The sequence below is a fragment of the Labrus bergylta genome, chromosome 8 (genome assembly GCF_963930695.1).
Source record: "Labrus bergylta chromosome 8, fLabBer1.1, whole genome shotgun sequence".
NCBI classification, from domain to species: Eukaryota; Metazoa; Chordata; class Actinopteri; order Labriformes; family Labridae; genus Labrus; species Labrus bergylta.
In genome coordinates this window covers 28468247-28608182 of record NC_089202.1, presented here as the reverse complement: position 1 = coordinate 28608182, position 139936 = coordinate 28468247, and the positions used below count along the sequence as shown (strand labels likewise).

At 40.5% G+C, this 139936-nt stretch overlaps 22 protein-coding genes and 1 long non-coding RNA gene across 26 annotated transcripts in view; 12 read left to right on the top strand and 11 right to left on the bottom strand.

Moving 5' to 3' along the window:
• The window catches only part of LOC110005809 (oxysterol-binding protein-related protein 10-like), a 37546-nt gene extending 35035 nt beyond the window's left edge, over positions 1–2511 (top strand). The window contains exons 11-12 of the mRNA XM_065957612.1: positions 487–640; positions 1578–2511. Coding sequence (XP_065813684.1) covers positions 487–640; positions 1578–1622 — 199 coding nt within the window. The 3' untranslated portion in view covers positions 1623–2511. The remainder of the gene's footprint in view (positions 1–486; positions 641–1577) is intronic.
• Positions 2512–6210: 3699 nt separating this feature from the next.
• Positions 6211–12327, top strand: ggctb (gamma-glutamylcyclotransferase b). Its single transcript, XM_020658484.3, has 4 exons — positions 6211–6468; positions 6549–6694; positions 6794–6926; positions 11209–12327. The coding sequence occupies exons 1-4, from the start codon at positions 6211–6213 to the stop codon at positions 11395–11397; spliced, it is 726 nt and encodes a 241-aa protein (XP_020514140.3). The 3' UTR covers positions 11398–12327.
• A 6859-nt stretch (positions 12328–19186) lies between these two features.
• Positions 19187–22090, bottom strand: LOC114921810 (uncharacterized). Of its 2 annotated transcripts, XR_010666738.1 has the most exons (3): positions 21567–22090; positions 20920–21012; positions 19187–20570 (listed from the first exon to the last, which is right to left on the bottom strand). It is a non-coding gene; the product is annotated as an uncharacterized lncRNA (long non-coding RNA). The 2 variants fall into 2 exon arrangements; XR_010666737.1 differs by having other exon boundaries at positions 19187–21012.
• Positions 22091–22297: 207 nt separating this feature from the next.
• LOC110002824 (sodium- and chloride-dependent transporter XTRP3) lies at positions 22298–38301 on the top strand. The gene is made up of 11 exons (XM_020658483.3): positions 22298–22573; positions 26256–26396; positions 27617–27708; positions 27803–28030; positions 29198–29308; positions 30437–30678; positions 32517–32679; positions 32910–33111; positions 33936–34095; positions 34234–34399; positions 35623–38301. Exons 1-11 carry the CDS (start codon positions 22450–22452, stop codon positions 35791–35793), a joined length of 1800 nt encoding a protein of 599 aa, XP_020514139.1. The 5' UTR covers positions 22298–22449; the 3' UTR covers positions 35794–38301.
• Positions 38302–42088: 3787 nt separating this feature from the next.
• LOC110002822 (histone H2A-like) lies at positions 42089–42498 on the bottom strand (the record flags this gene model as incomplete). Its single annotated transcript, XM_020658481.2, has 1 exon — positions 42089–42498. A coding segment is annotated over one exon (333 nt), but the record flags the coding sequence as incomplete, so codon positions are not given.
• Positions 42499–44683: 2185 nt separating this feature from the next.
• On the top strand, positions 44684–45144 carry LOC114921809 (histone H4). The gene has a single exon (XM_029282325.2). The coding sequence runs from the start codon at positions 44786–44788 to the stop codon at positions 45095–45097; it is 312 nt and encodes a 103-aa protein (XP_029138158.1). The 5' UTR covers positions 44684–44785; the 3' UTR covers positions 45098–45144.
• Positions 45145–47241: 2097 nt separating this feature from the next.
• LOC114921806 (histone H2B-like) lies at positions 47242–49619 on the top strand. The gene has a single exon (XM_065958236.1). The coding sequence runs from the start codon at positions 47320–47322 to the stop codon at positions 47686–47688; it is 369 nt and encodes a 122-aa protein (XP_065814308.1). The 5' UTR covers positions 47242–47319; the 3' UTR covers positions 47689–49619.
• Positions 49620–50679: 1060 nt separating this feature from the next.
• On the top strand, positions 50680–52438 carry LOC114921807 (histone H1-like). The gene has a single exon (XM_029282323.2). It carries the CDS (start codon positions 50697–50699, stop codon positions 51312–51314), a length of 618 nt encoding a protein of 205 aa, XP_029138156.2. The 5' UTR covers positions 50680–50696; the 3' UTR covers positions 51315–52438.
• LOC114917302 (histone H2AX-like) lies at positions 52256–68614 on the bottom strand. The gene is made up of 3 exons (XM_065958237.1): positions 68119–68614; positions 57796–57802; positions 52256–53661 (listed from the first exon to the last, which is right to left on the bottom strand). Exons 1-3 carry the CDS (start codon positions 68496–68498, stop codon positions 53263–53265), a joined length of 786 nt encoding a protein of 261 aa, XP_065814309.1. The 5' UTR covers positions 68499–68614; the 3' UTR covers positions 52256–53262.
• LOC114921808 (histone H3) lies at positions 53985–54601 on the top strand. Its single transcript, XM_029282324.2, has one exon. The coding sequence runs from the start codon at positions 54008–54010 to the stop codon at positions 54416–54418; it is 411 nt and encodes a 136-aa protein (XP_029138157.2). The 5' UTR covers positions 53985–54007; the 3' UTR covers positions 54419–54601.
• Positions 58332–58773, top strand: LOC110002827 (histone H2B-like). Its single transcript, XM_020658485.3, has one exon. It carries the CDS (start codon positions 58352–58354, stop codon positions 58718–58720), a length of 369 nt encoding a protein of 122 aa, XP_020514141.1. The 5' UTR covers positions 58332–58351; the 3' UTR covers positions 58721–58773.
• Positions 59679–60130, bottom strand: LOC110005474 (histone H4). Its single transcript, XM_020660830.3, has one exon. The coding sequence runs from the start codon at positions 60076–60078 to the stop codon at positions 59767–59769; it is 312 nt and encodes a 103-aa protein (XP_020516486.1). The 5' UTR covers positions 60079–60130; the 3' UTR covers positions 59679–59766.
• LOC110003493 (histone H1-like) lies at positions 66325–67743 on the top strand. Its single transcript, XM_020658999.3, has one exon. The coding sequence runs from the start codon at positions 66347–66349 to the stop codon at positions 66974–66976; it is 630 nt and encodes a 209-aa protein (XP_020514655.2). The 5' UTR covers positions 66325–66346; the 3' UTR covers positions 66977–67743.
• Positions 68615–71867: 3253 nt separating the features above from the next.
• LOC110005472 (histone H2B-like) lies at positions 71868–72683 on the top strand. Its single transcript, XM_020660828.3, has one exon. It carries the CDS (start codon positions 71972–71974, stop codon positions 72338–72340), a length of 369 nt encoding a protein of 122 aa, XP_020516484.1. The 5' UTR covers positions 71868–71971; the 3' UTR covers positions 72341–72683.
• A 1073-nt stretch (positions 72684–73756) lies between these two features.
• LOC110005476 (histone H4) lies at positions 73757–74161 on the bottom strand. The gene has a single exon (XM_020660833.3). It carries the CDS (start codon positions 74122–74124, stop codon positions 73813–73815), a length of 312 nt encoding a protein of 103 aa, XP_020516489.2. The 5' UTR covers positions 74125–74161; the 3' UTR covers positions 73757–73812.
• Positions 74162–77187: 3026 nt separating this feature from the next.
• LOC136179852 (histone H3-like) lies at positions 77188–77748 on the bottom strand. Its single transcript, XM_065958082.1, has one exon. It carries the CDS (start codon positions 77731–77733, stop codon positions 77323–77325), a length of 411 nt encoding a protein of 136 aa, XP_065814154.1. The 5' UTR covers positions 77734–77748; the 3' UTR covers positions 77188–77322.
• A 274-nt stretch (positions 77749–78022) lies between these two features.
• LOC110005469 (histone H2AX-like) lies at positions 78023–92588 on the top strand. The gene is made up of 3 exons (XM_065958278.1): positions 78023–78488; positions 87901–87907; positions 92123–92588. The coding sequence occupies exons 1-3, from the start codon at positions 78109–78111 to the stop codon at positions 92519–92521; spliced, it is 786 nt and encodes a 261-aa protein (XP_065814350.1). The 5' UTR covers positions 78023–78108; the 3' UTR covers positions 92522–92588.
• LOC110005468 (histone H1-like) lies at positions 78555–80399 on the bottom strand. The gene has a single exon (XM_020660825.3). The coding sequence runs from the start codon at positions 80373–80375 to the stop codon at positions 79743–79745; it is 633 nt and encodes a 210-aa protein (XP_020516481.2). The 5' UTR covers positions 80376–80399; the 3' UTR covers positions 78555–79742.
• On the top strand, positions 85517–86372 carry LOC110003498 (histone H4). Its single transcript, XM_020659003.3, has one exon. The coding sequence runs from the start codon at positions 85620–85622 to the stop codon at positions 85929–85931; it is 312 nt and encodes a 103-aa protein (XP_020514659.1). The 5' UTR covers positions 85517–85619; the 3' UTR covers positions 85932–86372.
• On the bottom strand, positions 86964–87380 carry LOC136179897 (histone H2B-like). The gene has a single exon (XM_065958277.1). It carries the CDS (start codon positions 87350–87352, stop codon positions 86984–86986), a length of 369 nt encoding a protein of 122 aa, XP_065814349.1. The 5' UTR covers positions 87353–87380; the 3' UTR covers positions 86964–86983.
• Positions 91354–91775, bottom strand: LOC114921850 (histone H3). Its single transcript, XM_029282435.2, has one exon. The coding sequence runs from the start codon at positions 91762–91764 to the stop codon at positions 91354–91356; it is 411 nt and encodes a 136-aa protein (XP_029138268.2). The 5' UTR covers positions 91765–91775.
• Positions 92589–92983: 395 nt separating the features above from the next.
• Positions 92984–115568, bottom strand: cep162 (centrosomal protein 162). 3 transcript variants are annotated; one of them, XM_065958273.1, is made up of 31 exons: positions 115468–115568; positions 113941–114042; positions 113659–113794; positions 111071–111130; positions 109926–110180; positions 108664–108810; positions 106829–107006; positions 105612–105691; positions 105457–105521; positions 104489–104519; positions 104213–104287; positions 103925–104125; positions 103172–103253; positions 101883–102141; positions 101546–101783; positions 101149–101312; positions 100763–100909; positions 100430–100561; positions 100135–100247; positions 99625–99724; positions 98290–98416; positions 98007–98140; positions 97804–97908; positions 97465–97704; positions 97017–97229; positions 96615–96921; positions 95582–95714; positions 95344–95485; positions 95176–95274; positions 94346–94480; positions 92984–93457 (listed from the first exon to the last, which is right to left on the bottom strand). In XM_065958273.1, the coding sequence occupies exons 2-31, from the start codon at positions 113998–114000 to the stop codon at positions 93254–93256; spliced, it is 4362 nt and encodes a 1453-aa protein (XP_065814345.1). In that variant the 5' UTR covers positions 114001–114042; positions 115468–115568; the 3' UTR covers positions 92984–93253. The 3 variants fall into 3 exon arrangements, with proteins under 3 accessions (XP_065814345.1, XP_029138271.2, XP_020514652.2); XM_029282438.2 differs by lacking the exon at positions 109926–110180; XM_020658996.3 differs by lacking the exons at positions 109926–110180; positions 111071–111130.
• A 19628-nt stretch (positions 115569–135196) lies between these two features.
• On the bottom strand, positions 135197–136789 carry si:ch211-198c19.1 (uncharacterized protein LOC100151013 homolog). The gene is made up of 2 exons (XM_020637004.3): positions 136667–136789; positions 135197–136577 (listed from the first exon to the last, which is right to left on the bottom strand). The coding sequence occupies exon 2, from the start codon at positions 136566–136568 to the stop codon at positions 136050–136052; it is 519 nt and encodes a 172-aa protein (XP_020492660.3). The 5' UTR covers positions 136569–136577; positions 136667–136789; the 3' UTR covers positions 135197–136049.
• Positions 136790–139936: the final 3147 nt, after the last annotated feature.

Below are 139936 nucleotides of genomic sequence, written 5' to 3'. Positions count from 1 at the left end.
CAAAGTTAACACTTCTTGTTTCATGACAACAGATAATGTAGAGTGATCGGCCACTAGAAGCATGATGATGATGCATCATTTGGATGCAGCCCAACCTGCCGCTCAAGGGTACCAAAAGTCCTCATAAACGAGCAAAGAGAATTTTAAGGACGGTAACAAATCGTGAAGAGCGAAATGCTGCTGCAGAAACAGACAACTTTCATTTCTCCACAGGACAGTAACTAAACAACGAAGCATGAAGCTTTTTCTTATTGGATAATTGATTCAAACTGTCCTGAATCATGTTTGAGAATTCACTGTGCAGCTGGTAATTATTCTGTGGATAAACAAACTAAATGTTATTGCACTGAGTCACCTTGTGTTCCTATGTATTCAGAGAAATATCTTATCCTATGATGTGTGAACCCTCAGCACATATAATGCAGGATGTATGAATAGTTCTGACCATGGTTGTTGTTGTTGTTGTTGTTGTTGTGCTGTTTGTAGGCGTCTCTGGCAGCATGTGACGTCGTCTCTGAAGACGGGAAACATGGACGCAGCCACAGAACACAAACACTTCCTGGAGGAGAGACAGCGCAGTGAGAGCAAACAAAGAACCGCCAACAAGACCCCCTGGACCCCCAAATTCTTTGTTAAAGAGGTGAGGTACCCGCTGGTCTAGGGCCTGCAGGTCTAGGGCCTGCAGTTCATTTAGTGTCCATTTGAGGCTGGCTCCAAGAGACCTGGAAGTCACCTACACCACCCCAGCCAAAAAAAAGCATAAATAAACATGTTTACAGCCTGGTAAAAAAAATGAAATAGGTCTGATGAGTAATTGTCATCATAGGCACACACTGTACATGGGGGGGGGGTTGTAACCCATACGTTTAGATTTTATTAAAAATGTGTTATTAATAGTTAGGTGCGTAGCTGACACAATGGACAGGTGGTTGCGATGTAACAGTTCGATAAGAGGCTTAAATCAACTCAACCAACCCTTTGGAATTCACTACCCATCTTGCTTCATCTTTACGACTCTGTTGAGTCTTTTAAAAAACACTTAAAAACGTTAATGTTAAGACAGGCCTATGGGTAATCAAGTCCACCCAGTGAACCTACTCATCTACGCTTTATTTTGCCAATTATTGTTCCTGGTTATGTCGCCCATGACGTACTCATTTGTTCTTGTTTTTATTGTATGTATGCTGTTATTCTTTTCTGTTGTTGTAAATGACTTTGTGACCTTTGTCTTTGAAAAGTGCTGTAAAAATAAACTTAATTTACTTACTTAAAACCCGCCTCAGCTCCAGCTCTCAGTCTGTCGTTAGGTTGACTGAAAGTTAAACTGAGACAGGATTGCCAACATGGAGGCTGCTGCAGATGAGCCTCCAGCGCCCCCTGCAGGAACAGATGTGTGACGTCACTCAGGCTTCATCCATTAATATTTACAGCGTATGCTTCACACATGCAGCTCATCCTGAAAACATTGTGAAAAAACTATTTTTGTTATTCAGGCTTTTTAGGAACTCTGATCATGCAATATTCACCACAATAACATGGCAGCCATTTATAACGTGTGTGTGTGTATGTGTGTGCAGGGTGAAGGCTGGGTGTACCACAACCCTCTGTGGAAAGCTCACTGACAGGAGAAGGAGGAGGGAGATATTCACACCTGGACGAGAAGCGAGGTGACCAGGAGGCCGGGCCAAAGAAGACACGACGAGAGAGAGAGAGAGAGAGCGAGAGAGAGAGAGAGAGAGAGAGAGAGTAGATAGGTAGAGCGAGAGCTGAGACTCCGTGCCAGAACAAGACGTGCCAAAGACAAGCAGCAATAGACAAGTAGACAATAGACGGACTCAGAGTGGTGTCCAATCAGAGACATTTGATGTTTGTGTTGCTGAGACCGCTCTAACAGGAGGACCAGAACATCAGATCCATACTCGCTCCTACACCGCTGCTGACCCGTCACTTCTCTGCACAGTGTGCTGAACTACAGCGATTAGTCACAACAACTTTGCACAATTCACTGTATAATATTTACAGCACTGCATATTACAGTTTGAGCGATGTGTGTGTGTGTGTGTGTGTGTGTGTGTGTGTGTGTGAGGAGTGATAAACTATTTAGCCAAATGTATCTCTAGCAAATACCCCCGAATCAATCACTCTGTTTGTGCAGACAGTTAATCCGTGAGACACTATAGAAGCTTAATATCTCACTCAGATATGTACTCTGCAGCAGTCAGGTCTGCCAAATGTTTCACTCATTGTCCCTTCATGCAGATTCTCTTTGTTTTCAGAATTGTCTCTTTAAAAACTGTTTATATCTTCTAAATTATTTGAGCTGCTTACAACACGACAATTGTAATTGCAAAATAAATCAGTTTCATTAATTTCCATACCGAACATGTAATGGGTACTTTATCTTTCAAGTTAAATGTCACTGTCGAGTTTATCAAAATGTCATATTTTTCACCACTTTGAGCCTAAAAAATAAATTCATTTTGAGTCTGGAGCTCCTGTTTGTGGTTACAGTTTTTTAGTGCTGAAGTGTGAGCGGATTAAAGAAGTGATGTCATCTCTGCAAAAAGGAGATGCGAGGATACCACTGAGGTTAACCTTAATGTTTACCAAAGGAGTGACATCAGATCTGAAAAGTGAAGTCAATATTGAACAACTGAAAACTGCTTTTTGTATCCATTGGAGGCAGTATCCCAAAGTGAGTCAATCCCAAAAGAGCCACATTTTACAGTCAGGGGTGTGTCCAGACGGGTGGCCGGGATGGCATGAGCCCCCTGTGAAATCTGATTGGCCACCCCAGGTGCCACCCCAAAGGCCTACTCTATGATTGGCTATTTACCAAATCAGAGGCGGGACTTAAATACAAATCAACTAAATAAATACTCTGCTCTTTAAAAGTTCCAAGGAAAAACTTGTGCACACTATCTAAGTGGCAATGGACTTAATTGCCAATAAATGTATTTTTGCAAGTTGAGAGTTTGCTTACAAAGTACTTAAAATTGTGACTTTTTTTTTTTTACACAAGAGTTTTTTAGTCCTTAAAGAATCCGGCTAAGATGATTTATATGTTGCCAAATCATGTTATTCATAAGTACAGATCATTAGTGGGGATACAAAACTAAACGTTTTTAATTTCATTCAAATGTGCCATCCCTGCATAAATCAGTACCCCAGGTAAGGCCACCCCTGCATAAGTCCCAGGTAGACCCCAGGTAAGGCCACTCCGGATAAAATAGTCTGGACACGCCCCTGTTTACTATTTCCAACTTTATAGCAGAAAAAGTTCCATTATAATGGAATAATAAACTTGATTAGTTGAATTAATTAACAAGCCTTTGTGAAGTCTTTTTTAATTTTACATTTTCTTATTCCGTGCACTAAAACCTTGTGTATCTATCTCGGATAAAAAGTCCGCTGGCTGCAACATCAAAGGCTCAAAAATGAACACTGAAGTGCCAAAAAACTACCACAGGTGTCCACTTGAGGCTGTTTCAATCCACTAGCTTTACTTCTTATCCTGTTGAGGTTTACAGGGGGGCTGCAGTCGATCCCAGCGAGGCGGGGTTATACCCTGGACTTCAATGTCACCAGCCAATCACAGGGCTTACAAACAGAGACAAACAACTGGTCACACTGCAGACAACTAAGAGTCACACATGAACCTAATGCATGGCTGTATCCGAACTGCCAAGTACTAGCTACTATCTGTGCTGTATACTGTTAGTACCTACTATTCAGGCAGATATTTGTGCCTACTTCATCTGATTCATTCAGTAAGGAAGTGACATCATTTACGTTACCCGAACCGACCGCATTCACCTGTTTTTTTTTGTTTTCTTTTGTTTAGCTTTCTTCCAGAAGAGTAATGCGCATATACAGTCAGGTAAACAAAACAATATCACAATGTAAATCAAGTAAAAGATTAAATAACTAAATAACATACAGTACATAAAGAAAAGTACAAATGAAAGACAGTAATATACAGAATATAAAATAAACCAATAAAGACACATTTAAATAGTGAAATCATTATTTAAATAGTGAAATCATTATTTAAATAGAGGGGGAAAGGTTTTATAATAATGCAGATATTTGTTATATTTTCTGTTGTTAATTGAAAGTAGTGATTTCAGTCGGGACTTTAATTTAAGATTAAAAATTGATTAAATTAATCCACGCTCGTTTGTTTTGATTTGGAGGCGGACGTGAAGTGACGATTTACATTTAATTTCGTACAGCATTGTGGGTAAAATACAATTAATTTCATGAAAGCACGCATCTGATCCATACTGCATGAAACCCGGAAGTTAGTATCCATACTGAAATGTTCAGTATACTGAGGTGGACCCAAAATATACATACTGAATGACCACGAGGGTTCAGTATACTGAAACTCCTACAGAATAGTACATACTGTATACTGACCTGTGACTATTTGGAAAGGGCCCATGTCTTTGGAGTGTGGGAGGAAGGCTGAGCCAGGAGGAACCCCTGAGTCCACTGGGAGAACATGCAGACTCAACACAAAAGCCCTGTCCTACAGGGTTTAGAACCTGGAACCTTCTTACCGTCTGGGGACAATGTGTAGGTCGGTGTAAACAGTGCAGACACTACTGATTAAAATGTATGAAAAATGTGTGATTGTTAGGAAACCTTTAAAGATAAGATAATACATTATTGATCCCCATGGGAGAAATGTAGGCATTGTAGCAGCAAGACAGAGAAGTAGGTAATTCAAACATCTAAATAGAATAGGTAAGATAAATACAAACAAAATAACAATAGGAGGTATTTACAAGAATAATGTAAACATTGAGGTGAATTATGACAATCCAGAAATGATGTGCAGTGAATGGCAAGTTAAAGTGACCATGGACTTTGAGTGTGCATTAATATCAGTTACCAAAGAGAGCGACTCACTGCAGCTCCTTCCCTTTGTGTAAATGATGATACACAGTTATTTAGTCCTGTGTGTATGTGCTGCCATCTAGTGGGAAAAATTGAACACCAACTTTGACCTTACAGCCCAACTGTTTCAGTCTTTGGGATGCTGGTCCTTGAAAGAGTGAAAGAATAAAAACAACTGGAACGTCTGGTTCTTGACAAACTGAAAATATACAAACACACACTTACATCCATCAGCTATTTCACCATACCATTGAAAGACGATTATTTATTTAATGTTGCTCACAATGAGAATTTGAATGTCAGATGTTGCGTCAGTGAGAGATGCCAGGAACAGTTGGACATATTTAAAACACATTTTGTTTATCTATTTGGTAAAAAGAATCAACATCAGAATTTCCACTTATTTTAAAGTGCTTCATGACCAACATTTCAATGTTATAAAAAAATACTCTTAAAATTGCTTTAAAAGGCAATTAAAATAGCTGTCTTATAAACAGACATTTTCACTCAATGTTGTGTGAACCTTTGGTACGTCCCAGTAGCAATATGTAGAAAAACAGGGGGCTGAGGATGGAGCCCTGGGGAACACCAGAGGTTAGGGGGCTCGTCTAAGAGACTGTGGAAGTTACTTGGGATATTTAAATCCAAACCAGCCTAAAATCAGTTTTTTTTTTCTGATTCTCAGGTTTTAGGATTATCTAATATATAGAGTTTGAATTCAAGAATCATCTGCTGTAAGAAAAAAATTGGTTTTCATCTCCAAGCAGAGAAGAGTGTGAGCGGGCAACTCTAACAGGATCTCATTATGTAATAAAACACTTTAGTTTACTTTTCCATTAGCGAGCTGATCAAATAGCCTGCAGTGTGAATTGTGTTTATTTTTGGCCCAGTCTAAACTGGCATGTAGGCAGTTGTCATGAGTTTATATAGGCTACAAATAGTATAAATAAAGACAAACTTCACCCAATTACATCCAATTTGACTGTTTTTCAATACAAAACACACCTCTGAAGCATCTTTTGTAGCCCAAATATGACTCTGTTGTTATGCACTATCTCCACTTTATTAAGTCAAGGTAAACACACTCTAATATAAAGTTCTACTTAGCTATGAGATAACTGTGAAGGTGTGTTTTATTTAATTTGGCTCATTGCCCAACGCTAAGAGCAACACACGATTATGTGTGTGTGTGTGTGTTTGTGTGTGTGTGTGTGTGTGTGTGTGTGTGTGTGTGGTTGGCATGAGTCTAACAATGTATTGTGAGTTTGAATAGGCCTCAGTGTTAGTTGAGGGATTAGCATGAGAATGGTGTGTGAGTGCTGGAAGGTGTTCTGTCACTCTGCAGCTCGCTCTCTCTCTCTCAGCTTCTCTCCTCTGAACACTCGACTCCTCTCTTCTCCTCTTTCACCTTCATCTTCATCTTTATCCTTCCTCTTCCCGTTCAGGAACAACATGGAGAATAACCACACCTTCCTGTACTTTGCTTATGGCAGTAACCTGCTGAAGGAGCGCCTTCAGCTGAAGAACCCGTCTGCCACGGTCCACTGTGTGGCCCGGCTCAAGGTACAGACTAACATCTGGACCATCAATGTTACGTCCTTTATGACCTGTACTCTCTCATACCGACTCATCTTATTACTCAGGAATATAAACTGGTGTTTGGGAACTATAAAGGCCTGGCAAGTGACCGGTGGCACGGTGGTGTGGCTACCATCGAGAAGAGCCCTGGAGACGAGGTATGGGGGGTGGTGTGGAGGATGAACATGACAGACCTCGAGTCCCTGGACAGGTAAGGGGGTTTTCTTTTAGGAACTTCTACATGTCCTTCAACGTTTTTTTGTGAACCTGAAATTTACCATATGATGTGTGTTTGTGTGCACACACTCAGTCAGGAGAATGTGACATTGGGTGCGTACAGTCCAGTGGAGCTCCCAGTGAAGACTAAAGGACAGGAGCTCAGCTGTCGGACCTACATCATGAACAGCTGTGTGTATGCTCCTCCATCACCTCAGTACCTACGGGTAAGACATACTCACCGCTACGCAGTGCTTCAGTGTGTGATGCTTGAGGAGGTTTTATTTTTTACAAGCAGCTGTAATGACAAACACAGAAATCTTTTCAGATGTTTTCAAAGGATGTTTGAAAAGCATGATGCTATGGTGATGGGATGGCTGTGTCGTCGTCAATTGGTTCCCATTGCATGCAGTCACAGTTGATTTGTCCTTGATGTGGCAAGACCCTTAACCCCAAATTGCTCCTTGTACTACATCAGCGGCGTGTGAATGTGTATGAATGGATTAGTTAATAATGATGGACACTTTACAGAAAAATGTGAATGGATGCAGGCTCAGCAACGCGCGCAGAGACCCAGAGATTCACAGCTAAGTGCACAGACTCGCCCTGAGAGATCACTTCTGAAATAAATGCAGAATAGCCCAGAAGAAGAGCAGACAGTTTGTTAAAAAAAAAAAGAGAATTTCAAAGCGCCCTCTTCCTGCTCCTCCAAATCCCCCTCCTCCTCCCCGAGTGTAAATTGCACTCAGGTGTGCAGCAAGTAGAGGGAAGAGGGAGAACCAGGAAGAGAGACATCAGGGCTGCATGTAACATCTTTCAATAGTTTGGATTATAAGGACAAACTGTGCTGGTGAATACATTCCTAGATACTGTGTCTGCACAAGCACACATATAGCCTACATCTCAAGAACACTACAATTTTTACATTCTTACATTCTTAGTCCAGAGTCTTGTGAGAAATTTAAACGTTAACTGATCTTACCATGATAAAGTTTGGTGAGGTTGTAGGACCCAGAAGATGTGGTTGAAGCTCTGACCTTGTAGAATCCCCTCCCCTAAAATATATAAAAAGAACATCTCACATTGAGTAAGAAAAACCAAGAACTGTGTTGAAATGCATCTGCTGCAGTTGGAAATTAGGCAAAATGCACATGAAAGAGAGGTACAGACAAGACAGTTTTAAATTGAACTAATCTAAATGGATACACATGTGCAACCATAAGCATCATTTGTCTCAAAATGTCATCTCTAAAACAGGAAGAGAAGCTCCATAAATAGTGAAAGAAATAAGAAACTGGATGTGCATGGAGAGATGGGAGGAAAGGTGGAGCAGAGGAGAATCCCCTACAAAAGTCAGCTTGGGTTTTTTGGACATGCACAGTTTCCCGGTAAAAATCATGTCTGCAGAGGAAAGATAAATGCAAATCAGCCACACTTACCTCACCTTAAAGGTCTGTTCAGACCAAACTTGAAAAATCATTTTAAAGCCAGTGTAGCTTTGCATATAGATATGAATTTGTGCTGTGCAAATTACATGTAGAAAAGACACCGATCAGTGTGCTTTGCATGTTTTGCAGTTCATATTTTATCACCTCAGTTTAAGATTTGCTCGTGAAGCCAATCAGTAAAATTCTCCTTAATTTCTTAGCTGCATGAAACCATCCAAAGTTCAATAAAGAATCATTTAAAAGATGTTATCCTTTCCTGCTTTGCACAAATCATGAATCACATTTTTGACCAATCTGCATTGTCCTGCTAATATTTTTTAACCATGTTACCTCAATATCTCCCTCTGTGGGTCATTTAAGTATTGTTATATAATTATCTTTTTAGATTTATATGACCTTTAAAGGCCCTCTCTCACGCTGTGTGATGTCCAACATGTTGTTTTAATGAGCTTGTTCTGAATCAGGAAAACAACAGAATCACTCCAACTGTCATTCTCTGTGTGAAGCATCTGGAAATACACTCCGTCTGTCACACCCCCATCACCTGACTCTGTTTTCTGCAGGTCACAACAGTGTGGAGGACACGCCCCCTCTGTCATGTTTTACACATCTGAACACCAGATTGTTCTTGTGCACATATTCCAAACATGCCTGAAAGAAAAACAGAGCGGCGTTGTGGTCGGAGCTCTGAGCTCTATAGTGGGCAGTGGTCCAGCACATTGTTTTCACACACACTCTGACACGGGGTCCAGGAAAGACCACATTTGTCCTCTGCTCAACGCTCCATCCTGTACAGTCTTTTCCCTCCTGTCCAGGTCACACTACTGTACGGTCTGAATGTGATGTGGAAACATCCTTTTAGTTTCTGACAGAAGACTACAGCTGGTGCTCAAAGGCTGCTGATGCACAGCTGGTCTGATCAAACAGTATGGAAGTTTAATTCACAGTTTATTTTATATTCAAGCCAATATAGTAAACGTTTGAGATGAACTGTACTAAAATAAGTCGACAAAGGTCAACAAAACGCTGCTTGATTCAACAAATAACTTAATTGAAGACATTTCAACACATACATTTTTTTTTCTACTAAACATAGTGTTAACCAGCGTCAGCTCAGCTGTGATGTAACTGCTTCATGTGCTGCAGTCACTGCTGAGATGTTTGTAAACCATGGAGTCAACGTGCCCTCTGCTGGAAAAAAAACATTATGACACCTCTTCTACCACTTCTACCAATGTCAGTTATACCAGACATATTATGGATGGATAGATGGACAGATGGAGGATGAATGGGTGAAAAGGGGTAGGGGGTTGTGTTAGCATGGTAGGGAGAGTGGAAGGTATGTGTGTACATGTACATGTGTGTGTATGTGCGTGTGTAGGGTTTGTATCTGTAAATTCATGCTGGCAACCCTTGAAACTTTGTATAACTGTCATCCAAATGTAATATAGATTAGCTCTTTCAGTAAGCATGCTCTACATACATTTTTATTGTAGTATTTTATTGAACACTGTTTCAGGGACAGGCATTAGAAATTAGCATTAGCTTAAAATGCTGTGTTGCATTTTAAGCTAGTGCATTGTAAAATTGTTGTTCAGTTCTTCATATATACTGCATCTGTCCCTGCCAAATAAACCACAGGCAAAAACGAAAGGATGGTTGGATGAACGAAAGATGATTGGATGGATTGCTGGTTGGAAGATGGACAGATTCATGGATTGATTGACATATTGATTGATGGATGAATGGATTTGTGGATGGATGGATAGACAGTTGATGGATGGTTGATGGAAAGATGGATGGACGAACGAACGAACAAATGGGTGGGTGGATGGATAAATGGATCATCTTCTGTTTTATTAGATTTTGTTAAATTTGGGGTAAAATCCTAAATCAACTGCTGCAGACAAGTTTGGATTGAGTTCATTCCGATCTTCTACAGAAACTTTAACATAATGGGGCCAAAAACCTGCAGGACTTTCATTCTGTGAGAAGCTTTTGTGACTCAGAAGCCACCCCTGACTTTTTCTCAGAGCTATAAATGATTCATAGAGTAACCCTAACCTGTGAGGTTTGTCAGAAAACGAACCTTCATTGTACATGTTGTTGTGGATTTTTCTGTTGGTAATGAAAGCTCTCAAGTCAAAGTCTTTTGTCTTTGTGTATTTTATTGCATATAATAAAAAGTTATTTTGCAAAAGGGGTAATAATCAGCTGCAAAAGTAACGTCAGTCACAAGTGCATCAAGGAGTCCCGGGGCAGTCCCGGTTGCAGAGCATATTTATACTTTCACAGGCTGTAGGTATTTTGCATGTACATGAGTAATACATCGTCATTGGTTTCAGCTTGCCCTAGTGACTACGCCTTCTGCTAGTTTGCCTGGTGATTTATCTATGCAAGCTTCTTTCTATAAGGTACCTGGTACGGAGGAACACCAACAGAAACTCCTTTGTCAGGAGGGCACTGATCTAAGGTCATGCTGTACCCAGATCCTGAGGAGTGTTCCTGTTAGAGATACAAACCATGGTCATACAGAGAAACAGCTTCTAATTGCTAAATGACGCACGAACATCCTAATCTTTTAAGGTCAAACGAAGACAACAGACATATAGTATTTTTCCACGACAATGTTTGTACCATCCACTGGACTTTCACACAGATGGATTAACTTTCCCTCCTATCCCTTGAATGTGTCTGTATTAACCTTCCTTCTACCTCCAGCTATACTTAAAGTTGGCCGGTGCCCAATGTGGTGATCGATTGCCTGTGTTTAGTCCCAGGACTTCTCTGCTGGACACCAACAACCAGCGTCCTGTTTCAGCTGTGGATTCTGCTGTTTCAAATTGACGATTTCTGATGCACTCTCAGGACTTTAGGATGATCATTACACTGATTGGCCCTCAATTGTTTCTTGTTTTAAACTATAGGCCAATAAACAGCACATATTTAAAAGGCTGAGTTTCATATTAAAACAATAACTAGAGCAGAGAAATTAGGATTTCTGGCTGCTTTATTGAAGTTAAAGGGTGAAGAATGACTCTGGTTTTTGAACCCTCTGCAGGTGATAGTGATGGGCGCAGAGCAGAACGGCCTGCCCAAGGACTACCAGGAGAAGCTGAGAGCCATCAAGACCAACATGTATGAAGGTCCTCTGCCCATGATGAATGAACTCGACCGAATCAGGAGAGCCAAAGAGAGGGACCTCCAAGGCTGTGATGATGGCCGGGTCCAGGTCCACTTTCTCCTGTAGAAAAAGTCCTTAAAGCGCTGTGAGGAACCTTAAACTGTTGATTAATGACGAGAAAGAAATGTTGAATGCAAAACAACAGACGGAGCAATGACACAGATTCATTATTATTTTCAGTTTGACTGACAGAATCAGGAAGTAGTCATTTCTCACCACGTTATAAAATGTTTTAACCCTTAAAGGCAGGGTTGGTTATTTTCCTCCAGATGCACTTTTTAGGATTTGGGTTGAAATTGTCTTTAGGTCCTGACAGAAATTAATAACTCATGTTCTCTGAAAAAGAAACAAAGAAAATCCGTCATCTGTAGCAGTTGTAATGTAGTTGTAATGTAAAAACTTTGACCAATGTCTGCCAAGAGGTACCAATCTGATGAACCAATCACAGCCTTCCTGTCTCCCTGCTCGTTCTCTACCTCTTGCGTGAACTAGCCCACACAAGATAGAGTTTATACTGCGAGTTTACTTACCGCTGAATGAGACGACATAGTTTCTACACAATGCAAGCGATGAGCTGAGGTCCCCTTCTGGAGTGACGGTGCTCGTGCATGTTAGTGAGGGGCCGTGGCTTTTGAGGGAGCACAGAGGGGAGGGGGTGTAGACGGAGCACTGAGGGAATGCTACTTTCGAAAATTTCCCAACCCTGCTTTTAAATGAAAGTAGACTTTTTACCCAAACATCACATAACTTAAGCTAAGGTATAAGTCAGAAGGGTATATATTTCATAACTGTTGGTCATAATTGTTGCCTGAATGGAGGAGTTATTAAATAAAGGATTACTTTAATGTGGCACAAAATCAGAGATTATGTTGTTTTGGATGAATCACTGAAGACACAAATATGATCAGGTTATGCTAAGTGTGATTCTATCGAACATCTTCAACAAAACTGTCATTTTTAAAGATCCACATTAAAGTTGCGAATGTCAACTCAAACAAATCTTCTGTTCTTCTTTTTTGTTTTAACTTAAAAACAACCGGACGGACCCAAAAATAGCTGCTTAGCTCTGAAATGATGGCTGCTGTCAGTTATTTCTTCTTTTTGAAATTATTGACGTTGTTTCCTGTAAGCTCTTTCACTGTCTGAAGATGTTAACTATTATGTTGGGTGATTGGTGAGAATACTCAAGGCCTATGCTGGTCCTCCAAACCATCTTCAGGTCATAAGGAATATGTTCACAGGCACAGGCACAAGGGTTGTGTCCCCAGATGGCATTAACGAGGAGTTTGACATCCATACATGGGTGTTGCAATGGGACACACTTGCCCCCTTCCTCTTCATTGCAGTCCTGGACTTTGCACTCAGGCAAGCCATCAGTGGACAGGAGCAGGAGCTCAGCCTCACTATGAAACCAAGGCAGTCCAGAAGATTCCCTGCAGTAGGGAACCCTATCAGACCTGGACTTTGCAGACAGCACCAGCCTGCTATCTGACCCATGTCGGGCAAACCAGGGAACTTCTGTCGAGAGTGGAGACAGAATGCGCCAAAGTTGGTCTCAGCTGGCTAAATGCTGAGGCAGGTCAATGACTCAAATACCTCGGGTCATGGAGTCCAACCTCCCATGACATACAAAGGTCAGGTTCTTTACTGCAACTGTGGAGTCGGTTATCTTGTATGGATGTGACTGCTGGACCCTAAGGCGCACATTGAATCCCAGGATGGATGCCACACTAGAATATAGTGCTGAACATCAAGCAGGCAGCATTCCACCATTAATGAGATATATGGGGGGGCTGCCAATGCTGAGTAAGAAAGAAGCAACTGGGAGGGTGAGGCTGGCAGGTCATAGAGACACATGGAGCTCCCAGCCAGTGAACTGGTGCTGTGAGTGAATGCAATCTATGGTCATGCACCGGTCACTCAACCTCCCTAGCGGGGGAATTCACTCTCTTGGACTTCATGAAGAAAAAAAGTACCAGGGTGCTGGCAAGATATCTGCATATGTGAGTGTTCTACCTTTCTGGAATCTGTTTAGTTGCTGTTGTTTAAATCGATAAAATACCTTGCACAGTGCCGCATCAAGTTTGGGTGTTTGATGGCCCCAGCTGTCCCTCTCTTCAGAGTGTCCCAGAGGCCATGACCCCTCATGGTTTATGGAAACAGGACACAGTTTTAGCGTCATTCAGAGTTTTTAAATTCCATGTCTGGTCACTTAACTCCCCCTCTCTCTCTACAGTCACTCTCTCTCTCTCCTCTTCACACATTGTGTTTGTCAAGCCTCTTCACCATCCAGGTGCAGCCTCACAGACAGAGGCAAGTATCTAGGGCAGTAAACGTGTCCTTTCTGTGGGGAACCAGGCAAAACAGACTCTTCTGTGCTGTGCAGCTGCAGCCTGAATCCACAGCATCACAAGATCTCCAGCAGAGCGGAGCACAGGCCCAAACACTGGAGCCTCCATCAGGATCCTGCCTCACAGACCTACAGGGCAGGATTGAAATGTCCAATCTGCTGTCTGATTCAGATTATTTCTACATCAGCCACCAGAGCCAGATATACTGACAGGCTGAAATAACAATGCTTCATTTCCATGTTGGAAATCCTGTCTCAGCCTAACCTCGACTTAAGGACAGGCTGAGAGCTGGAGCTGAGGCGGGTTTTAAACCTCTTGACGAACCCTTACATCACGCCCACCTGTCAATACCTAACAATGGATGACTCGTATCGGTCATGAAATCAAAACGGAGCTGTTTAAAGGCTTTATATGTGATTTTTTGATCCAGCAGATGTCGCCCTTGAGCAGCAGCATGAAACCAAAACAACTCGCCGTGCATTGTTGTGTTAGCATGCTAATGCTAGCGATCTTTATTATGCTGGTATCTTCACACTGCATGTAAATTTACCTGAAATGAGCGTGATCTAGAAACACAGTTAAGCAGTGAGTACAGTATGTTATTCTTCTTTTCTCTAGTCCCTCAATTAAACAACTTTTATACTCGAGGGGAGGAGTCAGCCGGCCGTCCGGGCGATGTAAACAAAGTGAAGATAGGACTCTGAAAACTCTGAAAACATCACAGACAGTGGGACTCGGGTGTTACACCCATTGTAGACAGTCATGACTCAGAGAGTTATTTTCAGAGGAGATACTTGATTTCTATTATATTTAAGTGTGAAAATTTGCATATAAAGACTTTAAACTAAATTCACCCCCCCGTACAGTGTGTGCCAGTGATGACAATAACTAATCAGACTTTTTTTTTTGTTCCAGTCTGTAAACATATTTATTTATGCTGTAAAAACTGCTTTTTTTTTTGCTGTTGTGTGTATGTGACTTCCTGTGTTCCTGGTGCCAGCCTCTATCGGACACTCGACGAACTGCAGGATTTTGCACTTCTGCATTTGCTTCATTTTTTAAGACCTCTAAGTGATGATGTCTAATTATCATTAAAATGTTTTACATGTTCGACCGCACTGCAAACCCTATATATAGGTTTCTTCACACAACTGATTTAAAGAAGCAAGCAGGGTCATATGGCCACGTATATTACTCCTGTAATTTTTCTGTTTTGTTGCCTACTTCTACTTCTTCGTTTGCTGTTTAATAGCGGTAAGCAAACAGTTGCCAGCATTACTGCCCCCTGGATGGGGGTGTGATTGCCTATGCACCAAATCTTGAAGCCTGAACCGTAATTGTTCAATAAGAATGCAATTACCTTTACAGGCCTACTGGTTAGGGACCAATTTACAACACAAAATATATGTTTTTAACTAAATTCAAACTGAGAACACCCGTCTATGCAGCTTTACATTTACAGACATGTTGGAGTCTTCTTGGAAATGTTTCTGTTTAAATTGTTCCCTTCCTATTCACTGTAATAATTTGACCGCTTTTAACAGTCATGATGTGTTTGTCCTAACTGGAATCAAACAGCAGGAGCACCAAGAGTCCGTCAGGAGAGATTAAGGAAACTCAGACTAATTATATTCTCTCAGGGTGAGTTCTTTAAGTGCTCATTCAGCTGAGGAGACTGGGTTTACAGTGCAGCCTTTAACCTTTAACTCAGCCTTTAACCATAATGAGCAGAGTTTTTTTTGTTGTTGTTACAGTGCAGAACTTACTCATATTGAGCGTGTTCATTCAAGTCTGTCCATCAGTGAATGAAAAAAAAACAAAAAACATCCCGTCTGCTGAGTCGGTGGCCCCAAACCGGCCCTGACAAACATGGTCTGTGGTATGTGGGGACTCAACAACAGTAAAGTGGGACACAGCGAGACACCACACGTGGGACGTTACAAAACCAGCTCCATCTGAGAGTCGCGGTGACCCGTCAAGGCTGAACGTCTTCGTTTATCTGGAACAGTTTCTTTAGCTGGGAGAAGATTCAATGAAAACAGTTCACACGGAGGTCTGTGGATTATACACACTAACATGTTTCCACAAACAGGAATACCACTTTTCAAATGAATGTAAGAGTCAACATTTCATTGTTATTGAAGCCTTAAGGGAAGGATGTGCAATCTGCCATCAGACTGTACAACAACAGTGGGTCCTAAAGTCTGTCTTCTTCAAATCACTGACAGACATCTTGCTTATAATAGTTGTAAATACGTAGTACCTTTATCTTTATTTTGATTTATTCCTATATATTCAAATTTTATTAATACTCATCTGCATGTTCTTCCTGTTGTTTTTACTGCTGCAGCACTTCGATAAAGGATTATCTTATCTTATCTTATATTACACATAAATACAGCAGAAATCATGTATGTCCTCTGTAAATGATTCTCTGAGTCTACAATGAGTAAGAAGCTCGAGTCCCGCTGGCTGTGTTGTTGTCAGAGCCGTGTTTACATGGACAGGACAGCCGGCTCCTCCTCTTGTGTATAAAAGCTGTTTTAGTCAAGAACTAGAGAGAAGAAGAAGAACATGCTCACTGATTATTTGGATGTCACCTAAGGGCGCGGTCACACTGGCCATCTGTACCGTGCCGTACTCAAGCACGATTGGCCCCCCGCTGCGCAATTCTCACGCTGGCCAGCACGGCCCGCGGTCACACTGGCCAGGACTAACCGTGCTTAAGCACTGACATTTTGTTTTCCCTTTTTTTGTGGGATTTGTGATGTTCAAACTAAAGAAAAAAGAAGAAAAGTCAGATTTGGGTCCCTCCTGCCTGCAGTGTGAACGTAGTGTAAACGTGATGGGGCGAAGTTGTCCCGACTCTGAGCCTGCTGAGTAACAGAGGATTAACTGATAGATCGAGACGGTGGTGATATGTAAAGTCAGAGCCGGCAGCCAAACGACAGCTCTGTTTTACATCTCTCAAGTCTCTCAATGACACGGTATGAACAGTGCCTTCAGATGTCTTAGTGGAATTATCTGATGGATGATCTCCGGTCTCAGGGTCAAACAAACATCCATAGAGGATGACCTTGTATTTTCTGTTTTCTCAGCTGGATCAGGACACTAGTTTTGGCAGCTAGGGTCTTTGCTTTTTCCCAAATCTTTACCCACAACTTCAGCAGCAGACTACAGATCTTCAGACAGTAGATGCAGGATGACTGGTCACACTGGCCATCCGTACCGTGCCGTACTCAAGCACGATCGGCCCCCCTGCTGCGCCATTCCTCCGCTGGCTGGCACGGCCCGCGGTCACACTGGCCAGGACTAACCGTGCTTAAGCACGATTACCTCTTGTACATAACGTCGTAATACAACACATGCACGCTTTATGTTATTATGAAGCGTGCTCAGTTTACAAACAGGCGGACGAGAGAGAGAGAGAGAGAGAGAGAGAGAGAGAGATAACACCAGGTAATTAATCCATTGAGATCAAGATCAGCAGCACACATGATTAATAAAAAGTTCACAAACAAATAAGTTGAGATAAAACAACAATTACAAATTGGTTTGCAGATAAAGTGCAGAGTCGTGATCACAGATTATAATTCAGAAACACATCAGGCACTCTCCAATTGTCTTTTAAGATCGAGCCAAAGGCTTCAACCGAAATGAGATCTGCCATTTTCAAGTCATTTTGGAGAAAGTTCCCTGCAGAGGGAGCAGCAAAACTAAACGCTCAAAGTGCCTCCTGGTTCTTCATACCTTCAAAGAACCAGAAGCCACTATGCCTCGCATTCCTGTGATGTTTTTTTCAACTGTCTGTTCCTCGTGCCCGTCTGATTACTTAGAATCATTTACGTTAAGCTGTCCGTTTTGGATTGTTATGTAAGCAGAGTGAGAAACAATGCAGTGTGTGCACAGCTTGAAAGAAGTCTCCTGCTGGTTTTACATTACTAAAGCACACAACTGAAACTGACGCAGGCTGGTGTGCATTCAACTCTGTCATTTAACTGGACCGTGCACATGCTTTAGTCCGTGTTTTATGTGGAGAATCTCTTTGAATATTTTAAATAGTGAATCATCAGCTGGTGTGAGTGAGGGAATGCATGCAGTAATTATTAAACACTACACCCAATACTTTTTTTTTTAATCCATTTTTAGTCTCATCCATCGGTGAAAAACTCCACCATCGTTTTCTTCTCCACTGAGATAGACTCTGATCTGATTTTTCATACTGTACTTTTGAGTAAAAAAATGCATATAGCTTTAATCTGTGTTCCAAACCGTTCACAAGTGAATGCTGTTTTCTTTTTAAAACTCACAACTCATGTACCAATGTGCCTTTGGTAATCGAATGCAAAAAAAGAAGATATGCCCGTGCACTTGCTTAATACCATAAAAAAAAACGTTATTTAAATGTAAAATATGTCAAATTTTATGACAATGTTTACATTAAAATATCTAAATTTATTAAAAATGGATTTAATATTTTATTGTTGAGTACTTTCTTTACCTCAAATATTTCCAACAGTTATCAAAACCAGAGAAATCTCTAATTTTACAATTGCAACGGGACGTGTCGTCATGGCCGCCGCCATGATGAGCAGCCATGACAGACAGAATGTTTATCGTTGCTGTGGAAACACCAGATGCTATGTCGAAGACCGCTACATAAGGAAGCGGGGAATTGCAGAGAGAACTCCCATGATTGACCGCTAGCCTCAACGTCATCTTTTGTTTTTGTTGTATTGATTGAGAGTCCATATTGTATCTTTAATGACAACGTTTCAACCAGAGGTTTCCTTCAGGCCGATCACTTTGGAAAATTTAGATTTGTACACCAGTATGATGACAGCTGTGGTCAAACTTTCAAAATGTTCCAGGCTTTGTATACCGTCATGAAAATCCTGGTAAAGTTATGAAAATATGAAATTAAAATTAGTAAATTGGAACAAAAACAATTAGATCAAAAACTAAAAAATGCAAATCAATCAAATGTCAAGCATGTTGTCAAAGATAGATCTGTTTGTAATCATGTTTTTTTTAATGTTTTCCTCCCATAGTTTTCACAGCTAAACATCTGATTGCTCTTTTTTTAGTGGGCCAGATCTTTTTTTTGTGTTGGTATAGCAACTACAAGTTGCTGCCTGGCACCTCCGCTGGCTGACTGTGCAGGATCTAAACCAACCATGTCCAATCAAACACACAGGAAGCAGGAAAAACAGTGAACAGGGTCAAATGAAGTTTGTGCACAAAACTTGGAAATAGAAAGGAAATCTTTAACACTTAAAAACTAACCGATGTCTTTAAAGGAAACAACAATATCATCTACCTTCTTTCAAAAGCTGTTTTCACACATGCTCTCCTTAAAATGTCTCACAGCCTGTCCCTTAAGTTTTGAGTTTCTTTTTCCACACTTACAAAACTACTCAAAGATGAACACTTTGGCGTAAATCTCCGTGCTTATTACTAACCATCACGACAGATTACCTTCTATTTCAATCAGGAGAGACAAGTGAATTAAGAAAATGATTTATTACAGTGAATAACATGGAAAAGTGACTTGACAGAAATACTTTGGCGCTCGGGCTCTATGGGGAGGTTGATGTGTTTGGAGAATGTTTCTGAGCGTGGACAGAATAAATCCCCCCCCCATGGAGTCCAGACCCTGGTGGTGGTAAAGCTGATAAATGATTAGACCGGATGGGTGAAGAATTGATGGATGATGAATCTGTGAAGACTGGCGGTAATGGGGAGGAGGAGGGGCGCACAAAACATCAGCATGAAGAAACTAAAGGAGAGAAAGAATCATATTTAAAAGAGGAGCAGAACGATGATAAGCTGAAAATAAGGGAGGGACGCTAAATGTGTACCGCTGAGGAGACAGCTGATTATCCAATGACAGCTCAAAAAATGACGGCGAAAACATGAGTTAGCGTGCAAAAAGGGAAGAATGAGAAAGAAGGCAATTAAAGTTTTCCTGACTGAACTTACGCTAGAGCTTCATGCAAATATCAGACAAATAATCTGTTTTGCTATGCAGTTTACTGACAGTCCAAGTCTGAACTCAAGCTTTACACTCAAATTCAAATTCTAGCGTTTTAAAAAATATATATTTTATTTGCAACTGCCTCTGCATAGGAGTCAGGATTGTGGTTTCCTGCCACGGCAGTTACCTGGTTATTGCCTTTTACCCTCTGATAGGTCAGATATTGTCCTGTCAGAATTGACGAGGAAACTGTGCTGGATCTGCTCACCTGCAGGTCACACCTCAGCTGACCATGACTTCATGTCATCGCTAATGATATATTTAGTGCTCCACGCAGACAGCGATCAACTCTGGCACGGTCTCGCTGTAAACAAACAGGGTCACGAGGCAGATGGTCCATAAATCTCAGTGTAGTAGTGTCCTCCTCCTGACACAGTAACCCTGAACACACACTTTGTCCACCAACTAGAACCTGGTGTTGGTGGGGCGGGGTCAAAGTTGGTTCAATTGACAGAGCCGTCCTGAACTGGAGCTGGCAAGGGGACCAACATCTTTACATCACTCTATATGTTAGTGTGCGTCTCCATTTACCCAGCAACACAGAGGCTTAGCTCATCTGCAACAGCTCCACTGAAAACAGTGTGTATATATCATCTCCTTCAGTTTACATCCTCCCCACTCTCCATTGTTGTTCCGACCGAGTGCAGCCATTTCTGCGACTTATCTCCATTTAGATATGCAGCCCATAGAAGTATTTTATACCAAAGATAAAGAGTATTTTCTACAGTTTTTGAAAGTCTGTTGGTCCTCTTAAAGTTGTACTCTAATTGCAACGAAACTCCACCTTTGAGACTCCACATGGTTTCTCTTTCCCCGCATGGTGGTAAGGCAAACGGTGGGAAAGGGAGGAGCTTAGGGGAAAAAAAACAAATGTATGAATGAAACATTTTAGATTCTCTGAGAGAAACATGAACAAGCTGAAGGAAGCAACATCTCGTCAGTGTGAACACAGCGCTGAGAACAACAAACCCAGAGGAAGTTAGACTTCAGTCTGTTTTTAGAAAGTCATTACTCAATTATATAATAATAATGTTAAAAAATGTCACTTAATACAATTTAAACAGCAGAATCCTATAAAAATTCAACCTGTACAATTGTCATAAATAGAGAAATTAGCGATAGAGACCAAAACTGTTTTTGTAGCCTGCTTTAAAGAATTAATTTCTGATGTAAAATGGGGCTCTACAGGGATTGACTCACTCTTGGACACAGCCTCAAGTGGACACTCAAGGAACTGCATTTTTTTTTTTCACTTTAGTGTTAGCTTAATTTTTGAGCCCTTGATGTTTCAGCCTGTAAAAAAAAAAAAGATAAAATAAATACGGTAAAGGTTAAAGAAGGAAGTAATGAATAGTTGGAATATGATTCAGACACTTTAGTGCATGAAATATGCCTTAAAGCCTTTGTAAAAATTTATCCAGAATATTCAGATATCAATTTCTTATTGAAATGCAGATTAGGAAAATAGAAAAAAATGTCTTATTGAGTTTTAAAACACACGACCTGCACAATTTTCAGAACCTATCCATTGCTTTTCATTGCTGATTAAAATTGAATTCATCCAATTTAATATCCCATTCTAATAAAACAGCGAAGGTTTCTTTAAGATAATGAATTAAGTGGCTCTACAAGCCTCACCGCCTGTTAGTTTCACAGCCACAATGTAAACAAAAGGTCGAACGGAGTCCATGTAGGCCTGTATGTGTCTGAGAGAGAAGTGGGTTAGTTAATGAAAACAGTGCTTTAGTGTCGAGTCAGGTTCAGGTTCAGGTTCAGGGTCAGCGAAAGACAACAAGGCTCAGACTTTCCTCAGGAGGCAGAGATAGCCTATACAATCAAACATTCACCTGGTTATTTTCCAAGCTCCGCCCACCGCACTTTGAGTGTGATTGACAGCTGCCTCCACCTCTCACTGAGGATCATTATGCAAATATTACTGCCCGGTCAGTAAAAAGTTCACGATTCAAACTGATGTCCACAACAAAGCTTTAGTCTTCACAGAAGACACATCATGGAGACACCGTGAAGCACGTGTCCGCATGCTGACCATCGGTGAGGAATAAACGGAGCCCAGCTTTCTGGTCAATAACGTCATGTGACATTCAAAGAAACTTTATCGACACGACAACATAACAAACAAAAATAAAAACATCTTGACTGATAAATTACTGAATTAACAGTATAACCTGCTTTTTAAGATTGCATTTAAAGGAAAACAAATAAACAAATAAATATATATTAAATAAAAGTCAAGCTTTTTAAACTTCATGTGTTGCTATGGCAACCTGTTTAACTCGCCAGCTACAGCAAAACATTCCCAATTCATCAAACACATGAAATATGATGACTGAATATGAGCAGCCAATAGGAACTTATCTCTTTATAGTTTTATTACACTAATAAACACCGGGATATTTATTTAAACACCTTTCCATTCGAACAGGTGTATCTGCAGTCGTTAGCTTTTTAAAGGACCGCATTTCCCAAGAAGCTTCGACTGTGCACTCTCCAGCAGAAGGCTCACGGGAGGAGTAGTTGTAAAGGACCCTCCTCCTCCTCCTCCTCAGTGTGGCCACATTTCAATCACAGACGGATCATAAAGCGCGCAGCACGCACCGATCCGCCGCTCCGGTAATTGTTCCCGTGACTCTCAACAGGTTTGGGCTGCTCTGTAAACAACAACAACAACAACAACAACGACAACGTGGACACACTAACGGAGACGCAGACATGGGAAAAGATGAAAGACCCAACTGGGACAACCCCATGCAGTTCGTGCTGGCGTGCGTCTCGTACGCGGTGGGTCTGGGGAACGTGTGGAGGTTCCCGTACCTCTGTCAGATGCACGGTGGAGGTAAGAGCCGCTTACATAACGGGACTGATCATTATTCAAACACACACACACACACACACACACACACACACACACACACACACACACACACACACACACACACACACACACACACACACACACAGTCTAACAGGAATTTGAATAGAGAGCACTTCTCATGTTAGACATTCACCTGTCCTCCTATCCTGCAACGTTTGAGAGAAACTTTTTTTTCCCAAAGAATAAAAACAAAATGTAAATGATTAAATCGACTGATTATGTGAAGCAAAAACATTAGATTATAATTATTTAACAACATCAAAGTCAAATTTATTAGAATATTCCTATGATATACTCAATAACACTTGATTTTATAAGTAAAATACATGAACATGAGGGAAATGAATATAAAAGTCATGTGTCATATAGAGCCTCAAATGTGTATTTTCAGTTTCACATTTAGCTTGAAATCACACACACACATATGGTTGAGCTATTGTGAGTTTTTCAAATTCATAATTTAGTTTCTTAAAAGAAATGAGAGCAGACGGATCATTAAAATGTTTGTTTTTTTACCTAAAGGATATGGCAGCGTACTACTTATTACTTTCTGATATCACTTGTATCAACATAAAACTGCCTCTGTTATTTTAATGATCCACAGCATAGCCTATTGAAAATTACCAAAACTTATGAAAAAAACTAGAGATCTTCAGTCTTATTTTTGACCAAATGCTTAACGTATAAATTACACAAATATGTTCCATATGTTTGTGCAATATAGTCAGTGTGCTGAAGTTCAGTTGCAATATTTGGTAAATCAAAACAAGATATTACCCAATATTGTGTCTGTAGCTGCTGTTTTTGTCGCTGTGGTATTTAAACGAGTATTTAGAGTTGACCAGAACGGTAAGCCTGTTGAAATTTAAAAATCTGGTATTGTGACAACCCATAGGTTATACAATCTCTGAGGGAAATTCTGGTTTCCACTCTGTTATTGAGAGACATTGCTTCGTACACACACACACACACCGGCCCAAAGTTTACACACAGGCACAAACAGGACCTGTGGACGTGCATTAGTGGAGAGGTTTTGAGTGCCTTGCTCAAGGGTAACTCTGTAGTACTCAGGAAGTGACTTAGCACCTTTCCAGTTACCAGACCAACTTCCATATTTTTTGGTCTGCACCGGGACTTGGAACTGGCTGAACCTCTGCCGCCCCGTAAAGCTTATCGTCTGAAATTTTGAGGAGGCAAAAGTGTTCTTAAAGCTCTTTGTAACAGCCACAGTTAAAGATGATTACCGTCATAGATGGAACAATAAACATTAAACTCAGATAGTATACCAAACATCTAACAATATCAGTCACATGTTACCTGTTCATGACCTGTTGCTTTGAGTCATGCTGGCGGGGTGCAGTTTGTGGCGGTGCATATTACAAACAAGTCCTTATCAGGCTCTTATCACACGGTGAGTTGTTGAAAGCAGGCAGATATATTTATCCTAACAGCAGGTAATAAACGTGGGCTGCACCAGGAAGCAATAAGAGAATGATTTAGTAGAAATGTGACCAGTTTGTGGCCTTACAGACTTTACACCCAGACAGCTGATACGGAATAAGAAGTGATTGCTAACGCAAATAACTAATGGTCATTAGTTTGAATTTTACATGCACCTGTTATGCAATTATATGGCTTTGACTATCGTAAAAACTCAAATGCACGTTAGATATAGAATTGCAATAAAAACATAAACCATAAAATGTACAGTAGCCTACACTTCTGCAAGCTGCAAATGAGAGCACACACCTGCTCAGGTTGGATGTAGGCTGTACGAATGTCAAACTGTACGAGTGAATTGTTTAAAACGTACAAACCAAAGCTCACAAATGACTTTACGAGCTCACGCTGTATGGTCCGATTGTCGAGGAACGGCCCGAGTGCTCACACTGTTCGTGTTAAATCAGAAGCAGCACTTACTTAGCGATAAAGTTTCCTTTGAAAACTCCCACAGATGGAAGTCAGATATGTATGAGTGTGTATTTCTATTTCTATCTGTCTCTAAAGATTGAGCATAGATCAAAGAAAGATAGAATAGAATATAATTACTTTATTGATCCCAAATTGTGAAATTGTGGCATTACAGCAGCATGTTATCAGAGCAAATAAAACAATATAAGAATAGATACATAGTAAATAAGCATTTAAAATATATTTAAAAAAATAAGAATAAGAAGAGATTTATACATTAAGGATTTAACTTAACATTCTTACTGGTAAAAAAAAATCCTATAGTTCTTTTCTAGTCTTCTGACTTCTCAAAGCTCTTCTACACCGCAGGTCACTCCTTCATATTAACCCCCATTCACACACTGACGGTAGAGGTTTCTATGTAAAGAGTCCATTAGAAGTAACTTAACCCGTTCATAGACATTCATACACTGCTGGCAAAGCAGAAGGAGCAATTTGGGGTTAAGTGTTTTGCCCAAGGACACATGGGACTGAGCCACAGCCGCCCAGGTTTAGATAGCTTTACATTAACCACACGCCCTGTGGCGGGTTTTTTTGGAGTAATTTTTGAGACATATACATGATTGCGTAGTTAATCATCTTAACATGATATTCTTTGCACAACAAAACATGAAACACAACAAAGAATGCACTTTGTGTGATCGCCTAAATTATACACAAAAAGGATTTCTGGTTGTTTTAAGGGAATGTTTCTGGTGAAGCAGCATGTCCTTAGCTTGTTTTGATGAATGGTTATTGATGATTGGCTGTTGTATTTATCAATAAGTGATGGTTATTGAAGACTGTTGTGTTGATGTTTTAATGTTTGATGGCTGGGGGTTAGTTAATCCCCAAAGGGAGGATTATGTTGAAGTTTGATAACTTCATACATAGATGCATTGCTATTCTTACAGGTTTAGGGTAATATGATGTGCTTAAAGAGGAGACATGATTTGATATAGGGTCCAATGGCGGGATCAGTGGACATGGATGCTGTATATCTTAAATCAGATTTAGGGGCATGTAGTGGTAGGAGTTAGTCCACAATTTCCCAATGATGGGGTATCTCTTGGGGAATGATCTGGCTGGGGGGCAAAGTTGGTGGCAAGTGACTGCTGTTCCTATTTATGAGGGTCAGTAGACTCTCAGGTTACCCAAATATATGTTCAAAAACACTGACAAGTGGATTTTTCACAACATGTCCCCTTTAAATGATTTTGACGCACATGATGAGAAATTATGACACTTGTTGGCTAGCTGTTTTCTGGTACATCCATTACAGTAAACATTTTGATCAGGCTCGTTTCCTTGTCAGTTTGATTGTGGTTGTTTGTGGCAAGTTGGTCCTGCATTTATGACGTCTATCTAACTTTATGCTTCATGTTTGCTGTAATCGCTATGGTTATTGCTGTTGTGCTTCCTGCTTTAGTCAACTTGCTTCCTTATTGGCTATCTTTCCGTTGCATGTGCGCTTCACAGACTCCGAGCTCGGCCGTCCTCAGTGTTCTCCCCACTTAACTGGATTTCTGATCATAAAACCAAATAAATGAGTAACTCATTGTATAAAGTTACATCACAGCTTTTTAACAGAACCTTTAAAACACTTTCTTTCTTTCATATTATAATGTAATAAAACCCTATCAGAGGGTGTGTTTTGTTGTTCTCCATGTTTAATTATTATTTTCTCCTCCAGGAGGATTCCTGATCCCGTACATGATCATGCTGATTCTGGAGGGGATCCCTTTATTCTACCTGGAGCTTGCCATCGGTCAGAAGATGAGTCTGGGCAGCATCGGGGCGTGGAGTGCCATCAGCCCATATTTAGGAGGATTGGGTAAGGCACTGAGCTTAAAGACAAAACCGGAGAAAAAAAGACATGTGAAAGATTAAAAACATGAATGTGGAAATGTGAAGAATAGTGAGAAAAAGAGTCGAGATGTGGTCATGAAAATGTTGCACTAAAGAGAAGACACACACTAGTGTTGTAGTACTCGTAATCGGTCTTGGTCTTGAGACGTCTTTTTGAAGGTCTCGGTCTCAGACTGGGCGGACTCCGGATTTTAAATGAAAACCGGTCAAGGCCATCACTGAGAACAAATCATTTCAACTAATTTGTAGTTTGATTTTCATCCCTCAGTGTTAAAAGATAGAGATAGATAGATACTTTATGAATCTTTATTAAACACAAGTTGATGATTTCTCAGTGATATTTATGGTCTTGGTCTTGGTCTTGGTCTTGGTCTTGGTCTTGTCTCGGCCTCGCCCTGACTTAATCTTGGTCTTGACTGGGTCTCGATCCCTAAATATTTCTGTCTTGTCCCGGTCTCGGAGCACTCTGGTCTCGGGTATTTCTTGGTCTCGGTTAGTGTTTACACACAGATTGGTTTTAATTTCAATGTCTGCTGCTCTTCCTAATTCTTTTACTTTGGATTTTATAAAGCTCTTAAACACCCCTGACCTTGTTCTTACGCATCGTTTGCTCGCTGAAAATGTTGATACAATCGCTCTCCAGGCTGTACTTCTGAGTAGGTTGTTTAGTAGGCTAGCATACTACTATAGCGTGGCTAAATGAAGATGTGAGGCTTTTGTCGATGTTCTGCTCCGCATGCATGTTTTAAAAATCTAATGTCAGGGTACCATCTCGTCTCCTCCCAGGGTCTCAACATAATGAATATTTTAAGGATAATTTGGCTCTGTGTTTTAACAGTAATACACCCTCGAAGACCTAGGTACAGTATAAACATGAAGACTCACAGATAGTTCAAGCTCAGCTTAGAGAAGTAAAGACCTGAAGAGTATTTTAGAACTTGGCTCAGGCACGACCTCACGTGGACAATATTCTGATTTTAATGATTGATTTTATTATTTTTTTACTGGTCACCTAAGTAATGTGCATTAATATGTGAAAGTAAGACATTCATTTTCTGTCCTTTTAGAAAAACCAAAGCTTGGGCTTGGTTTGTCTCTCAATGAGATTTGACTGGATTGATGACTCAGATAGACTCAGAAGCATCTTAATTGATTCATAATTTTTGTTTAATTCTCTCACTTTAGGTCTTGCTAGTGTTATGACCTCTCTGTATCTGTGTCTCTATTACAACATCATCAACGCATGGAGCTTCTGGTACCTCTTTCATTCATTTCAAGTGAGCTGATTTTCAATAAACTACTATATATCTTTTTTTAATAGGTTTCAGCTTTCAGCTTAATAATCCTTCCCTGTGTTCTCTTATGTCACAGTCCGTGTTGCCGTGGGCGGAGTGTCCACTCAATGCTAACCTGACAGGACCTGTGGAGGAGTGTGATCGGGCCACGCCCACTCAGTATTTCTTCTACAGAGAAACTCTGGATATTTCTTCTTCTATTGAGGAGAACGGAGGAATTCATATGGGCCAGGCTCTCTGCTTCTTGCTGTGCTGGATCATTACGTACCTGTTCATCGTCCGAGGAGTCAAGTCCACTGGAAGGGTGAGACATTGAGTTTCTGCGATCAGACACACTGCTAGTCAGTCTACAGATGTTGTATTTAAAAGAAACTACAAATATCTATGTCTTTAGTTTGGTTGCACCATGGAACCGTTTAGGTTCATTCTTATTAATGGATTGTAACATCCAAACTACAGAAATGTTGCAGAAGTAATTTTTTGACTTCAGGTGATCAGTCAGAAAGCATTTTTGTTTCCTCTTGTGCCTAAATGCTAAAAATACCTGATGTTAACCGACGTTAATCAGCAAACAGCAACATCTATGTAAGCTATGACAAAGCATCGTTGTCGTTACCCTTCATCAGGGGTGAAAGCAGAGGCTTCTTTGGTCACCAGGTCTCAGCGAAAAGCATATCCATGTGTCCTCTGCATAAAAATTGGAAGGAGAGATTGTGTTATTGAATGATGTTACCGAGAGGAAGCATAAAAATAGAAAATAAAAGTGGACCTAAAATCAAACCTTGCGGAACACCCCACAGGTAATAAGGGAGGTGGAGAATGAGTGGTTACCTATGGCGGCCGCAAAGATTCTGTCTCATAGATAGGTATTAAACCAACTAAGCGGTGCCCCCTTGGCGCCATCCCAAGTCTTGAGGCGTTCAATTTAATTGCCATGATTTACTTTGTCGAAAGCCGCGCTTGATCTCTCTCCTTTATCAGTAGCTAAAAGAAAGTAGTTTGCTACTCTGCGGAAGGCGATTTCTTTCTGAAGTGCTAAAACCAGACTGAAATTTCTCTGAGATGTCTTTTACATTCATAAAAACGTTGAAATCTGTTTTAAAACACCTTTAAACCCTGACCTTCCTCTACAGCTAGTGTGAAATATGAACAGTCATGAAGGGGGGCTTAACATGTTCAACTACGACATGAGGTTATTTAATGGTATTCTACTATGGGGGGGGGGGGGGGCATTTATGTATTGTTAACTGTTAACAGCCAAACCACAGAAAAGCTGTTTGCTATACCCGGGAAAGGCCTTTACTTGTTTAGGTCCAATAGCTTGAGCCTGTGTGTGACTACTGGCTTTTAGTTGAGGAAACACTGTAGACCAAACTGGATGATCATGGGGGTCTGAGGGTCCAAACCCCACAAACACACCTGTATATTGAGACTTTGGCTCTAACTTTTCCCCCCCTGGATCCCTCTTTAGGTGGTGTACTTCACAGCTACATTTCCATACTTGGTCCTCTTCATCTATCTGATCAGAGGTGTCACTCTTCATGGAGCCCTTAATGGTGTCGCTTACATGTTTACACCAAAGGTAAGGGTTCAAGTTGTATCTGTATATAATCATACCATCCACAAGTTACATAACAAACAGCTTCCACAAGGTTTTTTTGTATCAGAAGTACAACCCCTAATTCTCAAAAGTTGGTAGTGCATCGAATGTAAATAAAAACATGATGTGATGATTTGCAAGCCCCATATTCATTTGAACAAGCAGAGAAAGACTAAGGGCACACTCACACTAGGAAACACGTACTGCGCCCTAACATGTTGACTGGTGATTGAACCCCGACCTTCCAGTTGGGACCTGACCCACTCTACCAACTGAGCCAATTACACAAGCTTTTGGCGGCTGTGGCTAAGTGGTAGAGTTAGATGTCTCTTAACCAGAAGGTCAGGGTTTCCATCCCCAGCTCCTGCAGCTACATGACCATTAGCCATTAACAAGAACTGGTATGCAACGTGGACATGACATTTAATCGATAGCCGCCTTCCATAATCGAGAAATGCAGGAGTGTAAAAGGTTGAATCTGACCAAAACGACTCAACATAAGCCACACAGTCAGTAAAAGTTGCATTTATGTTCTCTGTGTTGTTCTCTATAGTACTGACTCTGAGAATGCGTTACTTGATGACGTACAGTATGTAAAAGGGGTTAACCGTGCTCAGGTCCGGTTAAGTCTGGAGCAGTATGAGCGCACCCTCTGCCTCTCTGTGATGCTCTTTTTTTTTTTTTTTCTAATCCTGTTACTAACCTGTTGCTAGGTAACCATATTTTCTGTGAGTTTTTCCAACAGGTGATTTTTCAGCTTTTCACAACTTTTTCAGTGTTTTGTTGCCTTTGTCCCAACTTTTTTGAAACACGTTGTCAGCATCAAATTCAAATGAGCAGATCATTATCCAAAAACAATGAAACTTCTCTACTATTTTTTGTTATATGTGGAGTTTCAGTGTTTTGCAAATCATCACAATGTACGACCTTTTTATGAAACTGGGGGTTGTTTAAGTGATTAAGTGATATTTCAAAATACATTCTCCCCCTGTTATAGTGCCTTTGTTTCAGCCTCAATTAATTCTTAAAATGTAATGCTTTGTGTTCAGATTTGTTCATATGCTAGTGTGTCTGCACCTGTTCCCACACGTGCTGCTGTCTTATTTTTAGATGGAGCAGCTCGCCAACCCGACCACATGGATCAACGCGGCCACTCAGATCTTTTTCTCGCTGGGCCTGGGTTTCGGGTCCCTCATAGCTTTCGCCAGCTACAACCAGTACAACAACAACTTTGAGCAGCAGGCCATCATCGTCTCCTTCATCAACAGCGGGACCTCCATCTTCGCCAGCATCGTCACCTTCTCCATCTACGGCTTCAAGGCCACCGTCAACTACGAGAACTGTCTGGAGAGGTGTGTGTGTGTGTTTTCTGCTTCTCTGTGTGCCATGAAGGTGTTTTTTGTGTGAGGTGAGACTACATGCAAAGTCAAAATGAAGACTGAAATTTACACCAATATGTTCAACTCAAATATGCACTGTGCCATGAACGCAGAGCAGCAATGAGGTCTCTATGGCATCATCATTTTGAGTCAAAATGATCATCCTGTCCATCCAAACTCAAAACAAATTATGGATTCAAGCTTTTTACAAATCAACATCAGAATGTAGTTATTTCAGTATCCACTCAACCTGTTTATTGTAATGAAATCACAGTAAAATCTGTTTATTTCTGGTTCATAGCGCCGTAGTAAGACAGATTTCAGCCGACATGTGACTTGCTAAATACAGTGAAATTGCCACTCACAACAACTTTTAACAAAGACAAACCAAAACAGCACTGTCAAGCATGCTGAATCCTTCTGACCTTTTAATTTAATTGTGATGGTCCTCACCACAGCTGTGTCTGCATCGTCCTCATCACAGCTGTGTCAGTACTAAACATGATGTTGTTGAAAGGGATCGGACATCTGTGTGTGCAGAAGTAGTCTGTGCCTGCTCGGTTGAGTTTCTATCAATCTTTGTGTCAGAAAGCAGTTTTCAGTTTGAAAAGTTTTGCAAGGTGTGTTAAGTACCTCCGGTCTGGTCTTAAGGTATCTGACTCCTGTTCACAGTGTTTGAATATGTGTTGAGGTTTCTGATATCAGCCTGTAGCTACTGCAGCCGTAAAAAACAAGTTAGTTCGTTTTCAGTCATCTTTTTTGCTCAAATTAATAATCTGTTGAGCTGTTTCTTTTGGTCAGGTTGCTTGTTTCCTTTAAGGTCCTGTTTAGCCAAGACCTTCTTAGCCTAAGATTCTTTGTAGTTTCCAAAGGTCTGCTACCATTTTACATATTGTTTTGAGCTATTTTCTTCGCTGGGGCTATTGTGATGTTGTTGCCTTATCGAAACTTAAAATGGTTTGAGTACATTTTTGAAAAGTAAAGACTAGTGTGGAACTCAAAGCTTTCTTTTTTACATAACAAGAGAGATTCTTGATGAGTGATTAATTTGGCTGTTAAAAGGTGACATATTATCCTCCTTTTCAACCAGTTTAAATAAGTCTTAGAGCTCCACATGTCTGTAAAGTTTCTTGTTATATATCCACTCTGATCCTGTATTTGATCATGCCTATAAACCCCTCTATCTCAGCCCTGCTCAGAACAGGCTGTTTCTGTGTCTGTAGCTTTAAATGTAAAATAGCTGTGTCTGACCACGCCCCTCTGGAAGGAGGTGTGGATCTGGCATTCTCGCTCCATGTCCTATTGTTTATGGTGAGAAGGCAGACTCAGAGGGCAGAACAAACACCTAGATGTGGGAGTGTCACCCACCTGGGGGAGAAACTACTGCCCTTTGTGATGTCATGAAGGTAAAACCACATTTTCTGAAAAGTGGAGCAGGCTAAAGACGGAGAGGATGGACTTTTCTCATCATTGGGGGGGTTTATAGACGGACTAGAGACACATATTAGTGTCAGAAACACTTGGTGAATATTTTGTATAATATATGACCTATAAAGAAATTACAAAATGCCTCCGTAATCCAGATCATGTGTGTGTCACCTAATGTGAGGGTGAATGTTAGGCTTTTTATTTGGCTTATTATTTACCGGTACACTTTTTAAGACATGGCTGATATACAAACATATTTAACAGAATACAGTGTTGAAATATGACTCACTTGGGATGCACTGGAGGACTCTAAAAGCTCATAATATTCTTGGTGAAGATACATTTTTACTGTTAATTTAACAGTCCTGTTTGTTCCTTGTCAGCACTCGTGTTCTGCTGCTGAACACCTTCAGCCTGTCAGAGGACTCCATCAACATGGAAAACATCTTCGAGTGGCTCGAGAGGCTGAACTCGACGTACCCGCAGCAGTTTGCTGAACTCGGTCTCCCAGATGTCCCCTGTGACCTGAACAAGGAGCTGGACACGGTCAGTGCCTCATTACTACATCTTAACAGTGCTGAACAAATCAAAATTACCATTACTAAAATAATGATGAAACATTAAATAAATACATTAGAATAGTACATATCACAATGATATAGTGACACAGAGATGTATAGGGGTCGATCGCCAAGAAATATGCTCATTTGGTGAATCAGGCCCTCAATTTCTGTGCCAGTCCTTAAGAGTTTGCGTTTCTCTTTCTCATGTTTCAGGCGGTAGAGGGGACCGGTCTGGCCTTCATAGTTTACAGTGAGGCCATTAAAAACATGCCTCTGCCTCAGCTGTGGTCCGTGCTCTACTTCTCAATGCTCCTGCTGCTGGGCATGGGCAGCATGTTGGGTAACGTCACCGCCATCATCACCCCGCTACGAGACTTCAAGGTCTTCTCCCGTATTAGCAACGAGTTGTTCAATGGTAAGATCTGACTTCAAAGTTGTGACATATTTTTGTTCATCATACTTCGGTCGGTCAGCGTGTTCTTTTGATTTACTACAATTCTTCAATTAATTTATCAGACGCTTTTATCTAAAGCGACGTACATCAGAGAGTAAGTACAACACAAGAAATGATTTAGAAAAGAGGAAACAACATCAGTAAGGGCAAACAAACATCCTTAAGTCTGATCGTACACACAGGTGCTGACAGAGAGTGACCAGAGGCAAAGCACAACATGGACAGCTGTTCTGGAAATTTCTAATCAACATCAAAACCTTCTTTAATGTCGTCATCATTCTTATCAAACAAAACCATCGTTATCATCATAAAAACATTGCATGACATCAGCCTTGTGTAACCTGCGGTGGTTTGCATCATTAGTTGTGCACGTCCTCAGAAATTAACATTATGCGTCCGCAAAATGCAGCATGAATAGAACAGCTTGGAACAGTATAGACTGGTATGGTGATGAGACAGTAAAAGAAAACATCGGAGACACCAGAGAGCTGCTACAACAATGGCCAAAATTTTTGTAGAAAAGTTAAAACATCGAGTCCGTAACTACCAGCACTATGATGTGTCATTGCTGTTGCATAGCATACAAAAATGCAAAATTTGAGCCCCTAAGGTTGGCACGATACCAGAATTTTAGACTCCAATATCAATACCTTGGAGAAGTCCTAGAAACCCAATGCTGGGTGATTTATTATTTTTAATTAACAAAAATGGCTTGATTGATGAAATGATAATCTAATTATAATGAACGAGTGTCTGTGACTGTATGTTGTGTGTTTCACTTGCAGGTTTAGTGTGTCTGTTCTGTCTGCTGCTCGGCTTCGGCTTCACCACACCATCAGGAAACTACTGGTTCACCATGTTCAACGACTACGGAGCAACTTTCTCTCTGCTCTTCATCGTCCTTGTTGAGGTCATCACCGTCAGTTACATCTATGGAATTAGAAGGTTTGTATGCATTCTATATTACGCCCACAACACAACCAAATAAATTCACATGTTCATGGAGTATAAAGAACCAGCAATGCCCTCAGTGATGTAACTTTGAATCAATTTGGATTTACATATACCATCTACTCATTTTAGGTTTGAAAAGGACATAGAGGACATGCTGGGTCATCGTCCTAACTGGTTCTGGAAGATCATGTGGGGCGGAGTAAGTCCTATCCTCCTCATCGCCCTCTTCATCTTCTACATCATCAACTACATCCAGGGAGGAACCCCCACCTATCAAGCATGGAACAAAGACAAGGTTAGCTGTGGCTTATTTAACTTTTTTATTATTGATGTTTTAGATTTTATACTTTTTGGCTGGTGAAAATCTGTGAAAGGGGTGAGATTTTGTCAGCCTGAATAAAGGTCTGCCTGATTTACAGATCGAGCAGCTTTTCCCCCTTCAATATCCTGTCCTGAATAAAGGCTGTTTCAGGGGGGAAAAAAAGCTGACATTAACTTGCAGATCATTAAACAGCAGAAAAACTCTTTCCACCACTCTTCTTTGAAGCTTGCCTGGAGGATTTCACACATTTTCGCTCTCCTTGTATGCAGACGACTGTCTGACTTATTTATGAAATCCAATGTCCACCCATCCCAAATCTTAATGACAATCCGAAACAAAATGGTTAGAAACTCCAAAAAACAAACAAACATTTCCATATCAAGGTTAGGTTACAGCCTAAGGATCTGTTTTTTTTTTTACAGAGATCTCTGCTTCCGGCTACTGGTGAAATGGATCTTTTTTTTTTTTTAATTCCCCCTCTCTCCTCATTAATTAGTTGAGGAGATTAATATCTCAGTATGAGTGACAAAAGTAAAAGCAGCTTTAACTTATCCAATATTCCTGCATTGAATAACTAAACACATTATGAGAGTAACAGTAGGAAAGGTGAACCAGCTGAAAGTGAGATAACAATGTTGTTTTCAGGCAACCACTTAAACAGAAAGCTCACTTATAAGTTTACAGGAATACAAAGAGCAGAGATGGTGCAAAGAGCATTAGGTCAGTCTTAATGTTACATAACACAAAGGCCCCGACAGTTGTTATGATCACAGTGCGCTGATCTGAGTAATTTTATATATATAATATAAGTATGATTCTTTAAAACCTTCTAATGCATTTTGAGATTTGACAGTCTGATTACATTTTCATATCTCCAAATTTGGACTGTAAAGTGTACAGTTCACCTTCACTTGTACATTATTGTCAGGAGTCGGGGTGGGCTAATAGCTTAGCCTAACAACAATGTTCAGTTTTCAACACATAGATGCCTAATGAAGCATTTTCATCTCTTTAATGCAAAAACTGTGCTGTACAAAGCAGTACACATCTGTACACATGAGCTCTTTTTTGAATACATTTTTAGAATATATTCAAATACTGGTGCACAGAATGCTGGTGAATTTAAGGTTAAAAAATATACATTTATTATATTTGTTATTTCAGCTAGACTGTAACCATGCCTGTCGTTTCCTCAGGGTCAGTCGGAGGTGATGGAGTACCCGGTGTTTGGTCAGCTCTTCATCGGACTGCTGCTGGCGTCATCGGTATGCTGTGTTCCCCTTACAGCTCTGTATGTGTACTGCAGGAAGAGGAGAAATGGGAGCCATCATAAGAGGCAGCGTACTATCAGCACGGTATCTCCTTAATGTCACAGAGCCACCTGTGAACATCACCTGCCTTCATAGACTCCTCCCCCTCCAACTGAGCTCAGAAACACAACATTTTTTATCATGGATCGTATGGAGGACACGAAATGAATGGTCATTTTGTCCTTTACATTTTATACTTCTTTTAAAAAATAACTGAGTATTTAAAGTGAATGTATTCTTATAGCTATATCTTTTCCCTCAGTGTTAAAGTTAGACTTCTGAGCCAGGAACACTCTGGACACTGATATAGGTAAAGGCCATCACATTTGGAGTAGAGACTCACCACTCTTTTCTAGTACTTTTTAATATTTCGGGGTCCTATCTTACATGTTTTGGTTTGTAAATCACCAAATGGTTCAAAACGTTTTGGAATTTCTCCAGTAGATTTCTTCAGCCTGCAGCAGTAAAACAGGCTGCAATGGCTGCAACATAATCCGTGATAAATCAAAGCGCATCCACTAAAAGGTCTTGTTTTTGTCACTGAAAACATTACAGAAGGGATCTCTACAGAGACAGACATTTGGTAAAGATGAACATGGTTTTTACCATTATTAAAATAATAGTCAAGTATTGGTTTTTATTTATTTATCTGGCTCCACAGAGTATTTGTGTAATCTCAAATAACACAAACAAACCGATCAAGGTGGTAAAATTACTGTTTTTATCATTTGGAGTCTGGTGTCTTTGAAGAGAATGATGTTACAGCTGATTCTTGTTTTAAAAAATCCTCTTACTCTGTTGGAAAAAGGTCTCTCTCTGTAGGGATAATTTCTGTAAAGTTGTTTGACACTTAAAATAAGAATCTGAGCCTGTCAGAGACAAAAACAACAACTTTAATGGAAAAACTTTGATCAATTAGTGACTATGTTGCAGCCACAGTGACCTGTTTCACTGCTGCAGGCCGAAGAGAAATCTACTGGAGAACTTGCAAAACTTGTTTGTTAATATATGAGTCAATTAAACCCTAAAAAAGATTTAAAAAGTAGAGCTCGGGTTTACTAATGTTGGAATTTCCCTCTAACTCTAAAACATAGTGTTGATATAGTTTATTGAATTACCAAACATTTACAGCAAATAAGGTTGTAATACAGTATTTGTTGTTGTATCTTAGTGTTCATATGATGAAAGTTTGTAGATATTAGTTTACTCAGTGAGTAATGACATGTAGAGTGTGCAGTCATTGTTGTCATATTGTACACACTTACAAAACGCTCAAAGTCGTTCTTATTAAGCCTTAAAATGTTCTCTTGTAAACGGAGTGAACTAATTCAGGTTCAAATTTAGTTTATTGGTAGATAAACAAAATCCGACAACGGGATTAAAGTCCAGCAGAAGGATTAGTGGAAGTCCAGCTCTAAAACCACCAGAAAAAAAACCTCTTCTTGTAGTTGACCTTTTATTTCTAAGTGTCAGTATTTACACTTGCTTTTAAACAGTCAAAGTTGGAAATGTTTTAATGTAGTACTCGTAAAAGAAATATTTTAAAGGTCACATATTATTCAAAATACACTTCACCTTGTGATTCTCACACTAATATGTATCCCTATTCTGTCTACAAACCCCCCAACGATGAGAAAAGTCCATCCTCTCCATCTTTTTCCTGCTCCACTTTTCAGAAAATGTGTGCTCAAACAGGCTGTTTGGAGATTTTCCCTTCATGACATCACAAAGGGGAGTAACCCCTCCCCCAGGTGGGTGACACTCCCACAGCTAGGTGTTTGTTCTGCCCTCTGAGTCTGCCTTCTCACCGTAAACAATAGGACATGGAGCGAGAAAGCCCCGAGCCACCCAAGCCCTTCCAGAGAGGGGGCGTGGTCAAACACCGCTCATTTACATTTAAAGGTACAGACACAGAAACAGCCTGTTCTAATCAGGGCTGAAAAAGAGGGGTTTATAGACATGTTCTGAATCCACTCTGATCCTGTATTTGATCAAGAAACTTCACACACATGTTTTGGGGAGCTATGAGACTTATTTAAACTGGTTGAAGAGGAGGAGAATATGTGACCTTTAAGTGTGTTTATATGTTTGCTCTTTATGAGAAGAATGTACAAATGATAAATGTTTATTACATATGAAGTGCTTTTTGATAAAGACTTTTATATCTGTTTTAAAGGGGCTGGTATCTGCTGTCATACATTTACTATAAGAGATGGATGTTAAACAGAAAGCACATACAGTAAAATCTACCGTGCCAAATATGCATTTTGATCATTTTGCCTTTGTACAACCTTAAGATGTGTAAAACGTGTAAATACTGTAGATATTTGTTTCTTTTACAGAGCTGATGATTGGAACGGTAACGGTTAAACTAATAACTGCCTTAAAAAACTGTTTGATGTTATTGAAACACAAATCAAATGTTGTTGACATGTAGCGTCCTGAGTAGAAATCTAACTATTTGTTTTCAGCTTTTTAACTTCCTGTAAATAACCAACAGTGATCCTTTTTTTTTTTAACAAAAGTTGCTGTACATTAAAGACATTTGGTCTGTGTGATTTTTAAGTGTGCTGAAGTTATTGGAAACATTATTTCATGTTTGATTCTCTGACTGGTTTATATGATTTTTATCACTGAGTAGACGACACTCTAGAAATCCCTCGGACCAGAGTGAGTTTGCGAACAAGGTTTGAGGTCTGAATGTGGAATGTGTTGTTGTTGAAGCTTTGCCGTTCAAAATATCGTAATGTCAGCGAAAATGCTACTTATTACACTTCTGGTGGCTGAACTGTCCTGTGTTTTCCTCGCATGCACAGCGGATGTAGCTCAGTGGCAGAGCGCATGCTTTTCATGCTTGATCAGGGTTCAAACCTTGGCACGTTCGACGCAGAAGTCAGCAGGTACTGTACATGCTCTTTGAACTTGATGGGATTCATCCAACTCTCAATCTATTCTAGCAGAGGCGCTGCTTGTCAACAGGCAAGGCAGGCAACTGCTTGGGGCCCCAGACCAGAAGTTCAAATCTGACCTGTGGCCCCTTTCCAGCGTGCCCGATTTCTCTTCCAGCCCCGTCTGCACGTACACAGTCATTGACGTTAGTGCCCGCCCACCCTGCCTCTGACTCCCATCAAAACCTCTGTAAACAACAACCTGCTGTTAGTTGGTGTATTCACCTTTAAATTGGGATTATAATATGCCAAAATACACAAACAAGAAGAACAACCTTTTAACACCTGTATTGATTTGAGTGTAAGTTTAAAATACAGTGAAGCAACTTTCTGAGTTGACCATCGGGGGAGGAAAAGGAAAAAAAAGACAGAATTTGAGGGAGAGAGCTACAGGTTAGTTTTGCTTTAGTGAATCGTTCTACACTTTCACAGAGCTATTTAACAACTGTGTAGAGAAATATGGTGTGGCAGAGATTTTACGGCCTTATTCTGAATTCTGGCATTGGGCTGGTTTTTGGGCTAGCTTTAGACGCTATTCGGCAAGTTTTGGGTTCGTTTTTGTCACATCGACCCGGCCACCCTGGCCTCCCTCCTCCTGCTCGCTGAGGCTAATCTGAACCGGCATCTTAATCTGGTTGTTTCCTCATCTCCTGATCCCCGTCACAGTAAACACACAGGAAAAAACATCCAGGTAGAAAGAGTGAGACCAAACTACACTAACATGCATTTAAAGGTTCTTAGAAGTGTATTGCGTAAGAGTATTAAGAGTATCACTGACAAAAAACACCGCATAAATTCAAGTTCTAATTGTGAAAGAGTTTGTCTGTGGTATGCAATAGGGCAGGGGTTTTCTAATTGTGGAAACATTACAGAGCCGAAGCATTGTCGATGCCCCCCCCCCCAAACTACAACACATGTGGTTGCAACCAAACCCAGGATCTTGCCTTCCTCCTAAAAGTCGATGATAAATCACCTTTCCAAAGCCTAATCTATTAACCTTATTCTGTGTAACAGGTGTTCTTTACAGTGTCTTAACAAATCCTCACACATCAGCTTGATTTAAAAAAAAAAAAAAAAAACCTAAATGTAGACATTGTTTCCTGCACTGTTTTAATGATCCACAAATTAAAATTTCATGACCCTCATAAAACATCAATGAACTGAATCCAGATAAAAACAAGGCTCAAAGGAGATAAAACAGTCAATAAAATAATAAACAGTGGAAACACTTCAGTGCAGTGTATCCAGTCAGACCAAGGCTGTTCAAAGTACTGCTGTCATTACTCTCTATCTAATCTGATAAAAAAAAAATAACCCCCTAAAAATGAGTAAACACAGCTCACTGTTTCAGGGAGCTGGAGATGAGAGCATGAGGAGAAAATGTAAGAAATAACACATTACTTAACAGGCTCAGATTCTTGCTCAGAGGAATCTTCCTGCTGCTGTTTATAACCTGCTGCATGTGTACAGACGGTGAAATTTCACTTTTAAGTTCTCCGCTTGTTACACATGTGTGACTCTGCAGTTTGTGTCTCACATTACCGTCATAAATTCCACCTTTGAGCATCTCAGACTTCAGTTTTTATTGACTCTGAATCGCACAAAGGGGTCAACACATCTGTTGGACGGAGTCACTAAGTTGTATTCTGTCTGTTTATTCAGGTGTTTGTCTTGAGCTATTTTACTACAAATCGTACTCCTGTCACAAGCAAACACGGTTCTCACAGCAATCCTCTTTGAATTCCTGACCTGATGAAAGCAGTTTTTGTTTCAGCGGTTTGTTGGATTACCTTGCAGCGTAAACACTTCGATTTTTCTGGTCAGTCAATAAACAGCTCACTGATAAACAAAAAAACAACAACAACAGACTTAACATCTGAACAAGAAGTCTGACAAGCGCTTTAAACCTGCATTCTTTCTCATGTCCAGCAGGGGGGCGATCCCACTGGTTTTTAATAAAAAGTAGGAGGATAAAATGCTCTGAATTCCCAGCTGATTGATTTACTCCATCAGGAAACATTTTCCTGAGTTTATGGTCTCAATCTATAGATCGAGTCTTCTTCAATACAACATGATGTTCACTTTGTTATTCACGGTCCCATTTAGAGTCAAATACGAAGGTTGTTGTCGTTGGGGGGGGGGGGGCTACAATAAGCAGACAGAAGGATGACCTAAGGTAAGACCCAAGAAACCAGTGAAACACTCCTATGATTGCATAATGTGATTTTACACGCTCAGTTCAGCAGAGTTACACTGACAGTAAGGGGGGGGGGGCTGTTAATGATTGTGTGCAGACAGATGAGCCCTTGTTAAAGGTATGATAAGGCTTCAGTCTACTCTGATGACCACATTCTGCTAATGTCAAAATCGCATGACTTAACTAGTCCATGTTCAAAAAAGGGTGTAAGATGATGTGAAAAAACACATCCAGTCCTACCCGTATCCAAGGTCCAACAAGGGCTAGATAGTTATCTGTACTCTAGTAAGAAAAGCAACAGATTTAATATATTATAGACATTTATTGGTAGATGGTACAGACCTCACAAATGACACTGATTAGATTTTGACTCTTTAATTATACATCTGTTAAATATGTTGTTCTTGAAAATGTGTTTGAACTCTCCTGTCTTCATTTCTTCACTGCAGATGTTAATACAGTGTAGCTTCACATTGGTCCTTACTGCTTGTTTTTTTTTTACATAAATATTGCTCTGAGATTTTGTATCCTTCTCTCTGCTTAAAAGAAACCTTTGGATACTGTTCGGGAACTGATCATTCTCAACTCTGTACATGATCTGGATGATTTTAGAGTCGACCAGGCCCTTGAATTTCAGAGTACTCAGTGTGATGAAGAGTGGGTCTGTTGGTCCTCTGTAGGTGGATTTAATTAAAATTCTTATGGCTCTTTACTGAAGAATGAAGATTGGCTCTGTGTTTGTTTTGTATGTGCTCCCCCACACTTCCATACCGTAACTAATGTATGGGAGCATTATCATAAAATTGCAATAGATTTAGATATTTTCGCCTCTTCCTGTATTTGTAAAAGAGGAATATGTGAGAGTAGAAAAAATGAAATTGCGTCAGCCTGCTTTTCCTAATATTGTAAAGGTGCTGCTTGAGTCTGGCTTTCAGGGTCCGTCCTGTCTCTACCTCATAAAGCATTACACAAACCTGATACATTAAACTAAATAAACAAGTTATGGCTTTGGAGAGTAAATCTTGCCACAATTGGAGCACTGGCTCCTCCATGTGGAATAAATAGGAATTGCATTGGTTTCCTTTTAAAGAGTCCTGCATCAGTTTAATGACTTGAACCCGCAACCACTCATACATAATAAGTAATAATTAATACCGTTTAGATGTTATTTAATTTAGCCTTTCAATCATCTGTAGGTGCCTGTATCAGAGGGATTTTCTCTTTAGTTGTGATGTGGTGGCTCTTAAAAGAGCCTTTGTGTTTGTTGAAGTCAGGGTTGGGTGTCTACTTCTTGGTGGCCTTCTCGGTCTTCTTGGGCAGGAGAACAGCCTGGATGTTGGGCAGCACTCCTCCCTGAGCGATGGTGACTCCTCCGAGCAGCTTGTTGAGCTCCTCGTCGTTGCGGACAGCCAGCTGCAGGTGACGGGGGATGATACGGGTCTTCTTGTTGTCACGGGCAGCGTTACCGGCCAACTCCAGGATCTCAGCGGTCAGGTACTCGAGCACAGCCGCCAGGTAGACGGGGGCTCCGGCACCAACACGCTGGGCATAGTTTCCTTTACGCAGCAGCCTGTGGACACGACCGACTGGGAACTGGAGCCCAGCACGGGAGGAACGCCAAGAGGGTCACCATCATGCCCAAAGACATCCAGCTGATCAGAAGGATCCGCGGAGAGAGAGCTTAATCTTAATCTGTTTACTCTCTAAAACAACCACAACGGCTCTTTTAAGAGCCACCACATTTTACTCAAGAGGTGTTCCTGTACTGTCTCTAATTTATAGTGATGATGAGTTTGTTACAGTATAAAAGACACATGTTGTGATGGACACACAGTGCTGCAACCATACACACATTACGATGTAAAGTGAATGAAGCATAAACTCAATATGACGTCATTCCAATATGACGTCATTATCATCGATAAACACTATAGCTCTATATGATCTTCTGTGATCATGTATGTCAGTGAGTCATGAAGAATACAGGTGTAACGTGAGGGTCCGATGTGTGGTGGATGGATCACTCTAGTTAAGAGAAACAGAAGGATGGAGACGGATAACTTTCTCAGCAGCACTTTACTGTCATCCACATTGTTCTGCTACACAACAACAACAACAACAACAACAACAACAACAACAACAACAACAACAACAACAACAACAACAACAACACTTTCTTGATACTCATCACATGTCACGTCATTAGCCAATCAGAGGTTAGGATGATTAAACTCAAGGCAAACATTATGACAAACACAGATTTGGTAGATTCAATATAATTTGGTCACAGTTACTAGGTGCTACTTCAAACATTAACACATTTAAATATATCAATATTAACTTTATAAACTCAAATATGTAAATAGTTCACTGTATACATTTTAACTTAAACTTAAATACATGAATTAACTTAAATATATTAATTTACTTCACTTTTAAATCTTACACATGTATCCTCTTAGAGATCGCCTGAGGTATTTGTCTACTGTTTCCTGATATGGCCTGATATTTTTTTCCCCTTCATAGTTTTCAATCAAAATCGTAATATAGAGTAGTTTGTATTTCTCTAAAATCATCGTTCAGCTAAAATAACTTCAGTAAATCACCAGCACACACTATGAACTCAGGAGGTTCAATCACTGCCTTATTGAAGGTTTTTATGTTGCATGTTTTCAACTTTCCTCCCTTGTTGTGTTCGTGTCACATTTATACATATCTTCAAATACATATCTACAAATCTTCACATAAAATCTGGAGGTTAAATACTACTTTTTGATCAAATATTTTTAGTGAAAATAAATAATATAATTAAAGAATATCAGAGATAAATGTTACTGGGGATATTAATTCAGTGATTTAATGGGAAGGAGCTAAAGCAGTGTTATTCAAATTACAGCACAACATTTAAAAAAAATATGTATATCAAAACAATCAAACAGAAGACATTAGAGCAACAATGTCTGGAATAAAACTGTACAAAATACAATTTGAATTCAAAATGAAATTAAAAAAATAAATGATGATTCTAAATAAATTATGATGGGAGGCGGAATTCTTTAAAACTTCTAGCATAAAGACTAAAGAAGCAGAGCAGGACAGAATATATTACTGAATTAAAAACAAGCAGTGAGCTCAACTTGTGACAGAAACAGACAATGTAGATGAAGAATTTATTAAATATTATAAAAGACTCAGTTTAAAGAAGATAGAGAAGATACAGGGTGTGAAGTGAGGAGATTCCTTATAAACAGTAGAACTAAAGACAGGAAGAGAGCCAGGTAATGTGCAGGTGAATGGAATTTATAAACAGAAACAAAGAGAGAGGAAACAGTACAATATTGAAAGTGTGTAAGATCTTACAGGAAACACAGACAGTTGCCGATGAGTATGTTCAATATATTTATTGAATTTGTGTTATTTAAATATATTATATTTTTTGTGTTGGGTTGTTATAGACTTTCTTTTTGTTTCAACATTCAGTCATCATTTCTTAAAGGTGTGCTGATGGAGCTTCCTGTCCTCCTCTCCTGGATGTTTTTTATGACCTTCGCTGTCCGAGGTGCTGAAATGATCCCTGCTGCAGCATGTTGTGTCATTTGTTTAGAAACAGAATAAAAATAATCTTCTTTCATCTCGGTGTGAATGATTCCAATCCAAGATGTTGAATGTTTTCTTCACCTCCTGCTCAATGTGGAGCTCAGTCAGTCTAACAGGAGTCACGCTGTCCCTGATTCCTGCTGCTGATCAGAGGGGGGCGCTAATGATTCATGAGATTTTGCTTTTGAAAAACATGAGCGAAGAAGAAGAGTAGACTTAGTCTTCTATAAGGTTCTCAGAGACTAGATATAATTAACCGTGAATTCTGACTCAGTATCATTCAGCTTTCAACAACTGATCTGCTAACATGTCTGGAAGAGGAAAGGGAGGTAAAGGACTCGGTAAAGGAGGTGCTAAGCGTCACCGTAAAGTCCTCCGTGATAACATCCAGGGAATCACCAAGCCCGCTATCCGCCGTCTGGCTCGTCGTGGTGGAGTCAAACGTATCTCTGGTCTCATCTACGAGGAGACCCGTGGTGTGTTGAAGGTGTTCCTGGAGAATGTTATCCGTGATGCTGTCACCTACACCGAGCATGCCAAGAGGAAGACCGTCACCGCCATGGATGTGGTTTACGCCCTGAAGAGACAGGGACGCACTCTGTACGGCTTTGGAGGTTAAACTTCATCCTGACCCACTCACACTGAAACCCAAAGGCTCTTTTAAGAGCCACTCAACTGATCTGAAGAGTCATTTCTAACTGTAACTTACTGAACGAGAAATAAAATCTCTAATGTGAATATGTTCATGTTAAGAATTGAAGTTTTTGCGTTAGTTTAATAAATTGCTGCGTTGTAGCCGTAATAACACTCCTGTTCACAAACATCAGGACGGGGCGACAATCACATCACTCTTGAGGAGTCCTACATGTAATGGTCCTGTTCATCACTTGAATTCTGACTAGTGATGTGAATAGCAGTTCTTTCCAGTGTACTGAATCAGTTCAGTACTTCCCTGCAGCTCTGTCTGTGAATCAGAGTTTAATAAGCTGAATGTTCAGTTCTGCTCGTGATCGTACTGAGAACAGCTGGTGGTGAATAATAAACCAATGAGCTGAGAATTGCATAAAGCTACAGAGTGCAAACTGAAAGCTGCTAAAATAATCACATTTATTTTCCCTGACCGTTCTGTTCAGTAAGTTCAAAACACAAATCACTCACTGACTGAGAGGAAGAGAGAGACTCGGAGACGGCGCTCTCGTTCAGTGAACGTACTGAACGAGCGAGACTGTGAGTCACACACACACACACACACACACACACACACACACACACACACACACACACACACACACACACACACACACACACACACACACACACACACACACACACACACACACACACACACACACACACACACACACACACACACACACACACACACTGTACTGACTGAAACACGATGGTTAGTAGATGTTAAATTAAGTTGGATATAAAAGCCGTTTGTAAACTGACAGCAGATATAAAAAGCATTTTCAACATTTTCTCGACACCTAAATGTTACATAATATATTTTCTACTTCCTCAATTTGAATGAATCGTTCATGACCGACACATCACTAATTCTGACTATTGCACATTTATATTTCTGTTAACGTTTGAAATGTGGAAGTGAAACCAGAGAAATGTAATCACTGTGTGCTACAAATATATTTTATATATTGTAATAGCTTCTTCTACTGTACTATTTAAGTTGTTTCTAGTTCTGCTTTATTTCCTTGTTAATTGTTTTAGCACCAATACACAAAGTCAGATTTCTTGTATGTGTGAATGTACTGGGCAATAAACCCAGATTCTGATTCTGAACTGCTTTATACTAATCTATAAAGCGACGTTCATCACATGGAGGGAATTTATTATTCATAAATGAGATTAATATCCTCAACAACAACAAGATGTCGCCGTCGCAAGATCCCGTTTAAGCTCTTCCTGTCCTGTGTCTTTATTCCAATCTGGTTTTTATGCTCCAAATGGCAATAAACTGAACTGAACATCTGATTCATCTAGAGGTATTCTTTAAATCTTTTATTCAGGTTAACATATATGTATGGGAGGGGGGGGGGGGAGGTCGTTTTTGTGGTTAATTTGTAACAAATGTTTCATGTCATGTCTTTGTAACCTGCTACTGGATGCTTTGAATTTCCCTCGGGATCAATAAAGTGTCTATGTGAACATGCAGAAAAGTCCTAGTTAACCTCAATATGGGTCCTTGAACATTTATATAACCCCCAAAACGATTAGCTTTACCAATATAACATTCTTCAATTCCTATATTTTACAAAAATATATGACATAATTAGACTATTCACGAACAGCATATTAATAAGTAGGCTATAATTATATATTGATGAGGTATAGGCAACATGTCAAACACTGAAGGATTAATAACACTTGAGCCATTTAAAGAAAAGTGTTGCCTCGACAGCTGTTGGGAGAAAAGTTAGAATATAATAGAAAACAATAGAACAAATCTTTAATGTCCACCAGAGGTTGAAATTTGCCTTAAACTCTCCAGATACTCTCCAGGCTTCTTCCAGCACCTCACATGCTGAAATGTCTTGATGAGGTCAAGTAACTGGAGGTTTTATTTGTCTTAATTTGAGAGTAATTCCTGCCTACTCATTAACATTTAAGTCAAACTCCTGAATAACTACTGATGAAGTTAACGGTGAATGAATTCGGACAATGCATGCTCACTCCACATGACGCACGGCCCTGAGCGCGCAAATCTCAGCCAATCCTGTGAGAGCAACAGCACATGCTGTTTGCTTCAACGCCAAATATAAGCAGCTTTCTGACACTCAGTTCGATATCAGTTTTTGAGACCACCACTCAACAAACATGCCTGAAACCGTGAAAGCGCCCAAGAAGGGCTCCAAGAAAGCCGTCTCTAAAGCCACCAAGACCGGCAAGAAGAGGAGAAAGTCCAGAAAGGAGAGCTATGCCATCTACGTCTACAAAGTCCTGAAGCAGGTCCACCCCGACACCGGTATCTCCTCCAAGGCTATGGGCATCATGAACTCGTTCGTGAGCGACATCTTTGAGCGCATCGCCGGGGAGTCCTCCCGTCTGGCTCACTACAACAAGCGCTCCACCATCACCTCCAGGGAGATCCAGACCGCTGTCCGCCTGCTGCTGCCCGGTGAGCTGGCTAAACACGCCGTGTCTGAGGGCACCAAGGCTGTGACCAAGTACACCAGCTCCAAGTAAACCCGCTGATCACCAGCAACACAACGGTCCTTTTAAGGACCACACAACACTTCATCTGAGAGCTGAAATCCTGATTGCTGTACACAGCTATGATTTATATTGCAGTAGAAAGAGGTCATTCACTTAAACTAGATTATTTATTCTGGGTAAGGGATCTGAAGTGAAACAGTAATTTAATCTTGTGTCACTGTGCATCAGAATCTGGGTTTATTGCCAAGTATACTTACACATAAAAGGACTTTCACTTGCCGTATTAATGCTAAACAATTGCCAAGGAAGTACAATGAAAACAGGAATAGTAAAAAAAAAGTTTAATAGGACATTCAGGGCAGGAAGTGAAAGGTTACAAACATACTGTGTTCACCTAAATGCAGCAGCAGTTTAACTGAGAAAAAAGCCTTGATTATTAAAAGAGTCCTTGCTTTAGCCTGTTCTTATTGTAAATTAAACAATCTAAATTTAATTTCCACTGCTCACCTTGATCCGAACATGAAAGTAATCTCTAAAGAAATGATGTTTGTATTAACTATAATGTGAACTCTTGTATTGTATCTGTCACAGTTCACTTTTATCAGAATTTAAAGTCATTTTAGTATCGGCTGCATTAATTTAAATGCTGAGATTAACAATATTTGGTCTGATAGTCATTTTGACAGATTAACTCTTTTTAACTACGTGTATGATATAGTCAGCACACAGCCTGAAACTATATTAACATTTATTATTTTTTACATTATAGTCTAAATGTGAATGCTTACATGTGTTACAATAACTACAGGGCTTTAACTTCTTAGGCCTAGAGCTTGATTTTAGTTCATAATGCAATAAAAGGAATTTGTCTGAGATGTTCAAACTTCATGCAGTGATGTCATCAAGGTGATTTCTCTGTAAAGATTTCTCCCTTCATGAAACCAAGTCAACACAACTTCAGATCTGTTTTCATCTTTCCTGTGTGCAATGGTTATAGAAGGTCAAAGAGAAGCCTTAAACACAAGGCTTCTATGTATTCACATACTGTTAATATGATACTATAGTCAGCTGATTTACTCACAGCCCGCTATGATCCAAACCATCTCTACTGCAATTAAATCAACTGTTCCCAGGTAGAAGTTCTGGAATATGTGGAAAATGTGTATCTCTCTGGGGCCTTGTGCTCAATTATATAACCGAATTAAAGACACAACAGGACAGTTGATTCTCTATGCTCTGTATAACAATGTAAGAAGGAAGGAATAGATACATATCACTGTTATATTGTTGTTTTTTTATTTTACTATTATATATTTTTTATTATTTTTCTTTAGTATTATATTTTTCTGTTATTTTTTTGTTGTTTGTGCTTGTCTCTTCTTTTTACCCCCTGGTATGGTAATTTTATTGTAATTGATGTGTCTGTGTGTGTATATGTATGGGTGGGCAGGGGAGGTATGTGTCATGTTACCAAAAAAAAATGTCCTTAATGATTATTGTATCATGATACCGGTCAAATTAATAGAGATATTTTTTTTTTAAAAGTGATGGAATAAATGTGACCACTCCCTGAGCATGAGAATGTTTTTCATTCAAATCAGATATCAATGTACCTCTAATATTTGTGTACAGTGGTTGTTGCCTAGCCTCAAGACCCCTCCATTACTTTCTTCATGAAAAATCACAACCTTTGTTTCTGATATTTCTTTAATCAAATCAGAAAAATTACATGAAAAGTTCTGCTGTTTGGACCTCAGACGGTACACAGAAATGTGACAGAAAAAAGACACAGAACAACAAAGGATTTTTTAAAAAGCACTTCACTTCACAGACACTTTTTTTTTTCAGGCACTCTGCGACCCACTTTTGGGTCCCGACCTACCAGTTGAGAAACACTGGTTAAGAATGTATAATACACATATTTTCTACACATTGAAATACTAAATATAAAAACAATAAATCAACAACTTACGTTAAGGATGTTGTTTGTTGATTTGATTTGTTTCTCAAAAAGGTTTTACTGACTTTCAGAGCAGCAAAGACAGATTTTCAAAACTTTAGAAAACCTGCTCAAAATGAATAGGCTACAAAAAACTTGAAGTCTGTTGTATTTTATATTTCACATGAACCAAAAGTTGAATGACTTTTACATATTTATGTAGTTTACAAGACAATCATAAGCCATAGTTTAGAATCTGTATTAAATATATTACAGAAGAGAGGGAAAATAACTCTCCTCTGTAATATATTTAATAACCATGCTCAAAGATCTGAGCTCAGCTGAGGAGAATGAGATTAATTAAATTAATTGAAAGTTATTAGTCAGTACAGTGATTTTTGGTAAGACTATAGAAGGCTATTTCAGAGACAGTAACCACACAAACTGAAACTGAATGTGATTTATTCAGTTAACTTTGTTGTTAGATTGTTAAATCGTACTAATTTGAAACTTTATCCCCTTCTTATAAAATCGATCATTTGGTCTGACCTGGAGATCAAACCCACATCATCATCTGTGAGTCTGTGTGACCTCCTGAGTCTCCGACAGCCTCCGTGTGTTTACCTCCACTGAAAACTCTCCGATTAAAACTAAACACATCAAAGTATAAGGTTAATGTTTGTTTTATTTCAATAACTGATGTCTCTGCTTATACTATCATCCTTTTAAAACTTTCACAGGTCTCATTAAGACACTTTAGGAGCCGAAATGTGTCGGAAAATCCCCGCGTGTTGTCCAAACAGAGCGGGTATCATAGAGGTTTGAAGCCTGCTGTAATGAAATTAAAGAGACCTCGTCCACAAACATGAGCTGAATCTGAAGAGATGAAGGTTTTCTAACTGATGCGGGACGTTTTTTCCGTTTAAACAGATTCTCTGTGTGAGTTTAATCCCCATAAAGTTGAAGATAAAACACAAAGTGTCGCCACATTTCAGACAGGAAGAAGAGCGTCTGTGTGGGTTGACTCTTCACGGTTCTCATGTTCCCTATAAGTCCCGCCTCCTGTCAGTCTTCTCCACACGTCCAGTGAGAGATCAACATGGCAGAAGAAGCTCCAGCAGCACCAGCAGCAGCAGCCCCGGTGGTGAAAGCCCCCAAGAAGAAAGCGGCTCCTAAGCCGAAGCCGAAGTCTGATGGACCCTCCCTCCCGACGCTCATCGTCAGCGCTGTGTCTGAGTCCAAAGAGCGCAAAGGTGTGTCCTTATCGGCCCTGAAGAAGGCACTGGCCGCTAAAGGTGTGGATGTGGTTAAGGCTAACAAACGCATCAACGCCGCCGTGGTCAAGCTGGTAACAAAGGGCACTTTGGTTCAGACTAAAGGCAGTGGTGCCTCTGGATCTTTCAAGCTCGCAAAGAAAGAGCCCAAAGCCGCCAAACCAGCAGCGAAGAAGGTTGCAAAGAAAGCTCCAGCCAAGGCAAAGAAGCCCGCAGCAAAGAAAGCTACACCCAAGAAGAAGACTCCAGTCAAGAAAGTAGCAGCAGTCAAGAAGTCCCCGAAGAAGGTAGCAGCTAAGAAAGCTCCAGCAAAGAAGGCAACCAAAAAGCCTGCTGCAAAGAGTCCTAAGAAGGCTGCTGCCAAGAAAGTGGTGAAGAAGACTCCAGTGAAGAAAACTCCAACAAAGAAAACAGCAGCAAAGAAGACTGCAGCCAAGAAGTAAATCTGTCGACCAGCATTCAATGCATCAAAGGCTCTTTTTAGAGCCACCACAGCTTCCACTAAAGAGTCTGTCCTCAATGATCTAGAATCATGTAATCTATATAATCACCTCAGATTGTTGACATCAGCTTTTAGTGTTTACACTTCTCTCAGTCTTTTAGAGTCTGTCATTACTTTTCAGAGTATTATGTTTAAAATGCAGGATAGTAATACTTTAATAATGTAGGTATTTGTGTATAAACACCTCAATGAGTGTAATAAGTTGAATACATACAGTACAGTCAAGAAGAATCTCAGCTCAGTTTATTTGATCAAATGGACCTTCAACATTTTTCTTAATCTATAGAAACAGAATTCAGACAATAAATACAAATGGAGGGTGATCAACACTGAATCGTCCTCCAGGGGGAAACGTGTTGTCACAGCTTTGTGCAGTTGGCACACAGGTATACATATATGATGACATGGCACATGAAGTAAACATGAACAGGAAGAAAGACAGACGATGAAATAGGCCGGTCAGCGTGGAAGCTTATTTAGAGCTTCAACAGCTGAGGGAACAAAGCTCTTTGTAAAGAGGGTCCTCTTCCAGGTCAGAGTCCTGATGAGGACAAACTCTTACATTATGGTCCTGTAGAAACCCCCCTCCTCTTTCCCCACTCTCCATACTGAACAGCACAGTGTCTACTGTGGACTCTTTCAGGTTTCTGGGATCCACAATGTCCTGTCGCTGTGAAGGACCGGTAACCCTGCTATCAAGCACCCACCCTGAGTGTACAGAAGATTATTATAACCATTTTTATTTTTGAATAACTGAAATATTATCCTCTCACTGATCTATGCACACTGTGTATGTAAAGACTGTCAAAACTCTACCTCATATACAGTATATTAACCATCTGTTACATAACTATATATTTATTATCTTGTTCATCTCAGCAATTTTTGTGTGTGTGTGTGTGTGTGTGTGTGTGTGTGTGTGTGTGTGTGTGTGTGTGTGTGTGTGTGTGTGTGTGTGTGTGTGTGTGTGTGTGTGTGTGTGTGTGTGTGTGTGTGTGTGTGTGTGTGTGTGTGTGTGTGTGTGTGTGTGTGTGTGTGTGTGTGTGTGAGAGAGTGTGTGTGTGAGAGAGTGTGTGTGTGAGAGAGAGTGTGTGTGTGTGAGCATACATGGTCAATAAAGCTGATGAAGCTAAATCTGAATCTGTAGATTAAGTTACTAATAAGAGTTTAATTATGACCTATAAGCAGCCAGTATGCTACTAATTAGCATGCTAATTAACAAGTTAATGGTGAATATTATGACCTTCATTCAAAGTGACACCTAAATGGTTTCTAAACAGACTCTGAAAGATGATTCATGAATAAGATTATTAATCATCAATAGAAATAATCAAATGTAAAGAGTTATTCATTTTCACCATATTATTGAAAGAGCAAATTTTACATGGATAGAAAGTTTAAGGGAAACCGGACAGATACTTTCATACATTTTAGTTTATGATTATTTATTATTGATCTGTTGTTGACATTGGTGCATTTACAGCAAACAAAGAAAAAGCACAATTTCCCTCAGGTCACATTCAGATCAAACTAAATGCAGAGAGCTCATTTTAATATAATCAGTGTTCATGTGTTTCTACTCTATTATATAGTTTTCATTTCAACAGAATAAATACAAAACATCAGTGTTGGATTTAATTAACTGTTTCAAGCGGTATGCCACATCATTTGAATGATCTGAGCTCTGTTGATAACTATGTTTAACTATGTCCTCAATCCTCATACGCTGCTTGATGTCCTGCAATTATTCAAATACGATTGCACTTATTGTTACAGTAATAGCCTAAACATGTGTGCTACTACTTATGTATCAGAGGGATTTTCTCTTTAGTTGTGATGTGGTGGCTCTTAAAAGAGCCTTTGTGTTTGTTGAAGTCAGGGTTGGGTGTCTACTTCTTGGCAGCCTTCTCGGTCTTCTTGGGCAGGAGAACAGCCTGGATGTTGGGCAGCACTCCTCCCTGAGCGATGGTGACTCCTCCGAGCAGCTTGTTGAGCTCCTCGTCGTTGCGGACAGCCAGCTGCAGGTGACGGGGGATGATACGGGTCTTCTTGTTGTCACGGGCAGCGTTACCGGCCAACTCCAGGATCTCAGCGGTCAGGTACTCGAGCACAGCCGCCAGGTAGACGGGGGCTCCGGCACCAACACGCTGGGCATAGTTTCCTTTACGCAGCAGCCTGTGAACACGACCGACTGGGAACTGGAGTCCGGCACGGGAGGAGCGGGTCTTTGCCTTTGCTCTGGCTTTTCCACCGGTTTTGCCTCTTCCTGACATGGTGTAGGTTAATCTCTAGAGTCGGTACTGAGAGAAATAAGTTGTGTGCCGAGATGTCCCCGTTATATGTCCGCGTAGCGCGCTCGTTTTCCTGCCCCACCAACCAGAAAAGAGGCTTCGAGTTTAGCAGAGGAGGGCGGCCCCACTCGCAGCCTCGCTCCGCGATTTGAAAAACGTTTCTCCAATGAGCAGCGGAGCTCGATCCCCCCCCCTGCGGGACTGAGCTCCAGAAGCGGCTTTGTCACCAATCAGAGGCTAGAGGTCTGGAGCAGCGTCACTGTTTCACATCCGCTCACTCTTTTTAAAGGCAGCTCGTCTCCAGTCTCTGACACATTTACCTCTCACTCAGAGACTAGAAACCATGGCAAGAACTAAGCAGACCGCTCGTAAGTCCACAGGAGGCAAAGCCCCCAGGAAGCAGCTGGCCACCAAGGCTGCCCGTAAGAGCGCCCCGGCCACCGGCGGCGTCAAGAAGCCCCATCGTTACAGGCCCGGTACCGTGGCTCTCAGAGAGATCCGTCGTTACCAGAAATCCACCGAGCTGCTCATCCGCAAGCTGCCCTTCCAGCGTCTGGTCCGTGAGATCGCTCAGGACTTCAAGACCGACCTGCGCTTCCAGAGCTCCGCTGTCATGGCTCTGCAGGAGGCCAGCGAGGCTTACCTGGTCGGTCTCTTCGAGGACACCAACCTCTGCGCCATCCACGCCAAGAGGGTCACCATCATGCCCAAAGACATCCAGCTGGCCAGAAGGATCCGCGGAGAGAGAGCTTAATCTGTTTACTCTCCAAAACAACCACAACGGCTCTTTTAAGAGCCACCACATTTCACTAAGACATCTTCCTCTACTCTTCACTTCATACTGATGACTTTATTATTTCATTCTAGTCTCATGTTTTACACTACTTGCTGCCTACAATACTGCAACCACAATAACATTATAATGTAGTTATCTCTAACCATACAGAGCACAGACCTATCAAAAAGTTATTAATATAATAAACACTACATTTATCTTAACATCTTATGTATTCTTCACTTAAGTATATTTGAATTTCAGGAGTTATTCAAATTAATCACTAGAGTTTGCCAGATAGATATAAACAGTACACATATATTTAATATGTATTATCTAGTAAAGAGACATTGTCAATATTTAATCTCCCTCATGTTTCCTGACAGGTGCAGATTTGTAGAATCATCATTCAGCTAAAAGAGCTTCAATAAATCACCAGAACACACTATGAACTCAGGAATCACTTCATTATAGACTTTTATTATTATAGACATTATATTTTTTCAATAAATAATTGAATCCCATAAAACATTGAAGTTGACACCATTACTTCTACAGGCCTTTAAGTTTGGATCACAAACAGGTTCACTAATGACCACTTGGAATAAATGTCACAGTGATTCATAAAGACGGTTAAGATGCTACAGGATGCTCCTCATACAGATCCATATCATTTTTAAATACTGATGATTGAATACTAACTTTAGTTATAGCCTGTAGATTAAAGGATGCTGTACCTGATATTATAAACAATGATGAATGCAGGTTAAGATCCACCACATTAGTTTAATTATCTTTAAAGAAGCACTATGGGAACAAATAATGACCTCTAAATACACAGTTCTCTGAACCACCACAGACACATCAAAGAGTCTCATATAAGAAAAGTATATTCATCAAATGTATGTGTGTATATATAACACTTTTTATACATTAATGTACACGTACACACACACACACACACACACACACACACACACACACACACACACACACACACACACACACACACACACACACACACACACACACACACACACACACACACACACACACACACACACACACACACACACACACACAATCTACAACAATTTGTAAAAAAAACAAACAAATCTAGTTAAAAAAGTGATTGATGACTGAGGAAACACGCTGTCCAAGGTGCTGAAATGATCTCTGCTGCAGCATGTTGTGTCATTTGTTAAGAAACAGAATAAAAAGAGTAATAATCTTCCTTCAACTCGGTGTGAATGATTTCAAGATGTTAAATGTTTTCTTCACCTCCTGCTCAATGTGGAGCTCAGTCAGTCTAACAGGAGTCACACTGCAGCTGCTGGTCAGAGGGGGGCGCTAATGCTTCATAAAAATGAACAATGACATATTCATTGTGTCCCCGTTAGATAAAGAATGAATATTAATTTAAAGTCTAGGGACGACTTAAGTGGAGGTGAATGTGATTGTTCAAATACATGTCTGAGGTATTCTGAGCGGATTGTTCTGATGACAGTCAGACATCCTGAACATTAAAGTGTGAAAATGAAACAAAATGAACAATAACAGATACATTTTCTCTCATTGAATGAGCTCATTGCTTATGTCCATGTTTAATAAATCAGAAAAGAAGGATGAAGTGGTGCAGGATGATTAAAAGTAAACTACGGTGAGTCTGACTGAACAAACCTATTTTATAATTGTGAGAGTATTTTAAAGTGTTTGCGATGACATTTTTTTCAATACTTCTAACAATTTTCCTAAACTCTTTACACAGTTAGCACAACATTACAACAACCAAGGCCAGAACAATGGATTTTGTTGTTCATATTGTAGATTGAAACACAAATATATCCCCTGTATTTATTCCCGTTGCGCCTGAGAAACAGCTGATTTAAGTTATGCTAATAGATCAATCTCAACTGATTCCCACATAGGAAACACACTCAGGTGTATAGAGTAAAAAAATGGGGGTAACTGATGAAATAAGAGCTTCTATCATAGACCATGTCATAAACCATGGGCTATCATACAGAATGGCTGGTGAACGAGGACAGCCAAATCTCAGCCGGGACACAGTGGTAGCCATTGTCTGGATTTTTAGAGAAACAGGTAGGATATTTTATAATGGCTTCTCCTACTGCAAAGTGTAAATAATTGAACCATGTTTTACAGTTACTGTAATCGTCCGGTTTCTAATATGTAACTGTATTTTGTCTCTCTAAGGATTCAACGTCTACCTCCCTCAGGGGGCAGAGGAAAGCCCCTAAATGAGGAACAGGAACTTGCCATTATCAACATGGTGATTTTTGTCTCTGGCTTCTTTTTTTCATAAACCGTACATTATATAAAGCTACTATGATATGGGTCATTCCTTTTTTGTTTTGAATTCCTGCAGAAAAATAAACAAAATGCATGTGTTTACTAAACCCAACAAAACAGAAATGTAGAGAGGCTTCAAGAGAAAACACAATCTATGATCAATATGTTGTAATGTACTGTCTATAAGGGCAGACCTGACACACATGAAGTCATGCAGTTTCTGTTATTCCATCTGATGTTAGTGTTTTTATGACATTGTGATGTGATTGACTAAATGTTCCTGTTGGAAGACAACATGTGTTAGTGTTTTGGTGGACACGGTGTGTTGTATTTGTGTATTATTGTATTTTGAAAATGAGTGTTAGAGTTTAGTTTGAAATGGGTTTGGAGCATGAAATTAACTGTTTTGCCAATTGTGTGTTTTAGGTGTGTTGGTGTGTTAAGAGTTTATGAAACTTGTTAAAAGAAAAAATGGTCATAGCAATTGTAAAAAACTGCAATTCTGACAAAAAATATATAAATGAGAGAAAAATTAATGGAAATCATTGTTGATTTTTATTACATTTACACACCAGTGAGGTAGACATCATTATCTATTATAACACTTAAAATAAAAGTATCAACCCTTAACTTGTGGAGAGAATAGCTATGAAAAAACTGAGACTGTGATGATCACAACTTACATTTAAAAACTCTCCAGAACATTTAGAAATATTTCAGTGTTCCTCTTTTTACAATATATTCAACTTTAACTAATGGATACTTTGCTTTATTGTTTTTAATATATAAATATGTAGAAACATATCAATTTAGATGAGTCAATAATAAACTAAATATACATAAACAGTTATAATCATATGAAATGTGTTTGACTCAAGGTGAATAGTCCTGCAGTGAATAAGTGATGATGGTCCAGTTATCACGATGAATCCAAACTACAGAAACTGTCTACATGTCATCAACAGCTTCAAACTGAAGGAGACAAAACAAAACACTTATTATTCTGAATACTCAGTAACCAGGCTGTTCTGGAGAATCTGGACAATTTTACTGACAATCATATGAATGGTTCAATTGATTTTATTTCCTAAAGATTTAATTTTATTCTAAATAAATAAATAAAAATGTCAACAGACAATTAACCTCTTTATAGTATAAATGATCAATGGTCAATTTTAAATCCATGAATCCAAATTAAATAAATCTCAGGTAGGCTTCACAGTATTCATCATCACTGAATGTAAAATGATTTTACACTTTTAAATCTAATTAACAATAAGAAAGCTATAAATACGTTAAACCTGATTCCATATGTATTTGAAGAGGGTAAATGTTAATGCTGTCTGATTTGTATTTTGTTTATTAAACAGCTCGTGCTGCAGCTCCTCGGAGTGATCAATGGTGGTCGCTACTTTGCTAAACCCTAAAGGACCTCAGACCTCAGCGCCGGTCACATGACTGAAAGCTAAGAATTGCTCAGTGTGGCGGTCAGCCAATCCTGTGAGAGCAACAGCACATGCTGTTTGCTTTAACGCCAAATATAAGCAGCTTTCTGACACTCACTTCGATATCAGTTTTGGAGACCCCCACTCAACAAACATGCCTGAAACCGTGAAAGCGCCCAAGAAGGGCTCAAAGAAAGCCGTCTCTAAAGCCACCAAGACCGGCAAGAAGAGGAGAAAGTCCAGGAAGGAGAGCTATGCCATCTACGTCTACAAAGTCCTGAAGCAGGTCCACCCCGACACCGGTATCTCCTCCAAGGCTATGGGCATCATGAACTCGTTCGTGAGCGACATCTTTGAGCGCATCGCCGGGGAGTCCTCCCGTCTGGCTCACTACAACAAGCGCTCCACCATCACCTCCAGGGAGATCCAGACCGCTGTCCGCCTGCTGCTGCCCGGTGAGCTGGCTAAACACGCCGTGTCTGAGGGCACCAAGGCTGTGACCAAGTACACCAGCTCCAAGTAAACCCGCTGATCACCAGCAACACAACGGTCCTTTTAAGGACCACACAACACTTCATCTAAGAGCTGAAATCCTGATTGTTCTATTACACCCAACAATAGATCATCTCTGCATATGTGGGCCATTAATTTAGTGTTGAGAAGTCTGACAACTCACCATACCACATTATTATTCACATTCATTGATGTTACAGAGCGGTTGAAATGTGAAATTGTCACCTTAAACCAACGAACGATAGAAAGTCCCAGCCTTGGATATGTCTAATCTACCATCTACATTAAAATAAGGGTTGAATGAAACTAATGTATAATGAAATCAGGTTTAGTCAATAATTTGCTGAAGTCAAACGTGTCAGTTAAAGTTGTATTCACGAAATGACTTGTCATTGACTGAAATAAACCGTGACAACTTCAGGGTTACAAGAATGACATCTGAAAATGTGTATATATATATTGGGTTATGTCAAGTGTTTGTAAATTAAAGATTATAATCAAATGCAGACCCTAATCAGCTGGATAAAAGAACATTATTCTTTAATGATCAGCAATGTTTATAATATCCTGCTATCTAGATATATAGTGTCATTAATTGTTGCTATACAATAAGAAATTCAAATCAATTTCTCACAGTCAGCTAAATCAGAGGACATTCAGGGTCCATACAAGTCATCTGTTATATTTCTCCTCTATGGGGATGAGACAGCATCTCCCTTCATCTAACTTTACATGAGTAGTTATGGACAGTTAGTAAATCTTGTGGATTGAAACAGCAAAAGGATGAGAGATCAAGACATGGATGTGGATGTTAGTAGTCTCTGAATTAACTATTGGTCACCTCAAGTTTGAGGACTTTGCAGCAGACAACTACATACACTAACTTGAAGTGTACTTTGCTAAGGTGAGTTTTTTTCCTTATATAGTTAAAGAGATACTTGATTTAAGTCACTATATTATTAACATTTTCTAGTGTATATAGAATGACTCTTTAGATGAATTGAGTGGCTCTTAAAAGAGCCTTTGGGTTTGAGTGTGAGTGGGTCAGGTTCAGGTTTAACCTCCGAAGCCGTACAGAGTGCGTCCCTGTCTCTTCAGAGCGTAAACCACATCCATGGCGGTGACGGTCTTTCTCTTTGCATGCTCGGTGTAGGTGACAGCATCACGGATGACGTTCTCCAGGAACACCTTCAACACGCCACGGGTCTCCTCGTAGATGAGACCAGAGATACGTTTGACTCCACCACGACGAGCCAGACGGCGGATAGCGGGCTTGGTGATTCCCTGGATGTTATCACGGAGGACTTTACGGTGACGCTTAGCGCCTCCTTTACCGAGTCCTTTACCTCCCTTTCCTCTTCCAGACATGTTAGCAGATCAGTTGTTGAGAGCTGAATAATACTGTGTCAGAATTCACGGTTAATTATATCTAGTCTCTGAGAACCTTATAGAAGACTAAGTCTACTCTTCTTCTTCGCTCATGTATTTCAAACACAAAATCTCATGAATCATTAGCGCCCCCCTCTGATCAGCAGCAGGAATCAGGGACAGCGTGACTCCTGTTAGACTGACTGAGCTCCACATTGAGCAGGAGGTGAAGAAAACATCCAACATCTTGGATTGAAATCTTTCACACCGAGATGAAGGAAGATTCTCACTGATTGCACAGCTCTGGACAGCTCCCTATGTCAATACTGTTCATTTACAACTCTGTTTTTGCACATTGACATTTATCTCCAGCAGTATGTTGTATTTAATATTTTCATATTTAAGACTAGAAGTAATGCTAAGTTAAATCCTGATTGTATATATATTCACATTCTTAGTTTTGATATTTTTAGTGCTTATTTACTTTGTATTTAATATTATATTGTGTTTATTTACTCATACAGTGTGTTTGATAACCTGCTGCTGTGACGCCACAATTTCCCAGTTTGGGATCAATAAAGTATTTATATTCTATTCTATTCTATTCTATTATTACTGTTTGTATTCTATTTCTAAACAAATGACACAACATGCTGCAGCAGGGATCATTTCAGCGCCTCGGACAGCGAAAGTCATGAAAAAAAAAAAAGATGACTGAATGTTACGACGGAGGATTAGGGCCACGTTGAAAACATTTATTTATTTTTTTATTTTGAGATTACAGTCGTAAATTTACAAGATTAAACTCATAAATGTATGACTTTATTCTCATAAATTAACGAGTTCGAGACCAGCCTGCACGGAAATGATGAAGTAATTAATGTAAGTAAGTAATGTCTTGAATAAATAGAATAAATGAATAAAGTCGTTATTTTTAGTCTCTATCAGAAGAGCAGCAGCATCCTGTTGGAGCATCTTGTCCTAAAGGTTTCACTAATAAGGAAATAGGATACTTCCTTGTGTAGTCAGTAAAAACGGTTCAAGAGAAGTTTTCACTTCAACTTGTTTATCTGTAAAATGATGAACAGGACACAAACTGTCTCTGCACATGAGACACTTTAACAAGGCAGACAGATAACAGACACAAATAGTTGTGTTGGGGCTTTACTTATGCAGATATGAAACTACACATGCTTTTGGCACATCATCATCTTCACATTGTCATAAAATATCAGCACCCTGAAAAGATACTGCAAGAAACTGAAGAAAGAACCACACTGACTGGCAGGAAGTTATCTGCAGAGGAAAAGATTAAACGTTCTACTTTCATCATTTTGCGCAGACTGGTCTCAAACTCATTCATTTATGAGTTTAATCTCTTAAATTTAGTACTTTATTCTTGTTAATTTACTACTTTAATGTCAAAATTTAAAAAATAATAATAAATAATTAACGTGGCCCTAATCCTCCATCGTAAAATGTTGAAACAAAGATAAATCAATTATTTTACAACTGAACCAAATGAGGTAAACATTATGTTCAAAAGCACAAAATCAACACAAATATAAAAAAAATATGTAGAGAGAACAGGAAGAAGACATCAAACTGAACATAAATAAATCAAAACTTACCCTTTATGTGAGTCTCTGCTGCAACAGACACAAAACACAGAAGTGAATCAGAATCAGAATCATTTTTTATTGCCAAGTGCTCTTACACACATAAGGAATTTGTCTTTGTGTATTGGTGCAAAAAACAGTTAACAAAGAAAGCTTTGACATTATTTTATTTTTTGTCTCATGATGCTTGATTAATGTTTAAGGATTTTAACCATAATTCATTTAATGAGCCATTCCCAGTTTCACTGTACCAGCCTGGTGTACTTAGACTTGAATGATGTAATCTTTGAGGATCAGGATCATCCAGGAAGCTCAGACAAACTGATACACAGAGTTTGATAGATAACCAGGGAAGTTTCTAACTTTAGTGAGGACACTCGTTTTGGTTACGAGTCTCACATCTTGTTTGAATGTAAGAATGTGAGTGTAATGATCTACACAGAAACATATCTGCCAATGTGAACTAACCATCTATGTAGAAGTTATTTTGTTGTTACAATCAGATAAATTTGTAAATTAGGTACCTTTTTATCCTTCTGTTGTTTAAGTTCTATCTGTTTGATTTTGACCACACCATGCACTACTGCTTTGTTTTTTTTATTACTGTGTGTTGTGTTAGTGCTCCGTACCATGTGATATGATCATGAGCCGTATAAATAACTGAAATGAAAGATTGAATAACATTAAAAAGCCTTTAAGACTCAATACACCACATTGTTCCACTAAAACACTGACACACATGAAATGATCTAAATCAGCTCAAATGTGATATTTGTTTGTAAAACACTGTGTGATAATAACTACAGGGCTTGGACTTCTTAGATAGGATAGGATAATACTTTGTTGATCCCCAGAGGAGAAATTCAGGCGCTGCAGCAGCACAAGACAAGTAGAAGAAGTTCAAACAAAATAAAAATGTTAACAGAATAGATTAGATGAATAGAAATAGAAATAGTGGGTATATATGAAGGTGACGTTAACTATGCAGGGAATTAAGACATTATGTGCAGTGAATGGCAAGATAAAGTGACAAGTGATGATTAAAGTTACTTGGTATGATCGATAGCATCAAGTCATGTAAAGACCAGTGAAGAGAGGCAGTTTTGTATCTCTGTAAGGCAGAGTGCAGTTATAGAGTACAATGATAATGATGGTGTGATAATAATTTCATTCAATTTCAAACCTTTATTTATTCTCGAAAAGACACTGAGGTTTCACTCATTTCCAATGCTGTCGAGATTACAAGCACAGTAAAACAAGCAAAAACACATCAAACACTCAGGATCAGTGACAAAAACCACTGAGATCAATTAAAACAGTTACAATTTGAAACAAAGTTGTTCGAAATCAAATTCCTGAACTCTGGAAGAGAGGGAAGAACTCCGATCCTTAGAGTTTGCTGGAGGGCGTTCCATGAATTTGGGGCATCAAAAGAGAATACAGATTTACAAGATTCAGTACACATTTGCATGTAAAGTCATAAATAAACAAATTCATTGACCACGTATATATTGGTTTCAAATTGTGATACAAAAGGGGTGTGTGAGAAAAAAAAGAGATATACATATAAATATACATACATACTTACATACTCATACACATGTGCACATACTGATACCTAAACATATCCATAAGAACCTCGTTAAACACCAACATCCAACTGTACAATTACTTTCTGAACCTTATACTTAATCCAGACAGGCTAAGGCTCAGAGAATGTTTTCGGTCACTGTCACTGCCCGCTCCATAGATACTAATTACAAGTAGTCTTTAAGACAGCTGTCCATGTCAAAACAATTCAGCTTTCTTACCTTCCAATTCATAAGAATTATCTGTTTGACAGATAGAAAGGCTAATCCAATCAAGTTATTTTGAATTATTTTGAGGTTACCCCATCTTTCTTATTTCCCAGTATACCCACTGTTGGACTTAATGTGAACGTTCATCTTAAGTATTTTGCACAGAAAAGTGTGTAAAAATGTGTCTTCAGTCTGGATTTAAAAACAGAGACAGTGTCATCAGATCGTACATCAGCAGGAAGACTGTTCCAAAGCTGAAGAGTCACTACAGAAAATGTTTGATAAACCTTTGACCTTAGTCTGGACTGTGGAACTACTAGGAGGCCTGACCCTGCAGATCTCAGAGGCCATTTGGTTGTTAAGGAGTGAGGAGTTAAGGAGTGAGGAGTTAAGGAGCGAGGAGCTGGTGCTGTTAGAATTAACTGCTGCCTTCGATACAGTTGATCATCAGATTCTTTTATCTCGCCTCGAACTGTGTGTTGGCATTAAAAGTGATGTCCTAAATTGGTTTAAATCATACCTCACAGAGTGGACCTTTTCTGTTCATTTAGGCCTCTTACTCCTCAGTTGCGGCCCCACTAGCCTGTGGGGTCCCTCAAGGCTCCATTTTAGGCCCCATTCTAACACAGATGCTCTTGGAAGTTCCAAGGTGCAGGTTGAAAACCTGAGGTGACAGAGCTTATGCTGTGGCTGCTCCCAATCTGTGGAACAGTCTACCTGTTAATATAAGAACTGCTCAGTCCATTGACAACTTCAAATCTTTGCTTAAAACTCACCTCTCTGCTCTGGCTTTTAATACAATTTGAGCTTGACATTTTGAAATTTTATTTATGCTCCTATTTATTGTGTTTTTATTGTGCTTCATTCTATATGTTATTTTACTTGTTTTTTTTACATTGTGTTTGTTACGCTTGTACAGCACTTTGGTCAATCAAGGTTGTTTTAAATGTTTCTATAGAAATAAAGATTGATTAATTGATTGATTGATTGATTGATTGATTGATTAAGGAGTTCATTTATGTAGTCTGGTGCATGGCCATGTAAAGCCTTGTAAGTTAGAAGTAAAAATTTTGAAATGGATCCTAAAAGGTAACCAATGCAAAGAGGCTACAAGTGGAGCGATGTGAGCGAAGCGTTTTGTCTTTGTCAGAAGTCGGGCTGCACTGAGGCAGGTGAACAGGGCGTTGCAAAAGTAAACTCGAGATGAAGTAATGGCATGAATGATTTGTATCACTTTGTATCATCCAATCTGTTGACTCTTGTTGTCATCTGTCCTGTGTGCAATGGTTATAAATGTTCAGAGAAACATAAATTCTTTATTTACATAAATATTTTTACTATAGTATTTACATAAAAAGCTTCAATATATTTTCTATGTATTCACATACACTGTTAATATACTTGTCACAGTAAAGAGGTACAGCTCGATCAGCAACCAATTTACTCACAACTCATATTTTATACTTATAAGATCAAAATTATTTCTACTCAAGTATATGAACTGTTTCCAAATTAAAGTGCTGAATTAAATGTGTCTAATCCCTGAGCATGTTCTTCATTCAAATATAAATTCACCTTTAATAGTTTTACAGGTTCTCACCTGGTTTAGCCTCAAGACCCCCCCTCTCTGACTTCTTCATGAAAAATCACAACTTTATAGTTTCTGAATTTTTTCTACATCTACACAACTTATATGGAAAGTTTGTGCTGTTTGGAACTCAGACGGTATGAAAAAAAAAACATGACAGAACAAAACAAGCATGTTTAAAAAGCACTTGACAGAATATTTCACACTTTTTTTTCATGCAAGCTGAAAAGGCCAGACGATCCACCTTTGGGTCCAAAAATAATAATTAAAAACAAAATCTAAAATATCTGTGAAAAATAGTTTAATATTTCACATAATAAAAGTTAAATGAGTTTCATATGAATGAACCTTAAAAAGTAATCATGACTCACAGTCTATCTGTAGAATCTTTACTGATCTTTTTACCTGAAATAAATCACAGAAGAGGAGAAATAACTCTGAGTCCACCATGATCAACGAGGAGATCAGCTGAGGAGAATTAGAGATTTATTTAATGTTAATTAATTTGATTAATGTGATGTTATTACTCAATTGACAGTGATGATTGTTAAACCTATAGACAGAAAACTGCTCTCCACACAAACTCAAACTGATGTGATGTATTCAGTCTCTCTCAGCACAGGAATGATTCATTATGTTGTTAGATTGTTACATCGTATTATTATAAACCTTTAACTTTGTGTCCTCTTGATGAATTCTATATTTTGGTCTGACCTGGAGATCAAACCCACATCATCATCTGAGTCTGTGTGACCTCCTGAGTCTCCGACAGCCTCCGTGTGTTTACCTCCACTGAAAACTCTCCGATTAAAACTAAACACATCAAAGTATAAGGTTAATGTTTGTTTTATTTCAATAACTGATGTCTCTTCTTACTCTATCATCCTTTTAAAACTTTCACAGGTCTCATTAAGACACTTTAGGAGCCGAAATGTGTCGGAAAATCCCGGCGTGTTGTCCAAACAGAGCGGGTATCATAGAGGTTTGAAGCCTGCTGTAATGAAATTAAAGAGACCTCGTCCACAAACATGAGCTGAATCTGAAGAGATGAAGGTTTTCTAACTGATGCGGGACGTTTTTTCCGTTTAAACAGATTCTCTGTGTGAGTTTAATCCCCATAAAGTTGAAGATAAAACACAAAGTGTCGCCACATTTCAGACAGGAAGAAGAGCGTCTGTGTGGGTTGACTCTTCACGGTTCTCATGTTCCCTATAAGTCCCGCCTCCTGTCACTCTTCTCCACACGTCCAGTGAGAGATCAACATGGCAGAAGAAGCTCCAGCAGCACCAGCAGCAGCAGCCCCGGTGGTGAAAGCCCCGGTGGTGAAAACCCCGAAGAAGAAAGCGGCTCCTAAACCGAAGCCGAAGTCTGATGGACCCTCCCTCCCGACGCTCATCGTCAGCGCTGTGTCTGAGTCCAAAGAGCGCAAAGGTGTTTCCTTATCGGCCCTGAAGAAGGCACTGGCCGCTAAAGGTGTGGATGTGGTTAAGGCTAACAAACGCATCAACGCCGCCGTGGTCAAGCTGGTAACAAAGGGCACTTTGGTTCAGACTAAAGGCAGTGGTGCCTCCGGATCTTTCAAGCTCGCAAAGAAAGAGCCCAAAGCCGCCAAACCAGCAGCGAAGAAGGTCGCAAAGAAAGCTCCAGCCAAGGCAAAGAAGCCCGCAGCAAAGAAAGCTACACCCAAGAAGAAGACTCCAGTCAAGAAAGTAGCAGTCAAGAAGTCCCCGAAGAAGGTAGCAGCTAAGAAAGCTCCAGCAAAGAAGGCAACCAAAAAGCCTGCTGCAAAGAGTCCTAAGAAGGCTGCTGCCAAGAAAGTGGTCAAGAAGACTCCAGTGAAGAAAACTCCAACAAAGAAAACAGCAGCAAAGAAGACTGCAGCCAAGAAGTAAATCTTCACACCAGCATTCAATGCATCAAAGGCTCTTTTAAGAGCCACCACAACTTCCACCAAAGAGTCTGTCCTCCTGTATAATATTTAAAATCCTCTAATATATGTCTGTAATCACCTCTGAATGTTGAATGTGGTCACATCCATGTGTTCAACAAACGATGAATAGGAAGTCCAAGGTAGTGAATCACAATATAAACTTTTTTCAGGCCAAGCTACATCTTCACACCCAGAAAGGAAACCAGAATCTGGAATAATAATTAAGGACATAGAATAAGACCTTAATTCTTTCCAAACAAATAAGGTTCTAAAGGGTTGACATATTTCAACTATTTATTGAACAGACAACCCTGATATTAGAGTTTAAGAAATGTATACATCCAAAAAACGTGTAGTGAAAACGACTTTTAACAAATACTGAGTATTTATTTTAACACCTTGTGGCCTCATGTCTCCGTTTGTCCGTTAGAATAAAAAATAAATGAGGTGAGAAATAACTTGGATTCATCGTACATCCAGGACAGGATGAGATGATTTTGTCACAAAATCACATGTAGAACTACAGAAAATAATGGTACAGTCAAATTATGACGTGGTTCATCACAGTCATGGGCTCTATTAAGAGCCACCACAACTTGTGTTAAGGAGTGCATCCTCAATGTGTATAATTATCGCCTATTGTTGAGAATAACACGATACTCGTGAGTGACAGTAACCATCATAATCCACCTTCATGTTAATGACTGTTTCTTTACTGACTGACAGAAGGTTTAAACTCTATTGATATTTTATTATTATAGGTGTGGTTATGGAACATTTATTGAAGTTGTGTAATTAAAATAAGATTGTGTTTATAAAATTCATCACGGGTGTTTCTCGACACACAAGATCTCATTCACTACTTCACTTACAAAAAGGTATAGGTATAAAGTACAAGTATTAAACTGGCTTAATTACTATAGATGTGGCGGTGGAGCGCTTTCTAAAGTTAGATTGTATTTATAACAAGATGTGTCTCAACTCACAAGTATTTTGGACAGTATATAACCTACTTCACATATAATAAGAATTTGCTGTTTTGTTGTGATGTGGTGGCTCTTAAAAGAGCCTTTGTGTTTGTTGAAGTCAGTATTGGGTCTCTACTTCTTGGTGGCCTTCTCGGTCTTCTTGGGCAGGAGAACAGCCTGGATGTTGGGCAGCACTCCTCCCTGAGCGATGGTGACTCCTCCGAGCAGCTTGTTGAGCTCCTCGTCGTTGCGGACAGCCAGCTGCAGGTGACGGGGGATGATACGGGTCTTCTTGTTGTCACGGGCAGCGTTACCGGCCAACTCCAGGATCTCAGCGGTCAGGTACTCGAGCACAGCCGCCAGATAGACGGGGGCTCCGGCACCAACACGCTGGGCATAGTTTCCTTTACGCAGCAGCCTGTGGACACGACCGACTGGGAACTGGAGTCCAGCACGGGAGGAGCGGGTCTTTGCCTTTGCTCTGGCTTTTCCGCCGGTTTTGCCTCTTCCTGACATGGTGTAGGTTAATCTCTAGAGTCGATACTGAGAGAAATAAGTTGTGTGCCGAGATGTCCCCGTTATATGTCCGCGTAGCGCGCTCGTTTTCCTGCCCCACCAACCAGAAAAGAGGCTTCGAGTTTAGCAGAGGAGGGCGGCCCCACTCGCAGCCTCGCTCCGCGATTTGAAAAACGTTTCTCCAATGAGCAGCGGAGATTGAGGCGGGGGCTCGATTAGTGATGTGTCTGTCATGAACGATTCGTTCAAAACAAATGAATCATCTGGGTGAACGAACTGAACTGAATCACTTACTGAAAAGAGTCGTTCATTTCTCAACTTCAGTTGCTCTCTCCTCTCTCCTCTCTCCTCTCTCCGTCTCGTCTCTCTCTCCAGACTGTAAGAGTCTCTCAAAGCCCGCCCTCCCTCTCCTCTCATGTCAGTGATACGTACTGACTGAACCAACAGGACGGAGTCGGTCAGGAGCTCTGTGTCACTAAAGCCCGTCTCTACTTCTCCCTCTCATGTCTCCAAAATCGAGGAAGTAGAAAATATATTATTTAACATTTAGGTGTCGCCAAAATGTTTCTGCTTTTTATATCTGCTGTCAGTTTACAAACGGCTTTTATATCCAACTAAATTTAACTCAGCTGACTGTTTTAACATCTACTAACGGTGTGTGTGTGTGTGTGTGTGTGTGTGTGTGTGTGTGTGTGTGTGTGTGTGTGTGTGTGTGTGTGTGTGTGTGTGTGTGTGTGTGTGTGTGTGTGTGTGTGTGTGTGTGTGTGTGTGTGTGTGTGTGTGTGTGTGTGTTCACTGAACGAACTGAGAGGAAGAGAGTAACTCGGAGGCGGAGCTCTCGTTCAGTTCGTTTAGTTCGTTCACGAATCAGATTTTGAGTTTAAAAAGATGATTATAATACATTCAATGTGACAATTACAAATATCTAGATGAAGAAACACATAAATGTTCATTTGATGCAGAATTGAACGCTGTGGTTTAATTCAGCTCTACAGCAGTTCTTCAACAGATGGTCAATTTTACGACTTTGCCGAGCTTGGTTTCGGTCACAGTTTATGTCTTTGGGGTCAATTCGTAGATAGCAGAGTGTTCTGTTTCCGCTCGGTTGTTTATCCCAGGTGTTGTAAAAGTTCATAATATCTTGTCTGAGAGGGAGACTTAAGTCATTGATCAGTTCCTTTGTTCCTTGGTAAAAGTAATGTGAATCCACAGTCCTGAGTCCTGCAGGAAGAGAGGTTGTAAAACGTGGCTGCTGATAGCGGCTACACTAAAGTGAAAAAATCTAAAGACAATTAACCTCACTGAAAGCTAACAACAAGAAAGCTATGGTTCTTTGACTACAATAACTTTCATGTCCTTTGGTCATATTCCAAAAAATAATTACAATTTAATAAATAGAGAATAACAACTTTTACCTTCTCTCCAATATGTATTTTACTTACTTTTCATGTGTTTTGCCCTTGTCCCACACTCAAACCTTGTATGTTCAACGATGAAAATGTATTATAAATCGTGATTAATCATATGAATGTTGATGTACTTGTATTAAGTAGTACTTAAACAATCAAAAAACATGTTAGTATTTAATGTTAGACAATTGTAAATATTCATTTTTACTCAAAATATATCTGTCACACAGTTTAACTGTTATTTCTACCACACTGATGTATTTTCCCATCAAAACGTCTGAAAGAGAGATTGGTTAGGTTTGCTTGCTTGAGCCGTTTTATTTCGTATAGGCTTCGCCCTCTAAGGCTATCGCTATTGGGTTTATCCCTCGCACACCTGCGCAGCACGGAAAGAGTTGTAGTCCACGGCCACCCACAGTCCAGCCACCCACGGTCCACCCCCAGGTATATAACCGGCTGAGACCTTGTGTTCTGTCCCTCTCTGTCGATTTTTATGGTACATCATTTCCAAACATGCTGTACCTCCATGGAAGTTTGTAGGTGTAAGATTTTTTAAAGTTAAATAAATGTCTTTTGTAAGCATTATGTGCGAAATATCAAATCAAAACTAAAATGTAAAAATTAGTTGCGGTTTTTCCCAAAATACTGTAAAAATGTAATTTCCATCACCATCATTTCCTACTGGTGGAAATGACATGTATACTGTTATGCTGACAATATGGACTGTATAACAGTAAAACTATGATTACTGATTATTTTAACCTATTTGTATCAACTCACATTTTGCATTTCAACAGAAATATTTCAAGTAAATGTGTTTACTGTTTTCAAATTAAGATTTTCTACATCAATGTACATAAATTACATTTCCATCACTGCACACATTTTTGGAAAATATTCAAAAAGTTCTAATTATACTTTAAAAACTTCTTCACAATGTGTTAGCTCACACTCTACTGAATGCAACATTATTATTTATTTATTTCAAAACAGTATTTACATAATACAACATTAGATTTCATATTGAGGTTAATGTGTGATAAACCATTTGAACCTTGTGACATTTAATTAATCTAATTAACAAATGTATAAACATTTTAAAATGGTATAAAATTGCAAAACTAGTTATGAAAAAGTAATGTATTATTTGGGGGTGTCATATGTCATGTATTTCTTAGACAAAATGCTGTTTGTTTAGATGTGGAGGAAATTACATTAGTTCATTAAGGGTCAGATTACTTTTCAAGAATGACCAAATTCTGTTGTGATGGTAGTTCATCCATTCTTGTACCTTAAAACTAGGCAAATTAGGTCACCTCATGAGACTTTGATAAGTGTAATTTGGGAGGCAGAAAAGGCAGAAAAGTGCACCAAGGTGAAGAAACACCTAAACACTGTAAACCTGATTCAAGACAGCGGAAATGTTTAATCTCTTGTGTGTGGTGGATGGATCACTCTAGAGAGAAACAGAAGGATGGAGACGGATAACTTTCTCAGCAGCACTTTACTGTCATCCACATTGTTCTGCTACACAACAACCACCACACTTCCTCGTTACTCATCACATGTCACGTCATTAGCCAATCAGAGATTAGGATGATTAAACTCAAGGCAAACACAGAAGTAGATTCAATATAATTTGGTCACAGTTACTAGGTGCTACTGCAAACATTAACACATGTAAATATATCAATATTAACTTTGTAAACTCAAATATGTAAATAGTTCACTGTATAAATGTTAACTTATTTTTAACTTAAATACATGGATTAAGTCAAATATATGAATTTACTTCACTTTTAAATCTTACAGTAGTTTTTCAAGAGATAAAATAAAAGCTTGTTCTGCAGCTCCTCAGAGTGATCAATGGTGGACGTTACTTTCCTAAACTCATTTTGCCCTCCAGGCCTCAGCTCCGGCCACGTGACTGAAAGCCTCGAGGCGCACCAATCGCAGCAAATCCTGTGTGAGCAACAGCACATCCTCATTTGCTTCAAGACCAGATTTTAACACATTTCTAACACTCACAGGATCATCCGTTTTTGAGACCACCACTCAACAAACATGCCTGAAACCGTGAAAGCGCCCAAGAAGGGCTCAAAGAAAGCCGTCTCTAAAGCCACCAAGACCGGGAAGAAGAGGAGAAAGTCCAGGAAGGAGAGCTACGCCATTTACGTCTACAAAGTCCTGAAGCAGGTCCACCCTGACACCGGTATCTCCTCCAAGGCTATGGGCATCATGAACTCGTTCGTGAGCGACATCTTTGAGCGCATCGCCGGGGAGTCCTCCCGTCTGGCTCAATACAACAAGCGCTCCACCATCACCTCCAGGGAGATCCAGACCGCTGTCCGCCTGCTGCTGCCCGGTGAGCTGGCTAAACACGCCGTGTCTGAGGGCACCAAGGCTGTGACCAAGTACACCAGCTCCAAGTAAACCCGCTGATCACCAGCAACTACTCAACGGTCCTTTTAAGGACCACACAACACTTCATCTGAGAGCTGAAATCCTGATTGTACTATTACACCTGCTGATGTGGGCACATTTATTTAGTATCAGGCTGTTATAAGGAAATTCAAATTGATGGGTGATTCATACTATGATCCACAAGGATTACTTGACCTTACAGCAGAAAAGTGTTGTGAAGTCGTGAACTTAGGCACAGCATCAAGAAACAGTTAAATATAACAATATGTAGATCCAAATAAAACTTATTAGTAATTTGTCATACAGGCAACAATCTACTCAAGTCAAATGTGTTTGCTATGTTATTCCACCCACCACCACCCTCTGTCCATTTATTGTTCTGTCTGACAACCCGAATAAATCTCATCAAATTCAAGCTATAAGAAAGTATCTATTCATAAATGTTTGCTTGAGAATCATTACAATGTATTGAATTTCCATCAGGGTCAATAAGAAATGTACAAACCCACAATTCATTGCTATTTTTAGATAATTATATAGAAGTGAAGGATACCACTCGTACTGGGCTGGTGAGGAATCGGGTGTTGGTATATTGCCAGATATGATTTTAGTGTGTGTTAAAGGCATAGATTCCAAATAGGAGACGTTGTAAATTTAATCATGAACAGGCCTTAATGGCAGTTTGCTTGCTTAAGCTCATTCCGTGAAAGTGTGGCTTTATACTTCAGAAATGTGTGTGCAGGTTTATGTGAATATATAGTTCAGAATGCTACTAAAAGCGAGCCATCATATCATTTTAAATAGGTTTCTCTTTAGTGCAAGTGTGTGGCTCTTGAAAGAGCCTTTGGGCTTCAGGATGAGGTTTAACCTCCGAAGCCGTGTGTGTGTGAGTGAGAGAGAGAGTCTCGCTCGTTCACTGAACGAGAGCTCCGTCTCCGAGTCTCTCTCTTCCTCTCTGATTTGTGTACTGAACAGAACGGTCAGGGAAAATAAATGTGATTGTTTTAGCAGCTTTCAGTTTGGAAACTGTAGCTTTATGCAGCTAAATTCTCAGCTCATTGGTTTATTATTCACCACCGGCTGTTCTCAGTACGATCGTGAGCAGAACTAAACATTCAGCTTATTAAATTCTGATTCACAGACAGAGCTGTAGAGAAGTACTGAACTGGTTCAGTACACTGGAAAAAACTGCTATTCACATCACTAGTCAGAATTCAAGTGATGAACAGGACTTCTTATTACATGTAGGACTCCTCAAGAGTGATGTGATTGTCGCCCCGTCCTGATGGTTCTCAACAGGAGTGTTGTTACGGCTACAACGCAGCAATTTCTTGCACTAATGCAACAACTCCGATTCTTAACACAAACATATTCACATTTTCTTTGTCTTCAAGTAAATTAGTTAGAAATGACTCTTCAGATGAATTGAGTGGCTCTTAAAAGAGCCTTTGGGTTTGAGTGTGAGTGGGTCAGGATGAGGTTTAACCTCCGAAGCCGTACAGAGTGCGTCCCTGTCTCTTCAGGGCGTAAACCACATCCATGGCGGTGACGGTCTTCCTCTTGGCATGCTCGGTGTAGGTGACAGCATCACGGATGACGTTCTCCAGGAACACCTTCAACACACCACGGGTCTCCTCGTAGATGAGACCAGAGATACGTTTGACTCCACCACGACGAGCCAGACGGCGGATAGCGGGCTTGGTGATTCCCTGGATGTTATCACGGAGAACTTTACGGTGACGCTTAGCGCCTCCTTTACCGAGTCCTTTACCTCCCTTTCCTCTTCCAGACATGTTAGCAGATCAGTTGATGAGAGCTGAATGATCCTGAGTCAGACTTCACGGTTAATTATATGTAGTCTCTGAGAACCTTATAGAAGACAAAGTCTACTCTTCTTCTTCGCTCATGTATTTCAAACACAAAATCTCATGAATCATTAGCGCCCCCCTCTGATCAGCAGCATGAATCAGGGACAGCGTGACTCCTGTTAGACTGACTGAGCTCCACATTGAGCAGGAGGTGAAGAAAACATCCAATATCTTGGATTGAAATCTTTCACACCGAGATGAAAGAAGATTATTTTTATTCTGTTTCTAAACAAATGACACAACATGCTGCAGCAGGGATCATTTCAGCACCTCGGACAGCGAAGGTCATCAAAAACATCCAGGAGAGGAGGACAGGAAGCTCCATCAGCACACCTTTAAGAAATGATGACTTAATGTTGAAACAAAAAGAAAGTCTATAACAACCCAACACAAAAATATGTTGTATTGTAGTTTATTTCAATAGCACAAATTCAATAAGTAAACATACTGAGAGAGCAGAACAAATACATAAAACTGAAAATAAATCAAAACTTTTCCTTTATGTGAGTCCCTTTAACAACAGACAGTTTAAATCCCAGAAGTGAAGCTTTGAAATTAGTTCAGTTTTAGTTTAAGTGTTTTCAAGGTAACTTAACATCATCGCATTTCTGTTTCTCATCTCTCTTTGGTTTTGTCTGCAGTATTTTTTTTCCTCGTAAGTTCTTGAGATTTGAGATTTGACTGTTTCCTCTCTCTTTTTTATTTCTACTTATAAATTCAATTATCTGCACATTACCTGGCTCTGTTCCTGTCTTAACCTGTTCATAAGGAAGCTCCTCACTTCAAACTCTGTCTCTCTTTAGAAGAGTCTTTTATAATATTTAGCAAATTCTTCATCTACTTTGTCTCATTCTGTCACAAGTTCAGCTCACTTCTTGTTTTCAAGTCAGTAATTTATCCTGTCTTGCTTCTTTACTCTATATGCTAGAAGTCATAATTCATGTTTTGCATAATTTCATTAAAGTCTCCACTTCCTCTGTTTGGATCATTTCCTCATCTTTGTGTTTCTTTCTTTTTTATTTCATTTTGAAATTTAAATTGTTTTATTCCAAACATGTGATGCTGTAATGTCTTCTGTTTGATTGTTTTAATCTTTATTTAAATGTTGTGTTGTAATATGAGAAACACTGCTTTAGCTCCTTCCCAATAAAGTCATCAGATTTATATCCCCAGTGTCATTTATAAGTTTTGTTTGATTATATATTTTGTTTCCTACAAATATTGTATGTGAAGATTTAAATATAATGTCACTATGACATGATGTCATGAGTCCCCTTTGTCTATTTAAATATGTATAAATGTGACATGAACACAATAAGGGAGGATGTGATATGTAACATAAAATAAGAAATCAAGGAATGAAACCTGTCAATAAGGCAGTGATTGTACCTTCCTGCGTTCATACTGTGTGGTGGTGATTTACTGATTTTATTTTAGCTGAACGGTGATTGTAGAAAAATACACACGACTCAGATGAGGAAGATTTTAAGTGATAACGATAGATGAAAAAAAAATGTATAGGCCATATGAGAAAACTGTAGACAAAAACCTCAGGTGATGTCGTCATGACACTCTGGGAGACATTTGGAACAGTTGGACATGGTTCTCTTCTGAAGGGTCGCTCACAGTGACTTTAATAAGAGACAAACTCTCCTACAGTCTGAATACATCAAAGAACATTTAAAACAACTAACACTACAGAAAACAACCACACCCATAGACAATCAACAGCAGAACGTCTACCCAAAGGCACTCCACACCTCCACACAATAGAATCAAACATGGAGAGCAGAGCAAAGAGAATCACACTGTTCTTAATAGAGATGATAATTACCAGTTGGTCAGTCACAGAGAGGTGATTCAGGAAGTCCTGAGATGAAAATCCAGCTTCACTCTTCTCTAATCCAAAGTGCTTCACAAGTTTATTAAAATTCCCTTACAGTGTAAAGTTCAACAGGAAAAGTTAAAGTGAGGCCCAGATGATGGAGGAGATAACCTGAAGACCTGAGGTCAACACACAATGTTTATATCCTGATAATTATCATTATCGTTTCATCTCCACGGCTTCATGTCGATATTTATAAAAGCAAACTGAAGAGCTTTTTACTGAATAGATATTATATATAGTATCTAACTTTAAACATATATCTGCGTCTGTTTTGTTGATTTAAAGATCATCTTTTAGTGTTTTATTATCTTCTTGTGTGTTTCCTCAGTCCATCAATCACTTTTTATAACAAGACTTTTTTATCATGTGCATGGATTGTGTGTGTGTGTGCGTGTGTGTGTGTGTGTGTGTGTGTTATATAAAGACACACACATTTGATGAATATACTTTTCATACATGAGACTCTTTGATGTGTCTGTGGTGGTTCAGAGAACTGTGTCTTTAGAGACCATTATTTGTTCCCATAGTGCGTCTTTAAAGATAACTAAACTAATGTGGTGGATCTTAATAATGATATGGATCTGTATGAGGAGCATCCTGTAGCATCTTAACCGTCTTCATGAATCACTGTGACATTTATTCCAAGTGGTTGTGATCCAAACTTAAAGCCCTGTAGAAGTAATGGTGTCAACTTGTCTTATGGGATTCAATTATTTACTGAAAAAATATAATGTCTATACTGAAGTGATTCCTGAGTTCATAGTGTGTTCTGGTGATTTACTGAAGCTCTTTTAGCTGAACGATGATTCTGGAAATCTGCACCTGTCAAGAAACATGAGAGAGATTAAATATTGACAATGTCTCTTCATTAGATAATACAAGTTTAGTATATATATATATATATACACACACACACACACCTGGCAAACTGGTGATGAATTTGAATAACCCATGAAATTCAAATATAGTTAAGTGAAGAATACATAAAATTTAAGATAAATGTAGTGTTTATTATATTAATAACTTTGTAATAGGTCTGTGCTCTGTATGGTTAGAGATGACTACATTATAATGTTATTGTGGTTACAATACTGTAGGCAGCAAGTAGTGTAAAACATGGGACTAGAATGAAATACTAAAGTCATCAGTATGAAGTGAAGAGTAGAGGAAGATGTCTTAGTGAAATGTGGTGGCTCTTAAAAGAGCCGTTGTGGTTGTTTTAGAGAGTAAAGAGATTAAGCTCTCTCTCCGCGGATCCTTCTGGCCAGCTGGATGTCTTTGGGCATGATGGTGACCCTCTTGGCGTGGATGGCGCAGAGGTTGGTGTCCTCGAAGAGACCGACCAGGTAAGCCTCGCTGGACTCCTGCAGAGCCATGACAGCGGAGCTCTGGAAGCGCAGGTCGGTCTTGAAGTCCTGAGCGATCTCACGGACCAGACGCTGGAAGGGCAGCTTGCGGATGAGCAGCTCGGTGGATTTCTGGTAACGACGGATCTCTCTGAGAGCCACGGTACCGGGCCTGTAACGATGGGGCTTCTTGACGCCGCCGGTGGCCGGGGCGCTCTTACGGGCAGCCTTGGTGGCCAGCTGCTTCCTGGGGGCTTTGCCTCCTGTGGACTTACGAGCGGTCTGCTTAGTTCTTGCCATGGTTTCTAGTCTCTGAGTGAGAGGTAAATGTGTCAGAGACTGGAGACGAGCTGCCTTTAAAAAGAGTGAGCGGATGTGAAACAGTGACGCTGCTCCAGACCTCTAGCCTCTGATTGGTGACAAAGCCGCTTCTGGAGCTCAGTCCCGCAGGGGGGGGGATCGAGCCCCCGCCTCAATCTCCGCTGCTCATTGGAGAAACGTTTTTCAAATCGCGGAGCGAGGCTGCGAGTGGGGCCGCCCTCCTCTGCTAAACTCGAAGCCTCTTTTCTGGTTGGTGGGGCAGGAAAACGAGCGCGCTACGCGGACATATAACGGGGGACATCTCGGCATAGAATTCATTTCTCTCAGTATCGACTCTAGAGATTAACCTACACCATGTCAGGAAGAGGCAAAACCGGCGGAAAAGCCAGAGCAAAGGCAAAGACCCGCTCCTCCCGTGCTGGACTCCAGTTCCCAGTCGGTCGTGTCCACAGGCTGCTGCGTAAAGGAAACTATGCCCAGCGTGTTGGTGCCGGAGCCCCCGTCTACCTGGCGGCTGTGCTCGAGTACCTGACCGCTGAGATCCTGGAGTTGGCCGGTAACGCTGCCCGTGACAACAAGAAGACCCGTATCATCCCCCGTCACCTGCAGCTGGCTGTCCGCAACGACGAGGAGCTCAACAAGCTGCTCGGAGGAGTCACCATCGCTCAGGGAGGAGTGCTGCCCAACATCCAGGCTGTTCTCCTGCCCAAGAAGACCGAGAAGGCTGCCAAGAAGTAGACACCCAATACTGACCTCAACAAACACAAAGGCTCTTTTAAGAGCCACCACATCACAACTAAAGAGAAAATTCCTGATATATAATCATACTGTAGTAGCACACATGTTACGCTATTACAGTAAAAAGTGTAATTGTGTTTGAGTAAGTGTAGAATATCAAGCACCGTATGAGGATTGAGGACACTATTTGTAATTAAACATATTTATCAACAGAGCGCACACACAGAATTTGTTACACATTAAACATATTTTAAGCAAATCACTAATATAAACAAGGCTAAATAAGACAATAGAGGTGAGTAGTGCAAAAAATGCTGAGGTGAACAAGATAATAAATATATAGTTATGTAACAGATGGTTAATATACTGTATATGAGGTAGAGTTTTTACAGTGTTTACATACAGTGTGCATAGATCAGTGAGAGGATAATATTTCAGTTATTCAAAAATAAAAATGGTTATAATAATCTTCTGTACACTCAGGGTGGGTTCTTGATAGCAGGGTTACCGGTCCTTCACAGCGACAGGACATTGTGGATCCCAGAAACCTGAAAGAGTCCACAGTAGACACTGTGCTGTTCAGTATGGAGAGTGGGGAAAGAGGAGGGGGGTTTCTACAGGACCATAATGTAAGAGTTTGTCCTCATCAGGACTCTGACCTGGAAGAGGACCCTCTTTACAAAGAGCTTTGTTCCCTCAGCTGTTGAAGCTCTAAATAAGCTTCCACGCTGACCGGCCTATTTCATCGTCTGTCTTTCTTCCTGTTCATGTTCACTTCATGTGCCATGTCATCATATATGTATACCTGTGTACCAACTGCACAAAGCTGTGACAACACGTTTCCCCCTGGAGGACGATTCAGTGTTGATCACCCTCCATTTGTATTTATTGTCTGAATTCTGTTTCTATAGATTAAGAAAAATGTTGAAGGTCCATTTGATCAAATAAACTGAGCTGAGATTCTTCTTGACTGTACTGTATGTATTCAACTTATTACACTCATTAAAGTGTTTATACACAAAGATCTACATTATTAAAGTATTACTATCCTGCATTTTGAACATAATACTCTGAAAAGTAATGACAGACTCTAAAAGACTGAGAGAAGTGTAAACACTAAAAGCTGATGTCAACATTAAGAGGTGATTATATAGATTACATGATTCTAGATCATTGAGGACAGACTCTTTAGTAGAAGCTGTGGTGGCTCTAAAAAGAGCCTTTGATGCATTGAATGCTGGTCGACAGATTTACTTCTTGGCTGCAGTCTTCTTTGCTGCAGTTTTCTTTGTTGGAGTTTTCTTCACTGGAGTCTTCTTGACCACTTTCTTGGCAGCAGCCTTCTTAGGACTCTTTGCAGCAGGCTTTTTGGTTGCCTTCTTTGCTGGAGCTTTCTTAGCTGCTACCTTCTTCGGGGACTTCTTGACTGCTGCTACTTTCTTGACTGGAGTCTTCTTCTTGGGTGTAGCTTTCTTTGCTGCGGGCTTCTTTGCCTTGGCTGGAGCTTTCTTTGCGACCTTCTTCGCTGCTGGTTTGGCGGCTTTGGGCTCTTTCTTTGCGAGCTTGAAAGATCCGGAGGCACCACTGCCTTTAGTCTGAACCAAAGTGCCCTTTGTTACCAGCTTGACCACGGCGGCGTTGATGCGTTTGTTAGCCTTAACCACATCCACACCTTTAGCGGCCAGTGCCTTCTTCAGGGCCGATAAGGAAACACCTTTGCGCTCTTTGGACTCAGACACAGCGCTGACGATGAGCGTCGGGAGGGAGGGTCCATCAGACTTCGGCTTCGGCTTAGGAGCCGCTTTCTTCTTGGGGGCTTTCACCACCGGGGCTTTCACCACCGGGGCTGCTGCTGGTGCTGCTGCTGGAGCTTCTTCTGCCATGTTGATCTCTCACTGGACGTGTGGAGAAGAGTGACAGGAGGCGGGACTTATAGGGAACATGAGAACCGTGAAGAGTCAACCCACACAGACGCTCTTCTTCCTGTCTGAAATGTGGCGACACTTTGTGTTTTATCTTCAACTTTATGGGGATTAAACTCACACAGAGAATCTGTTTAAACGGAAAAAACGTCCCGCATCAGTTAGAAAACCTTCATCTCTTCAGATTCAGCTCATGTTTGTGGACGAGGTCTCTTTAATTTCATTACAGCAGGCTTCAAACCTCTATGATACCCGCTCTGTTTGGACAACACGCCGGGATTTTCCGTCACATTTCGGCTCCTAAAGTGTCTTAATGAGACCTGTGAAAGTTTTAAAAGGATGATAGAGTAAGCAGAGACATCAGTTATTTAAATAAAACAAACATTAACCTTATACTTTGATTTGTTTAGTTTTAATCGGAGAGTTTTCAGTGGAGGTAAACACACGGAGGCTGTCGGAGACTCAGGAGGTCACACAGACTCACAGACGATGATGTGGGTTTGATCTCCAGGTCAGACCAAATGATAGAATTCATCAAGAGGACACAAAGTTAAAAGTTTATAATAATACGATGTAACAATCTAACAACATAATGAATCATTCCTGTGCTGAGAGAGACTGAATACATCACATCAGTTTGAGTTTGTGTGGAGAACAGTTTTCTGTCTATAGGTTTAACAATCATCACTGTCAACTGAGTAATAACATCACATTAATCAAATTAATTAACATTAAATAAATCTCTAATTCTCCTCAGCTGATCTCCTCGTTGATCATGGTGGACTCAGAGTTATTTCTCCTCTTCTGTGATTTATTTCAGGTAAAAAGATCAGTAAAGATTCTACAGATAGACTGTGAGTCATGATTCTTTTTTAAGGTTCATTCATATGAAACTCATTTAACTTTTATTTTGTGAAATATTAAACTATTTTTCACAGATATTTTAGATTTTGTTTATAATTATTATTTTAGGACCCAAAGGTGGATCGTCTGGCCTTTTCAGCTTGCATGAAAAAAAAGTGTGAAATATTCTGTGAAGTGCTTTTTAAACATGCTTGTTTTGTTCTGTCATGTTTTTTTTTTTTTCATACCGTCTGAGTTCCAAACAGCACAAACTTTCCATGTAAGTTTTATGTAGAAAAAATTCATAAACTATAAAGTTGTGATTTTTCATGAAGAAGTCAGAGAGGGGGGGTCTTGAAGCTAAACCAGGTGAGAACCTGTAAAACTATTAAAGGTGAATTTATATTTGAATGAAGAACATGCTCAGGGATTAGACACATTTAATTCAGCACTTTAATTTGGAAACAGTTCATATACTTGAGTAGAAATGATTTTGATCTTATAAGTATAAAATATGAGTTGTGAGTAAATTAGCTGCTGATCGAGCTGTACCTCTTTACTGTGACAAGTATATTAACAGTGTATGTGAATACATAGAACATATATTGACGCTTTTTCTGTAAATACTATCGTAAAAATATTTATGTAAATAAAGAATTATAAGTATGTTTCTCTGAACATTTATAACCATTGCACACAGGACAGATGACAACAAGAGTCAACAGATTGGATGTGATACAGAGTGATACAAATCATTCATGCCATTACTTCATCTCGCCTTGACTTTTGCAACGCCCTGTTCACCTGCCTCAGCGCAGCCCGACTTCTGACAAAGACAAAACGCTTCGCTCACATCGCTCCACTTGTAGCCTCTTTGCATTGGTTACCTTTAAGGATCTATTTCAAAATTTTTACTTCTAACTTACAAGGCTTTACATGGCCATGCACCAGACTACATAAATGAACTCCTCAATCAATCAATCAATCAATCAATCAATCAAACAATCAATCTTTATTTCTATAGAAACATTTAAAACAACCTTGATTGACCAAAGTGCTGTACAAGCATAAAAAACACAATGTAAAAACAACAAGTAAAATAACATATAGAATGAAGCACAATAAAAACACAATAAATAAGAGCATAAATACAATTTCAAAATGTCAAGCTCAAATTGTATTAAAAGCCAGAGCAGAGAGGTGAGTTTTAAGCAAAGATTTGAAGTTGTCAATGGACTGAGCAGTTCTTATATTAACATCTGTGTTAGAATGGGGCCTAAAATGGAGCCTTGAGGGACCCCACAGGCTAGTGGGGCCGCAGCTGAGGAGTAAGAGGCCTAAATGAACAGAAAAGGTTCACTCTGTGAGGTATGATTTAAACCAATTTAGGACATCACTTTTAATGCCAACACACAGTTCGAGGCGAGATAAAAGAATCTGATGATCAACTGTATCGAAGGCAGCAGCTAATTCTAACAGCACCAGCTCCTCACTCCTTAACTCCTCGCTCCTTGACTCCTCACTCCTTAACAACCAAATGGCCTCTGAGATCTGCAGGGTCAGGCCTCCTAGTAGTTCCACAGTCCAGACTAAGGTCAAAGGTTTATCAAACATTTTCTGTAGTGACTCCTCAGCTTTGGAACAGTCTTCCTGTTGATGTACGATCTGATGACACTGTCTCTGTTTTTAAATCCAGACTGAAGACACATTTTTACACACTTTTCTGTGCAAAATACTTAATATGAACGTTCACATTAAGTCCAACAGTGGGTATACTGGGAAATAAGAAAGATGGGGTAACCTCAAAATAATTCCAACACTTGATTGGATTAGCCTTTCTATCTGTCAAACAGATAATTCTTATGAATTGGAAGGTAAGAAAGCTGAATTGTTTTGACATGGACAGCTGTCTTAAAGACTTCTTGTAATTAGTATCTATGGAGCGGGCAGTGACAGTGACCGAAAACATTCTCTGAGCCTTAGCCTGTCTGGATTAAATAAAAGGTTGAGAAAGTAATTGTACAGTTGGATGTTGGTGTTTAACGAGGTTATTATGGATATGTTTAGGTATCAGTATGTGCACATGTGTATGAGTATGTAAGTATGTATGTATATTTATATGTATATCTCTTTTTTCTCACACACCCCTTTTGTATCACAATTTGAAACCAATATATACGTGGTCAATGAATTTGTTTATTTATGACTTTACGTGCAAATGTGTACTGAATCTTGTAAATCTGTATTCTCTTTTGATGCCCCAAATTCATGGAACGCCCTCCAGCAAACTCTAAGGATCGGAGTTCTTCCCTCTCTTCCAGAGTTCAGGAATTTGATTTCGAACAACTTTGTTTCAAATTGTAACTGTTTTAATTGATCTCAGTGGTTTTTGTCACTGATCCTGAGTGTTTGATGTGTTTTTGCTTGTTTTACTGTGCATGTAATGTCGACAGCATTGGAAATGAGTGAAACCTCAGTGTCTTTTCGAGAATAAATAAAGGTTTGAAATTGAATGAAATTATTATCACACCATCATTATCATTGTACTCTATAACTGCACTCTGCCTGACAGAGATACAAAACTGCCCCTCTTCACTGGTCTTTACATGACTTGATGCTATCGATCATACCAAGTCACTTTAATCATCACTTGTCACTTTATCTTGCCATTCACTGCACATAATGTCTTAATTCCCTGCATAGTTAACTTCACCTTCATATATACCCCCTATTTCTATTTCTATTCATCTAATCTATTCTGTTAACATTTTTATTTTGTTTGAACTTCTTCTACTTGTCTTGTGCTGCTGCAGCGCCTGAATTTCCCCTCTGGGGATCAACAAAGTATTATCCTATCCTATCTAAGAAGTCCAAGCCCTGTAGTTATTATCACACAGTGTTATACAAACAAATATCACATTTGAGCTGATTTAGATCATTTCATGTGTGTCAGTGTTTTAGTGGAACAATGTGGTGTATTGAGTCTTAAATGCTTTTTAATGTTATTCAATCTTTCATTTCAGTTATTTATACGGCTCATGATCATATCACATGGTACGGAGCACTAACACAACACACAGTAATAAAAAAAACAAAGCAGTAGTGCATGGTGTGGTGAAACTCAAACAGATAGAACTTAAACAACAGAAGGATAAAACGGTACCTAATTTACAAATTTATCTGATTGTAACAACAAAATAACTTCTACATAGATGGTTAGTTCACATTGGCAGATATGTTTCTGTGTAGATCATTACACTCACATTCTTACATTCAAACAAACCTCGTAACCAAAACGAGCATCCTCACTAAAGTTAGAAACTTCCCTGGTTATCTATCAAACTCTGTGTAACAGTTTGTCTGAGCTTCCTGGATGATCCTGATCCTCAAAGATTACATCATTCAAGTCTAAGTACACCAGGCTGGTGAAACTGGGAATGGCTCATTAAATGAATTATGGTTAAAATCCTTAAACATTAATCAAGCATCATGAGACAAAAAATAAAATAATGTCAAAGCTTCCTTTGTTCACTGTTTTTTGCACCAATACACAAAGACAAATTCCTTATGTGTGTAAGAGCACTTGGCAATAAAAAATGATTCTGATTCACTTCTGTGTTTTGTGTCTGTTGCAGCAGAGACTCACATAAAGGGTAAGTTTTGATTTATTTATGTTCAGTTTGATGTCTTCTTCCTGCTCTCTCTACATATTTTTTATATTTGTGTTGATTTTGTGCTTTGGAACATAATGTTTACCTCATTTGGTTCAGTTGTAAAATAATTTATTTGTCTTTGTTTCAACATTGTACGATGGAGGATTAGGGCCATGTTATTTTTTATTATTTTGACATTAAAGTAGTAAATTAACAAGAATAAAGTACTAAATTTAAGAGATTAAACTCATAAATGAATGAGTTATATACCATGGTACCATATATACAACCAGGATTTAACTTAATGCTATGAAAATATTAAATACAACATACTGCTGGAGATAAATGTGAATGTGCAAAAACAGAGTTGTAAATGAACAGTATTGACATAGGGAGCTGTCCAGAGCTGTGCAATCAGTGAGAATCTTCTTTCATCTCGGTGTGAATGATTTCAATCCAAGATGTTGGATGTTTTCTTCACCTCCTGCTCAATGTGGAGCTCAGTCAGTCTAACAGGAGTCACGCTGTCCCTGATTCCTGCTGCAGATCAGATGGGGGCGCTAATGATTCATGAGATTTTGTGTTTAAAATACAGACCGAAGAAGAAGAAAGCAGCCCTCTGACTTCAATGAGGTTCTCAGAGACTAGATTTAAAAGAAAGTGAATCCTAACTCAGTATCATTCAGCTCTCAACAACTGATCTGCCAACATGTCTGGAAGAGGAAAGGGAGGTAAAGGACTCGGTAAAGGAGGCGCTAAGCGTCACCGTAAAGTCCTCCGTGATAACATCCAGGGAATCACCAAGCCCGCTATCCGCCGTCTGGCTCGTCGTGGTGGAGTCAAACGTATCTCTGGTCTCATCTACGAGGAGACCCGTGGTGTGTTGAAGGTCTTCCTGGAGAATGTCATCCGTGATGCTGTCACCTACACCGAGCATGCCAAGAGGAAGACCGTCACCGCCATGGATGTGGTTTACGCCCTGAAGAGACAGGGACGCACTCTGTACGGCTTCGGAGGTTAAACCTCATTCTGACCCACTCACACTGAAACCCAAAGGCTCTTTTAAGAGCCACTCAACTGATCTGAAGAGTCGTTCTATATATACATACTAGAAAATGTTAATAATATAGTGATTCAAATCTACTATCTCTTCAACCATATAAAGAAAAAACAAAACTTCAAGTTAGTGTATGTACTTGTCTGCTGCAAATCTTACCTGAGGTAACCAATAGTTAATTCAGAGACTAGTAACGTCCACATCCATGTCTTGCTGTTTCAATTTTCAATAAAACATTTACTAGCTGTTAATGACTATTCATGTAAAGCTAGATAAAGGGAGATGCTCTCTGCATCATGTCTCATCCCCATAGAGGAGAAATATAACAGATGACTTGTATGGACCCTGAATGTCTTTTCATTTAGCTGACTTTGTGAGAAATTGATTTGAATTACTTATTGTATAGCAACAATTAATGACACTATATGTAGATAGCAGAATATTATAAACGCTGCTGATCATTAAAGAATAATGTTCTTTCATCCAGCTGATTAGGGTCTGCATTTGATTGTAATCTTTAATTTACAAACACTTGAACAACCTGAAGTTGTCTGGGTTTATTTCAGTCAATGACAATTCATAACAGCTCTGCATCAAGTCATTAGGTGAATACAACTTGTGACTTATTGATTTAATGAGACTACAACTTTTAACGGACATGTTTGACTTCACCAAATTATTGATTAAGCCTGATTTCATGATACAAAGTTTCATTCAATCCTTATTTTAATGTAGATAAAAAGTTAGACATAACCAATGCTGGGACTTTCTATGTTTTGTCGATTAAAATGACAATTTCACATTTCAACCTCTCCAACATAAATAAATATAAATAATAATAATAATAATAATAATGTCGTGAGGTGAGTTGTCCCACTTCTCAATACTAAATTAATGGCTCACACATGCAGAGAAGATCTATTGTTAGGTGTAATAGAACAATCAGGATTTCAGCTCTTAGATGAAATGTTGTGTGGTCCTTAAAAGGACCGTTGTGTTGCTGGTGGTCAGCGGGTTTACTTGGAGCTGGTGTACTTGGTCACAGCCTTGGTGCCCTCAGACACGGCGTGTTTAGCCAGCTCACCGGGCAGCAGCAGGCGGACAGCGGTCTGGATCTCCCTGGAGGTGATGGTGGAGCGCTTGTTGTAGTGAGCCAGACGGGAGGACTCCCCGGCGATGCGCTCAAAGATGTCGCTCACGAACGAGTTCATGATGCCCATAGCCTTGGAGGAGATACCGGTGTCGGGGTGGACCTGCTTCAGGACTTTGTAGACGTAGATGGCATAGCTCTCCTTCCTGGACTTTCTCCTCTTCTTGCCGGTCTTGGTGGCCTTAGAGACGGCTTTCTTTGAGCCCTTCTTGGGCGCTTTCACGGTTTCAGGCATGTTTGTTGAGTGGGGGTCTCAAAAACTGATATCGAACTGAGTGTCAGAAAGCTGCTTATATTTGGCGTTAAAGCAAATGTGGATGTGCTGTTGCTCTCACAGGATTGGCTGAGTGACACACTGAGCAATTCTTAGCTTTCAGTCATGTGACCGGCGCTGAGGTCTGAGGTCCTTTAGGGTTTAGAAAGTAGCGACCACCGTTGATCACTCCGAGGAGCTGCAGCACGAGCTGTTTAATAAACAAAATACAAATTAGACAGCATTAACATTTACCCTCTTCAAATACATATGGAATCAGGTTTACAGTATTTATAGCTTTCTTATTGTTAATTAGATTTAAAAGTGTAAAATAATTTTACATTCAGTGATGATGAATACTGTGAAGCCTACCTGAGATTTATTTAATTTGGATTCATGGATTTAAAATTGACCATTGATCATTTATACTATAAACAGGTTAATTGTCTGTTGACATTTTTTCTATTTATTTAGAATAAAATTAAATCTTTAGGAAATAAAATCAATTGAACCATTCATATGATTGTCAGTAAAATCGTCCAGATTCTCCAGAACAGCCTGGTTACTGAGTGTTCATAATAAGAAGTGTTTTGTTTTGTCTCCTTCAGTTTGAAGCTGTTGATGACATGTAGACAGTTTCTGTAGTTTGGATTCATCGTGATAACTGGACCATCATCACTTATTCACTGCAGGACAATTCACCTTGAGTCAAACACATTTCATATGATTATAACTGTTTATGTATATTTAGTTTATTATTGACTCATCTAAATTGATATGTTTCTACATATTTATATATTAAAAACAATAAAGCAAAGTATCCATTAGTTAAAGTTGAAAATATTGTAAAAAGAGCAACACTGAAATATTTCTAAATGTTCTGGAGAGTTTTGAAATGTAAGTTGTGATCATCACAGTCTCAGTTTTTTCATAGCTATTCTCTCCACAAGTTAAGGGTTGATACTTTTATTTTAAGTGTTATAATAGATAATGATGTCTACCTCACTGGTGTGTAAATGTAATACAAATCAACAATAATTTCCATTAATTTTTCTCTCATTCATTTAATTTTTTGTCAGAATTGCAGTTTTTTACAATTGCTATGACCATTTTGTCTTTTAACAAGTTTCATAAACTCTTAACACACCAACACACCTAAAACACACAATTGGCAAAACAGTTAATTTCATGCTCCAAACCCATTGCAAACTAAACTCTAACACTCATTTTCAAAATACAATAATACACAAATACAACACACCGTGTCCACCAAAACACTAACACATGTTGTCTTCCAACAGGAACATTTAGTCAATCACATCACAATGTCATAAAAACACTAACATCAGATGGAATAACAGAAACTGCATGACTTCACATGTGTCAGGTCTGCCCTTATAGACAGTACATTACAACATATTGATCATAGATTGTGTTTTCTCTTGAAGCCTCTCTACATTTCTGTTTTGTTGGGTTTAGTAAACACATGCATTTTGTTTATTTTTCTGCAGGAATTCAAAACAAAGAAGGAATGACCCATATCATAGTAGCTTTATATAATGTACGGTTTATGAAAAAAAGAAGCCAGAGACAGACATCACCATGTTGATAATGGCAAGTTCCTGTTCCTCATTTAGGGGCTTTCCTCTGCCCCCTGAGGGAGGTAGACGTTGAATCCTTAGAGAGACAAAATACAGTTACATATTAGAAACCGGACGATTACAGTAACTGTAAAACATGGTTCAATTATTTACACTTTGCAGTAGGAGAAGCCATTATAAAATATCCTACCTGTTTCTCTAAAAATCCAGACAATGGATACCACTGTGTCCCGGCTGAGATTTGGCTGTCCTCGTTCACCAGCCATTCTGTATGATAGCCCGTGCTTTATGACATGGTCTATGATAGAAGCTCTTATTTCATCAGTTACCCCCATTTTTTTACTCTATACACCTGAGTGTGTTTCCTATGTGGGAATCAGTTGTGATTGATCTATTAGCATAACTTAAATCAGCTGTTTCTCAGGCGCAACAGGAATAAATACAGGGGATATATTTGTGTTTCAATCTACAATATGAACAACAAAATCCATTGTTCTGGCCTTGGTTGTTGTAATGTTGTGCTAACTGTGTAAAGAGTTTAGGAAAATTGTTAGAAGTATTGAAAAAAATGTCATAGCAAACACTGTAAAATACTCTCACAATTATAAAATAGGTTTGTTCAGTCAGACTCACCGTAGTTTACTTTTAATCATCCTGCACCACTTCATCCTTCTTTTCTGATTTATTAAACATGGACATAAGCAATGAGCTCATTCAATGAGAGAAAATGTATCTGTTATTGTTCATTTTGTTTCATTTTCACACTTTAATGTTCAGGATGTCTGACTGTCATCAGAACAATCCGCTCAGAATACCTCCGACATGCATTTGAACAATCACATTCACCTCCACTTAAGTTGTCCCTAGACTTTAAATTAATATTCATTCTTTATCTAACAGGGACACAATGAATATGTCGTTGTTCATTTTTATGAAGCATTAGCGCCCCCCTCTGACCAGCAGCTGCAGCGTGACTCCTGTTAGACTGACTGAGCTCCACATTGACCAGGAGGTGAAGAAAACATTCAACATCTTGAAATCATTCACATTGAGTTGAAGGAAGATTATTACTCTTTTTATTCTGTTTCTAATCAAATGACACAACATGCTGCAGCAGAGATCATTTCAGCACCTTGGACAGCGTGTTTCCTCAGTCATCAATCACTTTTTTAACTAGATTTTTTTTTTACAAATTATTGTGGATTGTGTGTGTGTGTGTGTGTGTGTGTGTGTGTGTGTGTGTGTGTGTGTGTGTGTGTGTGTGTGTGTGTGTGTGTGTGTGTGTGTGTGTGTGTGTGTGTGTGTGTGTGTGTGTGTGTGTGTGTGTGTGTGTGTGTGTGTGTGTGTGTGTGTGTGTGTGTGTGTGTGTGTGTGTGTGTGTGTGTGTGTGTGTGTGTGTGTGTGTGTGTGTGGAGGGGGGTCATGTTTTTTTTTGCTGCATCATTAATGTATAAAAAGTGTTATATATACACACATACATTTGATGAATATAGTTTTCTTATGAGACTCTTTGATGTGTCTGTGGTGGTTCAGAGAACTGTGTCTTTAGAGGTCATTATTTGTTCCCATAGTGCGTCTTTAAAGATAATTAAACTAATGTGGTGGATCTTAACCTGCATTCATCACTGTTTATAATATCAGGTACAGCATCCTTTAATCTACAGGCTATAACTAAAGTTAGTCTTTAATCATCAGTATTTAAAAATGATAAGGATCTGTATGAGGAGCATCCTGTAGCATCTTAACCGTCTTCATGAATCACTGTGACATTTATTCCAAGAGGTCGTCAGTGAACCTGTTTGTGATCCAAACTTGAAGGCCTGTAGAAGTAATGGTGTCAACTTCAATGTTTTATGGGATTCAATTATTTATTGAACAAATTAAAGTCTATAATGAAGTGATTCCTGAGTTCATAGTGTGTGCTGGTGATTTACTGAAGCTCTTTTAGCTGAACGATGATTCTAGAAATCTGCACCTCTCAAGAAACATGAGGGAGAGTAAATATTGACAATGTCTCTTTATTAGATAATACAAGTTTAGTATATCTAATATATATATATATATATATATACATACACCTGGCAAACTGGTGATTAATTTTAGTAACTCCTGAAATTCAATTATAGTTAAGTGGAGAATAAATAAAATGTAGTGTTTATTATGTTAATAACTTTGTAAAAGGTCTGTGCTCTGTATGGTTAGAGATATCTACATTATAATGTTGTTGTGGTTGCAGCACTGTAAGCAGCAACTAGAGTAAAACATGGGACTAGAATGTAACAATAAAGTCATCAGTAGGAAGTGAAGAGTAGAGGAAGATGTCTTAGTGAAATATGGTGGCTCTTAAAAGAGCCGTTGTGGTTGTTTTGGAGAGTAAACAGATTAAGCTCTCTCTCCGCGGATCCTTCTGGCCAGCTGGATGTCTTTGGGCATGATGGTGACCCTCTTGGCGTGGATGGCGCAGAGATTGGTGTCCTCGAAGAGACCGACCAGGTAAGCCTCGCTGGCCTCCTGCAGAGCCATGACAGCGGAGCTCTGGAAGCGCAGGTCGGTCTTGAAGTCCTGAGCGATCTCACGGACCAGACGCTGGAAGGGCAGCTTGCGGATGAGCAGCTCGGTGGATTTCTGGTAACGACGGATCTCTCTGAGAGCCACGGTACCGGGCCTGTAACGATGGGGCTTCTTGACGCCGCCGGTGGCCGGGGCGCTCTTACGGGCAGCCTTGGTGGCCAGCTGCTTCCTGGGGGCTTTGCCTCCTGTGGACTTACGAGCGGTCTGCTTAGTTCTTGCCATGGTTTCTAGTCTCTGAGTGAGAGGTAAATGTGTCAGAGACTGGAGACGAGCTGCCTTTAAAAAGAGTGAGCGGATGTGAAACAGTGACGCTGCTCCAGACCTCTAGCCTCTGATTGGTGACAAAGCCGCTTCTGGAGCTCAGTCCCGCAGGGGGGGGATCGAGCCCCCGCCTCAATCTCCGCTGCTCATTGGAGAAACGTTTTTCAAATCGCGGAGCGAGGCTGCGAGTGGGGCCGCCCTCCTCTGCTAAACTCGAAGCCTCTTTTCTGGTTGGTGGGGCAGGAAAACGAGCGCGCTACGCGGACATATAACGGGGACATCTCGGCACACAACTTATTTCTCTCAGTATCGACTCTAGAGATTAACCTACACCATGTCAGGAAGAGGCAAAACCGGCGGAAAAGCCAGAGCAAAGGCAAAGACCCGCTCCTCCCGTGCCGGGCTCCAGTTCCCAGTCGGTCGTGTCCACAGGCTGCTGCGTAAAGGAAACTATGCCCAGCGTGTTGGTGCCGGAGCCCCCGTCTACCTGGCGGCTGTGCTCGAGTACCTGACCGCTGAGATCCTGGAGTTGGCCGGTAACGCTGCCCGTGACAACAAGAAGACCCGTATCATCCCCCGTCACCTGCAGCTGGCTGTCCGCAACGACGAGGAGCTCAACAAGCTGCTCGGAGGAGTCACCATCGCTCAGGGAGGAGTGCTGCCCAACATCCAGGCTGTTCTCCTGCCCAAGAAGACCGAGAAGGCCACCAAGAAGTAGACACCCAACCCTGACTTCAACAAACACAAAGGCTCTTTTAAGAGCCACCACATCACAACTAACGAGAAAATTCTAGTTATAATAAGTCAAGTTGATTATAAACCTTTTGTAAGACCATGTAAGTGAAGAAACAACAATGATAATTAGAGGATGTTTTAAACACAATCTACAGTTTTAATCAACATACCAGACAGTTTAATACTCTATACCCATATCTATAGAACCAGTCACTGAGAGTATAAAACATGTGTCTTGTGTATTTCAGACAAAGAGCCCTCAGACTGGGGAGGGGTTGAGGAAATGTATATCTGCAGGTTTGTGGTTTCATGTTGTTGACATACTCATAGTGGTGTGGCATCTTTTGGATTTAAACCTACAACCAAGGTGCAAAATAAATTTAAAAAAGTTGGTCACAAAAATGAAGAGTTGAGTGCAACACAAGAACAAATGCTGAGCACACAGTTAAGACTTGAAAACAACATTTATTTCCAAGATACCTTATTTAAGTTACAATAATTTAAATAGAAAATATTTAAGGTGTACATTTTGTTACTATCTTCATTCTGAGTTTATTCGTAGTGCTTTCACTAAGTGTTGCTGGAAGTTTTGAAGGCCCGCCTGTGAACTCTTCATCTGAACTTTTTCTAACACTAAAAAAGTAGGCGTCACTTTAAAGCGTCCATCTTTGGCTTTCAAAGAAAACACTCAGCGTCTCTGACATCCATCAGTGCGTTAACTCCTCTTGGCGTCGAGGAGAGCTGTGACGGGGGTTAGGACCACTCCTTGTCTCTGCAGGTGTCTCAGGATGTCCAGGATGGAGTCCAGCTCCAGACGGAAAGCCTCCAGCTCTCTGCTCTTGTCCTGAGCCAGACGCTTCCAGTGCTCCACCTCCGTCTGCTGATCAGCCTCCGACGTCTGCCAGGAGCTGCCGATCACCTGCAGAGAGAGAGAGAGGACACTGAACATCTCTGATGAATCTGTGATGTACATCTTTAGTGCCGGGTGACAACATAAGTGAAGCAAATGTTTCACTCTGAGAATTTACAAACAAGTCAAACAAGAAGAAAATGATTTTGAGTTGGCATGATTCCGGCCCTGTGTCCACCTCGCCCTTTTTTCTGGGCTTGCGTGAAGCCGGCACGTCGGTCCTGTTTCTATGACAACAGCCGCTGTATGACCGATACGGCTCCATTACTTTTTACTGCATGATTTATTGCCCGAACAGACACGGGACAAAGAGGAAGTGGGTACAAGACAAGACCTGTAGGCAGCAAAACTACAGGGAATCTCATGTTTGGAAAAGAGCGATGGTGACATCAACAGCACTTTTCTGAAAAGTTGAAAGATTTTCAATTTTAGCGCTCAGGGGAAAAAGAAAGACGCTGGGAGCCGCGCTTTTTCTCAGTGCGGCCGCCTGCTGCTGCAAACGCTCTCTACTCATTGGAAGCAATGGAAAAAAAAACACTAGGTGAACACGGGACCTTTACGTATCTACCTGTTTTTAACATAAGGAAAACTTTTGCTCGTCCCCGTGTGACTTGAGCTTTTCATTGTTCATCTTCTCTCATCATGAAATTACATCAGAATGATATCCGTCCAGATGTGCAGATAAAGCAAACTTAGGGAAAACTTCAAAATATTTTTGCAACTATTTGTCATTGAGACAACAAAATAAAAAAAGACTAAGGTTTTAAAATGTCCTGTGTGCGACTCCACAGAACCACAGCTTCTTCCAGATCGTCCATTAAGCAGCAGGTTATCGAAGGGTTAAATTGTAAATGATTGGTGACCTAAGGACATTAAAAACATCATTATCAGCGGTACCTGTTGTAGCTCTTTCTCTCTGTGCTGGTGTCGGAGCTCCATGTTGAAAATCTTCCTCTCCAGGCTGCACAGCAGCTTCACCTCTGGACTCTGAGCTTCTTTAGCTTCCTTTAACTCCTGCAGAAGTCTGGTCAGCTAAACACGAGGGAAACAAAGAGTGGAGGTGTTACAATAATGAAATAAGCTCTGCATCTTATCTAAATGTAATGATCCAGTGGAGACACAGAACCCAGAGAACAACATCAGAAGAGGTGTGAGTTATGTAAAAATCGAGATTCTTATCTTCTGAGATTTTAAATAGATTCATAACTTACAAAAATTGAAAAAAAAAGGTTAGCTCTTTAGCTCAGTAGAATGGCCAAATGGAGCAGCAAGAAATTCAGCCAGCCTCACAGATGACTGGAGTAGATCCTGAAGTACGTACTTATTCAAAAGTAGACTTTGAATCATGAATTCAGAATCGTTTTGTATCAAAATTAGATTCTCAAATTGAGTCCCATTGTTTTTGTATAGACCAAAGCCTCCTGAAAAAGTCTCAAACATTTCAGGACAGAAATCTTCCTGGCTTGTTTACACGTCTCTCACATGGTTAAGTTGTCCCTGTCTGACGAGAGAGGGGGTCTCAGGACCATGACGTAAAAATGACAGTGATCAGTGCTATAAAGTCAAACACAGGTTGTGTGTGATTTCTTTAACCTGCAGAATCCAATAGCTCTCTGCCAGCTGTTTTGTCTCTTTGGTCTCCACTGAGGTGAATAAAACCACCTTATATATTCCTTTCATTAAATGTTTGCTGCGTTTAAAAAGAAGCATCAGAACTGAACCCCTACCTGTTTCTGCAGAGCGTCCTCTCTGGTCCTTGATATGGCCAGCGCGTCTTTGGCTCCCTGCAGCTCTCTCAGCTGGTCTTGTAGATGTTTCACCGTAATCTACAGGAAAAGTCAAGGTTAAGGTGACTTTCTGTTTCCATTTAAACTTGCTGTGGGCTGAGTCATTACCTCCTGCGCGTTGAGCTTATTGGTCAGTTCAGCCAGCTTTGAGGCGGAGTGCTCAAAGGCGTGGGTGGCTCGCAGCTGGTCCAAGACCCTGAGGTGTTCAGTCTTGACGGAGGACAGCTGCTGTGCAGAGTGCTCCTTCAGCCTGAATCAGATCACATTAAAGTCAAGTCATTAGAACACATCAGGGGACCTGCAGAAAAAAAACATCAGTTCATGTGCTCACACATGGTTCATGTACCTGCAGAGATCCTCTCTGGCCTGAGCAGCTTCTGCCTTCAGCGCCTCCCGGTCCCGCTCGCTCTGCTGCTGCAGGAGGTCCAGGTCCCGCTTCAGATCCTCGTTCTCCTGCAGAACCTCGGAGATGTGACTGCCTGTCAAAACATGGAATATGCCGTTGGCTCCAATCAGGAATTAAAACATGAAACAGACATCTCAGCAGTGACGCAAACATCTTCAGGGCTGACAGCAGGTGCTTTGTTAGTTCTGATATGCTCAGTCTTTAAAACAGATTCTAAACACTGCACTACACTATAATCATTCAAAAAAAAAAAAAAAAAAGTGCCTACTTATAACTTCATCTCTATTCTCTAGATCAAACTACTGACTGAAGGCTATCTGTCCACCATGGTCATTTACATCTGCGTAGAATGCTTTATGGCAGTATGACAGAAGCCATTAGCAGGAGCTGCAGCCCCATCTAGTGGCAGAAGGCTGCATTACAGTTTAGACATTGAATTAGAATAGAATAGAATAGATGTTTATTGCCACTTGCACAGGTACGTTGGAATTTGTGTGCGTTTCTCCCTGAGTCAGCTTCTACAAAAAAGTTCAAATTAGATATAAAACAGAATAGCATTGTAAGAAAAAAGTAAATATATTAATAATAATAAGTTGTAGTAACAGCTAAGTAAATTAAAATAAACTGTACAGAAGCTATACACTGTATTAAAGCAAATATATAATACAAAAAAAATAACAAGGGGAACACTGTTCAATGAGATGAAAATATAAATAAGTTTTCTTGTCTCTACTTTCTACATCTCTTATTGCACACATATTTTTCACATTATATAATTACACTGTTTTTTGTTTTTAAGGTTAATATTGCACACATGTATTGAACTGAACTGTCATTGCAGGTCTGAATTACTAAAAAAAATAATAGTTGGTTTTAACCGACTATGAAGTCTAGTGCTGGTGTGGTTTAATCTGCTGATCTCATCCCTACTTCTGATCTGAGTATGCAGAGTGAAAGTGGACCTCCTTCGTACCTGTGAAGACGGTGGGCTGGTAGGTTTTCTCATACTGAGCAGCTGGAAACGTCTCCTCTCCTGCACACGCGTCTCCTGCAGGGGCAGAGCTGAGAGTTTTTGCAGGTCCTGCTTGTCGTTTGGTTTCTGGTCGTGGTTTGGGGACAGACGACGGCGTGTTCCTCCTCTCTCTTTGCAGTCTCTCCACGGTGTGACTCAGCTCCTGAATGGTTCGGGTCTTGGCGGCGAGCTCCTGGTTCAGGCGGTCGATCCGGACACCGAACGCCGCCTCGGCCTGACGCTGGTGTCGGCCTGGACTTGGCTGGGCCTGAATAAAGAAAGTGGATTTTATTTGTGATTCATGCTTCAGCTAAAGAAGCTGTTTTATGCATTTTAATGGCTTGTATAACTCGTAGTAAAAACCTTTTGTTTGAGCTGCTGCCGGAGAGACTCCATCTGGTCCTTCAGGGAGTTTTCGTTCTCCTGGTGGGTTTCCTTCACACGCTGAAGCTCGTCCTCCAGAGTTTTTACCCGTGCGCTGCAGGGCTCTGATGCAGCTGCTGAGTTTGCTGCTTCCAGCTGCTGCTTCTGTTCAAGCTGCAGCTCCAGATCTGAGATTTGTTGCTCATAGCGGAGCTAAACACAAACAAGATGAAATTCCACTTTTCCTTGAGCACTTAGGAATACTATATTCATATTCTTCAACATCAGCATCACGATGTAGTTATAAGACAATTTATTTTCTCTTGGTGCACATCAATATAAAAACTTCATAAATTAAGGTTTGATATTGATTTCAATTTTATTCATAACTAACTAACATCATGTTACTGACTGAATATATGTTAGGTTAAAAACATCTTTACTCTACCTTGATCCTGTGGAACTGTTGCTCCATGGCTCGCAGGCTACGCTTGGCCTCCTCGTCTTGACTCTCAAGCTCCGCCTCCAAACGCTGAATCCTGCGCTCCAACAGGGCGTTGACCCTTCTCGGTGTGGTCGTTTTGACAGCGTCCACATCCTCTGAATCACCAACCGAGGCTGCAGCGTAGATCAGAGCAGGCAGGGAGTTTGGGTTTCGACTTCTGAGAACCTGCTCCAGCTCCTTCACCTGGTGAGGACAGAACAACTCTTAAAATACAAAGATATGTGGACTGGAGGACGCAGCGAGGGAGGGGTTAAAAAAAGTTAGTTTGTTTGTGTGTCAAACCTGTCTCTCCAAATCCTGCATCCTCCTGATGTCTCCAGTTTTCTCTCGGGCCTTCCTCTGCTGCTCACTGCTCCGTTTGCTCACATCGGTTTTCAGTTTTTCAACCTTGAACGCAGAAAAAAAAAAAACCTGCTATATCAAAAGTTTCTTTCCCAGTAAGCTCTTTTGCTAGTGGAGTGTAATGGGTGTGTCAGGATCATCACCTGCTCTTTGAGTTGATGTATCTCAGCCGTAGCGGCCCTCAGTCTGCCGGCGTCTCTGTCCAGCAGCTCCTGGTTCTCAGCAAACCACTGCAGCTTCTTCTTCAGGGCTGACACCTCCTCTCTGTGCTTATCCTCTGACACATTCAGAAACCCAACCAAACATTCAGCTGTGCATGTACACTTCTGAAGTCTTAAAAAATATGAGCTCCATCTTATTTTTTTGAAACAAGAGTTTAAAATGCATTTAGCTTTAAATTCCAAGACAGTTTTCATCTGTCCTTACCTGAGGCTGGCACGGCCTGAGTTTTAGCCTGGTCTCTCTCTCTCTTCCTCAGCTGCAGGTCGGTCTCCAGAGCCTGCTTCTCTTGCTTCAGTCTGTGAAGGTCCTCACACAGCTCGGCCTCCTTCCTCTGCACATAGAAACAAATATCTGTCAAGATAAGGGACTGAATCTGAACTTTAGGTTGACACCTTCCTTAACCGCAAACATTACATACACATAATACTTGCATGAAGTCTGCATACCCATAGGTGTACCAGCCCCCAGACAAAACTCTGAGTGGTGAATAGATGGTGAATGCAGCGGCTAATAGTTGTGCAACGCTCACAGGGAGAAAGTGGGCGGAGCAAAGATATTGTTCCAGAGAAGTTTCACGACTTTATCCTGCACACTCAGTTGTTTGCATTATGTTTTCTGCTGTTGTGTTATTGAGGATACGTCCTTATACATGTTGTAGTGAATATCAGCACACTAAAGCCTTCTTCACACTTGCACAAAACTCCTGAAAAACTCCTAAGGTTTCTGGGGAAAGCTGCAAGAATGAACCCAAACAGACACATTTTTCACTCAGACCTTATCTGGAGTTTCTCCTTCGAGCCCCCCTCGACTATTTTTCTGCAGAAAGTCAGAGTGAGCTGATTGGAGAGGATATTATCAGGAGAATTCACCTCGACTGATTGGGACGGGGTGGTGCAATCATGCCCTGTGATCGCTATGATCTCCCTCTCTCGTGATTAAACGGCTGCATTATGTTTCCTGTCCAGTATGTTCTTCTCCACTCTTTAGTTGATACACTGATTCTGTCAAACTACAAGTAGCATTTATATAAAGAAAAATATTCCCATTATAGTGTTGTGTAGCGGACTCTTGCGCAGTCAGCCACCTCTGAGTCTTCCCTTTCTCCCACTGAGTCAGGGGCACTCCTCCTGAAATTCCCTAAAAAATTTCCAGGAGTACATGTGTGCTAAACAGTCACCTTTACTGAACAAACGCTACCTAGATGCTCCCCTGACATAAACCACACTGTGTGTTTGAAGTTGTTAAGAGTGCATCCAACACAGATAATCTCTAACTGAAAGGTGCATGTGGAAATGGTACATTTCTGAAAATATCAGAGCTTTCATGTGTGATCAAGGCTCGACTCTGTTCAAATAGTCTTCTGTCATAACTAAATGCTGCAGCAAAGCCCATGAGACTCAGCTGAAATGCTCGTCTGCACAAACCCTTCTCAAACAGCTGCACAGACTGACATGAGAGTGAGTCTGTTGTGTGAGGTGTGAGATGTGAGAGGTTATATATATACGGTATGACAGTATTTTGAAGGATTGGGATACGCACCTGAAATGTGTTTATTTGAGCCAACAGGTCTGAAATGCGTCGAGTGTGATCCATTGAGCAGACGTTTCCAACAGGCCTTGAGTTTCTGTTCAACTGCTCCCTGTGGAGGATAAAGGAGCTTCAGAAACTACATATTTATTCAAGGACTACACTTCCAAAGATTATTATCACTAACACAGCTGTGGGCCAGTGCTAGCACACTTAAACCAAAGCAGCGGCCTACAAAGTGGACATTTTGCAACTTGTTTCCTTGCTAAGCGTTGCATGCATTATTGCCGTGACAACCAAAGTTTGTCAAAGAAAGTCAACAAAGAAAAATGAAGAGGAATGATCCATCAATAGGAGAGAAAAAAGAAACAGGAAAAAATGTCGGCTGGCAGACATGATGGTGATGAACGCTGGTTGGAGGGCCCCCAAATAGATTTCCGCATGGGGCCCCGACATGCTCTAGAATCGCCACTGGGTGAGAGAATCGATTTATTTGGACAGAAACATCTTCAGTGAACCCACCTGGTGAACGCCAGCTGATTCAGCAGCGTCTGGTTTTCGTTAAACATGGCGTCCTCGTTGGCTTTAGTCTTGGCCTGCTGGGCTTTCATCTGCAAATACAGCTTCTCGTTCTCCTGTGAGAGAACTACAGCTTTACTACGGTTTAACTGGCTCAGATTAATACGTAATAAAGAAGTTACTCAAGCTTCAAAGATAACCTGAAGCACGGCTGAAGCATCAGTAAAACACTAAAGAAGATGAAAAGGAAAAGGTCACAAACAGTGACATTAAACTATTCATATGAAGGGAAACACACCTGCTGGTAACCTTTAATGAGCATCTCCTGCTCTCTGATTTCTTTATCCGTCTGTTGCAGCCTCTCCTCTGCAGCAGAGTCCGAGGTCGCCTCTGATCTCTTCCTCTGATTCGCTTCTTCTGCACTTCTCAGCTAGTGAGGGTCAAACACAACTGATTCAATTCATGGTGATGTCACCTTTATCAATATCTGTTCACAGCACACAAATCACCACTAGAAAAAAAGCCAAAACAGAAATATCTTGTGCGCACAAGTTAAAGTCAGGGTTGGTCATTTTGATTTTGAATGTGGTATTCCCTCAGTGCTACGTCTGCACCCGTCTTGTTTAGGCACCTTGCTCTGCAGCAGGAAGTTCTGCTGTCTCAGCGAGGTGATCTCCTCCGCTCCTTCCTTCAACACCTGCAGCTCTCGGTCTCTCTGAGCCAGCTTAACTCTCAGCTCCTCCGCCAGAGAACGCTCCTCCTCCTCCTCCTCCTCCTGCTGTGAGAGAGACATCGACACTGTATGACGATAGTGTAACAACGAGGAGACAAATAGCAACAAGCCTTCATCACAGTTCCTTTCTTCTTTGCATGAGGGTTTCATTTTTACACACATCCTAAGAAAAAACGTGTGAAGCAGAACCTCGATGCAATTTCTGATGTTCCCACACTATACGTGCTAAACGTGTTTTCAAACAGTTGAGTTGCACACAATTTAAAGTCAAAGTCAAATCTTACTTTGTTACTTTGAAGACGATGAGTCAGTCTGGTTTCTTGATGATCACCGACTTCCCGTGTGTCTGCGGCCTCGTGCTGCCGGCTGGTGTCTATCTGCTGCTTCAGGACGCTCACTAAGGACTGAACTGAAGACACCAGCTCACTGCTCACCCTCAAGCCTGGATCTGCCCATCAGAGGAAAAAAAAGATTCCTAAGAGAGAACTTAAACACACCTCAAGGTTTTGGCTCACAGATTCAGAAAAGGGGCAAAAAAAAAGAGTCTGAACATTTTTGGATCTTGCAGAATAATAATATGCAGCAGGAGAGTGAGACCCGAACAGGAGACATACTGTTAACACAAAGTGTGAACACTCTGACTCTATGACTCCACACGGTGCAAACAGGGTCTCTGATTACCTGCGTAGTTTTCTTTTTCTTGACTCCATGTGACTTTGGCTCTTCCGTGTGGATGCTGCAGAGGACGTGAAGCATTGCTTTGAGTTTTGGCCGCAGCAGCAGCAGCTCTACTTGACCCTGCAGACCTCGAAGTCACCGCGGTCCTCCCCTCTACTCTCCGGCCCCTTATCTGAGAAACGGCGGTGGGGGTCCTCACCGAAGATGAAGGAGGGTGAGAAAAAGTGGAGCCAAGGGAAACCTGAGGGGGAAAATATGATGATGATTCATTTTCTTTTTTATAAAAGCTGCTGCGTTCATAAATTCAAGCAGTGATGAAATGGAGAACAGTTTTCCTCACCGGTTGTTTCTTAGCTCTGCTGGTCTGAGGCGACGTGTTTGAACCATGTTTGTTCTGATCCTTCATCAGACGCTCCACTTCCTGTCTGATGCTCCACGTCAGGTTATGGTTTGGAGAGTCTGGGGAGCCGGACTGGTGGCTACCCGATCCCTTGGCTCCCTTTCCCCCTCGAGCCGCCTGGACAGCCTTTCCTGCCTCGTTCCCTTGTAACTCTGGGGAAGTCACATCTGGATAAGTCCTTTCTAAGAGTCCTACGGTGCTGCAATCAGAAAAAGTAAAGGAACAAACAGGAAGTAAACATTTTGTGGAAGAAAAAACAAATTCAGAAAGGAACTACTAAAGCTGTTTTCCCTCATGCACTCTTGAAAATGTGTAGCTACTTTCATACTCCTCCTAAAATCTGTTTGTTAATACACTATCACAGTCAGGCAGGTGGGCGTTGGGGTCTCCTGAGGCAAAAAAAAACAAACAATGTGGACGAGGCAGATGGAGTCCACTATACGACGCTATAATGGGGGATGTTTGCCTTTATATCAGCGCTGTGTGTAGTTCAACAGAATCAAACTATCAGCTAAAGAGCCACTAGTGATCAGAATTCAAATGATAAAGCTAATTTGAAATTGAAAATGCAGAAATCATTTTTAAGTTTCAGAATATGGGTGTATTATTTGTCTCAAAAATAAAATGATGACTAATTTTATCTAATTTGAATCTGAGTTTTCAACTTCAAAAATGCACATTCTCTAACTAAATTAAAATGAAGAAAATGCTTTTTAATTTTCAAAAAAGTGCCCCGCTAAATTTGTATCATAATTCAAATGAAATAGCTAATTTAAAAATAAAAATGCAGTAACAGAAACACGTTTTAATTTTCAGAATATAGGTGCATTATTTGACCTATATTTAAAATGAATATCTTCTGAATACTCAAAGTGCTTTTACACCGCAGGTCACACCTACGCATTCACAACCACTCACACACTGATGGCTGACAAAGCAGTGGGAGCAATTTGGGGTTAAATGCCTTCCCCAACAACATATCGGACATGTGGCTGCAGGAGCTGGGGATCAAACCCTCGACCGTCCGCTTGAGAGACATCTGATTCTACCGCTGAGCCACAGCCGTGAAAGCAGCATAGCCTGATCTCTTTGAGTTCGTGCATAATGCTCCCACATAAATAAGTCTGAGATATGACATGCATGATTAACAACAAACACATCAGATGTCTGTCAGCTGATGTGTTTGGTGAAGTCTTCATTTTTGTTTTGTCCCAGTGAGATTTACAAACCTGACAGGCTGCAGGGTGAAGCCTCGGATGTGGTCCTCCTCTGGCCTGATGGGTCTCATTAACTCTTCTGCAGTGGGGAGCTCTAGATAAAAAACATAAAACCATTAAGAACTAATCGTTTAACACATGTCAGTCCTGTCCCGAGCAGTACGCATGTTGTAGCCCTTCAGCTAACATGCTGAAGCGTCTCTGTTTACCAAAACATTGTAATACTAGAAGTGTCCACCAGGCTGTAAAGATAATTTTCAAACACAAGCCCTGTTTTTTAAGACATATTCAGGGACTGAACGACTTTAAAACGTGTAAGAAGTGAAGGGGAAATCCTTGTGTCCTTTTCCTGCCAGACCACGAGTAAAATGCTCCCCTCCCCCAGCCCTCCCTCGTCTGGCTTTCAAGGGCAGAGCTTGTGAAGTATTCGAGAAATGTTCAGGAGTATATAGCAGCTTTCACATTATGCACTCCTGAAAATATCTAGATGATTTCAGGAGGTCTGCTCCAGGGAGATTCTCCCGACCTGGCTGTTCACATATGCACCTCACAGCGGGAGAAAAACAGAGAAAAATGTGGCTGTTTGCGTTCACACACAAATATCAGGACATTTTTATGGAGTTTTCTGCAAGTGTGAAAGCCCTAAAAGTGATGTTAAGCTTCTTGAATGCTTCCACAGGAGACCTGATGAGTAAGTATGTTTGAACGCACTGAGAGTCCACTGGTTCCCTCGTACACTGTTAAATAACTTTTGTAGTATCTGACCTGACTCAGCGGTCGAAGCGGGCTGAAGAGATTGTCTGGCATGAGGACGAGGAGGGGAGGATGGAGACACGGGTCTGTTGACCCTCCCCCTCCCCTCCAGATGATGATCGGCGTCGTCTGAATCTGCCACCACGTGGATCTGTCTGTAGGCCTCGTGGAGAGCCTCCATCTCCGAGCCTCCACTCTGCACGTACGGCTGACCTGAACACCAAACAAACCAATCAACTCTGAAGACAAAAACAGAATGAAACTGAAACACTCGGCCACGTTGTTCTGTGTACTTGTTACCTCTGTCCAGAGACCCCGCTGCGTCCTTCCTTCTCTCTTCTCCACCAGTGTCCTCCAGAGAATCATACAGAGACACTGAGACAAGAATGGAGTCAGACTGACCGCTCTAAATGAACATGTGTCTGTTTGGTTAACTACAGGTCCATATTCACTTCATAGAGCTTTAAACAGCTAGTCAACATAACTATTCTCATAACTATTATTCACATAAAGAGGAGAGACAATCTGATACAAATAAACCTGATTGTTTGATAGAAGAAGGATTATTTCTCTTACCTTTGGCCAAAATTTGAGGCATTTTAGACTTCTGAAAAAACAGAAAACAGAATCAGTTATTGAAATAGAGACAGACAGATCGATGAGTCAGACAGACAGACAGATTGAGACAGAGAATTGAAGGACAGACAGATCGATGAGTCAGACAGACAGATTGAGACAGAGAATCGAAGGACAGGCAGCTCGATGTAAATCACATTGCAGACGACACTGACATGCTTCCTTTTTAACCTTCTTCTTTTTTCATCTTTGATTTACACTAAAATAAAATACGGAACTCAACTGGTGATCGATGCATGTTCGTCTGATCGTTTTTAGACGAACATGAATTTTTTAGGCCACATTATTAGCTGCTTATTTATCACCAGAACCAATAAGAATGGAGGAAATGTGCACCAACGTTGCAGCGCATTATTCAGCAACACTGGACGTACATAATGAGACTAAGCTGCCAAACTGTTGAGGTCAGAAGAGGCAATATGAAAAGTGATGATGGATCTTTTCTTTAACTTCAGCCCTGAATTTCCCCCCCAGAACTCGGGACCTTTTGAGGAGCTATGTGCCTTTCCACCACAGGAACCAGGGTCTAAATCTAGTTTTGGGGTAAAAGATCTACCCCTAAAAAAGACCCTGCTATGGGGGGTAGTACTTTCTTAAAATCCAGGGACTTTAGAGGTCATCAAAATTTAACAAAATGTTTATTGAGAAATTAAATGTTTTCTTTAAAGGAGTAATATGCAACTCTGACACCTAGTGTTTAACATGGGTACTGCAGCACAAAATCAAAATATTGAGGAGAGCTGTCTCCCCCCGCCCCCTCCTCTCCGATGCTCACACAGGTCACCATGTGGTGGACTCTGAAGCTTCAGTGTTTATCCAGCTCTGCATGGGTCTGTAAACCTTTCTGTGTTCTAACCTCTCTCCATTTTTCAAAAGCATCTCCAATATTGATCCTTAAAACAACAAACCTCCTCCTTTGGTTTGTCTTTCTCGTTCTCTTCTTCCTCAAAATCCTCGCTGTAGTGCGGAGAGTCTGTAGAGGGTGAAGAGAGAAAGACCTGATTTAAACTCAACTCAAAAAAAGAAGAAAGGGATGACGATGAGGGTGCAATCACTCGTATACCTGGAGACTCTCTGATGGTTTCTGTGGCTCTGGCTTTCTTCTGGTCATCATCACTCTGCTCCACCTCTTCTTCAGCTTTCCTGTGAGGAGTGAGATCGTCCTCAGAACATCACAGTCACAGCCCTGATTCTTAAAATCAGTGGCACTCACTCAATGATGCATTCTCTGGTGTGTCCACCCTCATAACTAAGCATTGTGGCCAGCGGGGCGTAACATGAGGAAAAAAGTTGTTTGGTTTAACTTCAAATTACAACAAGTATGGCTGTCCAGTCCAAAGAACCCCTCGCTGAACATGTCACAGTTATAGATTGGGGATATAAAAACTGGACGTAACCATATTGACCTATTTGTTTGTTGACCTATTCACTGACTAACATTGATTATGGCAATTTGGTCCTAGGCATATTTATGACACCTCACTGCATCTTAACTCAGAAAGAAACAAACAGTTTGAACACATGCTGAATCACACTGATAAGTTCTATAACACCTGTCCTCAGTTTTACTGATTTATGATCCTTAGATGATGATTTTCATGCCCTAACTTTTTTTTCAATCTGTCAAGGGGCCTATCGCTTTAAATACGTTTTCTGTGAGCTTCATTCACATGCAGAGTCATATTTTGCAAAACATTTTGGTAACAGTACTGTTCCCTGTGAGTCAACATGGGGACTCCGTCCTCTCACAACACCACCGCCCCCTCTGTTTGTCAGAAAGTGCACGTTGTCTGTGAGTGGCGAGTAGTGGGGAAGGCAAAGCAGCACTGTGTTTTAAAACAGTGCAGTCACACACAGAGACCATCGTTAGGTGCCAAAGCACACTAAATCAAATTCCTACAAATATTGTTGCTTGAAGTGCATATTATTTACTTTCTCCTTTTACGACATCCATCGATCACTGCAGTTTGATCGAAGAATAGGGCCGCATGCACAATATAAAAAGATCAATTGCCGGTCTAAACTTGTTTTGTCTTAATTTGATTGTGGCTCTTCCTCATTTCGCAGCTTTACCATACGTGGAGAAGACTTGAACATAGGCAGAAATAGTTAAGAGTTGGAGATTATGAAGTTTCTGTAACTCGGCCCCAGTGGAGATCCTAAAGTGACTTTTCAGGTCCATCTTCATAACATTCTCATCCCCTTGACCCTCTCAAATCTAATCAGCTTGGACTTTCAGACTAATTCTCATGTAAAATTAGAGAATGACTGTTCACACACCTGCGGTTAGCACCGTCTGTAGAACTTGTCGAGTCCAGCTCCCTGTTCAGCTTCGAGTAATCTACGGTTGATGAAGCACCCGCCTCCAGCTGTGAAAAGAACCGGGCCTTCTCCTCTTCCTCGCCCAGAGTGTCCAAACCCAAACCGGTCGTGTTCCCACCTGGAACCATCCCTACGTCTTCAAACCATATAAAGAGAGACAAAAGATGTAAAACACTAAAACGTCGACCCAACAGGGTTATGGTTAAACCTTCACATCCTACTTTTAGAACTGGTTCAGACGGGATGAGAAACACCAAGAAGAGGCACTAAAGGCTGCTGAAATCCTGAGAGCAATGTAAGGCTCCTTTTGTTCACAATAAAACATTTGAAGATTCACACTGGATGCAGAAGAAGGTCTTTATTTTTATGTTTCAATGTTTGAATGCAACATTAAAAGGTAAACTGAAGACAGGAACAAAAAGCAGCAACTTTAGCATCTTTTTAAAGATGCTAATTTGCTAAATTGGAGGACTCTGATAGGACAGGAGCCGAAACGTGTCGGTTTAATAAAATGAACGAAGTTTATCTTCAGACTACAGGTGCTGCTGGAGACCTCTTCAAGCCGTCACTCTTCAGGCACCTTGAGAGTTGCAATCCGAGATGTAAACATTAACTGTGCAAACTATAAGAGGAGGAGGAAGAGGAGGAGGAGAGGAGGAGAGGAGGAGAGGAGGAGGAGGAAGAGAGGAGGAGGAGGAGGAAGAGGAGAGGAGGAGAGGAGAGGAGGAGGAAGAGGAGTAGGAGAGGAAAGGAGAGGAGGAGGAGAGGAGGAAGAGGAGTAGGAGGAGAGGAGGAGGAGAGGAGGAAGAGGAGGGGGAAGAGAGGAGGAAGAGGAGTAGGAGGAGAGGAGAGGAGGAGGAAGAGGAGGAGGAGAGGAGGAGAGGAGGAAGAGGAGGAGGAAGAGAGGAGGGAGAGGAGTAGGAGGAGGAGAGGAGGAAGAGGAGGAGGAGAGGGAGGAGGAGAGGGAGGAGGAAGAGGAGGAGGAGAGGAGGAGGAAGAGGAGGAGGAGAGGAAGAGGAGAGGAAGAGGAGGAGGAGAGGAGGAGAGGAGGAGGAAGGAGGAGAGGGAGGAGGAGGAAGAGGAGTAGGAGAGGAGGAGAGGAGAGGAGGAGGAGAGGAGGAGAGGAGGAAGAGGAGGAGGAGAGGGAGGAGGAGAGGGAGGAGGAAGAGGAGGAGGAGAGGAGGAACAGGAGGAGGAGAGGGAGGAGGAGAGGGAGGAGGAAGAGGAGAGGAGGAGAGGAGGAGGAAGAGGAGGAGGTAAAGATTGTCAACACGTTCAAATCCTTCACGATCTAAGACCGTTATATCGCACACCGCTATGCTAATGCTAACTGTCACTCAGCAGAATGGAGCAGCAAGAACTTCAGCCAGAGTCACAGACGACTGGAGTAGATCCTGAAGTATGGAATCATTCAAACACAGACTTTGAGTCATGAATCCAGAATCAAAAATAGATTCTCCATCGAATCGTGAGACACCCAAAGATTCCCCGTCCTTATTTATTTGGTGAAGCTGTGCCAGAAAACCCGACTCTGCTTCTAAAGGTGCTAATTTACCAGGAAGTAAAGAATCTTTAATCCCTGCCATAGATCACCACTGTTGTCTTTCATGTATCAGCAATTTAAAATGTAATCCAACAAACTGCTGTCAAAGCTGCCGGAGCATGACTCATCAGATGGAGTTCTTTAAACTGTTTCTTTGTGGGTCTTGTTGTTCGAGTGATCGGGGTTTGACTACACCTTTTTAAAGGTTAAATCAAAACACCTTCAGCCCGTTAATCTCTGTCAAACTCACCGTGTATTTTAGAGTTCTCCGTGCCAAAAGCTGCATCTTTAAGCCCTCCGTCCTTTGAACCAGACTCTCCTGAATCCTCCTCCTCTTCCTGAATACACTGAGACCTCCTCATAGACTTCCTGAAAGTCCTCCCAGGCCGCTGTAGTCCTGCAATAAAAAAAAGTAATAGAGAAGTGTGAGTGTGTGCATGCTTTGTTTTTACTGTGAAGACAGAAAACATAAAAACTCTCTGGACGATCAGTACGTTGCTCCTCATGCCCTCATGCAGTCACCTTTACCTCTAAGAGTTCTTTTTGAAATCTGGACCCATAACTTTTAACCCCAAACAAGGCTTTACACAAGAAGAAGAAGATACACTTTATTAATCCTGCAGCACTCGAACACAACGATGAACCTTTCTGTAAAGGTCCCTTAGATCTGCTGAGTTAGGCCTTCTAGTTGCACCAGAGTCCAGATTCAAGACGAAAAGCTGATCCAGTATCCATCACAGATACATCTCGTGTTCTCTCTGCTTTCGTCAAATCATGGAGAGAAATCTTTGCAGAATTGTCTTTTTGCTTGACAACTTTACTCGCCCATGTTTCCACTTGTAAATTGTGTCAAAATAGATATTTCAACTGTGAGGTTTTGCCAATTTTCTGTTAAATTTAGGGTTGTTTTTATGGAGTGCAATGATTGTAATCCACAAACAGCTTTGCTTTTCTTTGGGTCAGGTGATCGATGTTTGGCAGAAAAATGTGTGATCTTCAAATCTACGATTTCCCCCTGTCAGTCGTTACGAGATGTTGTTGTCTTCCCCAGTGAGTGAACGACGACAACAACAGGCTGAGGGAAGAATATGACATACACCTTTAAAAAATGGGTTAACAAAGAAAATGACCAACAATTCTAATGCCCCGTGTCCACCATGCGTTTCTTTCCTGAGCGCCAGCGTCTTTTTAAATTGTTTCCAATGAGGAGAGAGCGTTCCAGCAGCAGAAAGCGGCCGCCCGGAGATGAAGTGCAGCGCCCAGCGTCTTTTCCCCCCCGAGCATGCCGCCTTTTCTGTGCTGCTGCTGCTTCCAGCGGCGCTCAAATTGAAAAACATTCTCATAGAGACTGTTGTCATAGAGACAGGACGGACATGCAGCGCTGTTACTCTCTGCTGTTGCCCAGAATACGCTAGGTGGACACAGGGTCTAATACAGGCAAAGACTCTACTGCTGAGGGACTATTTCAGCGCTAACGGCTAAAGGCTAACGGGTTGAGGGGGTTTGAGTTACCATCTTCACTCCCCCCCTGGGAGTGACCCTCACTGCTGCTGCTTGTTGGAGAACCACTGGAGTGAGTGTCATCAGGTCTCCTCTCTTCTGACTCACTGAGAAGGTTTTGACGAGCGCTCGTACTGCCAGAGCACGAGTCATCAGATGGCGTCCTGTAAACTTCTTCTTCGTGGGTCTTGTCCAACGGATCCAGTTTATCCAAAGCTTTGCTGCGAGGTTTTGGAACCGGCTTAAGAACGGGCTCGGCGCTGACGGCTTCAGACAGCGAGAAGAAGAGAATCAAAGTGCTGCACCGTGTGCTACATCAGAGAGCTACAACTCCTTCATCTACACTGTGCACGCTGGTTATCAGCTTCACCTCTCACTGGAGGTTTGCCTGTTTTTGAAACAGAGTCACAGTGGATCATTTCCACAGAGGGTATCAGTGCTGCTACCAGAAACACAAAACAACTGTCTGAGATGTGGGATGGAGTGTTTCTCCGTGTTTCTCTGACTCAATCAAAACTTCTCACAACTAAATAAATGGGAGTCTTTGGGTGCCTCACGATTCGATATATCGATTCTTTGGGTCAAGATTTCATTCAGAATCTATTTTCGATTCAAAGTCTATGTTGAATTTGACTAGACTCCAGACTCACAGTCATCTGTGAGTCCGGATACATTTCTTGCTGTTTCATTTGGCATTCTACTGAGTTAGAGAGCTAGCATTAGTACTTAGCAGCGAGTGACTTACGAGCTATGGATTTTTTTGAAGTTATGAATCGATTTAAAATCTCAGAAGATAAAAAACTCAACTTTTACATACCGGTAAATTGTTTGTTTTTTTCCCCACATCTACAACAAACATGAAGTATGAAATGGTATGTAAGGGGCAAGAACTCCACCTTCTTCTCTCACACGGATCAAAGGTCAAAATAAATCAGCAGGAGAGAGAAAAGAAAGCCAAGGAAAGGAAAGAGAGAATATGTGGAGAACGTGATTAGAACTAAAAGATGAGTTAGGCTGAAGTAAAACACAGAAGGAGCAGGAGAGACTGAACGGACGATGAATGAGCAGAGATTCAGAAATACAGAGAGAAAAAAATACAGAAGAAAGTGTTTACGACATTACTCGCCTAACTAAAGTTCATTTCTACTCATTCTCACCATCGTTGTTGTCAAGCGGAGACTTTTTGCTTTTGATAAATCTGCTTTTGGTCGTCTCAGCTGAGGAAAAGAGGGAAAACACAGACGGAGACAGACTTTGAGATCTTCTAGAGATACTGAGAAACACAGAGCGGAGAAACGGACTTCCAGTTTTCTACACAATGTCACTTTTCTGCTCTAAATTTGATGTTTTTTTTTGTATTTCATAGCTCAGTGAACAAAAGCAAACAGCAGGGCAGCAAATTTAAGAGAACTGCAAAATCCATTTGCAATATCCACTTCACAGGAGCTTCACTGTTTGATTAAAACGTGTGACAAAGCTGCATTTTAACGAATAAATGTAGTGATGCACAGATACAACGATCAACAAATTCTCATTTTTCAGCAATTAAAAAAAAAAAAGCTTTTTGTTTTGGTTCAAACTAAACCAACTGCACATCTCCTTAAAGTTTCTTCTTGAAAACAAAAAACTATACTTAAAAAAACCATCGTATTCATTTATCTTGAATGATCCTAAATTGTAATTAAATATTCTTCCACATGTTGAACCCTTAGCCCCAGTATGTCTCTGACAGATGTGCAGGATAGATTTAACCTGGTCAGGTTTTCCACAGCTCGGTTACAAGCAGAGTTCAGCAGGAAGGAGAGGAACAGAGTTATGACAGACGCAAAAAGAAAAGAAACTTCACTCTGAAATCATCAGCATGCTTGTCCTGTTGGAAGAGGAGAAAAGAGGATCGAGATCAGTCAGGCAGAAGTGAAATAAAGAACTCAAGTTGGAGGGGGAGAGAGTGGAGAATAGGTTATTTGGTTATTAATGGAAACTCCCACCTGAGCAGAGATCTATTCAGACTGAATTACTTTGTTCCTCAACAAGATTGTGAAGATTTCTAAAGTGAGTTTTTTATTTTTATGACACACATAAAGATTTATTTCTGTGATTTTCATGACGCATCTGTGAACTTCAAACTTTTACTTTACGCAAGAAATAAACAAGTTAATGATTTATGTCCAAAGCAAGAGATATTTTCTTAAAAAGATCAATCTGTAACTAGACACCTAGTGTCTAGAATGGGTACTGCAGTCCAAATTCAAAACATTGTAGAGACTAAGCTGCTCGCCCGAGCTCCTTCACCCATACAGTCGATGCTCATGAAGGTTACCATGACACTGAAGCTTCAGTGTTTAGCCAGCTCTGCATTTTGAAATATTTTCTGCGTTCTAACCTCTCTCCACTTTTCAAAAGCATGTCGGACATGTATCCTAGTTTTACCACGTTTTAGGTCGGGTACAATCACTTCTATCTGAGCCACTTCTCTTGTGAGCTTCCATCGCTGCAACACCTGTTCGTTTGCCTGATAAACCGAGGGGTGTCCAAAACGGCCATGTGGGGGTGCCGCCTACTTGTCTAGTCAAAACAAAATCAAACCATTCTTCACCAGAGGAGGACAGACTGGCTGCTGCATTGTTGTGGAAGGAGCCAGCACTTCAACAGAGGATGTTTCCTTAATGACTGATCATACAGTGAGGCCCATCCTTATGTAGAGCTCCACCCCAGCAGGGTCCTGGATGCATATGAGGTGACGCTGCTGGATCCTCCACATCTCCTGCATCCTCGCCCGGTCGATGAGAAGGACACCCATGGAGTCCGTCGCCTCCCAGAAGTGATCGACGGCAGTGATCGGCCATCTCGTTGGCCATCAGCTTCACTGAGGTGTTCCCTCCCCTCCTCGCTCTGCCTGGCCTCCTGCAGGCGGTCTCAGGCAGCCAGGTTCCATTGGGAGATTGCAAAGCTCAGCTGTGCCATGAAGAGGCCGTACAGGTGGTGGCTGTCGGTAGTGACACCCCGCGCATACCAGGATGTAATCTACCCTTCGAGTCCCTCGTTTCTGAGAATGCATTTTTAGTATTTTGTTCACCAAAGATGTGGATGATTGAAAACCCTTTCTCATGAACAACAATCTTTTTATTTTGACAGTTGGTTTTATACACTGTATTTATTATTATTATTATTATTATTATTATTATTATTATTATTATTATTATTATTATTATTATTAATAATAATAATGATAATAATGATAATAAATTAGATTTATATAGCGCTTTTCTAAATACTCAAACACGCTTAATGTATGTTCTGTTCTTTGGGGGGAATTGTATGTTGGAAATAAACAGGGCTTTGAAACCAAGGGGTCAATAAAGTCTAAAAGTCTAACTAGTTCTCATATTTATCATTTGGTTTATCAGAACATTATGCCCATTATGTTTCCCCCAAGAATCCAAAACTAAAAAATAAACACTCAAGCAATCAGAAGCTGTTAGCCTGCAAAGCCAGTTCAAGCCATAGCCTTCTAGTTTGAATATAAAATAACTATTTCTCTTCAGACTATAAATCTGAATGCTAAGCAAAAGTCATCGTTTGAAGCTGTTCTATTTTGTCCTTCATTCAAGTTAAACATTCAAAAGAAAAAAACGTTTTATTTCGTCCAAATTGCAGATGAACAATCGGGGTTGACTGTTTAACTGCTGGAGGAAGCCGAACACAGGTTAATGTTCTAGAGGTGTGATCCTTTCCTCATTATTACCTTTCCCTGCTCCTCCGTCGCTGTCTTCATCGTCAGGCCACCAGGACACTGCGGGTTTCTCCGATGGTTTCTTGCTGCTTTTAGCAGAAGTCTTCTTGTCAAAGCCGCCAAAATCCACCGAGTCATCTGAAGCAGACTGACAGGGAAACAAACACCTTTCAGAGAGATGCCTTCAGGGGGGAACATCTGTATGTCACACCTTGTCAGTTTTTGTTTTATGAATCTTTGAAGCATGTTGCTGCACGGATAGTTTACATTAGACTTTAAACAATGTCTCATTACCTCCTTTAAGAACAGCTCAAACTGTTCATCCAGCTCTTCCTTGGTCAGTCTGTGAGACATGGTGATAAAGTTCACGCCATCAGCCAATGAGAATCCAGACAACTGGAGGAAGAACAAGTGGAGGTAAAATTGAATGTTTAGCACACAGTATATTTTCTAAAGAGATGTAATAGCATGGTTTAAGTTTGAAAGTGTCGTGTCACAGGTTGCACATTGCACATGAATGCAGCATAATGTGGTGGATAATGAGGAACAAGAATCCATTGAAAGATGTTTGTCACCTGTCATAGATTTTTCAAAATAAAATAGTGAATGACTAAAATATCAAAGTGTCTCTATGCAATTTAATCAGACTTTACCTTTAATTATTTAAAAAACTATTCAGTAAAATCTCCTGAAAATTCTCAGGATAACAGTAAGGGACACAAGGAACAAGAATCCATTGAAAGATGTTTGTCACCTGTCACATATTTTTCAAAATAAAATAGTGAATATGAGTAAAATATCAAAGTGTCTCTATGCAATTTGATCAGACTTTACCTTTAATTATAAAAAAAAAAAAAACTATACAGTAAAAAAATATGCTTAAGATTCTCAGGATAACAGTAAGGGACACGAGGAACAAGAATCCATTAAGAACTCTTTGTCACCTGTCCTAGATTTTTCAAAATAAAATATTAAATGACTAAAATATCAAAGCGTCTCTATGCAATTTGAGCAGCCTTTACCTTTAATTATTTAAAAAACTATTCAGTAAAATGACCTGAACATTTTCAGTATAACAGCCAGGGACACGAGGAACAAGAATCCATTGAACGTTTCTCGTCACCTGTCATAAATTTTTCAAAATAAAATATTAAATGACTAAAATATCAAAGTGTCTCTATGCAATTTGATCAGCCTTTACCTTTTATTATCTCAAAAACTGTTCAGTATAATCTTCTGAAGATTCTCAGGATAACAGGTAACATAGTAATGAGCCGAATCATTGTTAATAAGATACAGATTTAAAAATGTAAACCAGCCACTTGAATAGTTTCAGATTTCCGAAATGAAATGCAGTTTAAAATGACGTTAGAAAAAGACAAGGGGGTTCGTTAGGTAGCCAAGTGTCAGGCTTATACAGCTACTTCCTGTTACGACTGTCAAAATAAAGCCGTACTCGAGATCGTCCACTAAAACGCAATGCAATTTAGAGAAATTGACATACACCTTTTATCTTAAATTAGACCTGTTGGCGACTTTTGTTAATTTCTTAACAAACAAAACACCCCAGCTGAAGGTTTCCACTCGAGGAAAGGCAATTTAAAATGTAATACTTGGACGTGAATTTTATTTTGAAGAAATTATTTCACTGCTTCTGGTGTTCGTCGTTAAATATGACAGAACAGCAGCTTAATCTCCTTAGCTGGTGTCTTTAGCTTGCTGGATGTATAATAATAATCTAACATGTCAGCCACACGCGTAATAAAGCAGTAAACCTTCATAAGCGAACATATATAAACACAGTTCACAGCTGATAATTACTTTGGCGGCTCTTTCAGATGAACACTTGTTGAACGTTTCTCTCCTCGGTTTGTTGTTTTGAGTGTCGATCAGTTCCCGCGACAACTACCGGGTGACAAAACCAACCTGATTGGCTGAGGAAAATGCGTCATAGAATATGTGAACCAATAGACGCACAGACATTATGGTGCATTCATGTGGTGTCGGACACATCGTAAAAACGACGTTCCGAGTTGTAAAATGCACAAGAACACCTTCTCAAGTCGGAACAACAACTCGGAAACACGGGAAATAATTAAGGTGACCGACTTCCCGACTTTACGTCAGAATCGTCATCAAATTGGGTTAATGTTAACATACTTTTTATTAATTCACGTATTGCACATAAACTTTCTGCTCAAATTTAACTTTTAACAGTTACGTTTAACACGTCTTCTTCGTAGCATTCACAGTTTTGTTGTGCTGTTCGTACAACATTCAGACTTTCCGAACTTAAATCACGTGAACACACTGAAGTCGGAAGAACGACTTCACAACTCAGAAACTTGGACCACCCGAGCAGCACCTAAACGCAGCATTTACGTGTTGTCGTACACGTCGGAAAAACGAGTTTCCGAGCTGTAAAATGCACATGAACACCTTTTCATTTTGTACTGTTTGTCTGTCCTGTTTTAATTAAACTGTGTTCATGTTTCGTTTTAGAACAATATCCTGTATTGCTATGTGTATCAATAAAGTAAAAAAAACAAACACTTGTACCTTAATATTTAGGCCTACAGTCCTCGAACTGAACCCACATTTGAATGCTCAGTGACAAAGACATAGTCCAAAGTAAAAGCCAACCCAACATCCTAAATTCAGTTTACCTTTCATGTTCACTGGGCCCAACAATAAATGAACAAAAAAAAAAAAAAAAGGTAGAGCACAAACCTTTAGGCTAATTGATTATTCAGTGTCATATTCAATTTAAAATGAATGAGCAACAATTAAAAGATATATCTTAATCGTGCTGGTCACATTCAAAGCTATTTTGATTTAGACATTGCATTTCTCTGATATTAATGAAAACATTTTATAACTTTGGGTTTAAGGGGGGGGGGGGGGGGTTGGGACTTTCGTCCAATCACAGCAGACATTTGAAGATGTTTTAATTTGAGCCTCAGAAAAACAGTGATGAGACTAAACGACACAACAGATTTATAGTCAAGGACATTCATTGTTAGCTGGTGTAACTCATAAATGTATGAATCCCTTACATCAGTGGTTCTCAAAGTGGGGGTCGGGACCCCCTGGGGGGTCGCGAGACACTGGGAGGGGGGTCACGAGCTGCCTTTCCAAAAACAAATGCAAACTGGAAATGACTTGAAATGACATATTTGACCTGTTATTGTGAAATTACAAACAAAAATGTTTTTCAATTAGTTTAAGGCTGCTGTATTTTTTCATTGTTGTTCTAATGTCAGTGTTTGGATATAGGTCCATTAGTGCGTGCTGCTGTGTGCACCGTTACGCTTTAACCACTTCCAGGGACAGAGGGGGTCCCCGGTCTCTGGCATCGTTATTTTGGGGGTCGTGGGATGAAAAGTTTGGGAACCCCTGCTTTACATTATCAATGACCTCATCCATAGGTCATATGTTGTTTGTACCTACAACATTATTTTAAATTCTACATGATGGTGAAAACACGTGTGTGAAGATGAGTAAAATAATCTTGGACATCAGTGGACAAGTATCAATTATTTATCAAATCAATTGTGTGACTAAAACAATATTGCTATTTGTCAAACATGGTTGTTTGGCAGTATCTTGGTGTTATGGACTGATTTAAAATAAGTCCTGATGTAAAAGTGACTCGTCCAGTTTTCTCCACTTGGTGTCAGCATTGAGCTGAGGATCAGTCTGACTGTTCCTGGAGTCTGTATACCTGGAAGGATAGTCCGTCACCAGAGATCAGTAGTAATCTAATAAACCCTGCCATGTTCGCTTTATTTCTTACATTTAGAGGTCAGGACGGATCCATAAAAACTCTGTTTTCACCTGCTTCTCTATACGGCTCTGTCCCTCATAACCTTGCACACACACACACACACACACACACACACACTCATCTCAAACACTCACTCTGTGTGTCAAGGATACAAGGAGGGGAGGAGGAGACATCATATTAGCTGTTCTTTTTTTTGCTGATCTGTCATGCTTACAGGCTCGTTCCAGTTTATGGATCTCCTGGTGGATATAAAACAACACAGCAAACGTAAAGCTGTTCTGTATTCTCTCACACACTCACATGGTGTCTGGGCAGTACAACACTTTTCTTAAGTTTATAAAAAAGAACAATAAATGCATTTTAATGCACAGAGATGTTATTATTAGAGAACAACTCTTTTATTTACAAGTGCCTTTGTCTTTATGGATTAGATCCTAGGACTCGTCATGTATGTTGAGGGGTAAGGGGGGCACATAAAGAAGCTGCTTTCTACTTTTTTTGCTCACCAGTACGTTCTCTTCCCTTCATTTGTATACTGTGAATTTTTTCAAGAAATCAAAGCACTGATTTAAGAAGAAAAACAGTCATCATAGCATCAGACACCTTTGTTTCTACACTTTATATTTCTGCATCACCCGTTTACATCACCTCCTGTTTCCTGAGTCGGTGCATATGTGAACAGGAAGATTTCAGGGGCAGCTTATTCTGATCTTTTTGGAAAAATTGTCAGGCGTGCAAAGGCCCAAATTCGATGGAATGATTCAGAATTTGATAAGGAGTGGATTTCTATCAAGCTTGAAAGACATCACATGCAGGAGGAAAAACACAGGTTTAACCAGTGAAATTGATTATGGCTGACACTACACTTCCAAATTGTGAAGATTCATTTAATTTAAGCGTGTTCATATTATCCATGTGTTTCTTGTTTCTGTGTGATTTTAAAACGCACTGTGAGTTCACTTTGGATGCACTAGTTTCTCCAAAAGAAACACTGTTGACCTGTGAAAAGAATGGGACATTATTTTATATTCTGGACTTTGTATTATAACTCTAACACATTACCATATGTCATAAACAAGATTGATGGCTGCAGTTTAATCAACACAACAGTAAGCAATGATCAGACAAAGTAACACCTGGACCACCAAATGTTCCCAACAGTGAAACATTAATAATGTGGCACTCTGGAGGGAACAGTTGTGTTGGATGTTTATACGTTACAGACAAGCAGCAACCTCTGGTCTTAAAAAAGAAGTGCAAAATCCTGCACTTCCTTGAGTGTCCACTTGAGGCTGGCTCCAGGAACACAGAAAGTCACATACACACCACAGGCAAAAAAGCAGTTTTTACAGCATAAATAATAATGTTTACAGCCTGGTACAAGAAACAAAATAGGTCTGAATAGTTATTGTCATCACTGGCACACACTGTACGTAATTTTTTTTTTTTAAACGGCTCTGTTTCTGTTTCATGAACGATACGTGTTATTCATAGTTAGGCGCGTAGCTGACATGATAGACAGATAGATAGATAGATAGATAGATAGATAGATAGATAGATAGATAGGAACTTTATTTATCCCCAATCAGGGGAAATTCAGATTCCAGCAGCAGGTAACACCAAAGGATAGAACCGCACACAGACTCAAAGAATAAAATAAAAACACAAGTTATATACAAATAATATATTGTACACAGGAGCAGCAATAAATAAAATATACCGGTACAGATTTATAATAAAATAGCAGCAGCAATAAGAAAAAGGTAGCAGCAGCACTTGATTGACAGGTGGGCGTGATGTAACGGTTTGTCAAGAGGCTTAAAACCCGCCTCAGCTCCAGCTCTCAGCCTGTCGTTAGATTGACTGAAAGTTAGGCTGAGACAGGATTTCCAGCATGGAGGCTGCTGCAGATGAGACTCCAGAGGTAAAAAAAAGTAATGCTTGAGTTACTTTCCCAGTAACTAGTTCCATTAATAATACATTTTTGATTGTAGTGATTAGTTACTGTAAATAGTAACTAATTGTCACTGACTTGCCCAAAGCTGCCCGACACAGAGGCCCCTGAGGAAACTGAGTAACAGCTTAAGAGCAGATAGCAACAGAAAAGAAGAAGAATAAGCAAAAGACAAAGACAACATACTGTCTCATGTTACCTTCAATACGTTCCTAAGAAAGATCTCAGATTCAAAGCATCAATGTTACAACATTAATCAGCACATTGTGTTCAGGTGACTTCACAATCTTCCAGTTGTCCAGTCCGTCTAACTGGAGATGTTTACCGATGCAGCTGACCCAGGTCCACCAAGGTCAGGAAGTCCTCAGGTTTGCATGCGAGCCGTCTGCGATGTGAAACATTCTTGTGTGTCTTTGAACCAGATTGTAGCCGCCCCTTTGGCCTCAATTTTCTCAGCCTTGATTTGTCTCTGCTTTTTGTGCAGGCTCGGTCTGTCTCTCCTCGTATGCAAACCTGAGATTCACTCTAAAGTTCACAGTAATTTTCAAGTAAGGCAAATGTAACAGTACACACTCTGCATCTAGTACGTTACAGGGGTGTGTAAATGAATGGTTTCTACGATGCAGATGTGGACGATTTTGCATCAACAGTGACAGAACATAATCAACTGTTGCATACTGACGTTGCTTTGTACATTTTCCTGCTGGTCCTATTTGAGTTATTTAGTTTGGCTTACAATGTAGAAGACATAATGTTGACACTGATTTAAGCACTTTCTAAATAATGAAAAAAGGGAGTTCTTATGTATCTGATTGATTGTCTTCCTTGATGAAAAAGTAGCCATGTGCAGTAATATTGGAAAGGAGGATGCAACCCACTGCGATGCATCATGATATGGTTATTCTGTTTTATTTATATTTTGTCGTGTTTTTTGGAGCCACAGTGTTGCGAGTCTTTTTGCATTGAATCTAGAATCTAGAGAAAGAAGAAAGAATAAATCCCATTTCTTTAACATAAGCCGTCATGCAGCCCAGACGATCTTCATAAAAAACGTCTTTGTTCTAAACGTAATATTATTAAATGTTAATGAAGTCATGCAGTTTGCTTTCACTCTCATTTTTACTTTTGTGTCATGTTCCCTTAAGTGCAAAGATTTGAAAGCTTGCACTGAGCTGTAATTGGATCAGAAGGTCTAGGTTTTGTGATCTAATTAATTTTGCACTTAAGAGTCTCTGACCTTAATTTTTTAATTTCAGTTCGGAGCCAAAGAAGGTTGTGTTGGTGATGTTTCACCTCGGGGCATATAAACATCGGACGGCTATGATGAAATACTGCAACGTTCTCCTTTCCTAGAAGAAGAGACAGGAGCAAACTCCTCACATCACCAATTGTGTCATCTATGCTATTTTTAAATACAAACGCGTGAAGAGGAATAACAGCCAGGAAGAATATCAAAAAAAATACTCTCTGCATTTTAATATTGCACTTTAAGTCGGGAACAGAACCATCAGTGTTGCATCCATCCATGCACTGTATGAAACATGGATGAAGCTCAGTGTCGTCAAACATTGGTTTCTGGAGAGAAATTTTGAAGCCCTAACTATGACAGTCATTGTTACAATGTTTACAATTCACTTAGCAGACACTTTTATCCAAATCAACGTACAGATAGTAAGTACAACACTGAAGCAGCAATGCAGGGTGTCTTGCCCAAGGACACATCGGACATGTTGCTCAGCTACTGAGCTACAGCCGCCCATTGTTTTGGAAACTAACTTTGAGTTTATCTAGCAGGCAAAGGGCTGGAGCTAATTTGGGCCCCATGGCAAACAGCAACAAGGTGCTGACTGTCAACTCAGCCATGCAAATAATTATGCATAACTCTTAGCCTTAACATCGACAGAACGGATGATGCACACCCTCTGTACAGGGTGTGCCGATAAAGTAATAAGCTCTCGACACCAAATCTAGTTTTGTTAACAGACTAGAAACATTTTAAGCATTTTTATATGAGTGTGTATGGGACTTGTGGGGCGTTTGCAGCCAGCCTCAAGTAGACACTCGATGCAGTGGCTTAATTTTTCCGACACTAAAGGTTGCCGCTCGATATGAACTGGTTGCTTTGGAAAGGAATGCCGGTTCTCTCCCTTTCTCAAAAGTGCCTCTGATGTAAATTTACAAATGTTCCTGCAGTAATGAAGGATTCGTCCTCTCCTGTCATGCTGACATTGGGATCACCATCTCCTCTGTGGAAACTGGACAGCTACCTTCATCCTGCCAGCCCACCAGCTCCATATTCTGATACATATTCATCCGCCTCTTCCAGGAAAGTGTCTTATGAGGCAGCACTGCCATCACAGATAATTGGAGTGACCATCAGTGGGATGTAAGTGCATCTTCCGCCGCCTGTTTTTTTTAAGGATGGTAAAAATCCACAGCGGAGGTTACATTTGACCAGCCTTTCAAGTTTAGTAAGATTACTTGCTTTGCCTCAGAAACTCTCACAACACATTTAATGGCTTTTGGTTGGATTCCCAGGTTGACCCTTTAGAGGAGGCAGCACTGCAATGATGGAGGCAGGGAATTACTCTGCACATGGTTTTCTTTTTTATCTATTGGAAAAGGAAAGACGGGCTGAAAATTCTGTCTCCTGTCCCTGCATTCGGGTAGAAATGTAAATGATATAGTTTCTTTGAATGCAAGGAATGCAATCTGTTTATCTGAAATGCAATATGAAACTCACACTTTCAAAAAACGTCTGCAGTTTCAAACAGTACAGCTGGAGTTGAAAACCAGAGGAAGGTTGAGGTGGAGAAAAATTGATTCTGTGAAGCATATGTGGGGATGAACCCTTTGAACTTCAGCAGACTGAAGTTATTCAGATTCAGACATGTTGACCTCGGAGTGAAAGTCTAACAGGGAGGAATATATAATCCAAAGTCACCTCATACAATTTTAAAAGTGACATGTTCAAAATACACTTCACCATGTTTTTTCTACATGTCCCTATCTGTCAACACAAACCCCTCAATTATAAGAAAAGTCCATCCTCTCCGTCTTTTGCCTGCTCCACTTTTCAGAAAATGTGTGCTTAAACAGGCCGTTTGGAGATTTTTCCCTTCATGACATCACAAAGGGCAGTAGCCCCTCCCCCAGGTGGGTGACACTCCCCCAGCTAGGTGTTTGTTCTGCCCTCTGAGTCTCCCTTCTCACCGTAAACAATAGGACATGGAGCAAGAAAGTCTAAGCCACATCCCCTCTCAGAGAGGGGGCGTGGTCAGAGACAGCTCATTTACATATTTAAAGGTACAGACACAGAAACAGCCTGTTCTGAGCAGGGCTGAAATAGAGTGGTTTATAGACATGATCAAATACAGGATCAGAGTGGATTTAGAACAAGAAACTTCACACACATGTTTTGGGGAGCTCTGAGACTTATTTAAACTGAAGAAGAGGAGGAGAATATGTGACGTTTAATGTCAAGACCGATTTCAACCAAGAATAAAAGATGCATCAAAATGAAAGAAACAAAAGGTGTCTTGTCACAACCTAAATAATATGAGCTTGTGATGTTGAATTATCCATCAAATCTGAGAAGTGGGTTACATTAAAGACAGAGACTATGCTATTAGTGTGAAAGAATTCTTTGATCATTTGAATATTGGAGAAAAACAAAAATGAATGAAGCTAAAGTTAAAAGAGCGTGTTGCAAATAGAGGTGTTCATTCTTTTGGGGGTGTAAGCTGACTCATCTCAGACACAGGTACTTCTGAGCTGAAGGATAAAATTAAGATAAATGAAATGCTTGAGAGTTAAATGGTCAGGGAAAAAAAAGGTGTCAGACTGGAAAGCTAACAATCGGTCTCCTCCTCATCAACCTGAAGCTCATTCCAGTGATTGATCACTTCTGTCTGCACTGTTCGCTTTGATGGAAAAAAAAGCCCGGTGAATCCTCTCCATCACTTTCTTCTTGGGCAAACCTCATAATGTCTGAAAGTCAGAAAAGACAAAGTTGTTATAAAGAAGCTAAGCACTGTCCTCGGGGCCGGAGCTTGTGGTACGAGCTTGTCGTACCTGAGGGATCTATCTGATGCTGTCACTCACTCACACACGCCTTGTCCAGATAAAGAAACTCAAACAGGTCAGGTGATTATTCAGTTTCTTCCTCATCAGTCTGTGCCAAGAACTCTGTGTCCTGTGTGTGTTTTTTACCAAGAAATTAAAGATTCATTTTATTGGCCATCTTCCTTATGTATCTGCATGCTTCAAAAAAGAAATGCTAGGGCGCTGATGGCGCAGTAGTTAGTGCGCGCGCCCCCCATGTATGGAGGCTGTCGTCCTCCAAGCAGGCAGCCCAGGTTCACATCCAACCTGTGGCTCCTTTCCCGCATGTCGCTCCCCACTCTCTCTCTCCCTGGTTTCCAACTCTACCCACTGTCCTATCTCTCCATTAAAGGCACAAAAAGCACAAAAATAAATCTTTAAAAAAAATGAAATGCTGCTCTCCCAGCCCACAGCAGAGTGGCAGAAAAACAACAAATATATAAATAAATCTGAGGAGGTAAGAGACGACTTAAAAAGAATGATTAGGTAATGGTGGAAGAAGGAACAGAGTACGGTACTACAGCAACAATTTATACCTTTATATCAACGCTTCATGTTGTCCGACATATTTGCGGTATCAAAGAAATATGTGGAGAAGAAAATAACACAAAACATAGTGAAGTAGCTTCATTAACAAGGAGAGTGCACAAGTAGCACGCTAGTCAAGCACCGGTTGCAGGATATAAACGTCATCCTCACCTGCACATGCTCAAGAATTTTCTTGGAAAATTCCTGCTGTGTTTCTACGTCTGCTCATATCGATGATGGTCTTGATATCATTGATGATGATGATGGTAATGACGATGGTTTTTGTTTGATAACGAAGACTTATAAGATGGTTTCTATACTGATTAGAGCTCTCAAGAACTGCCCTCAATGTTGTGCTTTGCCTCTGGTCACTTCCTGTCAGCACCTGTGTGTCCAATCAGACTCAAAGCTGATCGTTTGCTCTTACTGACATTGTTCCCTTTTTTCTAGATCCTTGCTTGTGTTGTACTTACTCTCTGATGTACGTCGCTTTGGATAAAAGCGTCTGCTAAGTGAATTGGAGAATTGCTCACCCTGTCTCCATGTTCAAAAATGTCTCAGGAGCAGATGAGAGAAACTGTTTGTAGCCCCACATGGAGCTCATGGAGTTTTTGTGCATGAGTGAATATCACAGCTTTTCTCATGATTTGAGCTCCCCGCCCGGATCATTGGATAACCAGCTCAAACTTATAAGTCCCGCCCTCTGCTTTGTGACTTTTTTGGCTTCTTTTCTTCTGGATGAAGACTTTTAATTCCAAAGTGCAGCGCAAAGCATTAGCTTTGTCCCAGCAGCCATTTACTCAGCAGCTGTTTTTTGGTTTTCCTGTTTTTCTTTGTCCTCTTTGCTGCTTCATGTGGTTGTTGGACATTTCTTGAAGGTCTTGTATGGAGAGTGAGGCAGAGTCTCAACACGATGTGTTTTGGGAGTGAGTTCCAGAGGGTGGGAACGGCAATGGAGTAGGCCCTGTCCACCCAAGGTCCGATGGTTGGTCCTGCAGGGTGCGGAGGGCAGGAGGTTTGCGTCAGGAGACCTCAGCGTTCAGGTGGGTGTGTGCTGTTGGAGGCGCTCAGATGGGTAGGAGGGGGAGCCGGGGCTTTATATGTGTTCCTGCTTTATTAAATGTATGTGACTCTCCCCTGCAACCATTACACAGAGAGAGCAGAGAGAACTCCCATCTCACATGATTCACATGAGTCATCTTTTGTTTGTTTTGATTGAGAGCCCCCGGCTGCAGAATCTACATACTGTATCTTTAATTTGGACTTGAACACTTTAACCCAGTGTTACCGTTAACTGGCACAAATAGACCGTCTTAAAATACCAGAAGTCACAATGGAATTAATTTCCAGTAAATATCTCACTTGGGGAAGGAATACTAACTGCCTCCATGTATCTGCTCTGACCTCAAACGTGTTATCCCGGAAGAGAAAAATACTTCAGCGATAGACCCCCGTGCTGCAGGAGTGAAAAGTCTATCTGTGTGTGTCCCTCTTTGTGTGTGTGTGTGTGTGTGTGTGTGTGTGTGTGTTCTAGCTCGGAGGATCTACATATGTATGCTGTCCGTGTCATACTCCCTCCCTCCAGTCATATGGAAGGTGTCTGGACCGGTGTTTGAGAATAGTACACCCCACTTAGCTCTGTATTTATATTAAATATTAAATCCAATTTAAATACAAAATTACCATATGAAATATTAACCAAGAGTGTAAATATTTAATGTGAGCCCTTTACCATAGGCCAGGTATTCATTACCATGCAGGGCTTGGATTTTAATGAGCAATTTCCCGTGGGACTGTGTGTGTGTGTGTGTGTGTGTGTGTGTGTGTGTGTGTGTGTGTGTGTGTGTGTGTGTGTGTGTGTGTGTGTGTGTGTGTGTGTGGGGGGGGGGGGGGGTTGACTCCTTCTCCGTGCAGCTGCAGCAGGGGGCGCTGTTGCTCTGTGCTTCTTTGTTGAGCTCTTTCAAAAGGCAAAGAAAACAAAAAACATTATTATTATTATTATTAAGAAAGGAGGATACAAACTGAGGGACATAGAAGATGGAGATGAAGGTCTCTGCCAAATTAATTTTGTTTTTATTCTGTCCTTTAACTCAGAAATAAACCTACATGTTACAAGAATGATCTAACAGGGAATCAGCTGTTTGATGTGTGTTGGAAATTTCCCAGTGCGTTCTTTTTTTTCTTAATCTATCCTCTTTAAGTATGTCTGGACAAACACAAATATTAAGGGGAAAACTGATGAGAACAACAGTCACAACACAAATATAATCTTTGAGGGAAATAACAAGTCATTCCCAAATTTAGCCAGTAGGGGGCAGACTTACACTACTTGAAAAAGGGGTTTCCAGGTGTTATTTCTTTACAGTTTGAAGAGAGACGGTTTCTATTTGTCCCTCTCGCTGTGATTGATCCCTTCAACACGCAGCCTTGATGTCTGTAGTCTTAACTTTACAGTACAAGGGGATTTTCCTTTAAACCTTTACGCTACAGCGTGTATGTGATGTTCCTAAGGTCTGAGGCATGGATGGGGGACTGAGAATATTTCCATGAAATGAAATTGTAAGAAAAGCCACTGCTTCTTTTCTATTTGAAAAAAAAATGCAAGAAAATGAAGTTGATGTTACTAGAGGGAGAAATAAAACGGGGAATGGGTAAGATAGAAAGAGACAGAGAAAAGCTTCACGTGAAAGGAATTAGCTTTATAGAGTGCTGGAGGAGGAGGAGGTGTAGGGTTAGAGATGCATGGGCACGCTGCTCCTCTGAGGCAAGGCTGGGAGGAACATTAATCATTGGCAGACATCTGTTCATTCTGCCGCTTTACAATTCTGTCAAAGAGTTCGGACTCCCCATCCCACCCCATCACAGCCCCACTCCCCCCGCCCCTCAACCATCCACTCAGAGAAAACCTGTCCTCTGCTAAGCATGGACGGGCAGAGTGAAACATCAGTCAGCCTCCGCTAAAAGCCGCTTTCAATTTGATTTCCATTCAAGCCAATTTAAGACGAACAAAACACAGGGACGGGGGCAGGGAAAGTGTGCAGTGTGTAAATCAGTGCTATTATCTGCATGAGGCTGGTTTTATGAAGCAAGAAACGGGCATGTCAAAGAGGAAACAGCCATGCATGTGCACATGTCAGAAGCTGAAACGTCTGCACACATAGAGAACATTTGCGCGTGTCATTTCTTTGACGACTCTTCAGAAGGAATGCTGGGAGCTGAACTGGAATATATGCATGTCTCCGCTCAAACCATATAGCGTTAAAAGAACATAAAATGAATTGTGAACCTCTTAAACCATGAAATAATTCATTTGAGGGCAAGAAATAACTCAAAACAAAATCATGTGCTGAGCAAAACAATGAGACAAATGAGTCTGAAACAGATCTAGTTCATGTGCGTTGATGGTACGTACTGATGTTCATGGACCATGTTATTATCATTTAGACAACAAACTGTTCAAATATTTGAATATTGATGCCGTTTTCAGCTTCAGAGGCAAAACGCTGACTTTAACTGCATGAATAAATATATTTGTATTCTTGTATTTTTGCTGCATAATTAGAGGTGTGGCCACTTTGAGTGACAGGTGGGAGCTGCTAGCTTATTTCTCGGTGTCCCCCAAGCGGCAACCTCCGGTCTTGAAAAATGAAGCCAATGCAGAAGTGCAACATCCTGCAGTTCGTCAAGTGTCTGCTTGAGGCTGGCTGCAGGAACACAGGAAGTCACATACACACAACAGGCAAAAAAGACATTTTTACAACATAAATAAACATGTTTACAGCCTTTACAAAAGAGCAGGTGAAAGAGCTGACTTCTTTGTTAAGAAATATGGGAAAGGGGGAGATTGGATAAGATGCAGGAAGGATTTCTCCTTTGTGTTCCTGACATTCCTGTTGTCCACACGCCTTTGCTGCTGAGGTGGAGGTCTGAGCAGGCCGTGCATGAACGAGGCCAGTGACGTCGCCCCCTGCTGGTTGTTAGATGGACAGCAGGTTGAAGGCCATTCCATATGGCTTCACTTTTCAGACACTGAAGCTTCATCCTCTAGTCAATGCTACCACACAGCTACAGAACATTTCTCTCTCTTTGTATTTCAGGGACTGTGTTTGCTGCCTCTATTGGTTGCAAACACGTCATCTATTATTAAACTCAGAAAAAAGAAAATCGACAAGATCAAAAATACTACCTATTTCCAACAATAACCATATTTGTACATTAGCTAATCAAACCAGGACGTAAGGATGTTCCCTTTACACAAATGAAGTAGTGTTAAGGATTAAGTTTTAGATTTAAAAACAGGACATTTTGGGGGTTTTGAGGCACCCTTGGGGTACAATACCAAAATCTGGCGGTGTTTCTTTAATGTTTCCCAACATTTCTGAGCAAAGCCAGAAGCCTATAAATCTCTCTTATCAGCTCAGATTGGTCCTGCTTGTTCACAAGGCCCGTTATATTTTCAGTGGGAGTATCAAATCAAATCTGAATTCAACCTGTGAGCGCACGATTGGTGTCCTCCCATTGGCACCAGAGGAGAGCAGAAGACGAATGAGGCCTTTTCTGTGGTTTCTGAGGACTGCAGGGCGTGAGTCATCATAATATGGAGGTGCCTCTGGTGCTTTGTCATCATAATATGGAAAGTGGGTTTTGCAGGAGTTTCGTGCCTTTTGGCCACGGAGGTGTGTGCCGCCTTGTTTCACAACTCATTAGAGTCAACACTTTGATTGACTGCCTACTTTTCAGGCTGATATTGGAATTCATACACATTTCTAAAGCTCTGAGGAACTTTCGCATTGAGAGTTTTTTTTTATAGTTTTGACCTTGAGAGAAATGTAAAGAAATCCTCTGAAGAATGCCGAACAGAAACAATACACACTCCTATTTCTCTCCATAACCTCATTAATTATGTTTATTTCCTGCAACTTGATCATTAATTCCAATAAAGCTGCATGCTGTTTTCTCCATATGCGAGTCATTCCCAACCTAAACTTTTGCCCTTTGTCTCATCACTCCCTCTGTTCTTTACTGTGTTACTGCTTTACTTGCTTCAGATCTTATGGATAAGTAACAATAAAGGGTCAACGTCTGGTGTTTACAAAATGAAGCCAACGCAGAAGTGTCAAAAAACTGCCGTTCCTCGAGTGATTGATTGATGGATAACTTTATTAACACTCAATTTTTTTTTCTATACATATAAATTATGTATCTATGTTCTTTTACCACAACTATAGAAGTTGTTTGGTGCCAAAAGTGTACGGTGGCCCTGAAGTGCAAAGCACACCGACAAATAGGCAAACACACAAGAAATAAGAAACACAACAACTTCAACTTCTGAAGGTTCCCGCAGTCGACAAGGATCGTCGCTGATTGGATGAACACACTGTCCGTGATATTGGATTCTTATTTATAAAGCTCTCACAGAAAGATTACCCTCATACCTGAAAGAACTTTTCCATATTTCGACTGGGCATTACCAGACACGTTCCTCAAGACGTTTACTGTTGAATGTTCCTCGAGTCAGATCGGAACTGGGAACATCTTTTTCTTATTCTGCACCGGACTCTCGGAACAACATACAGCATCTTCTTGAGGGAAATGAACTTTGCACATTGCACATTTTAGAAACCTGATTTTAAGCCTCCCAATCTCTGTTTGTAACTGTTTTACATAAGTGTGTTTATTTATTGGTTTTGTACTCACTTAAATATCTTAGTACATTTTAGACTTTTGTAGACTGATTTTAAGCAGTCTTGTATTTATCTGTCTCCTGTTTTTCTTTCTGATTTAATGTCTGTTTTCTCATTATTTCTGTAATGACTCGATGTCGTTGCCCCTCAATGATCTTTCGAGTATAAATAAAGGTTGAATGAATGAATGAATGGATATGCTGTCAACCTTTCACAACATTCAAATGAGTGTCCGTATGCTTCAGACACGTTTAAAAGAAGCAGGGTTGTAGACGACGGAACTACTCTCCAGAAGTTAATGTTGTTGTGTATTCTGATTTGTCGTTGTGCTTTCAACCTCAGGGCCACCGTAAAACTGTGACTATTTTCATTTTTCACGGTAGTCACAGTTTGGTTTTGCTTGGGCACCAAAGCTATACTCCATAATGTTTAGGAAGAGATAGCGGTTAAAGCTTCATTCAAACACTGGTCATTGGGGTTACAGCAAAAGAAGTTTCTGGCAGAAGTACATTGTGATATGGTAGACCCAATTTACAATATTGTTGAAAACCAAAACCATTTCTATCAGGAGAGACTAAGTGAGAGTTTACAATCATTTTTTAACAGTTTAGGAAAAGATAAATGTGCAAAGTCTTTGGGGATTAGACTCTGTCATGATGACTTCATGCACTCTGAGGGGTAACAAGCCGACAGCAGGATAGGATACCCCCCATGGAGTCTAGACCCTGGTGGTGATAGAAGAAAGCAGGATGTGATGAGGAGTGGGTTTCTGAGGCTGTATCTGAACTCAGCTGAGCTGGACTGGAGGTGATCGGGGCGGAGGAGGACGGTCGCAGAGATCGCACTGAAATGACAAACTGACTGTGGAAGAGAGAGAATTTAAAAATCTGACCGCGTCAGGATGATTGATGGAGAGAGGTTGTGCCCGAATCTGGTTGGATTAATACTTAAAGAGTAAACGCCCCATATCAGCTGATCACCAGAGCAGGGAGAAGGTTGACATGGTAGAGAGGGAGTGGCTAAGTTGAATGAAGAAATTAAACAAATGTGTAAAAGAATAATAAATAAAGAGTCTGATCCAGGTGCCATTAAACTCATATTTTTATGTTACAAGTCATGGATAAGATATAAAAAAAAAAAACATAATCAAACACACAGCTCAAAATAATAGATAATGCCATCCAGCGTATTTTTTTGTTTACATGGAGTCCAAGCAGTCATCACAGCTCTATAGCCGATGAGACAAACATCTAATAGAGCATTGAAAAGCAAAATTGAGCTGAAAGTTGCCTGGCAAAATCTCTAATTACTGTCAGACAGAAGCAGCGACTGATGCTGAAAAGCTACAAGCTCAACGACCACAAAGTGGATGTAACAAAGAACAATGGCAATAAAAACCCAAACAATAAGAGACAAGAAGATTGGGTAAAGATAAAGATGTCATGGAGAGATTCTGCATCAGGAGAACATCAGATTTCTTTGTCATTGAGGGCTGTCTGCCTCCGGAGAGCATCGGTAAGATTGGGGCCAATTTTGTACGTGTTACTAGCCTTATAATGTGCAGTTGCGTAGATCTCCTCGATGCGTCTGTTGTTTTTGTTGTATTTCACCACAAGTCTGTCCTGGTTGCTTTCACTGTCACTTTGGTTGTAGTACCTCTTGACGCGAAGCGGCAGATTCTCGGCATGAGGAGCGTTAAGGTTTCCGATGGTGTAGTACATGTACTGCCCTTTGTCCTGAATCTGTGGAAATACACGCTCTCTATTACGAAACTTGTGAAAGCCGTACACTCCTTTGAGGGGATCACACAAGGCCTTCATGTTGTTGTCCAGGCAGTCTTTGACGTACCACTGCAACAGCTGGAGGCCGTGGTGAGGCGGATGTGGTTGTCCAAACCCGCTGTTCTGCAGCGACTGGTCTGAATCGAGGGTGGGAATCTGTTGAGCTGCAGTCAGAGCGACCAAAAGCACCAAGGTGAGATGGAACAAGGTCTTCATTACTTCGAAATCCTGTTTAGAAAAACACCAACCACAATATCTTGAGCAAAATGTGTCACTTGGGTGTTTCTCTGTCTGCAAACATTCAGAAGATAATCTATTCACAAGTAACCATTTAAATATCCCCAAAAACTAAAAGATACCCAAAACCCAAATAAATCCATTATGTAGATTTTTGTTAGTAAGAAAATTGGGTAACAGATTATATCTATTTATATCTCTTTATCTCCCTCCATCTTCCTCTTTTTGTCCTCCTCCCTCTGTCTGTGTCTCTACAGTTGTTTGTGCTGTTTATGTAAAGTAAGAACCCTTTTTTTATGTTAACAAGGTGTTTTTCTGATTGGCCCAGCCCCCACAGAGACATTTAAAACCACCTATAAAAACAGCACACTGCTCCTAAGTTAAAACGCAATGTAAAAAAAACAACGCGGAAGTAGCGGGCAAAGCAACAGAGTCTGCTATACGACCCTATAATGAGAATATTTGTCTTTATATCAATGCTGCATATAGTTCAACAGAATGACGTCGACAACAAAAGAGCGGAGAACAACATACCGACAAACAGAAAACTTAATTCAGTTGTTTAATTAACGGAGATCAGCGTGCAGCAGTCACAGGAGATAAACGTCACTCCTTCTCCTATTGGCTCAAGGTGAATTCTCTGCAGAATATTCTGCTGTGTTCTCACATCAGCTCACTCGAACTTGCTGCGGAAAAATAGCAGTATACTAAAAATACTCTGGGTGAAGTCCGAGCGAATCAATCGGCTGTTTGTGTTCACATATGCGGCCCCTCCCGGAGTTTTTCAGGAGTTTTCTGCAAGTGTGAAAGCCCTATAACAAACCTTTCTTTGCCCTTCCCTGTACAGAAACTTTGACATTTATAAAACCAAGGAATTAAACAAAATATATGTAAATGTGTTTGGTCTTTATTGAGGTAAACTCTATAAAGAAAAGAGTGCTGACAGCAAGGAAACCATCCTACATGCAGCCTGTGTGAATACCATGACGGCACACGCCCGAGCCGTCACACAGCCAGTCTGAAACACACATTACAGTGAATAACTTAATCCTCGCCAAACTTACCTCTGAGGAGCAAATATATTTCTGTGACAGTTGAATCAAAAAATATTCCTGCAACCAAAGCTTCAGTCAGTACTTCCTGCTGGAGAGGAGACCTGATGAGTGCTGTGCTCGATGTCGTTCTGTGTCATGTGTGTGTAGGATGAAAGCATCACACTTGTTTTTTTTTTTTTAACTGACACAAAGCTCCTTTTTTTTTCACACTGTTTACGATGGAAGAGGAAGTGCTCATGATGTGGTAAAGCTGGAGTCAGCAGAGAGCTCGGTTTTAATTTAGACAAGTTAAGCCTCAGCTTGAAATGACCATGAATGTGATGTTGGCAGTAGTGAAGTGGGGGTATAAAAACTCTTGTGTGCATAAAGACCGACTTATTATGGACACCTGCAGTATTTCAACTGTGACAGGAGGCTGTGAGAGTTAGGTCGAGGCTTTTTGGCCCGGGAGGAGGAACGGTTGAATTTCACACTTTGGCTTCTGCTTTTGCTCGTAAATAGCAGACCGCAGAAAAACCTTTGCAAACATTCATAGTGCATAGTACAGTTGTATTATCTGCAGATAGTTATTTCAATGCCAACTTAACATTTTACACTTCACACATTTGCATTAAACTTTGTATCATTAGAAACCTGGTAGTATTTTTGAATGGTCCTGCATCCCGCCCTCATTTTCCCCTGACACAGGATATCTGTGAAAATTTTAAGTTTGAAAAGTTTGAAAAGGAGCCTCCGATGACGCAAAAATCGCAATTTTGCGTCATCAGCGGCTGCTGTGGCTAGAGGGGGTGAAACTTCAACGCTCGTTCATCATATTTTCGACCACTTAAGCTACAGACCTATCACAGATCAGTGGGTGGGACCTCACTCCCAGAATCTAAACTTAATGTCCGCCATATTGCTTGGAAGCTATGCTAAAAGTAGTGAAGGGATGAAGGGGATTTTGAAGGTCTTGTGCTCTCTACGAGCCGCAATATAGCGGTGAGGCGGCTGCTGCCAACAGGCCGGTCTTGTGCATCGACTGTTGCTGCTGCTGCAGCCGAGACATAAGGCCTGCCTGTTGGCGGTGGTGAGGACGAGGAGCCCGGGCCGGCTCGAGCTGGGGCGGACTGGTAGTGTCGGTGCTCTCACTGTTTGCTTATTGGACTCAGACATAGAGTCTGTTTTCTGACAGGAATTTCCAAGATACCAATTCCTTCTGGAAGAAATCTCGGAATCAGTTGAGGAAATGGCCGTATGTGTTGTAGTAAATATGTCTGTAAATAGAGGACCTTAGTGAGAGTGGCCTGCGGTGCTGTGCATTCTGGGAGTTGTTGTCTTTCATCCACATGAGCCAAAAAATACACTTTCTGCCTTTTCTCGGTCAAGAAGGCACCAACTTCAAGATTGAGTTCACATTTCTACTACATACTGTATATGACCCAATGTCAATAGAGATTCATGTTTCAACGGGTGAAGTATCCCTTTAAGTGACTGCATATACTCACAATTTGTGTGGTAGAGTGTCTATTTATGCTCCTTACATTAACCTTTATGTTGTCCTTAGGTTTCTATCATGTAATTTCCTACAATTTCCTATAACGTGCATGGATACTACGCACACTACTTATAACCTTCATGATCAATACTTACATTGAAGTATAAGTGCTTAATAAAAATTGATATATTGTCCTCCAGGGTCAAAAATGGCCCTATGGTGCTATGGGGCAATGGATCACATAAATGTGCTTTGCACTGAAACCCCAGTTGATTGAAAATAGCAAAAAGAAAACATGGCCAAACTCATGTAACCACTCTTTGAAAGACTGATCTAGCAAATAGTGCAACATATTAAATCGTGTTATTTAACACGAAACTGCAAATAATCTGTGGACATTGTCATCTACATCTACAGTAGATACTATTATTAAAAGATTCAGAAAATCTGAAGAAGAATGCAGAGGTCAAGGCAAAAAAATCATTATTGGATGGCTTTGATGTTCATTAAAAACAGACAGGGGTCTGTAGAGGACATCAGTGCAGGCTCAGGAATACTTCCAAAATGACATTGTCTGTGGACACGTCATCACTGCATTCACAAAACTAAAGCTGAAACTCAACCATGCAAAGAGGAAACTGTATATAAACTATATACAGAAACGCCGTTACTGGATCTGGGGTCATTTAAAACGGGCCGAGGCAAAGTGGAAAACTGTCCTCAGGTCTGACATGTCAAAATGTAACTTTCTTTTTGAAATCCTGGACAGCCTATTCTTTGGGCTGAAGAGGAGAAGGACCGTCTGGCTTGTTATTAGCAAACAGTGCAAAAGCCAGCATCCGTGATGATGTGGGGGTACATCATGGTAACCTGCACAGGTTTTGAAGCAAAATATGCTGTCATATCAACAACTTATTTTTCAATGAAACATGGCGTCTCAATGTCACTGTTTTTATTGACTTTATTTAACAGGGACACATTCAATGAGCTTTGCTTCATATGTAAAATACAAAGTATACAGTATTGAATTTGCAACCCCGGCTTTAAGGATTAAAACAGAAGCATTAGACTTAAAGAAATACAGAAATAGTGATGCTATACAAACAGACATTATAAACTCAATTCAAAAAAACTTCAGAGTCAAATTTGGGTTAAAAGAGGAAACAGTCGATGCTCACAGACTTTCCTCAGTTTCAGCCATTATTGACATTTTGCATCACATCAAATCTTTTTAGGATAGGTTGTAACATACCTACATGGTGGTTTTCAATATTGATGTATAATATTTCCAGTTTTTAAATATTTTGGTATGGTAGTATGACGATTCCGTATGTGGTCAAAATGTGATCGTTTCTTTACTTTGAGGCTTTGGTTCTGAAACTTTTTTTGCAAATCAGTCTTTAAAGTGAAATACGGAAATAGTAATTCCTCCACACACCGCACCAAACACAAACACATGCACACAACACAAACATCATTTGTTAAGGAAAAACAATTCTGAAGCAGCACATCTGAAAAAAGATACTTCACCAACTACCCAAGGTGCACGGAGAGTGAAAAGTTCGCAGACTAATGCAAACCCTCTTACTCAAACTTTCCTCACTCAAGTCTTTGAAAAAGCTAAGTAGTACGGCACTCTCCCCCCCACCCCACATTCCTTTTACAAAGACACACGGCAATGAAAAATGTCAATCAAGATTGTTTAAGGAAATGTCGGAGACTCCATCAGGATTCTTCTGTAAGAATAAAAGAGCTATTAAAGATGTCACAGAGAGAGATTCTGCATCGGGAGAACATCACATTTCTATGCTAATGAGGTCTGTCTGCCTCCGGAGAGCGGCGAGAAGATTGGGGCCAATTTTGTACGTCTCTGCGGGGTCGTAATGTGCAGATGCGTAGATCTCCTCAATGCGTCTGTTGTTGTTGTTGTATCTCACCAAGACTCTGTCCATGTTGCTTTCAGGGTCCTTTCGGTCGTAGTACCTCCTGACATCATACGGCAGATCCTTGGCATGAGGAGCGTTAAGGTTTCCGATGGTGTAGTACGTGTACTGCCTTTTGTCCCGAATCTGTGGAAGCAGGCGCCCTTTATTAAAAAACTTGTGAAAGCCGTACTCTCCTTTGAGGGGATCGCACAAGGCCACCATGTTGTTGTCCAGGCAGTCTTGGACGTACCACACCAGCAGCTTGAGGCCGTGGCGAGGCGGCGGCTGACCGAACCCGCTATCCTGCAGATCCTGGTCTGAATCGAGCGTCTTTAGAGCTGCAGTCAGGATCAACGCCAACACCAACGAGCCATGGAACGGAAACTTCATCCTTTTAGCCTGTTGCCATGGCGAGAAAATCCATTTAAAAAAAAGGACTAATTGACATACCACTAAATATGTTACAATGTAAATGTAGCGCAGCTTACCTCTTTGTTGGAAATACAAGAAGTAAATATTTCTGACACAAAAGGTTCTTTCAACTGCAGCGTGAGTCTGCACCTCCTGCTGCGAATGACAAAGCCAATGAGCCCTGTGTGCTTGATTTCTATTTCTGTGTGTGTGTGTGTGTGTGTGTGTGTGTGTGTGTGTGTGTGTGTGTGTGTGTGTGTGTGTGTGTGTGTGTGTGTGTAGGACGAAAGCAGCAACACTTGTTATTTTTGATCCAAGATTACACTTTCTTCTCTCTCTGTTTATCATGAAAGAGGAAGTGCTCTTGATGCTGCACAGCTGGGGTCTGCAGGAAGTTGAGTTAAGGGGCGTCTGCAGCCTATTGGTTTTAGTGAATGCGCCCCATGTACAGTACAGAGGCTGAAGTCCTTGAAAGCGGGCGGCCCAGGTTCAAATCCGACCTGTGGCTCCTGTCCCTGCTCTCCCTCCCCCTGATGTATGACTCACTGTCCTGTCTCTCCAATAAAAGCATAAAAAAAAAATCACAAAAATGTTTGGTTAAATGTATACAAGTTAAGCCTCAGTTAAACTGCAGGCTGTTTGTCATGCAGTGGTAGAAAAGTCTGTGACATGTTCAGTTAAATCATGCATGTTGACTCTAGCTGTGAAACAGTCTTCACAGGTGAGTCGGAGAGTTAAGACAGAAGCTCACAGGACGTTGTGGTCAGGAGGAAGAATAGCTCAAATTCACACTTCTGCTTCCTCTGTGACTCGTAAAAAAACCCACATCTGCTGTCAGATAAAGACAGCAGATGAGCTCAGTAATGACATGACAGCAGAAACAGTACTGGTTTTGTACAGTTCTGAGTAGTTAAGGATTTAAGAGTGAGTTCGGTGTGCAGAGAGAAGTCACGCTATATGATGACATCATACTCTCCACTCTGAAAAATTCACATTTTCTTAATTAGTTTGAAAGTTCATTATTTTTTACATTTTACACTTCAACAGACTACAAACTTTACACTGAGAGTTCACACGTGGCCTATGGCCTGTGTATCATTTATAGTTTTTAATAAACAGAGCCGTGCTGGTGCAGGCAGCGGCTGATACAGAGAGAGATATATATATATATATATATATATATATATATATATATATATATACACACACACTCCACGCACTTTAGAGCTGTTTGAGATTTCAGTCTGCCGTGTTGTTCACACACTTCACTGATAAACTGAGTGACATTAGAACAGATGATCAATTGAAGCTTTTGTTTCTCGTCCTTCCACCTACCTGTGTGTGAACAATGGCACCTTCCTAACTCCGCCTACGTAAGTCCCTGCTTAAGGGTACTTTATGTTGTTGTTGTTGTTTTTTTTAATTTTGAACATTTTGATGACTAAAGGAGACATTTTAGTTTCAGACTTTCCCTGGTAGATTGCTTTAGCTGGCTCTAAGGTCTGGTGGCTTGGAGGTGTCCAATAAATTGTAAATCCAGCATGCTTTGCTCAGAGGAAAAACAACACCTGCATTAATGGAAAAGACAATCACAGACCACAACAACAGCAAAGCAAAAGCCACAATATGAACACAAATAGCCACAATGGATGATGAGACTGGTCATTTATCAGCAGTGTTTCCAACAAACTGTTACTCCTGATGTATACATGTAAACATTTGGGAAACATTTTAATTTTAATATCACAAGTTGAAATGTGATCGTCCCAAATAATTAATGAACATTCACTTCAATTAAAGGTTTTTTTTCACGTGTGTCCTTTGAAACACTGGCAGTGGTTGGCTCATTTCAAGCCTATCTGGGTTGACTTACTATACCTGACATCACCGCGACCCGACCTCAGATAAGCAGAAGAAAATGGATGGACGGAAAATGCAAAATGTCTCTGTTCACCAGTCCTTCTCTAACTTTGCCTGTGTGTTGTTTGGCGCTAAGCAGACAGCATACAGCTTTGTGTTGCTGCTAGAAAACAAAAGGTGACTTTGAACTGTTAAGATGTGGGCTGTAAAACCACGCAAGTGAGCTGAAAGAAGCTCAGTAGAACCACAAGCAGGGTTCCTAAGTGTAATAATTTCATCTATTTTCTATACTGAGACATTGATCAGTTAACTTTTCATGCTTTTACTAAAACTATCGTACGTTTTTTTCTTTTCCCTCAACATATCTTCAGGGGATTTGTGCTTTTAGTGTGTTTGTCAAATGGCTAAAGTCAGGCAGAGTTTGGTTAACTCCATTAAAAGACAATAACTATGATGTTTCGGCCTTCAGGGGAACAAAGGCTTATAGTCCGAACCTGCACCATTTCCTGGACTTTCCCCTCCGCGGCTCGGCTGTTTATTAATCACAGCGCTGTGTTAGGGTCTGATACAGGAAAGTGAAAGTGGCACCTGGACTGTGGGGAGAATGAGGGGAATAACAATCTTGTGATATGAACAAGAAGGATCATTTACATTTTGTAAAAAAAAAAAAAAAAAAACAATCAGAACAGTTTGATTTAAAACCAACCAAGGGTAAAAAAAAATAATACGTAAACGGCTAAATTATATTGTGCTGTTCTCTAAAAGCATTCTTCTGGGAAAGCATGAGCGTAAAGGTTCAACTTTGCTCACAGCTAAAACAGTTTATTCTGTTATTCAAGCAGGTATAAGGTAGGAAAAAACACATAATACAAACAGAACAAAAATAGTGTATACACAAAAACCATGTGACAACTCAAGTGTCCACTTGAGGCTTCTGCAAAAGCAAAGGAATCCCCATTACATCCAATGATATCCCTATTTTTTAACATCATAAATAAAACATGTTTACAGCCTGGTTTAAGAAACAGTTTTGTCTCTATATGTTACGACCAGTGAATTTAGGACCCAGATGCAGAACACATAAACAGAGGGGTTGATTGGTAATGAGGTTTATTGTAGCAAATGGAGATGAAGATGGGTTGCAGGTTGGCAGAGTGAAGGGGATGATGGCCGACCACAGCAGAGTAGGGGTGTGAGGATGGCTGAGTGGTTTTGAGTCCAGAGAGCCGGTTGAGGCAGATGGCTGAGCAGGAAGGCAGGTGAGTGAATGGTAAGCCTCAAGCAAAGGGAAAAAAACAGGATGAGACTCATAAACAAAACTAGCACAAGAAATTATTTTTAAAAAATCTTTCAAAATCTTAATTAGCCTGAGCCGCCGTCTACCGCAGTAGTTGACACAACGATCTGGCGACGGGTGGATGGAGAGCCGGGGTATATATACTGCTGAGTTGATGAGGAGATGGAGAGCCGGGGTGTATATACTGCTG

Excerpts from the sequence above, each read along its gene's own strand:
- LOC136179897 (XM_065958277.1), bottom strand. The coding sequence starts at position 87,352 with ATGCCTGAAACCGTGAAAGCGCCCAAGAAGGGCTCAAAGAAAGCCGTC.
- cep162 (XM_065958273.1), bottom strand. The coding sequence starts at position 114,000 with ATGTCTCACAGACTGACCAAGGAAGAGCTGGATGAACAGTTTGAGCTG. Across the intron at positions 101,784-101,882 it reads GCAGAGCTAAGAAACAACCG|GTTTCCCTTGGCTCCACTTT; the intron begins GTGAGGAAAACT and ends TTTCCCCCTCAG. Across the intron at positions 95,715-96,614 it reads CCAGCCCACCGTCTTCACAG|GCAGTCACATCTCCGAGGTT; the intron begins GTACGAAGGAGG and ends ATGTTTTGACAG.
- LOC110005469 (XM_065958278.1), top strand. The coding sequence starts at position 78,109 with ATGTCAGGAAGAGGCAAAACCGGCGGAAAAGCCAGAGCAAAGGCAAAG.
- LOC114921806 (XM_065958236.1), top strand. The coding sequence starts at position 47,320 with ATGCCTGAAACCGTGAAAGCGCCCAAGAAGGGCTCCAAGAAAGCCGTC.
- LOC136179852 (XM_065958082.1), bottom strand. The coding sequence starts at position 77,733 with ATGGCAAGAACTAAGCAGACCGCTCGTAAGTCCACAGGAGGCAAAGCC.
- LOC114917302 (XM_065958237.1), bottom strand. The coding sequence starts at position 68,498 with ATGTCAGGAAGAGGCAAAACCGGCGGAAAAGCCAGAGCAAAGGCAAAG.
- LOC110002824 (XM_020658483.3), top strand. The coding sequence starts at position 22,450 with ATGGGAAAAGATGAAAGACCCAACTGGGACAACCCCATGCAGTTCGTG. Across the intron at positions 29,309-30,436 it reads CTTACATGTTTACACCAAAG|ATGGAGCAGCTCGCCAACCC; the intron begins GTAAGGGTTCAA and ends TCTTATTTTTAG. Across the intron at positions 34,400-35,622 it reads AAGCATGGAACAAAGACAAG|GGTCAGTCGGAGGTGATGGA; the intron begins GTTAGCTGTGGC and ends TCGTTTCCTCAG.
- LOC114921808 (XM_029282324.2), top strand. The coding sequence starts at position 54,008 with ATGGCAAGAACTAAGCAGACCGCTCGTAAGTCCACAGGAGGCAAAGCC.
- LOC114921850 (XM_029282435.2), bottom strand. The coding sequence starts at position 91,764 with ATGGCAAGAACTAAGCAGACCGCTCGTAAGTCCACAGGAGGCAAAGCC.
- LOC110003498 (XM_020659003.3), top strand. The coding sequence starts at position 85,620 with ATGTCTGGAAGAGGAAAGGGAGGTAAAGGACTCGGTAAAGGAGGCGCT.
- LOC110005472 (XM_020660828.3), top strand. The coding sequence starts at position 71,972 with ATGCCTGAAACCGTGAAAGCGCCCAAGAAGGGCTCAAAGAAAGCCGTC.
- LOC110003493 (XM_020658999.3), top strand. The coding sequence starts at position 66,347 with ATGGCAGAAGAAGCTCCAGCAGCACCAGCAGCAGCAGCCCCGGTGGTG.
- LOC110005468 (XM_020660825.3), bottom strand. The coding sequence starts at position 80,375 with ATGGCAGAAGAAGCTCCAGCAGCAGCACCAGCAGCAGCCCCGGTGGTG.
- si:ch211-198c19.1 (XM_020637004.3), bottom strand. The coding sequence starts at position 136,568 with ATGAAGTTTCCGTTCCATGGCTCGTTGGTGTTGGCGTTGATCCTGACT.
- LOC114921807 (XM_029282323.2), top strand. The coding sequence starts at position 50,697 with ATGGCAGAAGAAGCTCCAGCAGCACCAGCAGCAGCAGCCCCGGTGGTG.
- ggctb (XM_020658484.3), top strand. The coding sequence starts at position 6,211 with ATGGTGTGTGAGTGCTGGAAGGTGTTCTGTCACTCTGCAGCTCGCTCT. Across the intron at positions 6,469-6,548 it reads ACTGTGTGGCCCGGCTCAAG|GAATATAAACTGGTGTTTGG; the intron begins GTACAGACTAAC and ends CTTATTACTCAG. Across the intron at positions 6,695-6,793 it reads GACCTCGAGTCCCTGGACAG|TCAGGAGAATGTGACATTGG; the intron begins GTAAGGGGGTTT and ends GCACACACTCAG.
- LOC110005476 (XM_020660833.3), bottom strand. The coding sequence starts at position 74,124 with ATGTCTGGAAGAGGAAAGGGAGGTAAAGGACTCGGTAAAGGAGGCGCT.
- LOC110002827 (XM_020658485.3), top strand. The coding sequence starts at position 58,352 with ATGCCTGAAACCGTGAAAGCGCCCAAGAAGGGCTCAAAGAAAGCCGTC.
- LOC114921809 (XM_029282325.2), top strand. The coding sequence starts at position 44,786 with ATGTCTGGAAGAGGAAAGGGAGGTAAAGGACTCGGTAAAGGAGGTGCT.
- LOC110005474 (XM_020660830.3), bottom strand. The coding sequence starts at position 60,078 with ATGTCTGGAAGAGGAAAGGGAGGTAAAGGACTCGGTAAAGGAGGCGCT.